This window comes from Vulpes vulpes, chromosome 12, assembly GCF_048418805.1.
Source record: "Vulpes vulpes isolate BD-2025 chromosome 12, VulVul3, whole genome shotgun sequence".
Taxonomy (NCBI): domain Eukaryota; kingdom Metazoa; phylum Chordata; class Mammalia; order Carnivora; family Canidae; genus Vulpes; species Vulpes vulpes.
The window spans coordinates 8092908-8218956 of NC_132791.1; the positions used below are offsets into that span (position 1 = coordinate 8092908).

Consider the following 126049-nt stretch of genomic DNA (forward strand, 5'->3'; position numbering starts at 1 on the left):
CAAAAGTACATTAAAAAGATTATTTACAAAAGAAAAAAAAAGGAAGGAAGGAAGGAAGGAAGGAAGGAAGGAAGGAAGGAAGGAAGGAAGGAAGGAAGGAAGGAAGGAAGGAAGGATTATTCACCATAACCAAGTGGGATTTATTCTTGGGCTGCAAGGGTGGTTCAACATCCACAGATCAATGTGATATACTCCATTAATAAAAGGACAAGTACCCTATGATTCTTTTAATAGATGCAGAAAAGGCATCTGACAAAGTATACCATCCTTTCTTGATTAAAACTCTTCACAGTGTAGGAAAAGAGAGATACCTTAATATCAAAAAAGCCATGTATGAAAAGCCCACAGTGAATATCATTCTCAATGGGGAAAAACTGAGAGCTTTTCCCCTAAGGTCAGGAACATAGCACAGATGTCCACTATTATCACTGATGTTCAACATAGTACTAGAAGTTCTAGCCTCAGTAATCAGACAACAAAAAGAAATAAAAGGCATCTGAATAGGCAAAGAAAAAGTCACACTGTCACTCTTTGCAGAAGACATGATTCTATACAGAAAACCCAAAAGACTCTACCCCAAAATTGCAAGAACTCATACGGGAATTCACCAAAGTGGCAGGATATAAAATCAATGCATAGAAATCAGTTGCATTTCTATACACTAACAATGAGACAGAAGAAAGAAATTAAGGAGTATCATTTACAGTTGCACCCCAAACCATAAGATACCTAGGATAAACCTAACCAGAGAGGCAAGGAATCTGTACTCATGAAAGAAACTGAGGAAGACACAAAGAAATGGAAAAATGGGGATGCCTGGGTGGCTCAGTGGTTGAGCATCTGCCTTTGGCTCAGGGCATGATCCTGGAGTTCCAGGATCAAGTCCCATATCGGACTCTCTGTATGGAGCCTGCTTCTCCTTCTGCCCATGTCTCTGCCTTCTCTCTGTGTCTCTCATGAATAAATAAATAAAATCTTTACAAAATAAAAGAAATGGAAAAATGTTCCATGCTCATGAATTGGAATAATATCGTTAAAATGTCGATGCTACCTGGAGCAATCTATACATTCAACACAATCCCTATCAAAATACTATCAATGTTTTTTACAGAGTTGGAACAAATAATCCTAAAAGAAAAATAATCCAATCAAGAAATGCGCAGAAGATATGAACAGACATTCCTCCAAAGAAGACATACACATGGCCAAGAGACACATAAAAAAAAAAAAGTTCAACATCACTCATCATTAGGGAAATACAAATCAAAACCACAATGAGATGCCACCTCACCCCGGTCAGAATGGCTGAAATTAAGTCAGGAAATGACAGATGTTGGTGAGGATGTGGAGAGAGGGGAACCCTCGAATACTGTTAGTGAGAATGCAAGCCAGTACAGCTACTCTGGAAAACAGTTTGGAGGTTCCTCAAAAAGTTGAACATAGAGCTACCTATAACCCAGCAATTGCACTACTACGTATTTACCCCAAAGATACAAATGGAATGATTCAAAGGGGCACCTGCACCCCAATGTTTATAGCAGCAATGTCACTATAGCCAAACTATGGAAAGAGCCCAGATGTGTATCGGTGGATGAATGGATAAAGATATGGTATATATACCATGGAATACTACTCAGCCATCAAAAAAACGAAATCTTGCCATTTGCAATGACTTATTACACTAAGTGAAATAAGTCAATTAGAGAAAGACAATTATCATATGATCTCACTCATATGTGGAATTTAAGAAACAAAACAGAGAATTATAGAAGGGGAAAAAATAAAACAGGATGAAATCAAAGAGGGAGACAAACCATAAAAGACCTTTAATCACAGATAACAAACTGAGGGTTGCCAGAGAGGAGAGGGTAAGGGATGGGGTAACTGGATGATGGACAGCAAGGAGGGCATGTGATGTAATGAGCACTGGTTTTATATAAGACTCCTGACCTCTATCTCTGAAACCAATAATACATTATATGTTGACTAATGGAATTTAAATAAATTTAAATTAAAAGAATAGGGGCACCTGGCTAAGTCAGTGGATGTCACTCTTGTTCTTAGGGTTGTGGGTTTGAGCCCCATGTTGGGTGTAGACATCACTTAAAAATAAGATCTTCATGCCTGACTGGCTCAGTCAGTAGATTATGCAACTCTCAATTTCAGGTTCATGGGTTCAAGCCTCATTTTGGACATGGACCCTATACAAGATTTTTTAAAAATTAAAAATAGAAATACCATATAATCCAATAATTTTCCACTATTTACTCAAAGAAAATGAAAATACTAATTAAAAAAATATATGTACCCTCTGCTTATTGAAGCATTATTTACAATAGCCAAGATATGGAAGTAACCTAAGGGTCCATGGACAGATGAATGGATAAAGAAGATGTGGGGGAGAATGAGATCTTACTATTTGCAACAACATGGATGGACACAGAGGGTATTATGTTAAGTGAAATAAGTCAGACAAAGAAAGACAAATACCACTTTTCAGTTATAGGTGGAATCTAAAAAACCAACAAATTAATAAACAAACAAAAAGGCAGCCCATAAATACAAAAAACAAAGAATGGTGTTTGCCAGAGGGGTGGGGGGGATGGGCAAAATGCGTTAAAGGGAAGTGAGAGATACAAGCTTCCAATTTCAGAATGAGTAAGTCACAGATATGGAAGGTACAGCAATAGGGAATATGGTTGATGGTATTGTAATAGTGTTGTGTGGGGACAGAGAGTAGCTATACTTGCAAGCATAATGTATATAGTTGTTGAATCACCATGTACACTTAAAACTAATGTAACATATCATATCAAATATGCTTCAATTTAAAAAAGGGGAAAAAAGTTATCTCTGATAATAGTTCTTTTTCTGGGTCAGGTCCCTTAACTAAATTCTTTTAGGTATGTAAGGAAAGAGGTAAAAGTTTTTCTTGAGTCTTCTGGGTCATAATTGACTTCAGCTCAAAATAATCCATGTTTTGATTATTTTGTGGCACATTCTGCCTCCCTTGAATTCCCAGATTCCATTCATGCCAGGAACTTAAGAGCAAGTATTTGTCCAATTTGTAGGTGAGGACACCCTGTTTACCACTTAAAAAGCCAGTTTTCAAAAGTTGTTTGGAAGTACATCTTCCTCCCATCATTTGCCCTCCCTCTGACCTTTCTGTCAGTTGTGATGTCGATGACGATGACATTTTTTGAAGGCCCAGAGTTAGGCTGGCTGTCACAGGTTTACCTCTTTCTTCAACCTTATGAAGACATGATTATGTCTTGTGACATGCACGGTGCATACATCTAAAGCATTCAGCATGGATACACAAATTTATGAATAAGGCAGAATTGTTCTCGCTTTGCTTGGGGGAGATATAAAAAGCCATGTGAGTGCCACATAGGACAGAATCAAGAGTACTTTCACCACAAAAAAGTAATGGTAATTATGTGAGCTCGATCTGTTGGGAATCCCTGTTCCCCTTTGCCTGTTTGGCTACTTGATACTCACCCTTTAAAGGGTGAGTATCAAGTATAACCTCCCTAGAAATATTTCCTTTACTTATTTGAGTTACGGAATTATAGAAGTCCTGCCTAGTCTCCTGGATGTAGTAACATGTTCTCTCTTTTTCCTACTAGATAATATTAAAGATAGGAACTGATTATTGTTCATCACTAAATCAATATTAAATACTAATCATACTTAACATAGGACCTGGCACGTTGTAAGTGCTCAGTAAATGTTTGTGTAAAGAGGAGGATAAGGAAGAAGACAGGAAAGAAAGGAAGAAAGGGAAGGAGGTAAGAATATTTACAGATGGCCAACAGACCTATGAAAAGATACTCAGTATCACTCAACATCAGGGAAATACAAATCAAAACTACAATGAGATATCACCATATACGTGTTAGAATGGTTAAGACCAAAACACAAGGGACAACAAGTGTTGGAGAGGATATGGAGAAAAACACTTGTGGGAGGTATTAGCTAATGCTTCAGTGTTAATCATACTGCGGTACAGAAATATATCAAATCAGCATGTTGTTCACCTTAAACATACTATGTTAACTATATCTCAATAAAAAAGAAACAAGAATACTTTATTAATCCACAAGCTATTCCACATAAAACTTCATGCAATTTCAGATTAACATTCTAATACTGTTTATTTTTTACACATCAGACAAGGGGCATAAAGTTCCTTCTCTAAAGGAAAGTAGGAAATACGGACTAACCTTTGACATAAGTGCTGTACCTGCAGCAGCCATACTGGAAGCCATTCTGAAGTTCCCACAAAACTACATCTGTTTTGCTGCTAAGTATAGAGAGCAGCTGAAATTCAAGTATGTATGATACTAGTTTTAATGTTTTATTCACTTCAGATTCTTATAGATAAGTATGAGAAATAGTGGCTGGGATATTGAAGGAAACACTAGAAAACCTTAGGGAAAGTGGGTTGAGGAAGGAAAGTGAGAAAGATTCAGAGAGAGAAATTCTCCAGAACTCCATCCTTTACGTGCAAAATCCTGAATATGTTTACACAAAATGTCATTTATAATTAGGGTAACTATATTCCCTGGTTTGCCTGAGACAGCCTCCGTTTGTTCCTTTTGCCATGGTATTAATGTCCTTCTATATTCTCTAAAGTGTCACATCTGACTGGTTGAGATAGGATGGTGTATGTAAGAGTTGAGAATAAGTAGTCCTATTCTGTAAAAATAGATGTATTTTTTAGAATAAAGTCGTACTGGATCAGAGCTCAACCACACAAAAGCTCAGCAACAAAAAAACCTGAGTAGTAGTAGACAGACTGGTTTGGCAATCCTTATTAGACAAAGCCCATCTGCCTGGCCTGGTATCACCCTCTTACTGTTAGGTGGTCCTCACAAAGCAATTAGCTAAATCTTTCAGCATTCATACTTTAATCCAAGGTATTCTTACCAAATAGCCAGATCAGGGATGCCTGGGTGGCTCATCAGTTGAGCATCTGCCTTCAGCTCAGGGTGTGATCCTGGGATCCAGGATCAAGTCCCACATCGGGCTCCTTGAGGGAGGCCTGCTTCTCCCTCTGCCTGTGTCTCTGTCTCTCTTTCTTTCTGTGTCTCTTATGAAAAAATAATAAAATCTTAAAAAAAAAATAGCCAGATCAAATTACTGTTGGCTAATAGGAATCTCAGCACATATCAAAAGTCCGGGGGTGATTATATTACAATGTCCTTTAAATTCCCTCAATTCTGGATTTAGTGGAAGTCTCCATAATTATAGTAAATCAGTTAACAGGCCACCTACATCTATAGAAGCATTGTTCTCTTTCTAATCAGGGTTTTGGATTATTTTCTCAGAATACTCAAAGGGTGAGTATGCTGCTAAGATTCTACACTGAATTCTAATGTGTGGGTTTTTCCCCCACACCTAGCAAATTTTCTGACACTAGCTGGGTGTCCTACAACTTAACTCAATTCTAACCCAAATCTGACTCATATCTACCCAAAGATAGCATCAGATCCCACAAGTTAAGGGCTCAGTCCTACAAGACTATACCCCACCTTGCCCTCATCCCCCACCACATACACATTTCAGATACCAATCTCAAGTACAGGTAGTCATCTATGTTTCTGACCAACAGGGTATAGATTGGAGATTCCAAAGACCTGTCCTTAGTTTCCATTAATTTACTAGAGTGGCTCACAGAAGTCAGAGAAACATTTTACTTACTACATTACCAGTGTATTATAAAAACATATAAGCCCACAACAGCCAAACTGAAGAGATGCATAGGCAAGGTACGGGAAAAAGGATGCTAAGTTTCCATCCTCTCTCCAAACACACCACTCTCCCACAATCTCCATGTGTTCACCAACCTGGAAGCTATCTGAACCCTGTCCTTTGGGGCTTTTATGGAGGCTTCATTACATAGCCATGATTGATTAAATCATCAGCTGCTAGTGACTGAACTTCACTGCCAGCTCCTCTCCCTTCCACATAGGTGGGGAAGGACTAGTCTAAAAGCTCCAACCCTCAAATCAGGTTGGCAACCAGCACAGGCAACCAGCCTTAGCCTTAGGTGCTTTCCAAAAGTTGCATCATTAACATAATAAAAGATCTCTTTCTCTACAGTTAATTCCAATGGTTTATGGAGCCCTATGCCATGGGCACCTGGGTGGCTCAGTGGGTTAAGTGTCTGCTTTCAACTCAGGTCATGATCTCAGGGTCCTGGGATTGAGTCCTACCTCAGGCTCCCTCCTCAATGAGTCGTCTGCTTCTCTCTCTCCCTCTGCCACTCCTCCCTGCTTGTGCTCTCTCTCTAAAATAAGTAAGTAAAATCTTTAGAAAACAAAAACAAAAAAAGAAGCCCTATGCCTGGAACCAGAATGAAGACCAAATATTTATTTCTTATTATAAATCACAATATCACAGCTTCATTCTTTCTGTGATATTTTGCACAGATATTTAATATATATTACCTTTGAGGAGAGCTAGACTTTTCCCAACTTCCTCTTACCTCAGGCACCATTATATGTGCTGACAATCCAACTGATTTTTCTGTTGCGTTTTTCAATACTCTCCCTACACTCTGTACCCTGGTACCATTGATAATTTCCCTCAGGGGCAATACTCTCACTTTGCCACTTAAATTAGAAGCAACCCATAATTTGTATTAAATAAATGTAAAAAAGAAATGAATATGAAAGGGAAAGTCAAAAGAAGGAAGATGAAGAGATAACCTTGCCAAATAGAAAATATTTGTAAATCATCTGATAACAGGTTAATATCCAATAAATAAAGAACTCATACAACTCAATACCAAAAAAAAAAAAACCAATCCAATTAAAAAATGGGCAGAGCATCTGAATAGACATTTTTCCAAAAAAACATACAGACGGTCAACAGGTACATGAAAAAGTGCTCAACATCAATCATCATCAGGGAAATGCACATCAAAATCACAATGAGATATCACCTGTTAAGTTAATATTAATATTAACATATTACCTGTTAGAATGGTGACTGTCAAAAACATAGGAAATAGCAAGTGTTGATGTGGGAAAAAGCAAACCCTTGTGCTCTGTTGGTGAGAATGGAAATTGGTGCAGCCACTATGGGAAACAGTGTGGAGGATCCTCAAAAGATAAAAAATAGAATTACCATATGATCCAGCAATTCCACTTCTGGGTATTTATCTGAAGGAAACAAAAACACTAAATCACAAAGATATCTACACCTCCATGTTCATTTCAGCATTATTTATAATAGCCAAGACATAGAAACTACCTAAGTGCCTAAGAAAATGTGATTTCTGTCTCTCTCTCTCTCTCATACACACACACACATATACACACAGGAATATTATTCAGCCATTAAAAAGAAGGAAATCTTGCCATTTACAATAACATGAATGGACTTTGAGGGCATTACGCTAAATGAAATAGGTTTGACAGAGAAAGACAAATACAAAATCATATATATGTAGGTATGAATGTATGACTCACTTATATGTGAAATCTGAAAAACAAAACAAACAAAAACAAACTCCCAGATACAAAGAATACTGTTGACAGAGCAGGGATTGTGGGGTGAGTGAAATGGGTAAAGGTAGTCAAAAGGAACAAACTTCCAGTTATAGAAGTCCTAAGAGATACAACATGTAGCATGTTGACCACAGTTAATAATACCGTACTGTGTATTTGAAAGTTAAGAGAATAGATTTTAAAAGTTCTCACCACAATGGGGCACCTGGGTGGCTCAGTCAGTTAAGTGCCTGGTGCCTGCCTTCTGCTTAGGTCATGCTCCAGGGTCCTGGGATCAAGCCCCAAGTCAGGCTGCCGCTCAGCAGGGAGCCTGCTTCTCCCTCTGCCCCTCCCCCCATGCATGCTCTCTCTCTCTCTCTCTCTCTCTCTCTCATTCAAAAAAGTAAATAAAATCTTTTAAAAAAAAAGTTTTTACCACACACAAAAAAATTTGTGTTGTGACCGATGCTAACTAGACTTATTGAGGTGATTATTTCATAATAAATACAAATATTGAATCATTATGCTATATACCTGAAACTAATTTGTTACATGTCATTTATAGCACAATAAAAAATTATACATACACAAACCATAATACCCAGCCATTCACTCCTAGATGTTTATCCAAGAGAAATGAAAACACATCCACACCAAGACTTGTACACAAACATTAACAGAAGCTTTACTTGGGATAGTTGCTAAATGACCTAAGTGTCCATCAACAGGTAAGAACAAATTATGATATATCTTTTATTTCTTATTGATATAATTGACATGTAATATTGTGTAAGTTTTAGCTGTACAATGTGTTGATTTGATATATCTAAATTGCAACATGATTAACACCATAGCTTTAGCTAATACCTCCATCACATCACATAATTACCATTTCTTTTTTGTGGTGAGAACATTTAAGATCTAGTCTGTTAGCAATTCTGAAGTATATAATACAGTATTGTTGACTATAATCACTATGCTGTGCATTAGATCTCCAGAATTTATCTACTAGTTATATTGGTAGCAGAGGAAAAAAGCTAGTGAAATAAATGCTAAGTGAATGGACTCATATTCTTTTAAGATCTTTTTTTAAGATCTTATTTATTTATTCATGAGAGACAGAGAGAGAGAATGAGAGGCAGAGACACAGGCAGAGGGAGAAGCAGGCTCAATGCAAGAAGCCCAACGTGGGACTCGATCCCAGGTCTCCAGGATCACAGCCTGGGCTGAAGGTGGTGCTAAACCGCTGAGCCACCAGGGCTGCTCTGGACTCCTATTCTAAGATTGTCCTCACTCTCTGACTTTTGCTGGCCCTCTCCTCATCTGACAGTGTTAGCAGAGCATGCTATTTATGAGGTTGAATAGATCCAGGATACCAGAAAAAAGTACAGAGAACGTAATAGAATGCATAGATTTATGAGGAAATTTTACATGTCTTGGTTACTTTTTTTTTACCCCACATATTCTGATGGAAATTTGAGGAAGCATACAAATCAAATTATAAATTAAAGAAAAAAAAGTCCTAAGTTAAATGAGAGCACTCAGGCTAAATATAGTTACTGCAATTGACATTTTTTTCTCTGAAATTGTAGGCAGCTAAATCCTAAAGGAAAATATTCTAAGTTAGGTAGCCATTACAGGGAGGTATCCTCTATTTCTCTGGCTTCATGTCCCCATGCAGTATTTCAGCTAGAATAATACTTCTGGCCTTTCTCTTCACCTCTCACTTAACCATAGAAACAACAACTGACTTGATTAGTACATTAATAAACATATTAGCATCTACAAGGCTCCGTACAGAGAAGGTTAACACTAGTCAGTTCTTGCCATGTAGTAAGTAACTAGTGCCTTCCAGATAGGCCTGAGGTTGCCGAACTTTGCCTATAACAGGATAAGGAAGTTTGATTTTTAAGGTGAAGTATCAAGAAGTCCAGTCTAGACATCAAAATCTTGTCCTCCAATATAGTTTTTACAGTAACTAGCGAACACTTTTGATTTCCAGTTTTGATCTGTATATATTTCTCAGTGGAGTCTGCCAAATTTTTATATATCAGCCTTCCTGATATACATATATATAATATATAAAATGTACAGTATATAATCTATAATATACATATTTGTATATATATATAAATTTATTTAGAAATAAATTGACTCTCAAGAGTTCACAGTTTGGTGGGGGAGACAAATAAGTTAACTAGCATTTACAGAACTGTATGATAAGTCTGTAACAGAAGTAAATACAAGATACTGTGGAAGTATACAAGAGCAGCAGTTTCTTAGCTCAGATAGGGAGGAGTGAGAGAAGAAAAACCAGAGGCGACCCGAGTTGAGTCTTTAAAGAGAAGTAAGAGTTTCCTGGATGGAGAAGAAAATGTTCTAGGAAGAGATGACCAAACAAAGTAGCAAAGTAGGATATTAGGAGAAAAATGCCATGAAATATTTAGATTTACTTATTATTTAACTATAAATCAAAAGTTCATGTCTTAAAAAAAAAAAAAAGTTCATGTCTTAATATGTTGAACTAACTTTACATTCCTGAAATAAAATCTATTTGGATCATGGTATGTTCAACTTTTAATATATTGTTGTATTCAATTTGTTAATGTTTTATTTAGAATTTCTGCATTTATTTCATTATTAATTTGCCTATTGCTTTTTCTTTTCATCTGCTATTCCTCACTAATTTGGCTTCCTAATTTGTTTTATAAACTTTTTGGCTTCTTAATTTGTTTATAAAGTTTTCCATCTTTTTCAATGTTCTGTAAATAACACTGTTCCTAAAATTTTTGGGGTGCCTGGGGAGCTCAGTAGGTTAAGTGTCAGTCTCTGGATTTCCACTTAGGTCATGATCTCAAGGTCGTGAGATAGAGCCCTGCACTGGGTTCCACGTTCAGTGTAGAGTCTGCTCAAGATCTTCTCTTTCCCTTTCCCTCTGCCCCTCCTGCTGTTCACTCATTCTCTTTCAAATAAATAAATAAAATATTTTTTAAAAAATCTTCGGGATCCCTGGGTGGCTCAGCAGTTTAGCACTTGCCTTTGGCCCAGGGCGTGATCCTGGAGTCCCAGGATCGAGTCCCGTGTTGGGCTTCCTTCATGGAGCCTGCTTCTCCCTCCTCCTTTGTCTCTGCCTCTCTCTCTCTCTCTCTCTATCATAAATGAATAAATAAATCTTTAAAAATAAAAATAAAAAATCTTGACCTAGTGCCTTTTTCAGAGGTAGAACATTGGTAACATTTTCCATTTTTTCTTCTGTTGTTGATCAATTCAAGTTTTCTGCCTCTCCTTGTATCAATTTTCATAATTTATATTTCATACATAATATTGTATGTTGTCAAAAATTTCACTTTATTGATAGTTAAACCTTGAGTATTCTTGTAATTTTTAAAAAATTTCTTGGATATTTATATGTGGTTGTTAATTCTATTTTTTTTCATTTTCAGTTTTACAAGAGGATTGCTTGTCCTGTTAATACTTTCAATGGGCTAGCTGTTGATCTTATTTATCTTACTTGACTTTTCAAATGGATCAGACACATTTTCCTTTTCATCACTTTGCTCTAAGTGACCTAAAATTCTTTTTTTTTTTTTTTTTTTTGACCTAAAATTCTTTAAAAAGTTCTGGGAAATGCTGAAAACAAACATTCTCAGTTTCATACTTTGCCTACAGCCAGATCTGTATGTAAGAAAATGAGAGCAAATTATCCCTACTTTTCCTGAATCCCACTTCATAACCCCGTCTATGAACCCATAGAACCCATAACTCAAGCTGCTAATCCGAGAGTCATGGATAAATTACATCCTTGAAATAAGTAAGCTTTTATGGGGTGGGTGCCTAGAAAATCAACTATTATTTCTAACATTTCTGTGAGGCAGTGATTTCTAAGATGATTCACTTAACAAGTATTTACTGATTACCTACTGTGTGCAAGGCACTAAGCAAGGAACTTGTTTAAGAGTAATTGTCTTGGAGAACATGGAAGACTCCTAACTCTGGGAAACGAACTAGGGGTGGTGGAAGGGGAGGAGGGCGGGGGGTGGGGGTGACTGGGTGGCGGGCACTGAGGGGGGCACTTGGCGGGATGAGCACTGGGTGTTATTCTGTATGTTGGCAAATTGAACACCAATAAAAAATAAATTTATTATTAAAAAAAAAGTTATGGGAAATGATAGCAATTCACAGGAAAGGAGAGCCCTCTGGAGGCTGAAATTTCAAAGCTTAGTGTTTATTGAGATTGCACTCCATAATCAAAATTAATAAAATGGCCATTCATAAGAGAAGAGAAAAAAATTTCATTTTTAACAATAGTACATAAAACAAATAAATTTAACAAGAAACATGAAATGTGTATATATACTACATAATCATGTAATCATAGTATTTATAGGGTACTTACTGTGTGCTAGGTATTGTTTTAAGCACTTTAGATATATTAACCCATTTAATCTTCATGATAAATCTAGGATGCATTATTATTATTATCGCCCATATTACAGGAGGAAGAAATAAAGAACAAGTACACAAAGGTGAAAGAATAGGTTACATGGCTAGTAAATGGCATAGCTGAGTTTGGAAACCAAGTAGTTGATTCTTGAATATATGACATAAAGCACTATGCTTTATTAAAGTGGCACGCGCACACACACGCACACACAAATACACAGAAATTGTAAAATTATAAAATCATTGGGAAAAATGACAGAAGACTTGAGTAAATAGAAAACCATATTAGGTTCTCGGATTCTGAAGACTGTATACTAAAATGATTCAATTCTCCAAATTAATCTATCACTTTCATTTCATCTTTTTTTTTTTTAATTTTTTTATTTATTTATGATAGTCACAGAGAGAGAGAGAGAGGCAGAGATACAGGCAGAGGGAGAAGCAGGCTCCATGCACCGGGAGCCTGACGTGGGATTCGATCCCGGGTCTCCAGGATCGCGCCCTGGGCCAAAGGCAGGCGCCAAACCGCTGCGCCACCCAGGGATCCCCTTATTTCATCTTAATCAGAATCTCAGCAAAAGAAAATATAGGATCTTGACAAAATATTTCTTATGCTTTTTATTTTTTTAAGAATAAACCTTAGAGGATGCCTGGACGGCTCAGTCAGTTAAGTGTCAGCCTTCAGCTCAGGTCAAGATCTCAGGGTCCTGGGATGGAGTCCTCCATTGGGCTCCCTGCTTGGTATGGAGTCGGCTTCTTCCTCTGCTCCATTCCCCTGCTCATGCTTTCTCTGTCTCTGTCTCTCAAGTAAATAAATAAAATATTTTTTTAAAAAAGAATAAACCTTAGAAGGGTGCCTGGCTGGCTCAGTCAGAGGAGCATGCAGCTCTTGGTCCTTAAGTCATGAGTTCAAGCCCAATATTGGGTGTAGAAATTAAATAAATATATAAATAAACCTTAAAAAATAAGCCTTAAATGGTAGCCAGAATTTTTTTTTTTTAAAAGAACAGTAGTGGGAGCACCTGGGTGGCTCAGTTGGTTAAGCATCCAACTCTTCATTTTGGCTTAGGTCATGATCTCGGGGGCATGAGATCAAGCTCCAGGACCGGCTCCATGCTCAGTGTGGAGTCTGCTTGTTTCTCTCTGCCCCTCCTCCTACTTGTTCTCTCTCTCAAATAAATAAATAAATACATAAGTAAATCTTAAAAAAAAAAATAGCATATGAGATTGCTGCCCAGAAATTAAAACTTTAATAGTTAAAACAGTGTAAATACATAAATAAAAAGAGCTCAGCAGTAAATCATCAATAGAAATAAATTAAAAATCTGGAAAGTTTAGTTTACATGTATAATAATTTGTATATGGAAATATATGATAAAGATGTAATTTAAATTAGAATGGAAATCAATAAATAATTCATTAAGCTATATAAGAATATTATTTTAAAATTTTAAAAATATATATTTTTTTGAGACAGAGAAAGAGAGAGAGAGAGACCAAGCAGGGGAGTGGCAGGCAAAGGAAGAGGGAGGAGCAGGCTCCCTGCTCAGCAGGGAGCCCAATACGGGGCTCAATCCCAGGACCCTGGGATAATGACCTGACCTGAAGGCAGACACTTAACTGAATGAGCAACCCAAGTGCCCCCTTCTTTTTTTAATTTTAAAAAATATTTTATTTATTTGAGATAGAGAAATATTAAATTATAAACCTATTTCATGCCTTACATACATGCATAGAAACACACACATGCATGGACACACAATCCCAGAGTTTCTAAATGTAAAGGATAACATGATAAAAACAGTAGAAAATATATTTGAACATCTGTATAATTTTTGCAATAGAGGTGACCTTTCTAAACATGCCCCAAAAAGCAGACAATAAGGAGACAGAATGACCAATTTGGCTGCAGAAAAATGAAAAACAAAAATTGAAAAATTACTCTCAATTTTCTTCCTACCCACTGATTTTAAATAACACAAAAACTTGTTTGTTAAAGGTGTGTGGCATGGGTGTTCTTAGGTGGATAATAATACAGACTCGAACCTAATGTTGCCTAAGATATTTTATCAGAATGGGAGGGTTTGTTTTCCTTCTGCCTAAATGCTATGTGTGAGGATGAGTCACATCCTAAAGTGTTGTTATTCTTGGTGGCCAATAAACCTCTCATGACTTTCGACCTCAAAGAATATGTTCTTAACAGACATTTACTCACTCATTCAGCTCATATTTGATAACTACTATGACCAAGGTATAGGGCTAGGATATACTGGGGACCAAAATTCTGAAGCCCTACGTAGTATAGTAGAAAGAACTCTCAATTAGAGACAGATCTCTTGAGTTAGAGCTTGGGTCATAGTGGAATATTTCTGCCCTGTGGCAGGTCACTTGATCTCTCTGAGCCTGAGTTTTCCTATCTGTTATTAAAGCATAATAATACCTCAGAGAATTGTTATGATGAAGATTAGAACCAAACAAGCAAAGAAACATTTATTGAGCTCTTGCTCTTTGCCAAGTTCTTAACATATTTGAAGGAGAGTTTATAAAATTCTACACAAAAATATGTTACTATCAAGGAGGTAAAAATATGGGGCACCTTTGGCTCAGTGGTTGAGCAGCTGCCTTTGGCTCAGGTCGTGATCCTGAGGTCCTGGGATCGAGTCCTGCATCGGGCTCCTCTCAGGGAGCCTGCTTTTCCTTCTTCCTATATCTCTGCCTCTGTGTGTGTCTCTCATGAATTAATTAATAAAATCTTTTTTAAAAATAAAGGAGGTAAAGATAAAGGGCAAAAAAGCATATACCTAGTTTATAATATTAAAATTTGTGAGAAAAATTTCATCATAAAAAAAAGGAAAAGATCAGAGATTAAGGAACTTGGCTGGGAAGCTTGAGTTGGGCTTGAAAGTGGGTGGGTATTTGGACCTCTAGAAATGACCTCTAGAGAAGGGTACATAGACAGTGGTTATGATATGAATGGGAGCAAAGAGAAGAAAAGAGAGCAAAGAGAGTATGCAAAGAACAGTAGTACTTTAACAGGAGTATAGAGTAGATGAAGGTCGGCAGGAGCTGAAAAAGTCTGGAGCCAGATCACAAAGAGACCTAAAGGCCAAACTCGTCTGTCTGGACTTGATACCTTAAGTAATGAAGAGTTGTGCAAAATGTATGCCAAAACTTTGGCATAAGACTGACCTGGATTTGTTTTTTTTTGTTTGTTTGTTTTTTTTTTTTTTTTAATTTTATGATAGTCACAGAGAGAGAGAGAGGCAGAGACATAGGCAGAGGGAGAAGCAGGCTCCATGCACCGGGAGCCGGATGTGGGATTCGATCCCGGGTCTCCAGGATCGCGCCCTGGGCCAAAGGCAGGCGCCAAACCGCTGTGCCACCCAGGGATCCCCCTGGATTTGAATCTGCTCCTCACATCCTAGCTATAGTTTTGAGCAACACACTTAACCTCTGTAAGCCTGAGTTTCTCATCTATATGATGGAGATACTAATCAAGTTCCTAAGCAAGTTCCTAACCTAAGTCAAGTTCCAAGCATAGTATCTTGTAAACAAAATATGCTTGATGTGGCATAGTTATTATGTATAGGCAATGGTTGATTACTAAAGAACTTTGATGAGAGTAGTTGACATAACCTAAATTCTACAGCACAATGCAGACTAGATTAGAGGCTGGGAGATTAGTTAGGAGAAAATTATAGGAGTCCTAGGGGATACAGATAAGTTAAAAAACAGAAGGATCAAAATAAGAGTTTTAAAGAATATTTTATTTATTTATTTTTAAAAGATTTTATTTATTTATTCATGAGTGACAGAGAGAGTTAGAGACATAGGCAGAGGGAGAAGCAGGCTCCATGCAGGGAGTATGATGTAAGACTTCATCCCGGGACTGCTGGATTACACCCTGAGCCAAAGGCAAATGCTCAACTGCTGAGCCACCCAGGAATCCTTTTAAAGAATATTTTAAGACAATATAATTAAGTGCCTTTTAGACACAGAGAGAACCTGTTGTAGGGGATAGAATGAAGATCCATGGGAGGAAATAACCTGTGAACTAAATTCTGGAGGTGGTAAGTGGGGATGAGATAAAAAATCCAGAGAGAACAGTACCCTTTGCCTGATTTCTTATCTGTGTTATTCTGTGATACAGAATGCATTATTGTCAGCATCTTAAATAGTTTGGAAAATAGGGTAGGGCATAAATATTGGAAGAGGTTAGTCTTGGAAAGAAAGAAGAACATTTTTCCACAAAAAGAAGGGAAAAAATGCCAAATAAGACTATATGGACATTTTGATATAAAAAGAGAAAAGTGAGGGAACACAACTTCTCACTCAAGAAAGTGAAGTTATTTCCAGGGAATGGGGCAAGTTATATATGTATGACTAGGAGAGTGTGGATATAGTTTAGTCTTTAACCTTAAGATCAAGATTTCTCAACCTTGGTACTATTGATATTTTGGGCTGATAATTCTTATTTAAGGGTGGCGGTAGACTTTCCTCTTAATTTTAGGATGTTCATACCGGGATCCTGGCTTCTGCTAATTAGATGCCAGTAGCAACCCGTCCCCCAATTACAACAACCAAAAATGTCTCCAGATATCCCAAATGCCCTCTGGGAGGCAAAACACTTCAAATGAGAACCACTGGTCAAGCTGTTGGAATATCACAAGGGGCCTAAAGACATTGTCTTGAGACTCTTATTTCTTTTTTTTTTTAAAGATTTTACTTATTTATTCATGAGAGACACAGGGGGAGAGAGAGAGAGAGAGAGAGAGAGAGAGGCAGAGAGAGGCAGAGAGAGGCAGAGGGAGAAGCAGGCTCCATGCAGGGAGCCAGACATGGGACTCGATCCCAGGTCTCCAGGATCACACCCTGCGGTGAAGGTGGTGCTAAACCGCTGAGCCACCCGGGCTTCCCAAGACTCTTATTTCTAATATTCAGAACATTGCTGGCACATACAGACTCTCTCATTCATATATATATATATATATATTTAATACATATGTGAATATTCATACGTATATACATATGAAATATATATATATAGATAATTAGCATTGAAGGACCAGCTGAAGCTGCATAGCATATATTTGTAGTGGAACCAATAAACCTTTTATGGTTTTATTATTTCCCCCCCCCAAATTACAGAGAATCCAGGTGTAGAATAGGTGGGAGAGATCAGGAAGCTAGAAGCTAAAGAAAAAGATATTTAAAAGAGAAGGAAGGTGCTCAATAGTGTTAGATATTATTGCTTCTGGCTACTTTCTTTTTTTTTTCCTGTAAGAAACAATACAAGTTGCTAACCTACTATGTTTGTACATACCATAGTAGGTGTTCAAAAGTTATTTGTTAAATTAGTTTACATTATGAGGTACAAGATTGGGTCTAAATTCAAAATATGAAGTTGTCAGAATTGCTGTTTATAAAGCAACATTAAGACTTCTTTTGGAGAGAAAAAGAGAAATAGTTGTCCCGTCTTGTATAAGGATGATATTGGCTCCCATGGATATTTGTGATTTTTTATAACTTATTATAGCTTCAATTTGCAGTTTAGACCTTAGGAAGTTATTTATTTTATAAGTTGGTTCATTTTCCATTCGGTACACAGTGGTTCTGTTATGCTTTTGCGATTCAAACAGCTAGATTTCCCATAGGTATGGTTAATCTGGTGAAATAACTAATCTGGTGAGATATCTATTCAATTATTCTTTATCTCTACAATTTATTTGTTAAAACAATAAAGAATTATTTCCTTTTTAAGCTCCTGTAACTCTTATGACATCAATTTCCTCAGGGAACAACTAGTTTTTTATATGAATGTCTTATTTCTCCTGCCACATTGACAGAATAGAATCATATGCTCTCCCCAAATAGTGTAATTCCTTGCACATAATATGTGCTAAAAATAATTGATAGATAGGGGCAACTGCAGGATTAGCCGATTAAGCATCCAACTCTTGATTTCAGCCTAAGTCATGATCTCAGAGTCATGAGATCGAGCCCTGGGTGCTGCGCTTTGTGCTGAGTGTGGAGCCTGCTTAAAATTCTCTCTCCCTCTGCTCCTCCCTTGCTAAAAAACTGATAGATTAAACCAATGAGTGAACAATTACACCTCACTGGGTGGAAGTCGAAAGACCTATATTCTTATCTCACCTATGTAATTTTTTTTACAAATGCCTTAATTTCACTGGAGCATAAAATATGAGAAGCTTTAGAGTGAATGTTACTCAGAGAAATTTTTTATTAAAGTGTAGTTAGCCCTTCCATTTTTCAGAAGGAAATGGACACTCAAGTATAACTGTTCATTCCAGCCTAAGGCTTCTTTAGGGGAACAGAGTCAAGTCCAAACACAGATAATGTTTTTATCCTAGCCAGAAGCTTAGCTTAGGTACATTTTTTTAACGTGTGTATAAGATACAATAAACATTTAAGGTATGAGATGACTCATAATCAGAAAAATGTTTAGGGGTTCAACATGTGGAAAAGAGAAAACTGATAGTGTTTTTAGGGACAAATGTTGCAAAAATAGGGTACGAAACATTTGGCTTCTGTATTTGAAGAAAAGGTAAACTACATGAATATGAAATATTAGGTTTTCCTTGTATACTGGTGAAAATTTCTTTACATGCTGATGCTACCACAGCTTGTTTCTAGTGTTATTATCTAGTTTAATTAGATTAATTATGTTGTGCCAAAATGTTTGCTCTCAATCTACTGATGTAGAATCATTCCTTACTGATCAAAAGATAGTATGTGACTACACCCGTAAATTAACAACCACAACACAAGTTACTTATGCAACACATTTGCGCAATATTATTTCATTCCATATATCCAGATTTTCTGCATAATCTGGTTCAGACCAATCTGCAACTCCATCTCAAATTGACTATAAGCCGTATTTATGCCATGTTTGCTTTGGCTGATGTGTGTTGGTGTGTGTAATATTTTATACACATTAATGGTCCTGCAAAAACACTGAACATCTACATTTAACAGAAAATGCAAAAAAATATTTGATTATTTCAGAATGACCTAGTGCCAAATTTCAAGTAGTGAATTAAATATCTATTTGAGAGATTACTCTAAATGTTTAGAGATAAAACATTGTGCTAGTGTATACAAAGCATATAAAGATAATTAAGACATGGTGCATAGCCCACCTTCTTAATAAGACAGCAATCTGGTAGAAGCAGGCATGAATAAAACAATTATAAAGCACGAAAACTGTCCAAAGTGGGACACTGAGAAAAGTTGTAAGAGTGCCAAACAGGTAACAACTAATTCTAAGATTATCAGTGGGAGGAGTAAACATTTGAACTGAACCCTGTAGAATAAACAGGTTCTGAACATGTGATCAGGATATACATAAAACAGCAGGAACAAAGACTTGCAAGTCGAAGAATCTGGGAGATGTTCAAAGAATGGCTAATGGTGCAGGGTTCCAAAGTAAATGGGGTGGAATAATTGTTACATGCTAAGAATTTCAGATTTTATCCTGTATGTGATAAATTACAAAGTTTGAGCAGGGGAGTGATATTCTCAATTAGTTGTTTTGGAAATATCGTCCTGGCATCAGTATACAGAATTGTTTGAAGAAAAGAAAAAAAAAAATCAGAACATCAGACAAGAATTCATGAGCTTCTCAAAGGCTAAGATCTGTTTCCATTATTTTTGCATTTTCAATGCCTAATATTGTGTTTGGCACAAAGTATGTTCTCAGTAAATATTAAGCATTATTACTCTGTCCTCTACAGTACAGCATGTGAATACAATAATGAAGCTTATTATTATTAGAAGAGATTTCCATGAATGTATGGAATTGATCTGGATATCAGAGGGTTTTTCCAGTTTCCTTTATGGCTCTTCAGCTTCGTTTATATTCAAGTGTGTTAAGGGAACCTGGGTGGCTCAGCTCAGGCAGTTAAGTGTCTGATTCTTGATTTCAGCTTGCTCGTGATCTGTGTTGTAAGATGGAGGCTCACACCAGGCTATACACTCAGTGTGGAGTCTCCATGGGATTGTCTTTCTCCCTCTGCTGCTCCTCGTGTGTCCTCTCTTTCCCTCTCTCTCTCATTCTCTAAAATAAATAAATAAAATCTTTATATTCAAGTGTGTTTAAATTGACTTCCACCTAGATACAAAATAATAATGTAAGTAATGGTGAATTAAAATTTATAGACATATAAAGAAAGCTACTTTTAGAAATTTCCAAAGAGAAGCAGGAGGAAAATCTTTGTTAAATATATGGCTAAGAGTAAATATTCCTTTTAAAGAATCTATGGCCACCCTAAAAGCATGGACTCTGAGCCAGACTACCTGGGTCTACAATTCTGTTCCATACTTTCTAGTTGTTTAATCTTGGGCAAGACATTTAAGTTCTCAATGTTTCAGTTTTCTTACCTGTAATATAGTATCCAGTTTATAAGTAGTTGTAAAGTGTTTAGAATAGTGCTTGGCACATAGTAAGTGCTCAATAAAAGTTAGCTATTTTTAAATTATTATTCTTGCATGGAAGAAACTTTTTTTAAAATTTTTATTTATTTATGATAGCCAGACACACACAGAGAGAGGCAGAGACACAGGCAGAGGGAGAAGCAGGCTCCATGCACCGGGAGCCCCATGTGGGATTCGATCCCGGGTCTCCAGGATCGCGCCCTGGGCCAAAGGCAGGCGCCAAACCGCTGCGCCACCCAAGGATCCCCTAGAAACTATTATATATTTCTCAAAATCTGTTCTTTCCTTCTTATTTTAATAATAGAATATCCAAGTTGTAACTATGCACTTGACTATTCAGAATAAACAATGAATCTTCTAGCCTTTACTACAGCTAAGAGTGACCAGGTGACTACGGCATAACCAACGAGATATAAGCAAGCAGAAGTGTCATGTGGCAACTTAAGGGAACCTTCCTTGAGAGTCAACTAGATACTTACCAGATATTCAAAATTAATTAATAATGAAGCTGCTAATGGTTGGTAAGGACACAAAGCAACAGGAACTCTCAAACAGTGCTGGTAGGAGTGTAAATTGGTATAATCACTTTGGAAAACAGTTTGCTATTATTGAATAAGTGTGATGATATGCATACTCAATAATCTAGAAATTCATTCCTAAAATTATATTGCAGAAAAATGTATATGTATAAGTAGGACATATGTACAAGGATATTGATAGCAGCATTATATCATTTGGAATAATCCAAAGGTCCATCAACAATAGAATGGATAAATCAATTGAGATATATTTATATGATGGTATAGTCAGCAATGAAATTAACATACATACAACTGGCATCCAGTGAATAGAAACAAAAACCAAACTAACACAAACAGTAACATTTAAAAATAAGCAAAACTGTATCATTTAGAAATGCATACTTGGGTGAAACTAAAGAAAAGCAAAGCAGTGATTACCATAAAGTCAGGATTATAGTAATCTCTAGGTCTAGGGGGAGAATTCCTCAAGGGAGAGTTGTGATTAGAAAAGGGAACACAGCTTCTGAAATTCTTGCAATGCTGCTTTCTTTACTTTGAGTGGAGGTTGCATGGATGTTTCTTTAAAGTCATTTTTTAAGCTATAAATTGTCTTATGCATTTTTCTATATGAACATTATATTTCATAATTTTAATTCCAGATATATAAAGAAGCATTGTGCCCTTGGCCTCTCCTCTTTTTCATTCCTTGCTCTGTCTTGCTGCCTGAAACATAAATACTGAGACCATGAGACGGAGGACCATGAGACAGAGGGCCACAATACACGAATATGAGAGCAATGAGCTGGATAGTTAAGTCCCTGAGGACTTTGTTGGGCACAGCTGCCATATCAGACCTGAACCTTTTAGTTCTGTACCTCCTTTGTGTGACAGAGAAATAAACTTTATGTGCTTGGAAATTTTCTGTTATTTAAATAGTCAAATCTGATATTAACTAACGTACCTATACACAAGATCTCCACAAGACAACCTAATGAATGGAAAAATCCCCTGATCTTGTACACACACATACACACACACACAAATTAGGCAATTAATAGGATTCACAGAAGAAGAAATCCAAAGGGCTTATGAACATCTAAAAAGTGTTTAATCTCAGCAGTAATCAGAAAAATGCAATTGAAAACAATAATGAGAGCATTTTTCTTGTCAGACTAGCAAACATTTTTAAAGAGCAAAACATTCATTTCTGTTGAGTATTCTGGAAAATGATCTCTCAGGCATTTTTAACATAACTTGCTATAAACTTTTGGAAGGTAAATCGGCGCTATTAAATTTGAAAAGCTCTTACTATTTAAGGCAGCAAAGCAACACATTCATACCATAGGAATAACAGCAATAATATTCAAAACTCTATGAGAATTCTTGTTGTCATATTATTTGTCAAGGTAAAAAAAAAAAACCTGAAAACAATCTATTAAATCTATCAGTAGCAGAATTTTTTGAGTAAGTTACGGCATATCTTTACTATGAAATATTATGCAGCTGTTAAAAATGAGTTAAATCTATATATGTTTATCTGGAAGGTTGTTCATGATGTATTGTTTACTGTAGAAAATAAATCACTCATTTTTATGTAACTGGCCAAACCCTTTTGTATGTGCATGTCCATATAAATTTGTATGAACATATAAGGAGGTATGAAAAGACAATACCCCTGGGTGGGGGATGGGGTAACTGGATGATGGGCATCAAGGAGGGCACTTAATGTAATGAACACCGGGTATTACATGCAACTGAAGAATCACTAAGCTCTACCTCTGAAACTAACACCACAATATGTTAATTAATTGACCTTAAAGTTTAAAAATTAAATTTTACAAAGACACACCCCAGATTGTTAACACTGGTTATGTGGGAATAAGCTTAGTAATAGAGATTACGTTTCCTGCGTTCATTTTAGGAATGGTTTTACTGGTTACAGGGAGTCTAAATGTGTTAACTTCTGTTAATTTTTACAAAATCATTTAATTTCGAATTAGTTTTTTTAAATTTTTTTATTTATTTATGATAGTCACACACACGGGGGGGGGGGGGGGGGGGGCAGAGGGAGAAGCAGGCTCCATGCACCGGGAGCCCGACGTGGGATTCGATCCCGGGTCTCCAGGATCGCGCCCTGGGCCAAAGGCAGGCGCCAAACCGCTGCGCCACCCAGGGATCCCCAATTTCGAATTAGTTTTAATCCAAGAACACGCAGTCAGGTACCTCAAGGCCAGACGAACATCATCCTATTGATTACTGCCAAACATTAAATGCAGCCAACTGCACAAACCTGTACAAAATAGAATGAAGTCAGTAACTTGGGAGAATACTATCGCTCATCCACTGATCTTTCTTTCTTTTAAAGATTTTATTTATTTATTTATGAGACACACACACACACACACACACACAGAGGCAGAGGGAGAAGCAGGCTCCACACAGGGAGCCCGACGCGGGACTCGATCCCAGGTCTCCAGGATCACGCCCTGGGCCAAAGGCAGGCACTAAACCGCTGAGCCTCCACTGATGCTTCATAATTAGTATTTTGTTAATAATTAACTGGAAAGACACCCCTACGCTGGTAAAATAAATAATGCATGTCACTTCTTGCAAGATCGTGGGAAGAAATTCGATGCCGAGTTACGTCACGTAAAGGAAGGCGGCAGTTAAGAAACACAGAGACAACCCTTCTTCCCGATTCTCACACGAGCGTGTTTGCGAAGGGGCGGCCACGGGTCAAGGCGTACAGTACGCATGTCCCAACTCCAGCTATCTCGCCGCCCTCCTCTAACGCCCTTCCGCCGGCAAGACCAACACCTGAAACCGGCCTCCCCCTCCCTCTCGCTTCCCCGAGTCCCTGCACCTGGGGGCGGGTTCCCCCGTTTGCCTCCCGGAACGCTTCCGCCCCTGCTTCCCCGCTGGCCCCGTCCCGTTCCGCCAGGATTAAGCTAATAACCAACATTAGAAGCCCAGGCCCCCTTGCCCGGCCGGCCCAGCCTTTCATACCGGTTCCTTCTGGCTTCCCGCCACCTTCCCCACTGTCACTGTCCCCTCAGGGCCACCGAGGCTTCGCGCGTCGGCCACGCGAGGACGCCGAACGCCCCCGGCGCTGAGCCACCGCAGGCGGAAATGCCGGGAGCTCGAGGGGCGGGGCCTGGCCTGCGTGGCCAATGGGAGAGCTGAGCCCGCCCCCCCTGCGCCGGAGATCACGTGAGCAGTAGGCGGGAATTTTCTCAGGCGCCGACCGGTAGGTGGCGATTTGATCCCGGGGGAGCCGTCCTGAGGTGCTGAGGGGATGAGGGGAGGGGGGGTGTTCTATGAGCAGACGGGAAGAAGAGATCAGGCTGGCGTAGAGGATGGCAGCTCCAGAGTTTCTGGAAAACAGATTTGTGAGGGCGGCTTATGTGGCTCTCTGTGGGGCTGAGACCCCAGCGCCCGGGTCCGCGTAACCTGATGAGGCGGGAATAGGGAGAGTGCGGGGCGCAGAATGGCCCGGGGATCTCAACCCACTAACGCCGAGTTGTATGGAACAAACGATGTGAGGAAATGTGTGAGCCTGGCCTCCTCTGCGGTGTTTACATGGCTCAAGTGTGGTTTTTAGGCAAAGGAGTGAGGAAGGGGAGAAATCTCCTTAAGGGAAGCCAGCCCCCAAAATTCATTCGCTCCTATGTGTCTTAAATAATCTTGGAAATAATGTTCCATTATGGATACGTACACTTTAAATATGTAAAAGTTTTTAACTAAATTATGTGTCAGTAAAACTGGGTGGGAAAAAAAAAATCTGTACCTTAACTTCTCTGGCCTTCTGCATAAGGGCCTAACCTAATTTTTTTTTTTTAATTTTTATTTTTAAAAGACTTTATTTATTCATGAGAGACAGAGAGAGAGGCAGTCCCCTACTTCACTCCAAAGGGGCAACTACTTTAAATTATTTTAGTGGTTTCTTCTAGAAGTTACATCCCAAGTTTCTTTCTTTATTTTTATTTTTTATTTTTATTTTTTGGTTAAGATTTTATTTATTCATTCATGAGAGACACACAGAGAGGGACAGACACAGGCAGAAGCACGCTCCCTGAGGGGAGCCCGACGTGAGACTCGATCCCAGGACCCTGGGGTCACACCCTGGGCCAAAGGCAGACTGAGCCACCGGGCTGCCCTCTAACCTAATTATTTATATGCATTTCCATTTTGACCCTGATCAGGAGGTAGCACAGGATAAATAAAATCTCTAGAAGCAGATAAGGAAAAATATTTCAGGAATTGCTGCAATTCAAAAGTTGATTATTTTTAAAAGACTTTTCTCTTTAGCCATGATTTTGCTTGTCCACTCCCTTTGATTTTAGAAATAAGGCCGACTTATCTCTCTTCCTGTCCATCCACTATTATAAGATGGTTCAAATACCGGTAATCAATGAAGTAAACCTGATAGGTGAAAGGAATTCTATGAATATATATGATGTATAATATCTTATTTTACTATTATAGGTTCAGCATGAATTTAAATGATTAACTTCAACACAACAGTAATTATTGTTCAAAGTAGTTGATGAGAGTGACAAATCTGAAGTGAATGGAAATGTTAGGCTTCCCAAGAAAGGAAAATTTAAGATAAACACTGCTGACAATAACCGAATGGATTAAGTAGAGTTATTTTAAACTTTTTGAAATGACTTTTAGAATGAGGCACAATCAGATGATGTTTTAGGAAAGCACAGTATCAAAAAATGGAAATTCTAAATTAATATTTACCTCAAAGATTATTGATACACCGTATGGAGAAGGTATGGAGGTACAGTGATTAGGAAATATTTCCAGTGGGATCCCTGGGTGGCTCAGCGGTTGGACATCTGCCTTCAGCCCAAGGCGTGATCCCGGGGTCTTGGAATCAAGTCCCACGTCGGGCTCACTGCTGGAGCCTGCTTCTCCCTCTGCCTCTGCCTCTGTCTCTGCCTCTCTGTGTGTCTCTCATGGATAAATAAATACAATCTTAAAAAAAAAAAAATTAAAAAAAAATAAAATATTTCCAGAGAAGTAATCACCAGTAAGAAAATGCTATGTTAATCTTTAATTAAGATTGAACAAGGTCACCAACACTATATTGGTGTATTCCCCACATCTGTTGATACCACAGAACCTAGTAATATTAAAAATAATTCAGATAGCTTATTGGGTTTTTCACTGGAAAGCTTATGCAATATCCAAAATGTCTTCTGATTCATTAATCAAAGTAATTGTATTCCATAACCGTTTTGCTCTTAGTATTTTAAGACAGTAGTTGAGTAGTTAAGAATGTTCAGGCGATGATGACTGAAAATAGGAATAGATTCATAGCTAATTAATGTAGATGAGCTCTTAAGGTCTTCTGGTGCAGTACCTTCACCATAGACAAGGGAACAGGTAAACTTCAAACAAATATAAAATCATGAGGGACCCCTGGGTGGCTCAGCGATTGAGCATCTGCCTTTGGCTCAGGGCATGATCCCGGGTCCTGGGATCGAGTCCCACATCAGGCTCCTTCCAAAAAGCCTGCTTCTCCCTCTGCATGCGTCTCTGCCTCTCTCTGTGTCTCTCATGAATAAATAAATAAAATCTTTAAAAAAATTTTTTAAATAATAAAATAATAATGGAACTAAGGCAAAACATTTGGATTAAAATGTTTGTTTCACTCGCTAAGAACTTATTGACAAACTACTATGTGAAGACTTCTGGTTTACTTCTGAATCCCCCAAAACATTTTAAATAACTGATCAGAATACTAAGAACTATCTGATACACTGGACTCTGTCCTACAGTGACTCTTAGAAGCTGTAATTGCTCCAGTTCTCACATAAATGAGAACCATCTTGGACTCTTTCAGCATTTTAAATTTTACTTATTGCTAAATTTAAAAAAAATGTTTATTTACAATAGTTACCCATTTATCTAAGAATAATATGTCATTGTGGCTTTCTGAGCTAAGTATTAGGGAATTCTAACTTCAGCCTTTTTTCTTTTTTTAATATTACTGAATTATTTTTAATATTACTTTTTTAAAGTTTTTATTATTTTATTTTTCAGTAATCTCTACTCCCAACATGGCATTTGAACTCATGACCCCAAAATCAAGAATCACGTGTTCTTCCTACTTAGCCACTCCTGGCCTTTTTATTTTTTAAGTAAAATACTAGAATTTCCCAAATTCTTCTCCCCTGCTTCAGCACAGTTTTATCTATGGTCATGCTATTTAAAGACCCCTTAAGAAATATGGTTGCCCTGAGAAAACCACTGTACCAGTCTTGCAAATTCCTGCCTCTTTTGCAACAAAATGATCACAGTATGTATATATTTCAATCCACCAACCAGAAGTTATATGGATTAAACAATATATGAACTTATATCAAAAATAGATTAACAATTTTATATCAACATACATTATTTTCATATTAGATTTAAATCATAGTAACTAATGTTATTTTTAAAGTTAACTTTTTTATCATTTAGTGCCTTTTTAAAAATAAATGAACCAAAGTTTTGTGATTAAGAATGGTTTTCTACTCCTTGCTTTGCTATTTTGCCAACATTTAATTTTAATTTTTATATTTCCAGATACTGAAACTTGTACCACTTTCAAAGAAAGAAGACATGTTTTCAGCATTCAAATATTGTGCAATAGACTATTTATATGAGGTAGAGTGTTACTGGATCGCTAACTACTAAGAATTATGATATAAAAATATCTGCATTCACTATAAGATTATGATAATTGCAGTAGTTCTTAGATTAATCCTTAGTTTAATTAATTACTTTGACATTTATTTAAACTTTCTTCCCACTTCTATACCTTAAAAATGCCATTTTTAGAAGGTAATTATTGATAATGCAACATGCATTTGAAGTTGTCAGCAGAAAAAAAGGAAATTCTTGGCATATTTGGGCTGCTTTTATGAACATTCTTGAGTGATCTTCCTTGAAAAGAGTGGGGAGGGAGGGATCTTCATGAGGAAATAACAGTAACAGCATATATTGACCACTTACTATGAGTGAGATACATTGCTCTTTTGATGGATTGTGTCACTTGATCATCATAACTACTGCAAGAGTAAGATGCCATTGTTACACAGGTCTTACAGTTTTACAGGTTAGGAAACTCCTGTCTAGAGAACTTAAACAGCTTATAAAAAGCTGAAACTCCAGTACATTGTTAAGAAACTAATTGGGGTAATTGTCATACAACAATTCATTGTTCTTATGATCTTAATTGACAGGTTAAATTTTGATTTTCTTTATAATCTTGACCTCATTACTGGGAAGAAAAGTTTCTCCAATGTAACTAAAACTCTGTTACATTTTATAGAAAATAAGAAAGACATTTATATATCTTCAGGTTTTATTATTTCTTCCCAACTGTGGGAGGTAAATGTGTTATTATAACATATACATGGTAGGGAATCAGATGTCATTGTTAAACAAATATACTTATGAATATATTGGCCACTTCAAAATTCAAACATCCTTAAACTTTTATCCTTGTCCATGGTATCTTAGTTTCTTGTTCATAGATCACACCCCATGATATAGTACAAATGTGATACTAGTTGATGGCAAATCTTGTAAAAGTTGTAGAATTTTGTAAGGCTCATGAAAACAATGTTGAGGAACCACTCAAATAACAGGTAAAGCTATTGTCAAATGAAGACCTTGCAATATTAGATTAGTTACAGGTAAGAGGAAGAGAATGGTTTGAATATTAAAGGAGTTAGAAATGCCTTGGGAATATTTCGGTTAAATAGATTTTTAAAATATCTTCCCTGGGTGGCTCAGTGGTTGAGCATCTGCCTTTGGCTCAGGGCGTGATCCTGGAGACCCGGGATCAAGTCCCACGTCAGGCTTCCTGCATGGAGCCTGCTTCTCCCTCTGCCTGTGTCTCTGCCTGTCTCTCTCTCTGTGTCTCTCATGAATAAATAAATAAAATATTAAAATAAATAAATAAAATAAAATATCTTCTTTATAATCAAAGGTGAAGTAATAACTCTTCTCATGCATATCATTATATAATACAGTTTGTAGGAAAATTTTGATTAAAAAACAGTATGGTTACAAGCCAATTATAAACAAAATTTGTTAGATATAAAACTGAGTTCTTATAACTACTTCATTTTTTTAGATAAAGTATTTTTTTAAAAAAGATTTTATTTATTTATTCATAGAGACACAGCTACAGAGAGAGAGGCAGAGACACAGGCAGAGGGAGAAGCAGGCACCACGCAGGGAGCCCGATGCGGGACTCAATCCCGGGTCTCCAGGATCACGCCCTGGGCTGCAGGCAGCGCCAAACCGCTGCGCCACCAGGGCTGCCCTAGATAAAGTATTAATCAAACTTTTTTCCCCTTTTTGCTATGAATCTTTGGTCCTCATTTTATATAAATTACTTTAACTTTTCTTTCTTTGTACAATTTATTCTTGGATAGTTAAGACCTCTTATTTAATATGTATAACAGCTTCAGCAAACATAAACTAGTTTCCCAAGAAACTATCATTTGTCAAAATATATAGAATAACGAATTTTATGGGAAGTTGAGAGTCACTGAGGAAAAGCTTCATTAGAGGAGATATTGCTTAAGATGGACCTTGAAAGATTAAATAGGATTTTTTTTCTTGATAAATAAGGTTTTGATAATCTGAGAAGAATAGCAGGGCATTTTTCAGAGGCACATCATAGATGATGAGCTTGAAGAAATAGTTCTATTTGTTGATTTTTTTTAAGCTAGAAAATTATTTGCTGGTTGTCACAAGTTTAATAATGCAAAGACATAGAAAACAAAATTAAGACAGCTGTATTATACTGTTAAATGAAAAAAAGCATATTGCTAAATGGCATACTATATAAATGGTGTGATCTCACTTTCATCAAACGCGCACACACACACACACACACACACACACACACACACATTTTAGCCTAGCCTAGAAAAAAAGCCAGTGGAAAATAGGCCAAACTATTACCGATATTACTAGGGACCTTGACTTTCTCAGTTACATATTCTGTGTTATTTTATATTTTGTAATAAGTAGGTATTACCTTCAGATAAAAATAATATAAATTTAAAAGAACAGAATTTTAATATTCTGAATATTGATAGTTAAAGCTGGTGAATGTATTAAAAGATTTTATAATCTTACTTTCTTACACAGACTGTAGTTAGAAAGAAGTTTCACAGAGATGCCTTACTGCTTCGAATCCCTTCATGTTTATATCAAGACGGAAATTATTATGGAGAAGTTATTGATGACAAGTTTAGGAGGCCATGGACGAGAGGTAAGTTTTATTTTTTATTTCTCAAAAAATGTATTTAATTTTATTTTTCAAATATGTATTTTTATTTTTTTGTATACTTTTTTATTGGAGTTCAGTTTGCCAACGTATAGTACAACACCCAGTGCCCATCCCATCAAGTGTCCCCCTCAGTGCCCATCACCCAGTCACCCCGTCTCCCCACCCATCACCCCTTCCACCACCACTTGTTCGTTTCCCAGAGTTAGGTGTCTCTCATGTTCTGTCACCGTCTCTGATATTTCCCACTCATTTTCTCTCCTTTCCCCTTTAATCCCTTTTACTATTTTTTATATTCCGTGTATGAGGGAGACCATATAATGTTTGTCCTTCGCTGATTGACTTACTTCACTCAGCATAATACCCTCCAGTTCCATCCACGTTGAAGCAAATGGTGGGTATTTGTCGTCTATAATGGCTGAGTGATATTCCATTGTATACACAGACCACATCTTCTTTATCCATCCATGTTTCGATGGACACCGAGGCTCCTTCCACAGTTTGGCTATTGTGGACATTGCTGCTATAAACATTGGGGTACAGGTGTCCCGGCATTTCACTGCATCTGTATCTTTGGGGTAAATCCCCAGCAGTGCAATTGCTGGGTCATAGGGTAGCTCTATTTTTAACTCTTTGAGGAACCTCCACACAGTTTTCCAGAGTGGCTGCACCGGTTTACATTCCCACCAACAGTGCAAGAGGGTTCCCCTTTCTCCACATCCTCTCCAACATTTGTTGTTTCCTGCCTTGTTAATTTTCCCCATTCTCACTGGTGTGAGGTGGCATCCCCTTGTGGTTTTGATTTGTATTTCCCTGATGGCTAGTGACGCAGAGCATTTTCTCATGTGCTTGTTGGCCATGTCTGTGTCTTCTTTGGTGAAATTTCTGTTCATGTCTTTTGCCCATTTCATGATTGGATTGTTTGTTTCTTTGCTGTTGAGCTTAATAAATTCTTTATAGATCTTGGATACTAGCCCTTTATCTGATATGTCATTTGCAAATATCTTCTCCCATTCTGTAGGTTGTCTTTTAGTTTTGTTGACTGTTTCTTTTGCTGTGCAGAAGCTTTTTAAAAGTGATGTCAGAGCAGCCTGGGTGGCTCAGCGGTTTAGTGCTGCCTTTGGTCCAGGGCGTGATCCTGGAGACCCAGGATCGAGTCCCATGTCAGGCTCCCTGCATGGAGCCTGCTTCTCTCTCTGCCTGTGTCTCTGCCTGCCTCTCTCTCTCTCTCTCTCTGTGTCTCTATGAATAAGTAAATAAATTTTTTTAAAAAGTGATGTCAGAGTTTAGCACAGTAAATTATTAAGAAAGTATGATTTTCTTCTTAATAAATTGCGTTGTGTTTATTCATATCAGAACTCTAAGAAGGTTACAAATTAATATTTTTATGACAGAATATAGGTGACAAAGTAGGGAATTGGGAAGCTTTTATACTAGATATGAATAGAACAAATAAAATATATGTAGATGATGAAGTCTTAAAATATTCTAGCAGTGTAAACATTTATAGTATTGTAGGATCTTACTCAACTATAGGAGAGCTACTTTAAAATGTTATGATACACTGCACATAAAACTATTTTTAAATGCATATGTACAAAATATATGTTTTGCTCTTATCATGTCATGGATTTAAGAAAGAAGTAGCTTCCGTAGAGGAGTCAAGTTAGTTAGCAACATTTATTTAGCATGTATTATGTACCAGGCATGTTATAGGTGCTAAGGACAGTTACTAAAAAGACAGAAGTAGTTCCTTCCCTCAGTGGGTTTTCAGACTGAAAGAAGGATATAGCAATAAAACCATTAAATATAGAAGCTAATGTCTGGTATTAATAAATGTGTAGAAAAGACAGTAGGGTTGTGATACGAAATTTAGTAAGGAGCACTGATTCCTAAGATGCTTAGAGAAGGAGGTGGACATTTAAGTAAAGATCTGGATGAGGAGAAGGCAACAACCATAAAACAATATGGGGGTAAAGCCTTTTAAGCAAATGCAAAGTTTCTGACTCAGGAATAAACTTGATGAGTGTAAGGACCAGAAAATTAGGCCATCAGACAGATTAATGAAAACAGGATATCTAAGAAGTAGGCAGCTTCTGAAAGATATGAGGTACTGAATGCCATAATATGGAGTTTATTTGTTTGTCTATATTATAGCTAATGTGACAAATCATTGGACAGTTTTTAGAGGGGGAGTGACATAACCTGATATATGCTTTGGAAAAATCATTCTGGTTGTCTGGAGTATAGAAGGGGTGGGATTGGGAGACAAGAGTAGAGATGGTAAAATCAATCAGAAAGCTATGTATTGATTCAGAATCTAGATTGCTAAGTGAATCTACACTTTACATAAAAGATGATAGAAGCTTGAATTAGGTTTATATTAATGGAGGCGTAAGGAGTGGTTGAATTGCGATTATTTTAGAGGTCCAGCCAACAGTGAGAGAGTTAAAGAAAAAATAGAACAATAAAGAATTTCTTCTAGGTTTTGGACCTGAGCAACTGGGTGGATGGCAGTGCTATTTTCTTTCTTTATTTTTTTTTTAAGATTTTATTTATTTATTCATGAGAGACACAGGGAGAGAGAGAGAGAGAGGGGCAGAGACACAGGCAGAGGGAGAAGCAGGCTCCATGCAGGGAGCCCCACGCGGGACTTAATCCCAGGTCTCCAGGATCACACCCTGGGCCCAAGGCGGTGCTAAACCACTGAGCCACCCGGGCTGCCCTCAGTGCTATTTTCTAAGATAAGGAAAGGCTCATGGAAAGCCAATTTGTGGCTAGAGTCAATAGCTCTGCTTTGGCCAAGTCAAAATGCTTATTTAGGCATCTGAATGAAGACATCAAGGAGGCAATTTACTATATAAATCTTGAGCACAACTGGAGTTTCAAATTGAAGTAATCATATATGGATTACACATAAACTTATGGAAGTGGATGAAGTAACTAAGAGCATGAGTATGTATAGGGCAGAGAGCCTAGGACAGAGCCCTAGAACACTCCAGATAAGAAGACAAGTGAGACAGAAAAAACAGATGAGTGTAGTATTGTAGAATTCTAAAGAAAAAAGTGTTGCAAAGAAAAAATGGTCAAAAGCATTAGTCCCTGTTAAAATATCAAGTAAGATGAGAATAGTGAGTTGACCATTAATTAACTTGACTAAATGTAGGTCATTAATGACCTTGGTAGGAGACGTTTCACTGGAATATTTGGTATGGAGGCCTAATTAGAATGTGTTGAGCTAAAAAAAAATGAGATGTCAGGTGTGAGATGGTGAATATAGGCAACTCTTTTGAGCAATTTTGCTATGAAAATAGAAAATGAGGTACTAGCTGAAGAGAGAAATGCAATAAAAGTTTTCTTTTTTCAGATGTGTGATTTTAAAAAATGTGTGATAAGGAAAGAGACTATAAAATGTTTGCCAGTGGAAATCATCTTGATATAAAGAGAGAAAATGATGATGTAGGAAAGAAAAAGGAGAACAGTAAAAGGAGATAGTATCAAGAGCACAACTGGAGGCCTTGGTATAAATAAAAGCCAGAATATTTTTTCCATTACAATAGATAGGAAGGCAGGGTTTGTAGGTAATTAGGCCAGTGAAACGGTAAAATTGGTGGTAGAAGATGAGGTAACTCTCTGTATCAATTTTCTATGTGAAGTCAAGGCCCTGGACTGAGAATGGGTAGGGGGAGGAGTATTGAAAATTTGAGAGGTGAAAGTGTTATATCATTGTCTTAAAGAATGAGAATAAAAGCTTTATCAGGAATAATATGAGCTGTTGAACAGGACTATCTAGATGGTAGTGCTGTATAAGCAAAAGAGAGGCTGTAAAAATGAGGATGATATGTTCAGATAATATTGTTCTGACTATAGTTAAGGAGTTTTGACAAGGGTGAATTGTGATAATGAGAAAGATTATTTAAATATTTGGAATCTGGTATAATTTTGGGAAAAGCTACATTTGTGAGCAAATAAAGATAATGTAAAAGGTTCATGTTTGGCTTCCTGGTATTAAGTGCAAAAGAAAATTCTAGAAGCTAATGTTTACCATTCTTCTTTCTAGTTTCAGCTGTTTCAGTGTGGGGAATGACAGATACCTCTGTCTTGGATCAATGGAAAGCAAGTCTCTTTGTGGAGGAGTTCCTAGAGAAGTATGTGTCCTTAACCTCAATTTCCTCTTTACATTTAGGAGGGAAATAGTAAGTTCTCCAGACATCTAAAGAGAGAAGATCCTTTCCTTTGTATCCTCACAGATTTTGTTCTTTAATTTTTTTTATTTTATTCTTTCAGCTGAAGAAAAAGCCATAATCTGAACACAAAAAATAGGTTAATATAAGTGATTTATACCCTTTTTATTTTTCCCTCATTTATCACATATTAACTGTTCTCTATGCATTTGTGTTATAAAACACACACAGAAACAAAGCAAATATGTTATTATACTTCTTGTAGAATGTGTCTATAGGATACTTCATACTAAAATCAGTCTTTTTTCCTGAGTATAAGTGCAATTTCAAGGCTATTTGCTAACATACTTTGTCAGAAGATTATTATTAGTTCAGTCATTCACCAAATATTTATTATATACAATCCTGTATGCTGGATACAGGATACACAAATAAATAAGACACAGTCTCTACTCTCAAAGAACAGAAGAAAATAGGGAGTAGAGATTTATAAATAAATAATTACAAGAAAATACAATGACAGAGATAGGAACACAGCATAATATAAGGAAGAATATCTAACCCAGTCTACATTGTTAATATAGATATAAATTAGAGATTTCAGTACAAAGGTAATTTACTCTGTTGCTTCACTTTGTACAAAGAGTGTCAAGACCCAAGAATGATTTAGGTATTATTCACATTTCCAGGTTTTAGTAATTTAAGCTGTCCTTAGTTGTGCTGGAAAGAAGCAAATAACCAATTTAAATGTGTCCCAATTCAAAATACAAAGAAGCCTAATATACCGTTTCCAACATCTAGGAATTTAAAGGTCAGGTTAGGAAGATAATATATAGACATAAAAAATTAATCATTTAAGAATTGAATGATAAGATGACTATCATAAAGTCTAATCACAAGGCATTAGGCCAACACAAAGTATTTATTGCATAACTAAACTGAGCGATGAGGAAGCAGGAAGGCATACTGTAAAGAGTTCTGCTCCATTAATTAAAAAATGTGGATTTCAGGTCTTGATTTGAAATGTCAAGTAGTATCTACTTGACAAGTAATTTTCTCTCTCTAACTTCACTCTATCAGTATAATGATACTGGATCAGTGTTCCTCAAACTTTAATGGGCATATGAATCACCTGATGATCATATTAAAAATGGAGATCCTGATTCAGTTGGCCTGTGTTGGGGCCTGAGATTGTGTACTTTTTTTTTTTTTTAATTAAGTAGTCTTCATGACCAGCATGGAACCCAACACAGGGCTTGAGATCATAACCTGAGCTGAGATCAAGAGTTAGATGCTTAACTGGCTAAGCCAACCAGGCACCCCAGAATCTGCTCTTGTTATATGCTCCTAGACGTGCTGATACTGCTGGCCCAGGAACCTACCTAAATAAACAAGAAAAAAGATGATTTCTAAGATCTCTTTACCCCATGAATTAGATTGGTAGGACTGTGCATTTATAAGCAGGAAAGATCAGCTTTATCAAGAAGTAGGAATTGAGGGGCCCCTGGGTGGCTCAGTAAAAGGTTAAGCGTCTGCCTTTGGCTCAGGTCATGATTCCAGGGTCCTGGGATTGAGCCCCGAGCCTTGGCTTCTTGCCCAGTGAGGAGTCTGCTTCTCCATCTACCCCTCCCTCTGGTTTCTCTCTATGCATTTGTGTTGTGTTGTATCTCTCCCTCTCTTTCTCTCAAATAAATAAAATCTTTAAAAAAAAAAAAAAAGGTAGAAATTGAGCTTTTCAATCAAATTGGACATTGAAGGAGAAACTAGCTTGAAAGAAAATATTTTAGGCAAAGGAAACAGCATGTCTGAAGGTATAGAGCAAGAATACGCAGTAAGTCCTCAAGAAGGCAATGATCTAGCTACTGACTCACACAAGATTCATGTATAGGAGAAATGGGAGGTCTTGAAAGAATGGACACCTGATCTTATCTGACCTTCCCTTCATTTTGGAGTACCAAGATAGAGCCCCTGGCAAAGAAGGTGGACCTGTGGCACCACCTAGATCACATTTACATTTCTCAGCTTCCCTATAACTAAGCATAGCCAGGCAACTAAATTCTTCCCAACGGCATATTTAAGCAAAAGAAGCTTATGCAATTTCTGGGGAACGTCCTTAAAGGAAGCAGCATGTTTTTCTCCTTCACTTTTCTCCTTCCCAACACTGGACTAGAGATGACTGACTCCAGCAATCAGCTTGGACTATACTAACAAGAACTAAATTTAGGAGTCAAAGAATGGGACAAAGGAGCTTTAGTCTCTAACACACTGCAAACTGCTTTACTAGCCATGGACTTCTCAACTCCACTTTGTATGTATGTTTAAGCTATTATTAATTTTAACTTTGTCTCATGCAGTAAGATTTAATTTTTTTTTATTATTTATTTTATGATAGTCATACAGAGAGAGAGAGAGAGAGGCAGAGACACAGGCAGAGGGAGAAGCAGGCTCCATGCACCGGGAGCCCGACGTGGGATTCGATCCCGGGTCTCCAGGATCGCGCCCTGGGCCAAAGGCAGGCGCCAAACCGCTGCGCCACCCAGGGATCCCAGTAAGATTTAATTTTTAATAGACTTTATTTTTAAAGAAATTTTGGTTCACAGCAAAATTGAGCAGAAAATACAGAGATTCCTCATGTTAAAATTTAATTTGAAATAATTCTGCTACTGCAGTTTTGTTACCTAATGGATTTTAGGAATAAACATTCCGATCATTAACACTAACTAGAGTTCCTAAATTTTGCTTTTCCTCTCATTCTCACTTCTCTTCGTTCCTTGTTTCTATTTTTGTTACTTAATATTGATTAGAAGGCCTCAATTCTTTTATTAATTTGTTGGTGTACTATGTTTTAACATATATGGGCATTTACTGCCATTTCTTCCTAAGAAAGCTTATGTTCTGCAAAATTACACACTAAAAATAACAGGACATACAAGAAAATTAGCTGCTGTAGTCAAAGTTGCAAAACTTGCAACAAAGCACCAATGAAAATAACTATTCGAATTTTTTAAAAAGCACCAGCAAAGGAAAAATAAACAAAAAAACCTTCACCAGCATAGTTTAAAGACATGTTAAATTCCTAATAAATACATATTAGAATAAATATAGTACTCTTTTTAGCTTGATGGACAGGATAAAGAAGGGGTTGAGGCTATCAAACTATGGAGACAAGGGCAAAATGCAAAAACATCAGGGAGAACCATGCAATAAACTTCCTAGCTTCCAGGAGAGAGCACATAGCCAAGTAGAGTAAGAGGAAAACTGTGTAACAATATTCCCTATTCCTTGTCTTGTTGTATTCAGATGAATGCAATTGAATGCAGAGAATTGCACATATATTTATTTTCTGTACACCTTGTAACTATTATGTGAGGTGGATATTACTATCCCAACAGTAATATGAGAAATAGGAGAAACTGAGACTCATTAAATAACTTGCCCACAATCAATAGTTGGAGCTCTTTAAAAACAACCCCTCCCCCCAAAAAATACTCAAATCCTAGTCTGTCTGGCTTCAAACCCTATACTTACTCTATGTTTGGTTTATGTTTCAGATTTATTGAAATATGATTCATAACCATATAATTCACCCATTTAAAATGTCCAATTCAGTGGTTTTTAGTTTATTGATAGAGTTGTGCAATTATCACCACAATCAATTTTAGTGCATTTTCATCAACACAAAAAGAAATCTTATACTTATTAACATCCACTCAGCAATTTTTTCTCCTCCTCCGGATAGGCAACTACCAGTCTACTTTCTGCTTCTCTAGATTTGCCTCTTCTGGACATTTCATATAAATGGAATTGAATTAAAATCATACACCAGTTCTAGCATAGGGAGGGAGTGTAGTTTCCCCAAACAACAAGCAATGGTCTGATGTCGACTGGTTATCCTACAGTTAACCCAATTCTGACACTATCTACCCAGAGATACCATCAGATACCATCTGTTAAGGTCTCAGTCCTACAAGACTGCCTCCCCTTTCACCCTACTTTAGAATCCACTTGCAAGCAGGTTATGACCCACCTGCTATAGATTGGAGGTTCCAGTAATAACTCCTTAGATTTGATCAATTTGCTAGACAGACTCACAGAATTCACAGAAATATTTTATTTACTGGATTGCCAGATGATTTTAAAAGTATATAACTCAGGAACAACCAGATGGAAGAGATGCATAGGGCAAGGTATGGGAAAGAGGCATGGAGTTTCTATACCCTTTGTCTTCACACCACTCTCTCAGCATTTCCCTATGTTCACCAACCCAGAAGCTCTCTGAACCCCATCCCTTTGTGTTCTAATGAAGGCTTCATTACATGCACATGATTGATTCAGTCATAGGCCATTGACAGTTGATTCAGACTCCAGCCTTTCTCTCCTCTCTGGAAGTCAGACGGATGGGGCTGAAATTCCAGCCCTCTGATCACATGGTTGGTTCTCTGGGCAACAGAGAGGTTTTCCAAAAGTCACCTCATTAACATAACCAAATACACCGTTAGGAAATTCCAAGGGCTTTAGGAGTTCCTTGCCAGAAATTGGGATGAAGACCATATATATATTTCTTATTATAAAACACAACATGACGCTTACAATGTGGAATCTCTTTTGACTGGTTTCTTTCACTTAGCATAATGTTTTCAAGGTTCATCTGTGTTATAGCATGTATCAACACTTTAGGTTTTTTTAATGGCCAAATAATATTCCATTGTGTGGACATAGCATATTTTATTTATCCATTCATTAGTTGATGGACATTTAGGTTGTTTTCAGTTTTTGGCTAGTATGAGTAATGCTGCTATAAATATTTGTGGGTAAGTTTTTGTGCATACATACGATTTCATTTCTCTAGTAGTAGAATTACTAGATCATATTGGTAACTCAGTATTTAACTGTTTGAGGAATTGCCAAATTATTTTCTAAGCAGCTGTACCATCTTGCATTTCCACAGGCAGTGTATGAAGGTTATAATTTATTTACATCCTTGCCAACACTTGTTATTTTCTGTCTTTTTTATTATAGCCATCCTAATGGGTGGCTCATTATATGTCATTATAGTTTTGATTTGCATTTCCCTCATGGCTAATGATGTTTAGCATCTTTTTATGTAATTATTGACTTTTAGTTTATCTTTTTCAAGAACATGTTTATTCATATCCTTTGCCCATTTTCCAATTGGCTTATGTGTCTTTTTATAATTGAATTTTAAGAGTTTATTATATAGTCTAGATACAAGTCCCTTATTAGATACATGATTTACAAATATTTTCTGTGGACTGTCTTTTCACTTAGTATCATTTGAAGCACAATTTTTTTGAAGCACAATTTTTTAAAAATTTTGATGAAGTCCAATTTATGTTTTTTCTTTTGTCACTTCAGCTTTTAGCATCATATCTAAGAGGCTTTGCCTAAGTCATGAGGATTTATTCCTCTATTTTCTTTTAAGAGTTTACCTGGAATTTTTTTTTTTTTAGACACAAATCAGATCATGAACTGTCTCTCTGTTATAACCTACTGAAAGTATCCCGTTGCACATTGAATAAAATCTAAAGTTCTTACCAGTATTATAATGCCCAACATGATGTAGTCCCTGCCTACCTATCTAAATTTACTCTGTTTCAGTCACCCTGACCTTTCTGCTTTTCTTAGACTATGCCAACCTTATTACTCCACTTTAGGCCTTTGTATAGCTTATTCCCTGCCATTATTCAGGTAGCTGTGGAATTATCAGCTCCTCAGCTGCCCGTTCACTAACTACCCTCTAATAGACCTCTTACCAACAATCTGGTTCTTACTTGATGCCATAATATTTTATTTTATTCATAACAGTGTTCACCACCTGACATTATGTTATTTGTTTGTTTGTCTCTCATCCCATTAACAGGTTAGCTTCATGAGGGTAAGAATTTTATTTGGAGTTCTACTACTCCATTCTCAGTGCCTAAAATGGTATTAGCACACTGTGGATACTCAGTTAATATTTCTTTTAAGTTAAGGAATTAGTGAATTGGAGTGGATGAATTTTTTTAATATTTTTTAAAATTTTTTAAATTTATTTATGATAGTCACACACAGAGAGAGAGAGAGGCAGAGACATAGGCAGAGGGAGAAGCAGGCTCCATGCACCGGGAGCCCGACGTGGGACTCGATCCCGGGTCTCCAGGATCACGCCCTGGGCCAAAGGCAGGCACTAAACCACTGCGCCACCCAGGGATCCCTGGAGTGGATGAATTTACCCAAATAGAATGATATAGAAAGAAAGCAAACATCATTTAGATTAGAAGCCGGTGAAATATCAGTATCTACAGTGTAGGCAGAGGAGGAGATGTCAGTGAACAAAGAACAGATGATATTGGACATGGAGGTAGGAGGAAATCCAGGAAATAACTTTTCTTCATAGAACATTTATATCTAAGAGGAGAGAACTGACTGGATTTTCTTAAAAATGTAGTATCAATGATTATTGATACAAATTACTGATCCTATTAGTAGCATTTAAAACAAAAAAAAGATAATTGCAATCTAAATGTTACAATTTAAAAGTCTATAAATATTCACACAGGAATCAATGGTCTTATGAATAATATGGACCTGGGTGAGCTTGTTCCTTATATTGTGTTAAAGAGTAAAGGAGAAATTCAGAGATTTTTTTTCTATCAATAATTTGAAGATACAACATACTTTTCTCCAGTTACATTGGGGAATTGCATTGATTTTGGTTCTTTCAGTCTGTGTAGGGAATTATTGAGGCTAAAATATTCTAGGATATCAGGAGGAAAAAGGCATACTAGAATGTGTAGTTAAATTGCAAGTAATATATTTATTTGTTAGAAAATTCATTTAAAAGATCTCTTATAAGTCCAAATATCCCAATGTTACAGACAGTGGCGGATATACCTGGATGAATCAGGAAACAGGCAAGGAATGGGCAAGGTCAAGGGAGCCAAAAAATTGCCCATGATCAGCAACACCAGGATGTTGTTAACACTCTAAGCTTGAAGGAGCAAGGGGACTGAGCAGTAATCAACTCAGTAAGAACTATGGCTAGCTGTAGGAGAGGGGCTATCTGACATGAGATGTAATTGTTGGTACAAGAATGCAGCCACTTCCAAATTGTGGGCCAGGAGAAAAGGATTTGGGAACAATAATATCCCAACTTGTCTCTCTTCCCACCTTTGATCTCCTGCCAATACTTCCTATTGGCTGAACCCAACCAGAAGCAGAGAGCAAGGGAGCTTAGTTCAGGCATGAAGACGACATCCCAGGTTGAAGACAGAATATAAAAGGTTGGATAATGATGTGGAAAAGCAAACATTGATAATCCAACATAAGGAAAACTTGACAATGCATGGCAAAGTCTAAAAATCTGTATACCTTTAACCTCTTCATTTCTGTTTTTAGGAAACATATTTTGAGAAAACAGGCAAAGGCACAAAGATATCCCTTGCAGTATAATGGCAAGCAATTACAACAAATTTAAATTGCCAACAATAGGGAACTGTTTGAGTGAATTATGGCTTACCGATACAGTGGGATCTTGTTCATCCATCAAAAATGAAGTGAATGTACATTGATTAACATATAAATGTACTCATGTTTTATTGTTTACCAGAAATGGCAGGTTTTATAATACTATGTACATGAATCCATTTTTGTTTAAAAATATCCAAAACTAATTGAGAAAGTGCATATTTTTTTAATTTGTCTTAAGTGTTGGGGCTAACTTTTCTCTGTATCTGTTGGAATATTGTAATTTTTCTACAATGAACATATACTATTTGTTAATAGAGATATTTTAAAATGGGACATCATAATATCAGTAATTTTATAATGTCATAGAAAAACAGTTACAGGAATGATGACCGAGACTGACTATGGGTTTGAGGAAATTGTTCCAAGTTCAAACCCAAACTCTCCAATCGAAATAGAGGAAGCCAGTTTATATACTGATACGGACTATAATGAAGTCTTTACACCTATTGGCGGTTTAGAAAAATGTTCAACACTTCAAACACAGGACAAAGGTGAGACATTTGTTATTTCTATTGTTATAAAACATTTCTTACTAACATACAGATTTTCATTTTGATGAGTGTTTTTGTTTTATTGGATTTTTAATTTTTCTATTTTTTAAGGGTATCCACCTGCAAAATTATAATTCTAAGCTTTGCCACATTAGGAAAATATTTTTGTGTGTGTGAATTTGATTGTTTTTGGAGTTTCTGTGTCCTGGACATCAAAATAGCCTCAGAGATTTGATCATACTGTGCTCACACCATATTACTATAACCAGATCTGATGACAGCAATCTGTTATAACATTAAAATAGATTTTTTTTTAATAATAACACTTTCTCATCATCACTTTTTTTTTTAATTTTTTTATTTATTTATGATAGTCATACAGAGAGAGAGAGAGGCAGAGACACAGGCAGAGGGAGAAGCAAGCTCCATACACCGGGAGCCTGACGTGGGATTCAATCCCGGGTCTCCAGGATCGCGCCCTGGGCCAAAGGCAGGCGCCAAACCGCTGCGCCACATGATGGCTGTATTTTATTTTCTAAAATATGCTCAAGATTTTCAGTCTCATCTAATTGATATGAAACCATAATTCAAAGTAGAGATGCATTAGTTGCAGTATTAGATCAGGAAATTTACCTCGTTTTTACAAGTTTACCATAATTAATAATTAAAGTACATTTTATCCAAACTATATTCCAAATTTTCATCTTCCTTGAGGGTGCTGAATTCTTCCAATAGTGTAAAACTTGCGAGAACTACCTTTAAGACTTAAAGTTTAAGATATGCTATAGCGTGAGCTACAATAACTTAATAGATGATATATATAATAACGGTTCTTTTACTGCTGTTTTTATGTAAATACATAAGTTGTGTATAAAATTTTTACTGCTGGCAAATAGGTATGTGATGATTTAGTTAGATCCCTGTTAGTTAAAGATGAAAGAGTGTGAGAGATTTGCATTCAAGACTAAACTTGAGGGGCACCCAGGTAGCTCAGTTGGTTGAGCATCCAACTCTCGATCTTGAGGTTGTGAGATGGAGCCCTAGGTCTGGCTCTGTGCTCAACAGGGAGTTTGCTTCTCTCCCTCTTCCTCTTCCTCTTCCCTCGCTCCCCTCCACTCATTCATGCATACAGTCTCTCTCTCTCTCTCTCTCAAAATAAAATCTTTCAAAAAGAATAAACACTAAACTTTAGAACATGATATTTTAGGAATAATCTGAATTTAGAGTCAAAAGATTTGATCATAGTCTAAATCTCCACTTTAAAAGTGGTGTAATTTGAAGACAGCTATGAAAAATTTTATGGTTTTGGGGACGCCTGGGTGGCTCAGCAGTTGAGTGTCTGCCTTTGGCTCAGGGCATGATCCCAGAATTGTGGGATGGAGTCCCACATTGGGCTCCCTGCAGTGAGCCTCCTCCTCCTTCTGTCTGTGTCTCTACCTCTCTCAGTGTCTCGCATGAATAAATAAATAAAATCTTTTAAAAAATTGTATGGTTTTCAAATTTCTTCTATAATATCTTTTAACTTATTCTTCTAATTTCTTATAAAAATGTTTGTGGAGTTCAACTAGTATATTTGTACACGTAATGAGATAGTTTGTAAAAAAAAATGACAGATATCCAAACATAGCTATTATTATTAATGTGGAAAACTAGAAGCCATTATTAGTAAACTTCATGATATCTGTCATGAACTAGAGTCAGAAACTTCCTAAACTACTATTCAGTGAATGAAAATATGCTTGGGTTTCCAAATACATATAAATTATCCATATCCTATATTGCCTTAGGGGTCCTGTGTCATTAGACATCATTTTATAAATTTAGATTTGCCAATTTCGTTTATTATCTTTGCAGCTATATTGATTGCTGCCAGATTTATAGATATTTTGGTCTCAATGTTTAAATCAAAAGGAATGCATTATGTTTTGAAATTCAACTGATACTGTAAATTTTGTCTTAAATGTAGTTAATTACCAAATAATACGTTAATGTCAAAACATATGTTTCTTTAAGACAAAAACAGTGGGTAATTTTCTTTTATTTTTTCGTTTGTTGATATATACTAATATTCCTACAACACTCACATATTATTTGTCAATAAATGTAATTATTTTATGAATATCATTTCAGATGTCCTAGCAATATATAAGCAAATGCAAATGTAGCTTTATTTTAAATTTAATTTAATTTTTATTATTTTTTTTAAAGATTTCCTTATTTATTTAACAGAGAGACTGAGAGAGAAAGAGGAGAGGGGCAGAGAGAATCAGGCAGATTCTGGGCTGAGCGTGGAGCCCGTGGCAAGGCTCAATCCCACCACCCTGAGATCATAACTTAAGCTGAAACCAAGAATCAGATCCTTAACTAACTGCACCACCCAGGCATCTCTATTTTTTATTTAAAAAAAATTGTACATGCAGACAGTTTAGAGAATCAAATAGTTACTCAAAATTTGTAATAAAAAGCAGCAGTCCTCTGACTTCATCAACTACCCACGTTTTTTTCCTTTTTTTTAAATGTATTTAAAGTGTAGAATGTGATAATATATATATACATCATAAAAGATTCCCATCATTGAATTAACACATCCATCACTTCACATATTTACTTTCTTTTTTTTTTTTTGTAAGAACACTTAAGTTCTATTTTCTTAGCAAATTTCAGTTATACACTGCATAGTATCAACTATAGTTACTGTTTTATACATCAGATCCTCACACTTTATTCATCTTATAACTAGAAGTTTATACTGTTTTACTAACCTTTCCTATTTCCCCACAGCCCAGTCCCAGGCCTTGGCAACCACAATTCTACTCTGTTTTCATGAGTTCTTCTTTTCTTTTTTATTCCACATACAAGTGATATCATGCAGTATTTGCTATTCTCTGCCTGGCTTGTTCCACTTAGCAAAATATCCTCCATGTTCATCCATAATGCAAATTTCAGGTTTTCCTTCTTTTTTAAGATTGAACAGTATTTTCTTAAATCTGTGTGTATAAAACACATTTTAAAGAAAACAATATTTTCTTTATCAATTGTTTTCTTTAAAACACATTTTCTTTATCCACTTATCTGTGGACAGACACTCATATGGTTTCCACACCTTGGCTGTTGTAAATAATGCTGCTATGGGAGTACAGATACCTCTAAGACAGTGATTTTGTTGCCCATCTGTGTCTTCCTTTACAACATTTATCTTTTTTTTTTTTTTTTTTTTGTCTTATTGTGCTGACTAGGACCTCCAGGACATTGTTTAATAGAAACAGTGATGTTACCATCCTCATCTCGTTCTTGACAGTAAAGGAAATACTTTAAAGTTTCATCATTAAAAATGATGTAAATATCATCTCAGTGGTGAATCATTTACAATGCCTATGTCAGTTTTAATGGTTAAATGTTGGAAGAATTTACTTTATTGGGTTGAAGAAGCTCTTTCTGTATTGAGTTTGCTAAGAGTTTTTGATCATGAAAGAGGACTGAATTTTATTAATGTTTCCTACATCTGTTAAGATAGCTACATCCTAAATATGAAGAATGTCCCTTATTAAAAACTTCCAAACCTTTAATCTAAACATAAATCGTTTTTCTATTGGGATCATATTGTGTCTGCATTATATTATTTTTAATTGTTAACATTATCTTGAGAACATTTCACCATGCACTTGTCTTCAAAAGCATTCTTTGTTCTTTTAATGACTGCAGTTCTAATTTTTTATTTTATTTTATTTATTTATGATAGGCACACAGTGAGAGAGAGAGAGAGAGAGAGAGAGAGAGAGGCAGAGACACAGGCAGAGGGAGAAGCAGGCTCCATGCACCGGGAGCCTGACGTGGGATTCGATCCCGGGTCTCCAGGATTGCGCCCTGGGCCAAAGGCAGGCACTAAACCACTGCGCCACCCAGGGATCCCATGACTGCAGTTCTAAATCTTATGTATCATACATTCCCCAATTTGAGAACACTAATGTTGTTTTTAATTTCAAATATGTACATAAATGTATGCTTCTATTTCCCATTCTTTCTGTAGAGTAAATTCATGGAAGTGGAATTATTTAATATAAGTATTTTTTTTAAACTATACATTCACTAGCATGATATGAGAATATCCTATTCATACTAGCCTTATCATCATTGGGTATATTTACTACTGATATTGTGTTAATACATTTTAATCAATGTGATGGGCAGAATTATATTTTACTTGGATTTAAAAAATTATTTATGTTTGGGGTACCTAGGTGGCTCAGTAGGTTGAGAGCGCAATTCTTGATTTTCGCTAGGGTCATGATCTCAGAGTCCTGAGACCAAGCCCCGCATGGGGCTCCATGCTGGGCAGGGAGTCTGCAAGATTCTCTCCCTTTCCTCTCCCTCTGCCACTCCCCCTACTTGAGCTCATATGCACCCACACACTCACTGTCTCATTCTCTCTCTAAATAATAAATAAAATCTACAAAAATTTTTCATTTTTACTGGACATTTGCATATATTTATTTTGTGAAATGATTTGCTTATCTATTTTTCTCTTCTTACATTTTATCTGTATGTGTCAAAGATATATTTAATGTATATTTAATTTAAAACTAACCAGGACATCAGTGTTTTCCTTTAAGGTTTCTTTCATTGCTTTTATACTTAGAAAATTCTTCCTAAAATTAGAAAAATATGTATTCATGTTTTCTTTAAGATTTTCCTTAAGATTTTGGTATCATTTATGGCGTAGTCTTTCCTTTCTTTACTGATTAGATATGCCACTTACAAAATATGCTAAATCCTTGCCCACATTAGAGTGTTTCTGGATATTATGTTCTATTAATTTGTCTATTATTGTACCATACAGTTTTAACCATTTAATATATAATAATAACATGTATTAATAGTATCTTATTTTTTGTTATTAAATTTTTTTCCTACTCTCATGTATTCTTCTAGATTTACTTTCAGTAAATCAGTTTTTTAATTTCCAAAAGAGATCTCTTGAGAAATTGTAATGCCATTGAAATTTTTTACTTCTTTTTTTTACCATTAGTCTTACTAACCAGGAAAATGATTTATCTTGCCTTTTATTCAATGTTTTAAATGGTCCTCATTAAACTTTTATAGTTTCTTTCATATACTTTCTGCACATTTTTGTTATGTTGATTTCTTGATGTTTGTATACTTGTCATCATTATGAATGAATTTTCCATTAATTGGGGGGAGGGTTATATATGTTTGAAAACCGGAGATTTTCTAATTTTTTTTTTTAATCAGGCACCTAGTGAACTCCTTTATTTGTTTTCGTTTAGTAATCTTGGGTTTTCTAGGTAGATAAAGGAATCTTCTGCAAGAATAAACTTGTCTGTCCTGTCAAGTAGATCTCTACTGTTTCTTTTCATAGTTAACTAGCAAAATATTTGCTTCTTTATAACAATTCAACACTTCTTTACAATAGAGGAAAACAGTCTCCTCATATCTGTATAGAAGAGCTATAATAAAGTAAGGACTCCAGGAAGTGTTGTATAACCTTAAGAATATACGGAAGTAGCACCCTTCGTAAAACAACTTTTGTGTGGTTACAAAGAACATTGGTTGTAGTGTGTTGCTGCCCTCAAGTGGCTCTATCAAAAATGGATGGTTGGAAAATAAGACCTCATAACTGGTAGATGTTTCTTTCCATAGATTTGCAGAAATAGTAGAATGAGCCTACTCATCTAGAAAGAGAAAATGGCTAGAGGACCTGTTGGGGATATAAACAAATGCTGTTTGGATTTTTACTACTAATACGACTTCAGTAATCAGAATGGAAATACAAATGAACTATGTTTGGGATCCCTGGGTGGCGCAGTGGTTTGGCGCCTGCCTTTGGCCCAGGGCGCGATCCTGGTAGACCCGGGAGGGATCGAGTCCCACGTCGGGCTCCCGGTGCATGGAGCCTGCTTCTCCTTCTGCCTGTGTCTCTCTCTCTCTCTCTCTCTCTCTATCATGAATAAATAATAAAAAAAATTAAAAAAAAAAACCAAAAAAACCCAAATGAACTATGTTTAATTGTCAAACATAAGCCCTGTTTAGATACGGAATTGATTGGCTAGCTCTCTTTGGTATATAAAAGAACTATGCCAAATTTGTTATGGGAAGCTCTTGGCCATGAAATTATCAGAAACTTGGCAGGTTCAGATAAGTAATCTCTTAAGAGGCTAGTTTATGGAACAAATTCTCTTTTGGCACTTCAAGGTAACACCAGGCAAAAGGATGTTTCCTGGCTGCCTGCTTAACACCACATATTTATTAGACACATGCATGCCAATGATGTAGTTGGTCATGGGAGTCATCACTCCATGCTATTCCTCTTTCATGACATTTTAAATTTACTTAACTGAAAGGTTACTACCCAGAACAAGAGATTGTTGCTCCTGCTTCCTTGTAGCTTTGGCTTTGGGGAGTTTGGCTTTCTGAATAGCTCTTCATCTAAACTTATATTTTCCCTTTCTTCCTTCCACTCAGGAGCTTATAGTAGAATGGGAACAGGTTTTACATTCCTTCCTTTGGCTCAGAAAGTGTTAAAGCACTGACGTAGTTGGCTAAGATTCTAAAGTAACCTGAACATAATAGAGTGGAGATCGAAGGGAGAAATTTATTCCAGTAATTAACTGTTTTAGCATTAGTGTTTCCTAATATATGATGTATCACACTTGTCAAGTACTTTGCCATATTACTTTCATTATAATCAACTTGCCAATGAAAATCTTATTTCTATTTTATACCAGAAACAATTTTTTTAATCATTACAGTGATAGAATCTGAATTGATCTCATTTGTAGGTTTTGTAGACCATCTCCTTTCCCTACATATCTGAGCCTCTAGGGATGAATTCAAGACTTTAAGAGGTAAAATGATGCAGAGAAAAGACTAGGTTCCACAAAAGTCTAATGCTTTTATTTCTTTACAACTCTGATTAGGCTACCCCTGGTTATTTTGGAGGATATGGCTGCAAGATATTTTCCACCAATTATTAATCTTTGTTGAAAAGAAAAGCCATTACAACTCTTTCAGGATGTTTGGTTACTAGTCAGTGTACTAAGTAATGCTAAAATTTACTGAGCTTTTGCCTATATGCCAATCCTATGATGCATGCTTTATATAATACAATAAAGAATTAAAGAATTTAAAGGATGTTTAAATGGCTAATTGCAGTAACTAACTAAATCCCTTTGTGTAACTTTTAGATTTTTTCTTATTCCTTTACATTTCTTTTTTTTTTCAGATTTATATATTGATGAAGAAATACTTTTTGTAAATAACTTGATGTCATATAAAAGTCAGCTACCAACTGTGCATACTCTGTTGAGTAGGCTAAAACCATTTTTGATAAAGGACCCCATTTTAGATTTCAAAGAACAGGTCTTCACAGAAGCTAATTTCTTCAGGTACTTAATTGTCTGATGCAAATATTTTTAAGGGAGAAAATATCTTTGTATGCTCACAAGTCTAGATGTTATCAATAATAATATTTATCATTTATCTCAATTCCAGGTTTTTCTCTTTTTTTTCAATTCCAATTTCAATCATTGTGTTAAATTATTATTTAATTTGGTTGGCTACTTAGTATGTACCTTGCTTTTTTTTAGTAGACACTAATTTAATGTTTTATTTTTTGTTAAGGGAACATTTCTCATTTCAAGGAGATTTGAAAAGTCTTGTGAAAGAAGATTTTTACATGCATAAAGAGAACTTTTGTCAGGAAAAGCTAGAAGATACAGTAGGTTTAAATGAAACTGTAATACTTGCTTTCAGTAATATTTTTATAAAAGTTGGTAAAGCACACTTTTATAAATTTCAGTAATATGCATTGACTATCTACTATTGTCAAGTTAAAAAAGACTTGGCAATAGGTTAAATATACCAGTAACGGAGTCAAATTTACTTTAAGATAGTGGTTCTAAACTATGGTTGCACATTGGAATTACTTGGAGAGTTTTAATAAAATCCTGGAGCCTGGGTCCTACTCAGATGAATTTTGGTTGATACTGTGCAGCCGAGGTATAGTGAATTTAAAAATATCTCTTAGTGATTTTAATAAATCTACCTGGTATAGAACATTAAGTGGTCATATTCTAATTAAAAAATTGGAAACCAGAGCTAGAAATGTTGATTTTGATTTGTGAGTTACACACAAAACAGCACTATGTCAGAGAAGTTTCTCATTGAAGTAGTAAGAATAAAGATGGTCTGAGATTTCATTTTAGGTGCTGCCTGTGGTTAATAAGGAAGATAGCATCATTACATATTAAAGATCAAATTCCTCAAAGGCATCCCTTCTTTTTTAGCATACAGTTCTGATAGACACAAAATTGTTACTATGATATTATTATTAAAGAATTTTAGCAGTTGAGAGTGCAAAGAATTTTTTACAATTTAACAAACTCAGAAAACTAGGCCCATATAGATTCAATGCATTTACAAATTACTTTAAACATTTTTTTGAAACAACTGAAAATGTTTCATATTTGGGGCTTTTCTTAAGACATTCAAAGAATATAGATAGAAATGTAAATATAGATACAGATACAGATATCATAAGGCATTTAAAGGGTTTCCTTACAATTAAAAATGTTAATATACATGGTGAAAATATTAATTTACCTATTAGCTTCTTTTGTAGTCCTCCCATCCCTCACCTATTAGCTCTGAGAATTGTGCACATAGAATCCTGTTCTGTAGGAATGAAAAAGAAGTGTATTTAATGACATGTAGCAAAGATCCATTCCATTTCATCTACCCTTTTAACTTCTCTCCATTCACTATTTCTCATCTACTACAGTGATTATTTTTAATTCAGAAGTTTAGAAATTTGTTATTAGGCCAAAAGAAGATATTTCTGCATCTAGAATACTGTACATCACTAGTATAATCAGTGGCCATAAAAGACATTACTCAGAACATTGCTTTTAGTATATTTTTGGCTACTATAACTCTATTTTTTAAAAAAATGTTTTAATAACATTAAAATTTTTGAATATTTAGTCTAAAATTTGATACACCAATTAAACAAATTATATCTGTTTGTGAGTCCAGAAATACTTACCTGGAAAACCTCCCTAAAAGCTTGTTTTACTTATACTATTTCAGCCATCAATTTTGTCTGAGTGTGAACTCTTAATATCTACAAGCTCCAAACAAGAAGCTGATATTCCATCACTCTCCGAACTGAAGGAATCATTAAACTTAGTTCCAGAAATAATAAATTATGCAGATGAAAATGAACTTTTCAAAAGAGGTGAGAATAAATTTAAAAATCCATTACTTGTAAAAACTATTTAATAGTGTTTGCTATAAAAGCACTTGACTAAACTGTTTTCTCTTTTAAAAACCTCCAGATTTTTATTTATTTATTTTGAACTCCCAGATTTTTAAAAAGTGTTCTGCAGGTAAATCTTAGAATTATTGTTGGTAAGACTCTTTTTTCATTGTCTTTCTCTTTATACACTTGCAAACTTAAAACATCTCTGAAATTAACCATTTCAATATAATTATACAAGTAAAGCTAAATCACCTATGACTATACTAACTTTTTAAAGTTGTTTTCTTTTTTTTCTTTTTTTTTTATTTATTTACTTATGATAGTCATAGAGAGAGAGATAGAGAGGCAGAGACATAGGCAGAGGGAGAAGCAGGCTCCATGCACCGGGAGTCCGATGTGGGATTCGATCCTGGGTCTCCAGGATCGCGCCCTGGGCCAAAGGCAGGCGCTAAACCGCTGCGCCACCCAGGGATCCCTTAAAGTTGTTTTCTAATAAACAATGACAAAGTACTAACAACTTCTATGCTGACTTTAGTTAGATATGGAGAAGCTCAGAGTAAGGTCCTGATTCATGGAATCAGGTAACTAGGAGAATCATAACCTAAAATGTAGATTTTTTTTTATGCCAGTTAGACTTAGTCAATATTGTTGAGTTTTTCTGATGACAATTTAAGCCCAGATATTTAACTACTCTTTTATAAATTCCAATTGAAATCATTAAAGATATATAATATTAGGGAGGAGGGAAGGGAGATTTATGATATCCATTGAGAACAGAGATGCTTCCCATTACTAGACCACAGACTTGAAGGAATTCTTACAGACAAGACTAGATCAAGTATCAGCCTACAAATCAAAGCAAGGGAATGAAAAATCAACCTGAGTAAGTTAATCAAATTCATACCAGAACTTGAAAATTTAGCAGGGCTTAAAACTGCAGGGTGGCCCATTGGCTTATTAGCAGGACACAAATCCATGAGTGCTAACGTAAAGGACAAGTGACTTTACTGACTGACTGTTGGGTTCCACTCCCAGCCTTCAGTTGGCTCTGATAGTATACTAAGTAAGACGGTGTCATTGCCACAGAGGAACGAACAACATTACAAAAAAATCTGATGTGGTAGTACTTATGCTAATAGTAGTCTTTCTTACTTTTCTTTTCAGATCTTACTGCCAAGCATGGAAGTGACATTGAGGATATAAAATGCAGCTCCACAGAAATTTTGGCCATTCAAAGCCATTGTGAACCAGAGTATAGTGAACCAGGTAGAAATTTTGGATCAATCATTGAGTTTATCAGCGGTTATATGTGATATAAAAGTTTAATACACTCACATGTAAGGTCTACTATGAGACAGTTTTCATGTTTAAAATTTTATTATTGCAATCCAAGTTGTCATTTTTTCTCTTATCTGTCCATTTACATTTGTTACTATCATTAACCAATTATCCTTCTAGCATCAAAACTGCATAATATACAGAGAGTTACAAAGACTGAGGAAGAGGAACAGAGGAAATAGCATTAATATTTAAATCAGAAATCTTATTATAGTTCAGTAAATAAAATTTTATATTTTACCTCATTATTAGTAATCTTGCTGACCTTTGTGCTTCTGTAAATATAACTTTTTAATCAATTAAAACAGTCCTGGGCAGCCCGGGTGGCTCAGCAGTTTAGCGCCACCTTCAGCCCAGGGCCTGATCCTAGGCACCCAGGATTGAGTCCCTGCATGGAGCCTGCTTCTCCCTCTGCCTGTGTCTCTGCCTCTCTCTGTGTGTGTGTGTGTGTGTGTCTCATGAATAAATAAATAAAATCTTTAAAAAAATTAAAACAATCCTATCATTATTGTTACTCTTATTATCATACCAGATTTGGACTCTGAATCTTCTTTTGTTCCACTGTAATATCAAGTTGTGTTGCTTCTTAACTATGTTGATGAGGGGCACCTGGGTGGTTCAGTTGATTAAGCATCTGCCTTTGGCTTAGGTCATGATCCCAGAGGCCTGGGCTCAAGCCCTGCATCGGGCTCCCTGGTCTGCTTCTCCCTCTCCCTCTGCCCTTCCCTCTGCTCATGTACTCTCTTTCTCTCTCTCTTTCTCTTTCTCTAATAAATAAAATATTTTAAAAATTGGGTAGCTGTTTTGATGATACTATTATTTAGTTACATCTATTTTATTTTTTTATTTATTTATTTTAGCTGGGGTGGAGGGAGGTAGGCAGAGGTAGGGGGAGAGAGAGAATCTTACACAGGCTCTATACCCAGTGTGGAGCCTAATATTACAACCCTGAGATCACGATGTGAGCCAAAATCAAGAGTCAGATACTTAACTGACTGAGCCACCCAGGTGCTCCTGTAGTTACATTTATAATTAAATCATATTAATCATCTATTTGGAAGTTTACTGCTTTATTTATGAAAGTGTTAGAAACACACTGACTGCTTATGAAAAAATGAGTTTCAGTTTCTTTTTTTTTAATAAATTTATTTTTTATTGATGTTCAATTTACCAACATACAGCATAATACCCAGTGCTCATCCCATCAAGTGCCCCCCTCAGTGCCGGTCACCCAGTCACCTCCACCCCCCGCCCTCCTCCCCTTCCACCACCCCTAGTTCGTTTCCCAGAGTTAGGAGTCTTTATGTTCTGTCTCCCTTTCTGATATTTCCCACACATTTCTTCTCCCTTCCCTTATATTCCCTTTCACTACTATTTATATTCCCCAAATGAATGAGAACATACACTGTCCTTCTCCGATTGACTTACTTCACTCAGCATATAATACCCTCCAGTTCCATCCACGTTGAAGCAAATGGTGGGTATTTGTCATTTCTAATGGCTGAGTAATATTCCATTGTATACATAAACCACATCTTCTTTATCCATTCATCTTTCGTTGGACACCGAGGCTCCTTCCACAGTTTGGCTATTGTGGACATTGCTGCTATAAACATCGGGGTGCAGGTGTCCTGGCGTTTCACTGCATCTGTATCTTTGGGGTAAATCCCCAACAGTGCAATTGCTGGGTCGTAGGGCAGGTCTATTTTTAACTCTTTGAGGAACCTCCACACAGTTTTCCAGAGTGGCTGCACCAGTTCCCATTCCCACCAACAGTGTAAGAGGGTTCCCTTTTCTTCGCATCCGCTCCAACATTTGTGGTTTCCTGCCTTGTTAATTTCCCCATTCTCACTGGTGTGAGGTGGTATCTCATTGTGGTTTTGATTTGTATTTCCCTGATGGCAAGTGATGCAGAGCATTTTCTCATGTGCGTGTTGGCCATGTCTATGTCTTCCTCTGTGAGATTTCTCTTCATGTCTTTTGCCCATTTTATGATTGGATTGTTTGTTTCTTTGGTGTTGAGTTTAATAAGTTCTTTATAGATCTTGGATACTAGCCCTTTATCTGATACATCATTTGCAAATATCTTCTCCCATTCTGTAGGTTGTTTTTTAGTTTTGTTGACTGTATCCTTTGCTGTGCAAAAGCTCTTATCTTGATGAAGTACCAATAGTTCATTTTTGCTTTTGTTTCTTTTGCCTTCGTGGATGTATCTTGCAAGAAGTTACTGTGGCTGAGTTCAAAAAGGGTGTTGCCTGTGTTCTCCTCTAGGATTTTGATGGATTCTTGTCTCCATTTAGATCTTTCATCCATTTTGAGTTTATCTTTGTGTATGGTGAAAGAGAGTGGTCTAGTTTCATTCTTCTGCATGTGGATGTCCAATTTTCCCAGCACCATTTATTGAAGAGACTGTCTTTCTTCCAATGGATAGTCTTTCCTCCTTTATCGAATATTAGTTGACCATAAAGTTGAGGGTCCACTTCTGGGTTCTCTATTCTGTTCCATTGATCTATGTGTCTGTTTTTGTGCCAGTACCACACTGTCTTGATGACCACAGCTTTGTAGTACAACCTGAAATCTGGCATTGTGATGCCCCCAGATATGGTTTTCTTTTTTAAAATTCCCCTGGCTATTCGGGGTCTTTTCTGATTCCACATAAATATTAAAATAATTTGTTCTAACTCTCTGAAGAAAGTCCATGGGAGTTTCAGTTTCTGAAGCCCACCCTATAAATATGTAATTCTGTGCTGGGCCACCCAGACTCCAGACTTATTAAGGCAAAGAATTAGTCTCCATTAATACTATTTACTTAACATCACCAATATTTAGTATGAAGACAAAAATAGTACTGTCTCCTAAGTACTGACAACTTAAGTTGTCAGAATTGAAAGCATAATTATACATAAGACTCTTAGAATTTCTCTCATACAGTAAACTCAATAAAGTTTAGTTGTCAGTGTATTTTTTAAATCACTACTATCACTGTTGAGACAGCATGTGATATATGTGTAATTTCTTATAGATGGAAATTTAAAACTATTATTTTGTATTTCAAGTAGCCCAAATGTCTTTTTATTAAAACTTTGTGTTGGGGATGTCTGGGTGGCTCAGCAGTTAAGCACCTGCGTTTGGTCCAGGGTGTGTTCCTGGAGTCCAGGGATCGAGTCCCACGTCGGGCTCCCTGCAGGGGGCCTGTTTCTCCCTGTGCCTGTGTCTCTGCCTCTCTCTCTGTGTCTCTCATGAATAAATAAATAAAAATATTTTTAAAAATAAGTAAAATAAAACTTTGTGTTGTAGTAGAATGATCAATATAATAGTCACTTACAAAGAGTTCTAAACTAAATTTTATTCAATGTTTATGTAATTAATTATTTTTTAAACTTTTTTTATTCTAGTGGAGTTAGAAATGCCATTAACTCATCTACGTCTAAAAAACCAACCTTCTTCTGTGACTTCATTATGTACAAGACTTCAGACATTTCCATTTTCTCCTGTTTGTAAAATGTAAGTAAAGATTATAGCTAGAACTCAAATTACAATTCAAAATAACCAGTCTTGGGCTTCCTGGGTGGTTCAGCGGTTTAGTGCTGCCTTCAGCCCAGGGTGTGATCCTGGAGACCCAGGATCAGGTCCCACGTTGGGCTCCCTGCATGGAACCTGCTTCTCCCTCTGCTCGTGTCTCTGCCTCTCTCTCTGCATCTCTCTGTGTCTGTCATGGATAAATAAAATAAAATCTTAAAAAAAAAAAAAAAAACAGTCTTTAATTAAATCCCTTCATATAAAAGCAATTTCCAAGATTCCTCTGTGAAAGAATGTAAACAAAAACAGTGTTTATAGTAAGCAAATAGAATATATGAATATATATGTACATACTTATTTTTATACGTATAGAATATCTTTAAAAAGATGCAAGAATCAAGCCACTTTGGTTATGTCTGGGAGGGAACTGGGTAGCCTGGCAATATGGGAACTAGTAAGTGATAGAGCCAGGTTCTTTCATATTTTTAGTATTTTGAATGTGAACATATTACCATTTAAAATAAATAACTTGGGGATCCCTGGGTGGCGCAGTGGTTTGGCGCCTGCCTTTGGCCCAGGGCGCGATCCTGGAGATCCGGGATCGAATCCCACATCAGGCTCCCGGTGCATGGAGCCTGCTTCTCTCTCTGCCTGTGTCTCTGCCTCTCTCTCTCACTGTGTTCCTATCATAAAAAATAATAATAATAATAATAATAAAAATGTTTCTTAAAAAAATAAATAAATAAAATAAAATAAAATAAATAACTTGAAAAATTTTAAAGATTCTGGCACTAGAACAATTTGCTTAGGATATTGCCACTGGATACCTGCCAATGGAGCTCCCACTATTGGCACTCACTGCTATGAAAGACAGTGTAGTTGTATATTTATTTGCTCAGGCTGCCTTAACAAATACAATAGATGAATGGCTTAAACACCCAGACTATGGTAAATTAATTTAAATTTATTTAGTTTGGAGGCTAGAAGTCTAAGATTAAGCAGGACTGGATTAATTATGAGATGTCTTTTCTTGGCTTCATCTTAGGTAACTGTCTTCTATCTTCTTTTTTTAAAAAAAGATTTTATTTATATATTTATTTGAGAGAGAGAAAGCATGAGCAGGGGGGAGGGGCACAGGGAGAGAGAGAAGCAGACTCCCCGCTGAGCATGGAGCATCATGTGAGGGCTGACACTGGGCCCCTGAATCCCAAGATCATATCCTGAGCTGAAGTCAGCCACTTAACCAACTCAACCACCCAGGTGCCCTGTCTAGCTTTCTCTTCTTACAATCTTTCCTCCATGCATGTCTATGTCCTAAATTCCTATTCATATTGGATTAGCTTCTATCTTAACCACCCCATTTTAACTTAATTATCTCTTTAAAGGCCTTGTCTCCAAATACAGTCACATTCTGAGGTACTGAGAATTAGAGCTTCAATATATGAATTTGCCCTCCAGTGGAGTCTGAGATAGCTTTTGTTGCTATCTTCTACCATGTGGCATCGTGTATCTTAATGTTTTCTAAATTAGATCAGTCTGCTATCCGGAATTGTCGCTGCATTTCCTTTCTCTTATGCCAGTTACAAAACTAGGAGCATAACCAGTCCATCCCCTTTTATCCCCACTGTAACCTTGAAACTTAATGAGTCCTAAAATAATATATTTTCTGGAAAATTACAGGAAAGTCTACAAGTGTCTGACGAATTATTCGCAGAATGGATGCTGTGGGAGCTGAGTTTTGAGTTCTTAGCTCTGATTGGCTAATCTGTCAGAGGAGAATTCTGTTGGGTTTTTGGGAGCAACTGGAGCAACTTATCACTAGCTGCTCAGGTTTCTATTTAATGGTCTCAGGAAGGTGTCACAGCACACAATGAAGGAGTCTGGTATTGAGGGCCCCAACTACCTTCATCTGGCAAAGGATTGTGTCATTTGGGGAATAAGCCTATGATATATAGAATCTACCATGAATCAGAACTGCCCCATCAGATTCTAACTCTAAAAATAATCTCACAGAACAAGTACAGAAACTACTTATAATTTTTTTAAATACTTTTAGTTCCTTGGCTGAGGTGCAGATGTTTATTTGCAGGGCATGTACTATCTTTTTTAGTGCTCTTTTACTTCACATACCCTAATCCATCTATTAGGGCAGATTGATAATCAAAAACAGAAACTAGCAGAGATTAGTACAATCTTGAATTTCAATCGGATATTAAAAGTATTTACTTAATTATCATAAACTTTTAATCACACAAGCTATATATCTACTTACTGTTATAACTTAACTAACTAGAACTTACAAAACTTAAGTCTTTTCTATGTATTATTATTTGCATAAATTAGAACAAAAAAGGCTTTTTAAAATTAGCCATAGGTTCTAGGGCCATTGGAAACAACTTAAAGAGGTCGTCTCATCATGCTACATTCATTAGCAAGAGGTAAATCACTTCAATTTGGTTTATGAATATAAAAACCTTAAAATTCCTGTTTAAAAAATGGATTTTCACCTCAACTGTGAACCTAAAAACAAAGAAAAAAGTGTTAAAATAAAAAAAAGAAGGGAAAAATAAAATGTAGTGTTACTGTACCTTTAACTTGATTTTATGTCCCCAGTTACTTCTATTTCATAACACAAGATTTTGGCTGGAAATATAACCAATTAACAAATATTTTGAGTGCTTACCACATGTCAAACTCTATGCTAGATTTTCTGAAGCTGAAAAGTCTGTGTAGCATCAGACTTTATTTCCATGCTGATTACTGAATTATGAACTTATTTTTATGTATGACTAAACAATATATCAAATTCAGACATGTCTTCAGAAAGTTATATTAAAAGTAAGAATATTTGTTTATTTTATGGTCTCCTGTTGTTCTTGGCTTGCCTTCCTTTTGCTTTAAAGTAATTACCTATAATCTGAGGAGTCTGCTTGTCAAAGAGATCTTGGTGTAAGGTTCAAGGATTATCTAGAATCTCACATTTTGCCACCTCATGATAGATTTTGGATTATGTTGGTAAACTGGATAGCTTAGACATAAAACCTAGCTTTCTACTACCTGAGACTGTCAACTTAACTAGCAGTACTTATAATTAGCGTGCCCATATATGTCCCATATGAACAAAGAAACAGAATACAATCAATTCTTTCTTTGCAGGGGGTTGGGACACCTGGGTGGTTCCGTGGGTTAAGTGTCCACCTTTGGCTCAGGTCATGATCCCAGGGTCCTGGGATCAAGCCCCACATTGAGCTCTGCATTGGGCTCCCTGCCCCACGGGGAGCCTGCTTCTCCCTCTCCCTCTGCTGCTTCCCCTGCTTGTGCTCACTCTCTCTCTCTCAAATAAATAAATAAAATCTTTTTAAAAAATTCTTGCCTTGGAGTGAGAGGTTTGGGGGCATAGATTAAAGGGTTTGTGGATTAGTGTTATTTTCCCTACCAACACCATAACTTCATAGCTACTGATAAACTGTGATTTACACTAATTGTCATGCGTCTTTCTTCCTTTCTCTTCCTGGCACCCCAAGACATGCAAACAGACATACATCACTCACACACCCACTGAGATTGAAGAACCTGAAATAAACTTTAGCACTAAACTTTTACCTTCCTAAGAAGTTACAGGGGACAACTTTTTCACAATGACCCTCAACCAGGAGTGGCTCCAGAATTTGTTTAGAACGGACTTGGGGACAGCAATTTCATAAAAATTTGTATTAAAGCTATTGTTTTATATGTATATTTTTATTTTGGGTGGCTTGTAGAGTTGGTGCCAGCACACTTCATGGAAGGAAGTGCTAAAACCCTCCTAAGTCAGCCTCCTCTAGCTCCAGATTCCCTTGAGGGATGTGGAGGTAGGAGTTGAGATATAGGCAAAACAGGAGCAATTCAGAGGCTAACAAATTCCCAAACCTTCCAAGGGGAGGAAAAGTAAGTATTTGAAACTTGGTCTATAGAACACGCTACTTCAGTCCACACATTTATAGAGTAAATTTTTCACTTGCTTTTGAATGTAAAAAAAAAAAAATACTTAGAACAATAATTTTCTTAAAATTTTAGTATGTAAAAAGGCTCAATATTATTAATACATTAAGCTTTAACTCTTCATTCTCAGTAATTTGCTTTCTGCTGAAGAATCAGCTCACAAGTACTGGATGATGTGGCAGTTAGAAAGCTGCAGAAGCTCTTTGAACCCATTTTTGTTTACAGGTAGAGATTAATTGATTTTTGAATGCTAAACAAAAAGTAAATGTGAAAAGGTATAATTAGTAGAAATGTATTGTCAGTATTCTTATTTTTTATTACTGTTACTGTTGTTATAAAAAACACAGTTCCAAGGACACCTGGGTGGGTCAGCGGTTGAACCTTTGGCTCAAGGCATGATCCTGGGGTTCTGGGATCGAGTCCCACATTGGGAGCCTGCTTCTCCCTCAGCCTCAGTGTCTCTGCCTCTCTCTCTCTCTGTGTGTGTGTGTCTCTCATGAATAAATAAATAAAATCTTAAAAAAAAAACACAGTTCCAAAATTAGGATTTCAAAATTTTTCATCATAATTTTGTGTTGATGCTTATAATGCAGATAATGATTTAAGTAGTTGTGCTGCTTCAGTTCCTCCATATATTGTGATTTGTCATTATTTAGGTTAGAAGTAATAAGGTAGAAAACTCTATGCCACAATATCTAAGATGATAGTCATAAAATCTGATCAAATATATCTTCTAGTTTAGGTTCATTACAATAAAATAGAATTTCAAATTTAGTAAATCTTACTTTAATTCTTCAAAATGCTATCAAATGTATTAATTTAGTAATTGCTAAAATGGTCAAACAAAATAATGGTTCTATCTCCTAGTAAATACTAGAATAATTTTAACTTCATGATACTTCCACAGATTGAAATAAATCCCTAAATGACTTCTATTGCTATAATACTCTGGACTTATATTATAAGTATTAGCATTTTGAAGATGCCAGTTATATAACTTCACATTTCACTTTTTTCCCCAATGTGTGAAAAGCTATTTCATAAGGAATGTTCAGTATGATTTTATTTATTGTATTTTTCATCTCTTTTGCCCTGTGAACTGTTTCTATTTGTTTTTGGTTTGTTATTGTTTTTTAAGTGCCAAGAACTGAAGAGCCCCGCAGCCAATGTTCAGTTACAGATTTGAAAAAGATATTTTCTATTGAAGAAGAAAGCCTTGTAGTTAATCCTATAAGCACAGAGCGGTGGAAAGAGGGAGGACTAAATCTGATAGAAACAGAAACTTTGGAACTTCTGAATACATATTTGTCTGGTAATGATTTATCTTCTAGTGATACTACAATGGAGATATTTTTGCCAACAAAACTACTTCAATTAGAATGTGAGTACATAATAGTAAATATCACTTGTGTGAATTTTTCAGAATGAGAAAATGTTAGATGCTGGCTTTCCACTAGGTGATTGGGAAAATAAAACTAAATTCCAGCATTCAGTATTACCTCTGGCTCTGCCAGAATTTATAACTTTGAGCCCGATTAAGCCCCATTTTCTTCCTTGAAAAAAATGAGAAGTTTGGCTAGCTCCTCCTAAAATCCTTTGTTGTCCTAAAATTCTATAGTCTGTTTTTAAATTTCTAGCCATTTTCAATTAAAGTGACTTTGTTTCTTTTTATAAATGATTAATTGCTAGCCTAGCGTTTATTTTACATCAGACTAGACTCAAACCAGCACAGTTATTTTTAAATCTGACAGGTGAACTCTGGGTGTTCAATAATAATATCTAGTAACCTTTCTTTAACAATAGATAATCTATCTTTGTATCCAAAGTATTTACTCACTTAACTAACATTTTTTACTTATACAGTTTAAGGCAGCAAAAATGTCTTTTGAGTATCTATCTTTCGAGTTATTTTGTTATATATGCCACTATTATAAATATAACATACTTTGCCTGAATTATACCTTTTTGAAGTATATGGATTGTTTTTTTTTAATTAATTTTTATTGGTGTTCAATTTACCAACATACAGAAAAACACCCAGTGCTCATCCCGTCAAGTGTATGGATTGTTTTTAAATTAGTTTGTGCAATAGTAAATTTAAATCTTAAGAAATTGGGAAAGTTCACTTTTAGTTTATTATATTTATATAAATATTTATATATTTTAATACAATTTTATGTGTATGTTGGAGACTGCTCAAGGAGATAAAAACTGGGGCAAGAATGGGTATCAGCAAGAGATGTTTCAAAGACAGAAGACAGAAGGCTTTGGTAAAAAGGAAAATAGACTATGTCAAGGAAATGTACACCTATCCTAAGGCCTAGATGGTTACTCAGGGTGGAAAAAGAATTTTAAAAGAGATTAAGTTGATTGACGGACAAAGAAAAGGGAGAGGAAGATTTTATGGGGTCTTCAAATATCCAAAATAATGTATTAAATCTATAAGACTATGTAAAATCTTTACTAGTATATGTAACTATTTTGAGGTTAAAATAAAACATGTAATTCACCTTTACATCAACAGAATTATGATAGTTTAATTCTAAAGTTTAAAAAACTACAACTGAAAAAGTAATAAAAATAAATAAATAGCAATAACTGTATTAGTGCTGGTGCATTGTCAAGTTGTCAAGATAGCAGTGATCAAACAGAGAGAAGTAGAAGAAAATAATCAGAAAAGGAAGTAATGACAGTTCATATTTGCCTGCTAAACATACCAGGATATCTCTAGAAAATATCTCAGAAGTTGCAAATTGGTGACACTCTGGTCTTAGCCCACATATTATTGACCCATATTAATGTTTTAATTAACTACCAATATGTACAGTTTCAAGAGTTGCAGATAAATGATCTGTATTTTGTCCTTAAAAATTCCAAATACCAGACCTATATTCCTATATAGCAACAATTGGTTGGAGCCACTAGCAGCTCATCACTTTAGACATGCCAGTAATAGCTCACCCACCTCCAATTCCCCACAGTTCCCAGCACTCATAAATTGAGACCAGGTGTTAGTTGGCATTTAGCATTACTCTTGCACTTTTGCCTTACATTTAATATAGTTAAGAGGAAAATAAAAATGTTTCTTATACCATTATCTCTAATAAAAGCAAAAACAAAAAAATACAGACTACTTTTGGAAGAAAAAAACTCAAAATCTGTCTTCCTAAAGATTATGATTTAAGCACGGGCCATATACTTCATTCATTTACATAGCTTATTTATCTGGTCCTATAGACATTTAAGTTTTTCTCAAATAAACTTTGTAAGGTATAATTTATAATAATAAAATGTACCCATTCTAACTGTACAGTTTTATGTATTTTGACAAATGTGCATACCAATGAAACTACTCATCATAACTAAGATATAGAATATTTCTATCACTAGAAAAGTTCCCTGAGCCCCTTTGCATTCTGTAGTCATTCCCATCCCTCTCTTCTTACAAACTTCACTACTGACCCCAGGTAACCTCTGATCTACTTTCTGCCACTAGGTAGTAGTTTCCCTTTTTCTAGAATTTCATTTATGGAATTATATAGTAATTCTTTTGTGTCTGGCTTCTTCCACTCAGCATAACATTTTTGAGATTCATTTATGATCTTATGTGTTTGACTAGTTCATTTCTTATTATTGAGGAATTTTTCATATGGATATATGAAACTCTCCTGGATTTATTGCCAGATTTTTACTATTAGGAAAAACTTCTATAGTGTTATTAAAGAAGTCTTTTTGTGGACATATGTTATCATTTCTTTTAAGTGAATATATGTTATCATTTAAGTGAAAATCTATAATTACTCAGTCTTACAGTAGGTATATATTTAACTTCATAAGAAACTACTAAATTGTTTACCAAAGTCATTGTATCATTATGTATTCATACTAGCAATGTGTGAGAGTTCCAGTTACTCTATATCTTTGTCAACAATTAGTATTGACAGTCTTTGATTTTAGCCATTCTTATGGGTGTGTTGTGGTATCTCACTGTGGTTTTAATTTGTATTTCCTGATGACTAATGATGATGAACATCACTTTACATGGTCACTGGCCATTTGTATACCTTCCTTTAAAAATATATTAGAAGGGAGCCTGGGTGGCTCACTTGTTTAAGTGTCTGACTCTTGGTTTAGCTCAGGTCAAGATCTCATTGGTAATGAGATGGAGCCCTGGGGCAGGCTCCATGCTCAGTGGGGAGTCTGCCTGAAGATTCTCTCCCTCTACTCCTCTCTCTACTTGTATTCTCTCAAATAAATAAATAAATCTTAAAAAAATATATATAATGGATTTATTGAAATATAATTCATTGGTATGCATGGGTGGCTCAGCAGTTAAGCACTTTTGGCCCAGGGTGTGATCCTGGAGTCCCCGCATCAAGTCCCACATCGGGCTCACATTTATGAATAAATAAATAAAATCTTTTAAAAAAAGAAATATAATACACATACCATGCAACTCATCCATTTAAAGTATAAAAACCATTCAGTGGTTTTTACTATATCCGTGGAGTTGTAATCGCCACTAATTCTAGAACATTTTTCTCATCACCTAAAAGATATCTCATACCCCTTAGCAGTCACTCCCCATTTTCCCAGCCGTGGAACTACTAATTTATTCTCTGTATAGATTTGTTGACCCTGGTTGTTTCATATAAATGGAATCATACAATATGTGGATTTTTGTGATTGGCTTCTTTCATTTAGCATATTTTCACAATTAATCCTTGCTGTAGCATACATATATGAAGTATTGTTCAAATACCCTGTCCAATTTTAAATTGGCTTTCTTTTTAAATATTAAGCTATAAGAGTTCTTTGTATATTTTGGATATTGTCCTTTTTCAAGTATATGTATTGCAGATATATTCTTCTGGTCCGTGGATTGCTTGATACCTAAGGTTTTGACCTTCAGACTTAATTGCAAGCCTATTGGCAATAGGACTTCTCTGAAATTCTTTGCCTGGTAACCTAGCTCCAGAAATAAGAAAAAGAGGTGCTGAATTATTGCCCTTTTTAGAAATTTATTTTATTCAGGCCAAAATTGATTTTACTTATTTATTTATTTATTTAATCATGAGAGACACAGAGAGAGGCAGAGACATAGGCAGAGGGAGAAGCAGGCTCCCTGCAGGGAGTTTCATATGGAACTTGATCCCAGGACCCCGGGATCACGACCTGAGCCAAAGGCAAACGCTCAACCACTGGGCCACCCATGTGCCCCCAAAATTGATTTTCAAAGTAGTAAATAAAGTACTTCTTAGGATCAAATTATAGTAATAAGAACTTACAAAAATTATCCTAATACCCAAGTAGTACACTCATTTATGCTTGGAAGTCATTTGGATATTTTTACTTTCTGTTTTCAGCATCATTAGAACATAAAAGTTGTTCCTCACCTATTGAACTTATTGATGAGAAATCTACAAATGATCATTTATTACTTTCACAAAATATTTCATCTCCAGCAAAAGAAGTACCAGACTTGTGTTTTTCTGATGATAATTTATCTGTTAAGCAACCAACAAAAGAAGAAAACCCAAAGAATGATCTAGAACCAGTTTATAGAATAAGCCAAAATAAAGAAAACGAAGATTACTTGGAACTTGACTGCACAGTACCATCTGATGAATTATCTTCCTCTCCAAAAATTGAAAAAGCATCTTTTAAACATGGTAAAAAATGGGAGGATGATTTGGATCTTTTGAGTGACTTTATTATGCTGAGAAATAAATATAAGACTTGTACCTCCAAGACTGAAGTCACAGGCAATAAAGAAAATGATGGTGGGTAATTTAGTAGTAATATTTTGGCATAGATATGATAGCTTTAAGGGCTAAATGTATAATTCATTACAGAAAGTAAGGAAATATAGCTCTTTCAAATAGAATATATTCTTTTTCAAAGTCAAAGGAAATGGCATTCATTCATGATGATACTGACTATGGAGATAGATGTGGCTATTTAAAATATAGATATAGATACATATTTTCCAAAAAATTTAAAAGTGCATTTCAACTTGTAAAAAAAAGCCACTATTTGTAAAACTTGCTTTCTGCAACTTGGCTATACAGGGTCATAGTATTTCTAACTTTTATTGATCATTCTACCATTCTTTTTTCTCCTTTAGCTGACAGTCCTCAGTATTATGACTTATATTTTAATGTATACTTAAGAATACTTTGCCCATTTGGTTGTTCTACTCTTTTTAACTTTGCTAAAGAGTTTCTGTGTTAGTTGTAACTGTTTTACATTCACTGCTTATAACTATATCAAAGGGAGTGTGTGTCATGTCATTTCACTTCTGGTAAAGAAACAATAGGTATTCTAGAATATATTTGACATAAATTACCCAGAAGAATTAAGTACAAAAATATTTTTGTGTGAGAATTACAGTATACTTAGGTCTTATAGTCTCGTATTAACATACAATTCCACTGTTTAGTTAGTAAGCCCATTTGACTCTCAAACTAAGAGAGTTAGACTCCAAGTTAGACTTTCTCCAAGTTAGACTTGATTAGCAACAGAGGTAATATTTTGGTGTATATTTTACTTCTTGCCTTATTTTATAGTTAATTCAAGAAAAAGAAAGAATGGTACAACTTATTAGGCCCCCTCAAAAACTCTAGTAATTGGTATATTTAATCCTAGTTATTCCAATTATTTATAGTTAATTAAAAGTGTACTTACAATCTATTTTAGGATATTTTACTCCATGATTTTTCACATGCATTTAAAGCTAATAGGTTAAAATGGTATTACATTTCCAAAATTATCTTGTAATCATATTATTAATAGATAACATTGCTATCTAATTAACATAAGTAACTATAAATAAGTTAGTTATATGTATATTTGTAATCCTCTACAATGCTTGGGAAAGAAGAAAGGAAACTGACATTTTTGAACATGGAATGCCAGCACTAAATTACATGTTGGAGATAAATACGATATTATTGCTCACCCTGAGAAGCTAACAACATAGTAGAGTAAGGCTTATAGAAAATGCCTGAGAGCTGAAGGGGGTGAGTGGTAAGAATTGTCCTAATTAAGAAAGGATGGAGGGATGCCTGGGTGGCTCAGTAGTTGAGTGTCTGCCTTCAGGGTCCTGGGATCGAGTCCCATATTGGGCTCCCTGTGAGGAGCCTGCTTCTCCCTCTGCCTATGTCTCTGCCTCTCTTTCTGTGTCTCTCGTGAATAAGTAAATAAAATCTTAAATAAAGAAATAAAGGATGGAGACGGGGAGGACTTGGGGCATAGGAGAGAATTAGTAACAGGTAGAGTATATGAAAAGCCACAGAGAAATGCAGTTGAGCTATATGTGCCTTTTAGGTGTCAGGAACTGTATTTGATGTTTAATCTTTATAACAATATTCAAAATAGGCATATTTATCTATATTTTATATATGAGGACACTGAACCTAGATCAGAACTGAGATCGAAACAGTGATCTGTTGATGCCAAGATTCTTTATGCTACTGCCATTCAGCACTGTGTCACATCCATTAACCTGAATAGTTGTTCACTTTAATACTGACATGTTTCAAGGAAGAACTTTAACAACTGTGATCATATTACATGAAAGCATTTTAAGTAAAGCAGCATTAAGTTTTCCTGAGTAATGCAAAATAATATTTTTTTATTAGATCAAGATAAAGAAGAACCTTCTTTGACTCTTCAGGAAGCAAGTCCTATTGTTTGTACTCATAAAGCTCTAGAGAAAATAAATCAGGAAAGGAGAGCAGATAATGTCATTGAAATTCAAGCATCAGGTATGATGTATGCTTTTTAAAATACATTCAAATTAAGTAAATTTGAATGTACTTTCCTGAGTAGGACATACCTGATTTTCCATGCAATTTTCTTCACTTGTTTCAGATGTTTCTTCATCCCATTCCTACTTTCAAGATATTCCCACACCTGGAACACCCTATTCACTGCCTCTGCCCTGTTCATTGCTCTACTCCAGGGCACTCAGTATTATGTCTTCCTTCATTTAAACAGCTGCTTCCCTACATTCATTAGACAACAGCACACTGCAGCTGCTCAGGCTCTTCTGCCCAGTCTGGAAAAATGAAAAATCTGAAGCTTATTCCCTGTGTTCTCTTACCCACTGTCAGGGTGATATTTTAAAAAGCTATTATTGTTTCCAATACTGACTAAAATTTTTGCTTCTGCTATGAAGAATACTGGTTGACTCTTAAAGAATAGCCTGCTTAAGAACATCATGCTCATTATTAGAATCAATAAGGAAATATGACACTAGCTTTTAATATCTTTTCATTGTTTTGGTTTAGTTTTATTTATGAGCTTACGGTGATAATGCTCATCTTTAAGTATTGATACTCTAAGTGAAAACTAGAAACAATTTGTCATTGTTGTAAATTCGTTCAGCTTAAGGTTGTAAGCTGATTGCGGAGGGAAAAGAAAAAAATTATGTGATTCTCTTTATATGGCTCTTCACACTTGTCATGCCAAATTAGTTACTGAATAAATACCATAAAATTATACTAATTCCATAGAGGGGTCTTTGTTTGTTTCATTGTTAATTAGTTTACTTAGAACAAATATCCTAAAATGAACCTCTACATAAACTCATGATTTTTAACTCAGAAAAGAAGGGATCCCTGGGTGGCGCAGCGGTTTGGCGCCTGCCTTTGGCTCAGGGCGCGATCCTGGAGACCCGGGATCGAATCCCACGTCGGGCTCCCGGTGCATGGAGCCTGCTTCTCCCTCTGCCTGTGTCTCTGCCTCTCTCTCTCTCTCTGTGACTATCATAAATAAATAAAAATTAAAAAAAAAAAAGAAAAGAATTTGGATGTAGTTCAGTTTTCTGTGAAGTGACATATTTAATTGGTTTGTCAAAAAGAGCATACTATCCTTATAAAACGCTATCTTTAATGCTTTTATTTTCACAGATAGCCAGTGCCAAGCATTCTGTCTCCTAGAAGCAGCAGCTACTCCTATCTTAAAAAAGCTTGAATGCCTCTGTACTCTCCCTGCTGCTGATTGGACATTTGCCACTGTCATTTTTGACCAAACAAGGTTCTTCTTAAAGGAGCAAGAAAAAGTAATAAGTGATGCTATTCAGCAAGGTGAGGACAAATAAAAGTCAATTATTTAAAAGGATAAAAATTTATGTATTATTGTATCAAATGAGTAAAAGTTGAATATAGAAGGTATAGAAATGAGTCATGAATGAAGGCATAACTTTAATTCAGAATATGACACCCATAAGCTAATACTGCAGGGTCAGCTAAGTAAGGAGAAAAATGTAACAAACATCATCTGGCATTGCTTCTCAGTGATGCTCCTAATTGACATATATTACTTGACAGATTCCTATTGCAAAAATCAAGTTAACCCTATTATTGTTAACATCTGAACCACCTAATTGCCTCCCAAGATGGGGGGAGGTTGAAAAATAGATTAATTAAAGTCAATCCTGGGACTTTCCTTCTGGTCAATCAAGATGGAGTAACAGGGATGAGTTTACCCTCCATTCAGGAAAAAAAGAAAAGACAAAGACAAAATACATGAAACCAATTTTTAAGACCCTAGACATGAGTGAAGCACAGTGATACCCGAGAGATGAGAAACAAGTAAGGTGAGCCCTATCATTGCCCTAGCTTACTGCATTGAAAGAGTCACCAAGCCATACCACAGGGAGAGATACTAGAGGCAGAGCCCAGTGGAGAATCCGTGTTGAGGAAACAGAACTGAGAGTCCAGGGAGGCCAAGGCAGCTAGAGTTCAGAGGATAGGATATGAGAGAGTGGAGAGCTTCATACAGAGGATTGAACAGAGTACTGATCAAAGGGTGTATGTGTATGTGAGGAAACCACCTGAGTTTGGGAAAGGATTAGAGTAAGTAGTACTCTGCACTCACGCAGGGCAGGGAGTAATGCCTGCTCCCATCAGCTAGATGAGAAAAATTCATAATTTGTTGGGCACCCAACATGGTAAAATTCACAATGTCTGGCATCCAGTCAAAGATTACCAGGCATAACAAGAGATAGGAAACCACAATCCATAATGAGAATAATCCATCAGAGCAAGCTCAAAACTGACAAAGATGTTAGCATTATTAGGGAAGGACACTGAAACCTCTTATAACTGTGTTCCGTATGTTTAATAAGTTAGAGATGTAAAAAGGACACAAATCAGGCTTCTAGAAATGAAAATACAATGTATGAAATGAAAAAATGCACTGGATTAATGGCAGGGTAAATATTGCAGAAGAAAAGATTAGTAAATTTGAAGACATAGCAATGGAAACTATTAACAAAATAAAACACAGGTAGATAAAAGAATCTTTAAAAAGAAAAAAAAGAGCATCAGTGTGCTGTGAAATAATTTCAAATAGCCTGACATAATAGTAACTGAAGTCCTCAAAGGAGAGGCAAAGGGGGTAAATAGAAAAAGTATTTGAAGAGATAATGACTGGAAGCTTTCCAAACTTAGTTAAGAACTACAAACCCAGAGGTCCAAGAAACTCAGTGAACCCCAAGCACAAGAAGCATAATGAAGCTACATCAAGGCATATCATTATCAAATTGCTCAAAACTAGTAGTACAGAAAATTGTAGGAGCAGCCAGAGAATAAAAAAAAAAAAGTTGCAGAAGGAAAGCAAAGATAAAGATGACATAATTTCTTATCAGAAGTAGTACAAGTAAAAAGACAGTGGAGTAAAATCTTTAAAATACTGAAAGAAGGGCAGCCCCGGTGGCGCAGCGTTTGGTGCTGTCTGCAGCCCAGGGCATGATCCTGGAGACCCTGGATCAAGGCCCACATCGGGCTCCCTGCATGGAGCCTGCTTCTCCCTCTGCCTGTGTCTCTGCCTCTGTGTGTGTGTGTGTGTGTGTGTGTGTGTGTGTGTGTGTGTCTGTGAATAAATAAATAAAATATTTTAAAAATAATAAATAAAATACTGAAAGAATGGGTGCCTGGGGGGCTCAGTAGGTTGAGCGACTGACTCTTGATTTGGGCTCAGGTCATAATCTCAGGGTCCTGGGATTGAGCTGGGAGTCTACTTGAGAATAAACTCCCCTCCCTTTACCCCCCTTCCTCTCCCTCTCTCCCAAATAAATATTTAAAAAATAAAATGAAATACTGAAAAAAATCCTAGTTTTCTATACTAGGCAAAAATATACTATGAGAGCAAAGGTGAAATAAAGATATTTTCATACATACAAAAGCTGAAAGAATTTGTCAGCTGCAGACCTGCACTTTAAGAGATGTTCCCCTAAAGAAAGAAGAAAAATGGTACCAAATCTAGTTTCTCTGCTCTGTTCTCATCCCTTCCAGGCCATGACTGACTTGTTTCCACAAGTCCTTACAGGGGCTGGATATACAACCCATAAATGATTCTCCTGTTGCTTCTTGTTTTCCAGTGACGACTTCATATTTGCCTTGATCTTTATTGATTTGATGAGCAGTTTTCAAAATTTTTAGCAGAACTTTTGGTACAAATAAATATTTCATGGGCTCCCATTATATAAAATGGATAAAATTAGAGCTTTTCTGGTTGAATTGGGGCAGCAGGCTTAGATTCCTATCTCCTTGATTTCACTTTTGCACACAGTGCAAAAATCCAATCTATCATCTTCAAAAAGCTCTGGAGCTACATGGAAAACATTAAGTAGACAGTTGGTCTGTCCTTGTAAATACATCTCTGGTTTGAGTCATATCTTTGGACAAATATTCCCAGATGTCTCTACCTCCATTTCAAGGTATTGCTTTATGTTATAATCACTCATCTTTATCTTCACCAGTTGGCAAGCTATAAGTTTAATTTTCTTCAAGAGTAGGAACACTAAGGATAGCTGTCTGGATTTGAATGCCAGGTCCGCCATTTATTCACAAATTGACCTTGGACAGTTACTTAACCTTATTCAGACTATTTCCTCATCCAAAAAATGAGGATCATAATAAACTTGTCTGACAGGGTTATCATTATAGATTCAGTGAAATAACCAACTTCTAAACAGCCTGGCACATAGTAAGCACCTGATAATGAATGTTACCTAGTGTTGTTAAGCATTCTGATACATATTCTAAAATTCTTATGTGTATCTTATGTTTTTAAATATGTTTCTTCTTGCTTAGGTACAAACCATGAAAAAGAAATGACATTTAAACATGCTGCTCTCTTACATCTTCTGGTAACAATTAGAGATGTCCTTTTAACGTGCGGTTTGGACACAGCATTGGGTTAGTGAGAGAAATTTTTACTTCTCCTTTTGCTCCTATTAAAATATTTCATCTGAAATAACTTACTTTTTTGAAAAAGAGGCACCTTATGAGAAATTATGTAACCTCTTTTACTTCCACATTAAATGTTATATACATTTTGGCATAATTATAATAGAATATGTATTTTTATTCTGCCTGTATCCTTTAAAAGAAATCATTTGTAACAAATTTCATCACTTAGAAGAATAGGTTTAAGATTCTTTAATCTAGGCCTGAATTACAGAGTCGTAATGGCCTTAGGCAGATTTGATTGTATAATCATTGTCATGCACTACTTTTTAATGTAAGATGATATTTTGCCATGTACATTATAGGTCTTCATTGAATGTTTGTGGCTTTGAATCTTTGCTAGCTGAATATATATAATTAATATAAGCAAATTAATAGTAGTAGGATATTGTACAATTTCTTTTTTAGTTTTGCCTGTAAATTAGGGTATGAATTACCAGAAGAATAAAAATCAAGATATTTTGAATACATTGGAAAATTTTAAAGATTTTAGAAATTTTTTCTAAACTATCAAATTCATTAAAATATTTGTCTCAAAAAAATATTTGTCTCAATACATTACTGTTCTAGGCTTATTGCAAGGATATGTAGACTTGTTTAGTAATGGTATGCTTATAGAATTGTTTTATAATTTAGAATGAAACCCATTTAAAATATAAAATGAAAATAATTTTTCTCTGCTCTATGACCAAAAGGTTTTGTTTTATCTGACCCAGACAAGTATTTCTCTAATCCGAGGTTTGATAAGTACTGAGCAGCATTGAATTACAACTGTACTCCCTCTACAGCACTGGGAGTTAATATTTGCCAAGTACTATATTAGTATTTTCTGGTAAAGTATTATAACTAAGTTATAGCTACATTTAGAAAGCCCAACATGAAAAAAAAAATAAATAAAAATAAAAAAAAATAAAATAAAAAATAAAAAAAAAATAGAAAGCCCAACATGGTCCTTTTCCTTTCCTCTCCAATTAAACCACTTGGGTATTGATGCTGGATTGGGTTGTTTTCCTTCCATCCCCAGACGAGTATGGACTGGGGGCTCTCACCCTAGTTTACAGTACCTGAAACTGGTATAAGGATATAGTATCACATCTCCTTCTATTTAGTCATCTGTCTTCATTATACTTTGCTTTTTCCATAAAAGATCATCAGTTCTACCAAAAGCATAACGTAAGGCAGAATGTCAGAATCTAGAATATCTGAGCCCCCAGTGCTGTAGAGAGTCTTGTGACTCTGCTGCTCGATACTTAATAGTTTTAGAGAAATATTTATGGAGGATTGCTTGAGGTATGTTCACCTTTAAGTACTCTTAAAATCTACCCTAGGATTAAGTGTGACCATGAAGAACTATATACTGTATACTTGGGCTGAATTATTTTTGCTCCTCGAAGAAATACTTTTACTAAATCAAAGTTGGGCATTGCTATTTGGTTACCTTGAGGCATACTATGAAAGTAAAAATACTTATTGGAAAACAAACTTAAGCTCTGTACCAAGCTTTTAACAACTAACATTTTTAGTGGAGAGATCTCTCACTCCTCTAAACCTCTAAAAATCAAAGAGTGAATTAGATTGTTCAGTTTTCTTTTTCTCTGCATAGTGGCTGAGAAAGAAATTTGGTCCATAGGGATCTGGCAGTCTGTCTTGGTGCCTTCCAGAATTCTGTATTTTTCTACCAGTTTCCAGCTTGCTACGTTTCCCAAGCTAGGAAGCTAATGAGTTTCAAGATTAAAGTATAGAGTTTCACTTCTGGGCTTTAACCCAGAAATAAATTCAGTATTGTGTAATGCATATTATGGCAGTGATATGTACTAATGGCATAAAGGATGGAGACTGTTACCCTTAAAGCTGAACATTTGTTTAAAAATAAGTAGGAGCTTGACAAGTAAGTAAAGTATGAAAGGGTATTATAGGCAGCATTAAGAGCCCAGAAGAATGACCCAGTGGGTATGCTGCATATGGTTCTATGTAGCTAAACTGAAGAGTATAAGGTAGAAAGGAGTAGGAACTAAGCCTGAAGACATAACAAAGAACCAAATCATGAATAGCCTTTTAAGCTGCACAAAAGAGTTGAGATCTTTTTCTGTAGATGATAGGGAGCCATTGAAACAGGGATGCTACTGGATTAGGCTTCTCTTTCAGAAGGTTAGAGAATCAGGAAGAGCTTTTAAGAGAAATTCCTGGGAGAGTCTGGATTTACTATGAACTTTCAAAGATGGGTCTCAGGATTCTGTGTTTAAAAACTGCTTTAGTGAGTCTGAATTTAGGCTCTGCTGTTTTAGCAGCTATACAAATAAATTATGCATAAATATCATGGATTATTTACCAAGAGCTTATAGACTAATGAGATTGTTATATACATGAATAAGAAATCAAGTATAAAAGCCAAGAAAATTCCAATGAAGTGGTATTTCCATAGGACTTGCATGTAAGTGTAGACCAAGGCAGGAGGCAGGAAACGATGGGATATATTCAGAGGATATATAGACTATGTTGTTATGTAACTTAAAAGGAGACATTTTTTTAAAGGATTTTTATTTATTTATTTATTCATGAGAGACACAGAGAGAGGCAGAGACACAGGCAGAAGCAGAAGCCGGCTCCCTGCGGGACTTGATCCCAGGACCCTGGGATCACAACCTGAGCGGAAGGCAGATGCTCAACCAGGCGTTCCTAAAAAAGGAGACATTTGATACATATTTTTCAGCTTCATTCAGTTTTGAGGTTTTCATTAGTCGATATCTTTGATCAAAATCAGAAAAGGATTAAAGGAAATTTATGACTCTTGTTTTCTTTCAAGTTTTTACCATGGAATTTCTCAAAGAACAAAAAGGCATGCTTCCCCCACCCCTCCTCCACTTTTGTTTTTAACAGGATATTTGTCAACTGCAAAAGATATCTACAGAAACATTTTAGGCTCCTATTTGGATGACATTTGGAGACAATTGGAGATTGTACAGTTTATTAGGGAAAAAAATCCTGAAACCAACTACAAGATACAAGAACTGCAATGTCAGATACTAAATTGGATGCAAAGTGAACAACAGATTAAGGTAAGTGCTGGAATAAAGCAGATAACGGTAATTAGCTTAAATAAGAATTGGATGTAAGATCAGTTTTTGCATTTAACACTGAAATTTTGAAATAGGCTAGACTATTTGGTTCCTTGATAGTTTTCTTCTTGAGTAAGTTAACAAAAAGAATCGGACTGAGAGAAAGGGTGAGTTGCGCCATTGTTCATATATATTGAATTTTTAAAAACTTTAATTTTTATTATATACAGTTTTCTATGGATTGGCTTTCCAAAGCTCAAAATTATTGTCTGGCACGGTATGTTCATGAACATATACCAAATAACAGAACCAGAATAATTTATTTTTAGATTTTGAGCCAGAATCTCATCTTACATGATTCTTACGTGATTTCATCTTACATGAATCATTCTTACATGATGTACATTCTTACATTCTTACATGAATCTCATCTTACATGATCTTACATGATTTTAAAAAAAAGCATTTAGCTTTGGATTACACTGGAAATTTTTGCCCACCCCTGCCTCAAGCATATGAAGGTTGCATTGATAAAGACTTAAGAGGAAATACGTTCTTAAATGTTTTCAAGCCAAAAAACATTTCAAATGCTTTATGCTAAATCTGGATACAAATTTGGCCTTTTTCTTCTTTGTCCCTCCTGTCTCTATCTCCAACTCTGGTTACTTAGATAGCTTACTTGTCATTAAAGTAAAATAATCAGTAAGAAATTGAAATTTATTTGTTGTCCCCCACCATCACAAGAAAAAGCTGTAATAATAACTAGGAAAATATAGCAACAAATCATTGGTTTTCTCCAACCAATTCAAACTTATCTGGGTTGAATTTAGCACTAACAGTGCAGATAGAGGCAATTTGTGTATACACTTACCTATATGAGAGTACATGGATGCTAAAAATGCTCTACTCCAAAATATTTTCCTCATTGATGTTTGTTTGATCTTACCAGAATTTATTCCTTTGTGTTTAAGCACTGACATCTTTTACAGCACAAATATCTACTTGGTGGGGATCCCTGGGTGGCGCAGCGGTTTGGCGCCTGCCTTTGGCCCAGGGCGCGATCCTGGAGACCCGGGATCGAATCCCACATCGGGCTCCTGGTGCATGGAGCCTGCTTCTCCCTCCGCCTGTGTCTCTGCCTCTCTCTCTCTCTCTCTCTGTGACTATCATAAATAAATAAAAAAAATTAAAAAAAAAAACAAAAACAAAAAAACAAATATCTACTTGGTAATCTTATTTGTCAATAGTTTCATGTAACCAATTAAGCTTGTTATTTTGTCACAGTAGCAAAACTATGAAAAAATAATTATTCAGAGATATATGAAATTCTTATTTTTGATCAGGTGCTGATTATAATAAGAATGGACTCAGATGGTGAAAAACATTTACTCATAAAAATTCTTAACAAAATGGAAGGTAGGGAGTTTTAAATTATACTTCTTTTGGTAGCAAATATTTGGAACATATAAAAATGTAGCGATCTAAGTTTTTAAATTAAGATATAATAACATACCATAAAATTCATTCTTTAAAAGTACATAACTGGGGATCCCGGGTGGCTCAGCGGTTTAGTGCCTGCCTTCAGCCCAGGGCGTGGTCCTGGAGTCCGGGGATCAAGTCCTACATCAGGCTCCCTGCATGGAGCCTGCTTCTCTCTCTGCCTGTGTCTCTGCTTCTCTCTCTGTGTCTCTCATGAATAAATAAATAAAATCTTTAAAAAAATAAATAAAAGTACATAACTCAGTGGAATCTAATCAGTTTTTAAATAAATCTTGACTAAGTCTGCAATATAAATATTATAAGGTACTTATGTGTACATTATATGTACCTTTGTGTGTATTATTAAGTTGACACCTTTTATTGTCTACTAGTTGCTAAATGATTCTGTATACTTACTCTATAAATCAGTTTTACGAATAAGGAAACTAGGGTTCATAAGGGTATAACATGCCACATCTCACAGGTAGTAAATGAGGAAATCAGGATTTGAACCAAGGTCTTTCTTGTTCTAGTGTCATTCTTCAACTCTTCTACCTACTGTTGCCCCCTCTGCCAACCCTTTCCACCTTGTGCCATGGAACCTGTTGCTTATATGGAAACTCTTCTCCTTTTTTATCTTCTGGTGTTAAGTGAACCCAGCTTTCCCCTGATGATACAGCTCCCCTGTATCCCTTTCATAGGGTAGCTGATAATTCTCTCTCATATATATATATATATGTATATATATATATATATGTGTGTGTGTGTGTGTGTGTGTGTGTGTGATGTATTTATTTCGTAGAGTTGAAAGGGCCATTTCTTGCTTTCTATTATCCTTACTAAAACATTATTCCTCTGTCCTCTGAGGCTTTGCCATATTGCCACACCCTTCTCTACCACTCTGTATTGCCATCATTTAGTAACCCCCCAAGCATTCCCCATCATCCATGGATAGCTGTGGACCTGCTTCATGGTATTCTTTTCACTCCTAGTCCTGCAATTATCCTAGGTGTCATTAATGTGAACGACTCATTCAACACCCGGATTCTACAGTCTCATTGGCTTCCACAGCAGAAATGATATTCACTTCTTGGATATGCCATTGACCTTGTAATAATGCAGAACTGTGCTCCTTATGAACTTTAAATTCTATTACATTGTTCTCTGTCCACAGCCATCTGACCTCCTCCATGATGTTCAGCATCTAAGAGATCTGTAATCAGTCAGCTCCTTATTTGTTTCACATTTTTCTCTTTCCAAAGTTGGTGATGTGCCCATGACTTTAATCAGTCTTGTTAGGCAGCCCCAGTGGCTCAGCGGTTTAGCGTCACCTTCAGCCCAGGGCATGATCCTGGAGACCCCCTGCATGGAGCCTGCTTCTCCCTCTGCCTGTCTCTGTGCTTCTCTCTCTCTCTCTCTCTCTCTCTCTCTCTCTCTCTCTCTCTCTCTCTCTCTCTCCTGAATAAATGAATAAAATCTTTAAAAAAAGATATAAAAAAATCAGTCTTGTCCTTCTGCTGTACCTTACATTTAAACCTCAGCTCTAAATCCGTCAAGACATTTAATCCCTCTGTTCCTCTACCTGAGCTCCTGAGTATTATTAAAGAAAATCAGATAGTTTGGTACCACTACAAACTTACCTTCTCTGACCTTATATGGGCTCTTAATACCTCTTCACAACCTTTCATCTTACAACCTTATCATCTGCAAACTTACCTTCACTTTTCTATTCTTTTATCTTTTCACCCTTTCTTTATAAAGGAGGTGAACCTCTTCCCTTAGAAAACCAACTTTTCACTTCTGCTTTGGATCCTATCTCTTCATACATCAGTGTGTTCCCATCAGTTATCTCCTCACCCAACCTTCCTCTCTAATGACTCTCCCTTAATCTTTAAGTCCTTCAGTCTTAAAAAATAAAATACCACCCTCAACCTATGTTACCCTTTGTTTACTATTTCTCTTCCTTCCATAAATTGCATCTTTGGCCACCTCCAAATATATTTCTTTGCTGTAACCCTACCCAGTTATTTATCATGCTGTGTCCTATCTCCATGCCCTTACACCTCCTGTTCCTGCTGTCATGGTACTCTTCTCCCCTTCTTTAGCAGCTAACTTCTATACATCCTTTAAAAATCAGTTAAAACGTTTGTTCAGGAAGCTTTAATTTAAAGGCTTTCACTAGGGATCCCTGGGTGGCGCAGCAGTTTGGCGCCTGCCTTTGGCCCAGGGCGCGATCCTGGAGACCCGGGATCGAATCCCACGTCGGGCTCCCGGTGCATGGAGCCTGCTTTCCCTCTGCCTGTGTCTCTGCCCCTCTCTCTCTCTCTCTCTCTCTCTCTCTCTCTCTCTCTCTGTGTGTGACTATCATAAATAAATAAAAATTTATAAAAAAATAATAATAAATAAAGGCTTTCACTTGTACTCTCAGTGTATTATGCGCATACTTCTAAGGCAGTACTTACCATCTTAGGCTGTAACAACTGATTCTCTTGTCTGTTTTCATCACCAGCATATCACCTTCTGGAGGGTAAGGACCATGCCCTAATTTGTATTCCCAGCACCCCCTAAAATGCCTGGAATATAGAAGGAACTTAATAAAAACGAACGAATAACTGAACTAGTGAATGCCTCTCTACTTACCTAGTGGACTGAGACTAGTGAAAAAGATTAAATTGAACTATGTACAAATATTGAAAATGTCTGCTTATCAGTGCAGTTAGCAAAATTAACTATTAAATTATAGTAATAGAATGGAAGACTCTTTCAAGCAGAACTTTATAAGGTGCTATTTCTAGACATCATGTATTTAGAATCCAAATTTGCAAGCTTGGATCTTATTATTTCATCCAGTTTTCCAGTCTTGGGAAGATGAGGTCTTATCCACCAAATTCACAAGCTTTACTAGTACCAAAATGTTAAAGCAGTAGTTAACAATTGTGAGCCTGAACCACTGCCACACCTGTCTGGATTTAGGGTAACTGAAAACATTTTTTTAAATTAGGAAAGTGCTGAGCAATGTAATATTATGAAACAAAAGGATTTGGGTAACTGATGTAATACTTTTATGAAGAGGTTTAGGAAATATTTCTGCCCCACAGAAAAGAATACTTAAACCCACTTAATGGGGCAACTTTTCCTTTGATGTACTTAAGACACACGGGCAAATTATTACTGGATATATCACTTGTTTTCTAGGCTTCATGCTGAACATTCTGTTTCTTTTAGCTTTGGGGATTATATCATCATTACTCTATTTCATTTCAGTAAGTTCTATTGACACAAAATATTTGACTAAGTTGAGAAAATGTTTTTCCTCTCTAACTAGCAGCTCTCCTCTGTGTCTAGGAGTGAAGTCTTTTTTTTTTTCCTGTCTAGTATTAGAAAGTAGGAATTGTGATTTCATCGTCTCTGGGCTTGCAAGATCCTCATAATGCACTTAGCAAGTAATCTGCTTTGAAACCACAGTTAAGGCAAAACAGCTAAAGAGATTAGGTTTTAAATAGTATGACCGTGGGGTGCCTGGTGGGCTCAGTCAGTAGATCATGTGACTCTTGATCTCAGCATTGTGAGTTGAATCCCACTTTTGGTGTAGAGATTACTTCAAAATAAAACCTTTTTAAAAAATATTTTATTTATTTATTCATGTGAGACAGAGAGGAAGAGACACAGGCAGAGGGAGAAGCAGGCTCCCTGCAGGAACCTGATGCGGGACTAAATCCCAGGACCCTGAGATCACAACCTGAGCCAAAGGCTCAACCACTGAGCCACCCAGGTGCCCAAAATAAAACTTTTAAAAATAATAATATGACCTTATAAATTTATATAAGAAGAGAAATACTGCTTATCCTCTTCTTATTGGTACCCAAACTATTGTCATATCAAGCCAAGTAAACATTGAATTATTAAGCATTACTCATTATCATATCATGCCTTTGTGAACTTAACAACTGACAAAAGTACACTAATAAAGTGTAAAATTTATTTTGACTAGAAGTAGCTATTCTTAAACCAATAGTGCCTACCAAAAATAAACTATGTGTGGCTACAGAATTTTTGAAATTTATTTTATTTTGTTAAAATATCAGTAACATAAGAAACTTAAATTATGATTAGGAAGCAGAAGTGAATTAAGAAGTAGATGGCACCCAATAGGTCCACTTCATATACAGCCCATAGAAAGGAAAAAACGACATCAAAATGTAGTCTCTAGTTATTTAGTTATGTACTCAACGTTTTTGACTAAAGAAAAAAGGTAAAATCAACCATGATTTTTAGCAAAGTAAAATTAAATGCACAGGGGCACCTGAGTGGCTCAGTGGTTGAGCATCTGCCTTTGGCTCAGGTCATGATCCTGGGGTCCTGGGATCGAGTCCCACACGGGCTCCCCATAGGGAGCCTGCTTCTCCCTCTGCCTATGTCTCTGCCTCTCTCTCTGTGTCTCTCATGAATAAATAAATAAAAATATTTTTTTAAAAAACTGCACAGAATTGATGAGTGATTAATTTAGCTACTTCCAAATTAATATTTTGGGATCCCTGGGTGGCTCAGCGGTTTAGCGCCTGCCTTTGGCTCAGGTCGTGATCCTGGAGTCCCGGGATCAAGGCCCAAATCAGGCTCCCTGCACAGAGCCTGCTTCTCCCTCTGCCTGTGTCTCTGCCTCTCTTTCTCTCTCTCTCTCTGTATCCCTCATGAATAAATAAATAAAATCTTTTTTAAAAATTAATATTTTGATCCATTTTATTATTTTACATAAATTCAGAATTTCCATGCTTATACATACAAAACATATATACTCACACACCAGAAATATTACCCATACTTCAAACTTTCTGATACCCACAGATAGAAAAATAATCCAGCAAATTGCATTTTAAACAGTTACCTTGTTCACAGATCTTTAATTCATTTTTATGGTAGTGAAATATATGAACACCTAAAAATTATATATGAAGAAAACACCGGAAAACATTTTTTTGTATTATTCTTTTTTTCCCAACAGGTTTAACATTGACTGTCATACATTCAAACAAAAGGAAAGATGTTCTGGAATCTGAAGGTCTTTTAAATGGGTAAAAATATGTATTTCTTCACCTGGGAGGAATAAGCTACTAGTTTCACAGGAAAAGCATAATTTCTCCTGGAATTTGATTTTTAAAAAAGGTTTAGTAAATACTGAGATGAATCAATGTCACTCTCCTCTTTCTGAAAAGTGTTTTACATTAGAATACTTAACTCAAAAAAAAAAAAGAATACTTAACTCAGGTCATATATTCTATATTATTGTTGTCCAAAATTTTCATTCAGTCTTGCTTTTTAATATTCCCAAATTATCATGATCATTGTTATTGTTAGCAGAGGAAGTGCCCATTTAGATTTATCCTTGTTTATACCAGTTTTGGGAGTTTTATTGATTCTTGTATCTTCTTTCTTTTGAGTTTTCATTCTTCCTGAAGTATCCCTTAGAAATTCTTTTGATGAGAGCATGCTAATAATAAAATTGGTGTTGACTTGTCTAAAAATGTTTTTATTTTGCCTTATTTTATTTAGAAATTTTTATGTCTAATATTGAGTTCCAAATAGTAAAAAGTTGTAAATCAAATAGAACCCCACAAAGCATTTAACTTATGTCTATTATCTATCTAGATTGCTCTAGAGAGAAAGCAGCAGTAGAGAATTTTCAGTATAATAAGTGCTATTATATGGAATTTAAAGATGGAAATGATAAACTTACGATATTTAAGTATCCCTGATTTTTATTGTTGCTAAATCATCTATGAAGTTCATTGAGAAAAAGAAAAATCATTTCAAAGTTGTCAGATAATCTGTTGTGTAGATCCTCAAAGATGAAAACCTCACATGTGTAAGAAAATGAGATTGAATTCTCATGGTGACTTGTCTGTTATTGATAGGATTCAGTTAATAAAATTAGGATCCCTTGCATTTGAGGATGTGAAGTAGTCCAGTTTTTTAGATTTTGTTTTTTAGAAAAATGTATGACCATCAGCTCACCTGGCTGGCTCAGTCAAAAGAACACACTACTCTTCTCAGGGTCGTGAGTTTGAACCCCACATTGAGTGTAGAGATTACTTAAAAATGAAATCTAAAAGGGGCACTTGGGTGGCTCAGTAGGTTAAATGTCTGCCTTTGGCTCAGGTCATGATCCTGGGATCCAGCCCTAAGTGTTGACTGGGCTCCGTGCTCACTGGGGAGCCTGCTTCTCCCTCTGCCCCTCCCCTCACTTGTGCTGGCTCTCTCTCTCTCAAATAAGTAAAATCTTTTTTAAAAATCTTAAACACTTAAAAAAAATGTATGACCATCAAAAAGAAAGATAAAAAGGAATTAGCACAATTGGAGAGTAAGTTAACAGAAAATACAACAGTGCCTTTCCAAGATAAGCAGGCACAAACTAGAGAAGAATAAAATAGCCAAAAACAGTCATGATTTACTTTGGCCTTCCAAGTAAATAATGACACAAATATAATTCCATTTTCTTGGTTTTCTTTTGTCTTCAGTACAAGTTCCTGCATAATTGTACATAATCAGCATATTGGAGCAGATTTCCCATGGACTAACTTTTCATTTGTGGTGGAATACAATTTTGGAGAGAACTCCTGTTGGACCGAACACTGCAAGAAATTGAATATTCCTCACAGGGCCTTCAAAGTGATTCTTCCAGACACAGTTTTAAAGAGTAAGAATATATACTAAAATCCTTTTGTGGTTGTGGTAGAATGGAAATTGTCTGTTTTCTGCATCTGATCTGTGGAAAGAGAATGAGCCATGGCATTAGAGGATTTGCGTTCAAGCTTGAACCCCAGTGCTCTGGGTGACCTTGGGCAGGTTCTTTATCCCTTATCTCATATTCCTCATTTGTAAAGTAAGCTTTACTGGCTATATTTGTCTTCATCCCTTACCTTCTAATTTTTACTTATAATAGGACAATTTATTATAATTATGTCTAATCTTCACCGGATACTTCAGCAATAGTATTTTTTATTGAATTTTAGGGGAAAATTCTATTGTAGTATATTGACTGATTCAGAAAACTTAATGTGCAACAAAAAATTACACACAAACCCTTCTGAAAGAGTCTAATAAAACCACTTTGTATATCATTTTAGTTTCTTTGTATTTCTCAGCAACACTGCATGTGACTCAAGTTGTGAATTCTCACATCCATTAAATTAAAAAGCCCATACGTTTCTAGTCCCAGTGCATCCCTTTCAATACTTGCTATAAATTACTTTCTGTCCACCTCTAATCTGGGAAGTTTGAATTCTAAGACATTCCAATTCAATTCTAAAAAATACAGTCACCATAACTATTACTTTGGAATCTTTGATATAGAGAATTAAATGTTAAATTGATTAAATAATTGAAACATGGCCCCCCCCAAAAAAAACATAAAAGATAAGCATCCTAGTTTATATGTAGAGGCTTCTTCCATTCTTTTGAAGATGAACTTAATTGACTGAGCCAATTCCTTATTTGGAGCATTTACAATGCTTCAATTTTACACTATTGTACTATAAGATTTATAGTACCTTATGTATCTTTTTTATTTTTATATACTTGTTCTAAGAATTAAAATGAATTCCTGAGTCAAAGGTATACACACATTTATATATTGCCAATATCCTTCCAGAAATGCTATCTCAGTATTTGTGCAGAAAGTATGAGAATCCCTTCCCCAATATCTTTACTGTAGTAGGTGTTATTATTCCCTTAAATATTTGGCAGAATTACAGGCAGAAAATATTTTATAGTTATAGTTAATTAATTACAGATAATGTCTTTGATTATATGTATCTTTTCAGAAGTGAATTGATCTTGTATAGCCATTCTTTTGTAAATTGCCTATTAATGTTCTTTGTCCATTTATCTATTGACGTATTTACTATTTTTCTAATAATGTATCATATAGTACTTTTAGTAAATTCTGTTAATGCTGTTTTATTTTTAGGTAGTAGGATAACATAGTTTTTATTTTATTCTTCAGACCTTTCTTTTTTCTGACTTCTGATTTTTTATAATGGATATGTTTTATTTTTATACTACTCTTTGAACATACAATTGCTATTCTCATGGTTAGGAAAAAAGAGAAATATTTATAAACTTTCTCTTATTTAGGAAGTACCTTGCTGGATAGTTTTGGTGGTTTTCTTCTGGAAATTCAGGTTCCATATGTGTTTTTTGCATCTGAAGGACTTCTTAATACTCCAGAAATACTTCAGTTGCTAGAATCCAAGTAAGTTATTGATTTCATAACGTTAGCAAAGGTAAATATATCCTAAATGGCTAAACATTATGCTATATATGTGGCACTATTTTTCTCTGATTCAAGCATGCAATTATATCACATAGGAATAGTTTTCCAGAGAGTTTATGTCAAGTTACACGTCTCTCCCTGTAGTACACCATAATAATTACTGAATACTATCTTTTTTGGTAAGACATATCAGTCTTATGGAGAAAGCATATTTGATTATTGTTTATATTTATATTTTACTTTCATTTCTTTTGTTATCTGGAAATATGAGCAATTTATGATTCTTTTTTACTGTGAATTTTATGGTCATATCTTTGGGTCATTGATAATATTGAGAATGAGTGTTCTTAGAGGGCTTTAAATACGGCATGGGAAACAGGACTGTGAAGTTCTAAATGAAATACCTAAGTTCTAAATGAGACATCTGGGTGGCTCAGTGGTTGAGCCTCTGCCTTCAGCTCAGGGCGTGATCCTGGATTCCCCGATCAAGTCCTGCCATCAGGATTTCTGCACGGAGCCTGCTTCTCCCTCTGCTTATGTCTCTGACTCTCTGGGTCTCTCGTGAATAAACAAATAAATCTTTAAAAAAAAATAAATACCTAAGGCAATGCACATCTCAATTAATTAGTCATATATACTGAATAAAATCATAATTTCATTCCTCAAATTTATAAAGTAAAATAAATTGATGTATGAAAGAAAAGGCATGGTAGTTCAAATAATTTAATATGCAGGAGAACAATACAGCTTTTCTTAAAATTTTTTTCTTGGCCATTTCATCACCCCAAAATATGATATTTTACAGATATAATATCACACTAGTGGAAAGATGCTGCAGTGAGTCATTGAAACTCTTTGGAGGTACAGAGTGTTATGTGGTGGTGACAATTGATGAACACACTGCCGTAATGTTGCAGGTAAAACTGTATAGTAAAAAACATAAATCAAATATATTAAAATATATGTATAACCGTGTAATTTATTATTAGCTTTACCTCAGAGAGCTTAACTATAATCCATTAGTGGTATCTTCCGAAACTTTGCAAATGGACAATAAGTATCAAAATTACCACTATGGAAAATGACTATTACCAAGCTTCTTCAATGCCTTCTAACTTTTAACATACTTTAAGAAGACAAAGCATATATGGAATCTCTAATGTTATATATTGACCTATTTCAAAATATATTTACAGAATAATTACATTGTTGAAAACCTTAAAAATAAAATAGTAGCCACCATGTTTCTTGAAAGGTGGTAGTATATTAGGGGTACATGGGTGGCTCAGTTGCTTAAGCATCTGCCTTCTGCTCAGGTTGTGATTTTGGGGTCCTGGAATCAAGCCCTGCATGGGTCTCCCTGCTCAGGGGGAGTCTGCCTTTCTTTCTGCCTCCTCCCCCCTGTTTGTGCTTTCTCTCTCTCTCTCTCTCTCTCTCTCTCTCCCTCCCTCCCTCCCTCCCTCCCTCCCTTTCCCTCTGGTAAATAGGTAAAATCTTTAAAAAAAAGATTAAAATTTTAAAAAAAATTTTAAAAAGAGGGGGTAGTATATTAATCCATGATTAGTAACATGGATTTCCTCTAAGGTAAGTGGGGACTGCCTGTAAGTAAGCCGATATTAAAAAAAAAAGAAAATTTCTCTTTAAAAAATTCCCTAAAAAAAAAAAAAAAAAAAAAAATTCCCTATAGTTTGGAATTTAAGATGTACAAATTCTTGACTGAATCTCTCTGATATGTTTGCTTGATTGAAGTACAAATTACAAAGAAAATAATTCGGTAGAGTGGAAATAAGAAGGGGAAACCAGGTTTGGTGATATGTAGTATAAATTAATGGCAAATATTATGGTAAAGTAGAAATCTAATCTGATGAGCAAATATTAACAGTGTAAGAATTATGTGATGGAAACACAAACCTCTGTTAGAGGGGTTCTTAAGAGCTACTATGTCTTACATATTTAAAGTTTAAAAAGTTTTTTAGGGGGAAATACCATTTGGGGAACTGTTTTAATCTTAATTCATAGTTACATAACTTAGAGTGAAACACTTCCTGAATCATTCACTCTATCAGAAATTAATTGCATTAGAGGAAAAAGACAATTCTAGACCATTTGAGAGCGATTCCTGAAAATCCATTGATGGCTTCTATGTCATCTTCCTTAAATCAGCATTCAGTGCAGATTATCCCATAGGTTTTTGAACATATTTTGTATTGCCCTTAGGAGAGCCAGATCCCTATCGATAAAGGATTTTGCCCAAATTGGGGCACTCTGTAGGCTGCTTTCTTTATATCTACAGTTGAAGAGATTCATGAGCCCTCCTTGCTGAAGCTATCATTCGCTGGTTGGCATCTATAGTTTTTCCCCAACTACTTCCAGTGAGATTTTAAATTTTCCACAAAATGGAGCCCATACCCATGCCTCTTCTCACATTATAATTTATATATGTCATAGATTCTTGACATATGATAACAATAATTTCATAACAACTGTTCAACCTAGTGAATCTTTTTATTTTATTTTATCTATTTTCTGGTAGGACCTAGAAGAATTGAATTGTGAGAAGGCATCAGACAATATCATTATGAGACTGTTGGCATTATCATTCCAGTACAGCTATTGTTGGATAATCTTATATACCAAAAAAACATTAAACTCAGAGTAAGTAAGCATTTCTTCATCCAAAGTCACGTTTATATTTATTAAGTTATTTGGTCCTCTTCTTTGAGTAAAAGTAGCTATGCAAATTTTCCATTTGCTCATCTAGTTTGCTTTGAGCCCACGGATCCTCAAGGGGGAGGCATGCCCATAAGAAAACAAGTCTGAATTTTAGAGATGTTATATTTCCACTGGATATTCTTTGCAAATCATCCTCTACTTCACTAAGAAATGCTGCTTCAAATGCTTCACTTTTTACTACTTTTTAGTTTCTGGACTTGTCTGTTAAAAGATGCCATCTCAGTCACTTCTCTCTAAAAGCTTATTAAATTTACCAACTAAATAGCTTCTTGTTCTACTTTGTTCCATTGATATGGTTAACTTAAAAATTATAAAAAATCCATGCCAAGACACAGGCTCAAGTTATCATTATATGTCCTTCCTTTCCTTCATCTCAAAATTTTATGAACCCACATAAAAGGAAGCTGCCACTTCCTTTTTTTATTCTCTGCAGTCTGGCTTCTCTTCCTACATCTGTACTGATCCCTGTCTCTCAGAATCACCCAACCTCCAAGAGTATTTTTATCTTTCACTGTTCTAAAGTATTTATTTATTTATTTATTTATTTATTTATTTATTTATTTATTTATTTATTTATTTTTAAAGATTTATTTATTTATGATAGAGAGAGAGAGGCAGAGACACAGGAGGAGGGAGAAGCAGGCTCCATGCCAGGAGCCCGACGTGGGACTCGATCCCGGGACTCCAGGATTGCGCCCTGGGCCAAAGGCAGGCGCTAAACTGCTGAGCCACCCAAGGATCCCCACTGCTCTTAAGTTTTTTTTTTTTTTAGTAATAAATTTATTTTTTATTGGTGTTCAATTTGCCAACATACAGAATAACACCCAGTGTTTATCCCGTCAAGTGCCCCCCTCAGTGCCCGCCACCCAGTCACCCCCACCCCCCGCCCTCCTCCCCTTCCACCACCCCTAGTTCGTTTACTAGAGTTAGGAGTCTTTATGTTCTGTCTCCCTTTCTGATATTTCCTACCCATTTCTTCTCCCTTCCCTTCTATTCCCTTTCACTATTATTTATATTCCCCAAATGAATAAGAACATATAATGTTTGTCCTTCTCCGATTGCTCTTAAGTTTTGAAACCGTTGCCAGTGCTTCCTTACTGGAAGCTCTTCAGTCCCATGACACTTCATAGTTCTGATCTTCTATCTCTCTAACTGCTCTTTCTCTGTCTTTACCTCTTCTTCTGTCTTGTCCCAGTCTCAATACATCTGAATTCTCTACTTTCTTCTGTTGGATCCATTAGAAACCTTACCCTCTGCCATAGCATCAATCATCATCTTTCTGGTATATAATTATTTTATTTATATCCACAGGTGCAGTCACTTTGAAATTCCTGACATGCATCTCTAATGTTGTGTTAAATTTTTCCACCCTGATATTTTATAGGCTCTCAAATTTAACATGTTCCAGGGTGAATTCACTATATTCTCTATTCCCTCCAAAAGTATCTCCTCTCTTCTGCCATTTAGCTATTTATGACCACTGCCTTTCTTTTAGTCACTGAAATTAGAAAACAAATCTTATGGATTTAACCACTAGTCTCTTTTTTATTTATCGCCTGTCTCCATTTATATTACCAGCATTTTAGTTCAGATCTTACTATTTTATGTGGACTGCTAAAATAGACTACCAACTGTTTTCCCACCTCCAGATGGTCTCCGTGTTACTTTCTATCATCTGTCATACATTCAATTAATAAACCAAAAACCAGTCTCTTACTGTTTCTCTCTGATAAAAAGCCTTCACTGACTTCCCTATTATCTACTGAATACATTCATACTATTCACCCTAATACTTAAAGTCTTCAGGATATAATCCCAACCTATATTTTCATGCTTAATTTTCACTGCCTTCCATTTTAGCCAGAAGGATTGCTTATTGGTTGGCAAACATGGTCCTTACTTTCCCACTACTACTTTTGCTGATACATTTCTCTCTTCCTACAATATTCCCTACTTCCTCCAACTATTTGATCTGGTGAAATTGTGCCCATTTTTCAAATACTATCCCCAAATATCACTTTTTCTTTTCAATCTTTCCTTAATATCCTTTAATTCATGCACACATATAGTTAATTGTGACCTCTCCATCCTTTGAACTGTGTCAGGCTCCCTGCTCAGCTCGGAGTCTCCTTGTCCCTCTCCCTCTGCCCCTCCTCCCACTCATAGGCTGTCTCTCTCTCTCTCAAATAAATAAATAAAAACCTTAGAAATATATTATTTAGTTATTATAGAAGGTATAGAGGTCTTTCCATACTTGACATTGCATATGTGATTTTTTTTCTTTACTGACTTCCCTGTTTGATTCCATTTTTGTTTATGTACTATACCAAGTTCTTTGCATACAATTGTTATTATGTGAGGATAAGTATAAGTTAAAATGTAAGAGTCCAAACACCTTGGCTCTTGTTTCTTTTTCCATTAAACTCCAGCAAGTCATTTAACCTTGTTTTTCCTTTCTTCCAAAATTGAGAAATAAAAATCATAATTTAGGTCTAAAATCTTCATTTTGAGTATTAGTAAAGGCTGTACAGCATTTTAAGCTTGGAACTTGCTTGTAAAGCATTTAAGCTTTAAGATCTTGGAAGTATCCTATAGATAAAACTGTTTTGGAAAAAATTTTAAGTTGTTTTTTAGATTGCTATTCACCTATGTTTCAGAGGTGTAATCGATGTACAGCAAAAAAAAAAAAAAAAAGAGGAGACTCACGTTGATCACCCAGATTTTCATGAAAAGAAAAACTAATTATCCCCCCGCCCACCTCCCTTCCCCCCGCCCACCTCCCTTTCCACCACCCCTTGTTCATTTCCCAGAGTTAAGAGTCTCTTATGTTCTGTCTCCCTCTCTGATATTTCCCACTCATTTTCTCTCCTTTCCCCTTTATTCCCTTTCACTATTATTTATATTCCCCAAATGAATGAGACCATATAATGTTTGTCCTTCTCCGATTGGCTTATTTCACTCAGCATAATACCTTCGAGTTCCATCCACGTCAAAGCAAATGGTGGGTATTTGTCGTTTCTAATGGCTGAGTAATATTCCATTGTATACATAAACCACATCTTCTTTATCCCTTCTTCTTTCGATGGCTTTATCCATTCATCTTTCGATGGCAGGAGTCTTCTCCTAATAGAATCACACAGAATGTGTTTAATTTCCACAGGAAAGAGTTGTGACAACACTTGTAAAATGTTGTGTACCAGGAAAACTCACTAAAGACTCAGTGCCCAAGGCTCTCACTAAAGATTGGTCACGTAGGCACCCTCTACCTAGCACATATCAAAATTCTACATTCTCCTCAAGAAGAAAAGCAGGGTTCAGCAGAAACCACCTTGTTTGTACAATTTAGGCACAGCAAGCCACTCTTTTCAGCCACTTTTATGGAAAGAGTTTGCCTGGGAAAAAAACTAGCAAGGCCAAGAAAGAAAAACCAAGAAATTGAGAGAGCCCTTGTCTCAATGAAATGGCTTCAGTACCTGAACCCAATGATGCCTTATCCCCCGACTTCTTACTAATATAAAGCAATAAATTTTTGGTGCTTAAAGTGGATAAAGATAATAGAAATATCTGGCTATAGCTCAAGATTCACATCTGAACTGCTTAATAACCATAGAAGAAAAAAGAGTGTTCTTTTAATTGAAATATAATTGGCATACTAGATAGTGTATGTTTAAGGTCTACAACATGCTGATTGTTTGTATATCGCAATATGATTACCACTGTAGGGTTAGCTAACACCTCCATCACATTACATAACGATTATTTTTAGTGTTTTTTCTAACAGCTCAAGAAAAAGACCCAGGGAGGATTCTAGTTATCCTGAGTTTGGTCATGTGTTTGTTCATATCTGAACCTGTTACTTTGGCCAGGGGGATAGAGTATTTTAGTTGGCACCAGTCAGATAGCCATCCCTGGAGCCACTAAAGGTATGAGTTAAACTTCTCTCCTCAAAAATATATTCTCAGTATCCCCTAGATTTAACTGGATTCTTAAAGAATGGAGGTGGAACCATCTTCTCAACAGAGTGCTGAATCTGCCACACAGCATTATCTTAGCCAGATTATTCTCATAACCTGAAATGTGGAAATGAAATGAACTAATAGGTACAATCACACATCGAATGAGTACAAGTATAGTATTACAATTTTTTTTTTAGGTACCATCTTACAGAAAAAACACTTCATCATCTAGCACTGATTTATGCAGCTTTGGTATCATATGGGCTAAAATCAGAAGAACTGGTTGTAAAGGTATTCTTTTCTTAAATGTTTGTTTATAAGTATTTTTCATAAACCAAAACTATACTCAAACTCAAGTGCCCAGTGCAAAGAAACATTAAATTAGTAAACTAAAAAAAAAAATGCCTTAAAGCTCTTTAAAGAATAGTTTTCAAGTTAATAAATATTCTTTCCACTTAAACTTCTGGTCTAAAAGCTTTTAATGAGGGGGTTGGGTGGCTTAGTCAGTTAAACATCTGCCTTTGGTTCAGGTTAAGATCCCAGAGTCCTTTTTTCCAGAGCAGAACCTTCAAAAAAATTAAAAGATTATGCATTAAAAAAAAAAAGATCCCAGAGTCCTGGGATCCCAGAGCCCCATGTCGGGCTCGCTGCTCAGTAGGGAGACTGCTTCTCACTCTCCCTTTGCTGCTCCCCCTGCTTGTGCTTTTTCCAAAATAAATAAAATTTAAGAAATTAAAAGCCTTTAATGAATTTAAAGTCATAAAATAAAGAAAATTAAGAAATTAAAAGCCTTTAATGAGTTTAAAGTCATAAAATAAATAAAATTAAGAAATTAAAAGCCTTTAATGAATTTAAATTCATATTTTATCTCTTAATTATTACTTGGCAGGATATGAATAAATAAATATGCATTGATTAAAAATGTTGACTTGTGAAACATACTCTTTGTATCTGCTGTAGTGATCTCTAACCAGTATCCTTTCTTGGTTCTTTTTTCAATGTCCCACTGAAATTTAGACACTCCCCCAAATGCAAGGCTCAGTCCTCTTCTGTTATCACCTTATACCCTTTCCTTAATAAATTCAGACATTCCCACAAACTTAGCTTTCATTTCTGAGTATAATCCTTAAATTTTTCTTGACTTTTCTTAAGATCTGCACCTATATTCTAGCATTCTACTGGAAGTCTCCACATGATTATCCCACAGGTGCCGCCAACCCTACATGTCCAAAACACAACTTCTCATCCTCCTCAAACTTAATTAATGACATTACTACTGTAATCAGTAGCTGCAGTGTGTCTAGAGTACGTCTCTTCATCCTACTCTCCCTGCTTTTTCTCAAGTTCAGGCCTTCACCTCTCACTTGGAGTTTCAAAGCAACTCCCTGACTAATATCTTTATTTCTAATTATTCTCCTCTGGTGCATCATTGACACCAATTACATTTCTGAAATACAGCTGCGAACATTTCACTTCCTCAACTGTAAGCTCCTAAAGGAAAGGAAAATGTGTATTTGTTTTCCCGGTCCCTCGCACCCAGCACAGTGTCAAATATGTAGTAGACTCTTCATAAATATGTTGTTAAATTGAATTTTCTTGCTCAAAAGACCTTCCATAGCTTCCTACTTCATTCAAAATAGAGATCAAACTCAGCTAGATTCACACTTCATGATTTGGCCCCTAGTTATCCTTCCTTTAGCATAATTCTACCCACCATTTCCTGAATATGTCCACACTATCACCATACAGCTAGTGGACAAACATGTCATACCAGCCTGTCTCCCACTTCCCCTTACTGCCAGCCTTCAGAGTTGTCTTTTGTTGCCCAGCTCAAATACTATCTTTAAGAAATGTTCCCCAGGTATATCCTCTCAGGATAAATCTCTCCTCCCATTCTCCCAAGAGCACTTTATACCTTTATTATAGCATGAGATATTCACTCTTATACCATCCACCCTGGAGGGTAAGAACCAGACCCTTTTTTGTAAAATGTATAGCATCCAACATGGTGCTTTGTACGCAATGAAAATGTTCAACAAATATCTACTGAATAGAATTAAATCAGAGCACAATCTGTTAGGAAAATTAACAAATGATTTATTTGAAATAGAATCCCAATCATTTTGATTATATGATGCATATTAAATATTGAAAGAAAATTCTTAGAAAAGTTATCACTGAATGACAAATATAAGTTTGTCTCATTTATCCATTCAAGTGTGGTTTCACCTCTTAAACAGCCTCTTTTCAGCTAATGGTAAGCTGTTTTATGCAAAATATACTTCAGAGAATCATTTTACTCCTCTATCCCTGGCTTATATGATACAGTGAGTAATACTATATTCAGGTACAGTGACATGGCCCGTAGAGGACATGTTCCAAGGAAGGCATTTTGGGATGGAACAGGAAGTACTGCTGAGGCACAATTCATTCCAAACAAAAGTCGGCTTCCCACCTGGATCAAACTATTCCAAAAGCTTTTCAAGTTTTACATAAAAATCTTAAAGGAGGTCAGTTTTTCATTGAATTTGAGAAACAACTATCAACTTGCTCTATTATCAATATACCAATACTCAAGCCTCCTCTTCTTCTGACTTGATGACACTACCACCTTAAAGGGGGTTCCCTAGACTCATTATTTTATTTTATTTTTAAAGATTTTATTTAATTATTCGTGAGAGACACACACACACAGAGACAGAGGCAGAGGGAGAAGCAGGCTCCATGTAGGGAGCCTGATGTGGGACTCAATCCCGGGTCTCTAGGATCACGCCCTAGACTGATGGTGGCACTAAACTGCTGAGCCACTGGGGCTGCCCCTCATTATTTTAGAGTATATTGTTGCTTTACTTTACTGTATTTAGTAATATGGCTTTTGGCCTTTTAGAGCACATCAGTATGGATGTAAAAAAATTTTTTTCAGGCATCTGATGAGTCTAGTGATCAAGGAAGCATTAGGAAGCTTAAGTACATTTTCTTAAACTAAAAGAAAATACTGCTTGTAGTGTTATGCTATATTTTATTCTAATGTCAAAAAAAGTTCTATAAATTGTTATGAATTCAGAATTCATATAAACATATATGCAAAATTTTGAAAACAATGCAGAATTCAGATAAACATATATGCAAAATTTTGAAAACAATGTTAGGGGAGTCCTGAATCTCCCAAGGTCTAGCCATGAGCTCCAGAATCCTTGCCCTAATAAATTAAGGTAATGTTCATTACCATCACCATAAAATTGTGCCTTTTTATATTTAAATAAAAGTGTCAAATCTTCTCAAAACATCCAAAACTGCAATAAAATTAATTAGGAATCAGTGTTACTTCTGTGCTCTCTATACATATTTGGGGTGCCTGGGTGACTCAGCCAGTTAAGTGACCGACTCTTGATTTTGGCTCAGATCATGATCTCAGGGTCATGAGACTGAGCCTGAGTTGAGCCCCAGCCAGGCTTTCCACTCCACTGGGGGTGGAGACTGCTTAAGATTCTTTCTCTCTCTCCCTCTCACTTTGCCCCTCCCCACACTGCTCACATACTTGTTCTCTCAAAAAAATATCTATACATATTTAATATAATTTAAAGAAAGTCCTTCTTTAGGATACATGTACTCCCCAGATATGTGCTAACAGTTTTGTATTTGTTATCTTATGAAAGAAAAAAATTGCCATATTTATTTTATGAGGTTTGTACAATCTTTGTTTCCTGAATTTTCACTACAGGACAGGACATTTATATTTCTAAGATACGATTATTTCGGGCAGTGTTCCCTATACATATTAAACTGCTAACCCATGGACTGGGGTGCCTGAGTGTACAGCTGGGTTGAGCCACTGACTCTTGGTTTTGACTCCAGTCATGATCTTGGGGCGGCAGATTTTAATATTTGAGTATAATTTTAGATATAATTTATTAAAATGTCCATGTGAAATCTAGCATATCTTATAAGGATAAGCAATTGTCTTTCCTTCTTTTAATACGATATCCTTATACCTGGGTAGCTTAGGGGTTTAGCACCTGCCTTCGGCTCAGGGCATGATCCTAGAGTCCTGGGATCGAGTCCCACATCGGGCTCCCTGCATGGAGCCTGCTTCTCCCTCTGCCTGTGTCTCTGCCTCTCTCTCTCTCTCAATGTCTCTCATGAATAAGTAAATAAAATCTTTAAAAAAAATAATATGATATTATAGTTTTCCAATTTTTAGAACTAAATTTCTTCACTTCCATTCAGCATTTATTAATAAATTTATTTGAAATTTAGATGTCAATAATATTTAATATTTTGCTTTTTCAAGTTAAATCTAATAGTTCTCAAAAATAAGAATTTTAAAAATATAGTGCAAGATTTTTCAAAATGACATTAAAAGATAAAGAATTTTTATAGATGTATTTGATTCTATATTCAAAAAGAAGAAAAGTTTTTTTTGTTTTGTTTTAAGATTTGATTTATTCATGAGCGACACAAAGAGAGAGAGAAAGAGAGAGGCAGAGACACAGGCAGAGGGAGAAGCAGGCTCCATGCAGGGAGCCCAACGTGGGACTTGATCCTGGGTCTCCAGGATCACACCCTGGGCTGAAGGTGGCGCTGAACCGCTGAGCCACCTGGGCTGCCCAGAAGAAAAATTTTGATTTAGAGTATTTTGGGAATTGTTCATCCAATACTGGCTTATTTGATGCTAAGCTCTGTGTGTGTATGTATTAAACTTAACTCCAAAAAAATGTTTCTTAAAAAAAAATGTTTCTTAATATTTCTTACTTCCTGTCACTTGTGTTTTCCTCCATGCTCTTCTGGCTCTTTTGAAATGCCAGGCTTTTTCTTCTGCTTTCAGTTCTGTTTTTATCTTCTTCATCTTTTAGATTCATTTGAAGGAAATATGGTCCATGGGTCAGCAGAGTTGTGTTTTTTTTTTAATTATTTATTTTAGAGAGAGAAAGGGGTAGGAAAAGGGGAGATGGAGAGAGAGTCCTTAGCAGACTCTGTGCTAAGTGAGGATCCCGACAGGGGGCTCAGTCTCAATTCCCTGAGATCAGGACTGAGCCCAAACTAAGAATCAGTGGCTCAACCAACTGTACCACCCAGGTAACCCAGTCCATGGGTTAGCAGGTTAATATGGTTAGGGAACACTGCCCTAAATAATCATATCTTTTTTTTCTTCTAATTACAAACAATTTTTGAATGATATATTTTGCTTCCTTAATGTTTCCCATAATCTAATATATAAAAAATATATTTTAGCTTATAATTGCTCCAGGAGTGGAAGAGGCTGCACTGATAATTCGACAAATTGCTGATCACAATTTAATGACCTCGAAGAGAGATCCTCAAGAATGGTTGGATAAATCCTGGGTTGAAGTTTCACCATCAAAGGTTCATCTCCCAATATATAAATTAGATATTTGCAAAGCAAATATAAATACATGTACTTGAATTCTCTTTTTGGTAGCATATTTTTGTCCTATAATGTTTGCATGAGCATATTTAGCAGTAACCATAATATACAGCATTTATTTAGATAATTTTCCAGAATCATGGGTATTTTTCAACTTCACAGAAGTATTTTAATGAGATCTTTTATAATGAACTTCCAAAACAAGCATATTATAGGGTGATCTAATGACTTCAATGCCTAATATTTTTAAAACATAACTTTTTCTAATTCCTAAATTTAAATATTTAAGAGTAGTAAGTATAAGAATAGCAAAATTCTAGCATTCCATTTGCCAGTAATTTGGTTACATAATTACGACTGAAATAGAGTTGTAAAATATTTATAAGATTGAGTAGTTAAATTTTAGAAATTTCTTTTGTTTAAGCATATTTTCAAGTTCTCATACCAACCTAGTATCTGTTACCTTTATTTTTTTAATATAGTCAAATCATGAAACCATAAAAAAAGAATAATGAAGCTTTTTATATACTAACATGGAATGATACTTAAGATATATTACATGAAAAATGAAGTTGCAGTATAGAGATTGTATACTACCACTTGTGTAAAACAAGGGGAAATTAATGTTTATATGTGTTTGTAAATGAAGAAAATATCTCTGGAAGGATACCAAGAAATAATAACATTAGTTATCTGCAGAGGGGAGAACTGGGATAATGGGGTAAGGATAAGAGTTTTTACTGCACACCTTTTAGTACCTTTTTTAATTTTGAACCATGTGACTATTTTACCTATTCAAAAAATAAAATTATACAACAAATAAAATATTAATGTATTCATATACATTGATCAAACATTCATATATTTGTATATATTTAATCACAGATATTAAATATGCCTAAACAGAACATAGTACTATTGGCAAGTATGGGGATAATTAATTATGAGATGTATGTATGTCTGTGCAGTTTCTCTCTTACCAAGGCATGTCTAATCTACTCACATGTCTGTCATTTGATAAATCAAAGAGGGTGCAAAAAACCAGCACAATCCAGAAAGAAAAGGGAATATGGTAATAGTAAAACATGGTTGCTGTATTTCTAGACTGTTATGAGATCTCTCTGAAAACACACATTTTAGACCATCAAGGTCGGTTCTGGTTGATAGAAGTTCTTCCTATACTCTTCACAGCAAGGTTTTCCTGAAAGTATCATAAACATGGTTCATGTTAAACAATGATAGTAGTACATGGCCTACAAAGGGAGAGCTAAAGAAATCTTGAGGTATCTTAAAGTCCCCTAGATTTTCTCATTAGAGAATCTACCATTAGGTAAAACAATTGTTGTTTGAAGGAGATGAACTGTAACAAATTTTTTTGGATAAGTGACTAAAATGAACAAACTTTAAGATTTTTCTCAATTCTGAGAGCATATGAATCTTAACTGCCAAAGCTTCTTTCCCTACTAGCCATACTTTTTTCCAGGCATCTCAGATTGAGCAATAAGTGCAATGACAACAATTTTAATCTGCTAGGTTGAGCGAAGTATTGGCTGATTATTCCTTTAAACTCTTTTCTAGGAGGAAATGTACTTACTTGATTTTCCATCTATTAACCCACTGGTGGCTCAGCTCATGTTAAATAAAGGACCTTCACTGCACTGGATATTATTAGCAACTCTGGGTCAACTTCAGGAGCTTTTACCTGAAGTTCCAGAAAAAGTGTTAAAGGTTAGTTACTTGTATTCCATAGCCTTATATGAGTTTGTTTCCTTTCCATTTTGGTACTGATTTTTACCATAACACTTTTCAAAATGAAGGCATCCAAGTTTAATTGTTTTGGACTTCACGTAACAAATAATTTACTTGAACGAAATTTCATATTGAATCCTCATTGGTTCAATTTCATATTGAATTCAATTGAATTCATATTGAATTCTCATTATACATTTTAAAGCTATCTTATATAAATAATTCAGTACAGCCAGTTTATCACTTTAGATTATTTTGAAATGTTATTACACCCACAAGTATGTGATCACACACACTATACATATGTGCTTACAATCCTGGAGCCCTTCATTATAGTAGTAAAGAGAACTTAAGCCTTACTGTTAAAATTTTAAATTTTTATCAAGCAGATGGTAATCATGTATAACCTGCAACTAAAAATTCTATTACAAGTGATTAGAAAATGTATTTTCTAATTATAATAAGTTTTTTTTGTAATGGAGCCAATTATGTTATGTTCCTATGACATGGAGCTCTGTAATACCCTACTGATTTATATTTTGCTTTCTTTACATATAGATAAGCATTGTTATTTATATTTACTTGAGTGATGTTTATATTGTATCTGTTTATATTACTTGACTGATGTTTATATTATATGTGTATTATATTAATTAACTTAAAATTTTTTAGCATTTTTGCAGCATCACTTCCTTATTCAAGATTAGTTCTTCGTCCATAACAAACTCACCTCAAAGTCCATCACCTCAGGAAAATGGGAATCAGACTAATACCTTTACCTCCCAGAGTTCAGCTTCTGGCTCTTCAAACTCTGTCTTTCAAGAACATAATGAATTTTACCACTATTCAGACATAGGAGAGACAATGTACGAAGATACAAACAGCACTTCAAACTCTAAGTCTTCCCTTATGGAACTAAGAGAAATGCCATGCGTTTTACCAACTATGACTTCTTACAGTCAAGCCAGTTACTGGAAAGATTCCAGTTGTAATGCTAACATAGTACATAATCCTTTCCTGATTAATACAGAATCAAGAACTGTGACTGGTAACTCCTTTCAAAACCAGAATGATTCAGAGTCAGATGTCTTTTATTTGGATCTAACACAAATGAGCTGTGAAAACATAACATCACCAATTGACACTCAGAAGAGAGTTGCCCCTAATTTTATAAGTTATCAGGAAAAGGGAACACATGATGCCAAAGGGCCTATAAAAAAAGGAGCATATGCCTCTAACTTTTCTGTAGAAGGCGCTCAATCTCCTCTTCCCTGGAACTTTAAGAAAAATGTATGGAAACAACAGAATCACTCATTCAACTTAGACTATGGTGCAGATCAGACTACATGTGACAAATGGTTCTTTCAGAAAGATAATTTATTCACTAATCAGCAAAAATATCCATCGGATGAGTTAGAAGGCTTCATATATGAAAGTTCAAATGATGAGACTAAAAAGACTTTCTCGAAAGAATTACCATCTGTCCCTAGTTTGGATTTCTTTTGTGCTGCTGATCCTAATGTAAATCAAAAAGAATTCAGCAGTCTTTATTTCCACCAAGGAGCTGGAAAATGTTTAGGACAGAAAAGGCACTCTGAATCCTCATCTAACTCAGGAGACAAGAAATCATTACCAGGTAACACTATCTTAAGTTATTAAAACTACTCACAGATGTAATTTTTTTTTAAGTTTATTATTTTAGTAGTCTCTACATCTCGTGTGGGGCTCAGACTTATGACCCCAAGATCAAGTCACATGCCCTTCCAACATGAGCCAGCCACCTCTTGCAGATATGTAATTTTAAAAGAACCATTTCTAAATTTTAAAAAATTGTTTGCATTCATTACTAAAAGAATTTTCAATAGCTGTGGGGTCAAAAAGAAAATCAAAATTCTAATTATAGACATCTAAGAAAATAAATGCAAACAAAATATGTCAAATTCTTGTAGCTTTGGGGGCACCTCAGTGGTTGAGCGTCTGCCTTCAGATCAGGTTGTGATCCCAGGGTTCTGGGATCGAGTCCCACGTCGGGCTCCCTGCAGGAAGCCTGCTTCTCACTCTGCCTAGGTCTCTGCCTCTCTGTGTGTGTCTCTCATGAATAAATAAATAAAATTTTAAAAAAAATTATTGTAGCTTTAGATGAACTAAGTGTTCAACTTAAGTTAAAAATAACTCAGAACAGGACAGCCCGATGACCCAGCGGTTTGGCACCGCCTTCAGCCCCGGGGGTGTGATCCTGGAGACCGGGGATCGAGTCCCCCATCGGGCATGGAGCCTGCTTCTCTCCCTCTCCCTCTGCCTGTGTCTCTGCCTCTCTCTCTCTCTGTCATGAATAAATAAATAAAATCTTTAAAAAAAAATCAGAACAAGTCTAAAGCCGAAGACTAAAATTAACAAAGGCTAAACAGAGAAGTCAGTGAATTAGAAAATTAGCTTCTTTATCAGGCAGGAATATTTAATAGGCTAACATTTATTGAGAGCTTATGATGGGCCAGGTGCCCTTCCAGCCCTTTTATGTGAATTATTGAATTCTGACAATCCTGCTAAGTAGATATCACTATTAGTTAGCTCTTCTTTGCAATTGATGTTTCTGAACATTTAATCATACCAATTTTTAAAAGGACAATTTTATTTTCTCATTTCTTGTAATCTACCTCTTAAACCTTTATTTTCTGTATCATTTCGTATTACATTGGCCTAAACATCTAGAATAAAATATTAAGTTCTAATGGCCCTGCAGATGTGGCCTTACCATGATAGGGAAAATAATAACAATAATAATAATAATAATAATAATAATAATAAATAAATAAATAAATAAAAAAGAGAGAAGCTTAAGCTTCAAAGCTTCTTTTATGCATAGGCCCTTTTGTGAGGATTGAGAGAGGCCCAGAAAATCTCCTGTTCTTTGTTTTGTTAAAAGAAGACTTCCCCTAATACCATATGATCTCACCCATAAGTGGAATTTAAGAAACAAAACAAATGATTTATTTATTGTGAAATTTATTCACAAAAGACATAGAGAGAGAGGCAGAGACACAGGCAGAAGGAGAAGCAGGCTCCATGCAGGGAGCCCGACATGGGACTTGATTCTGAGACTCCAGGATCCCGCCCTAGGCCAAAGGTGGTGCTAAACCACTGAGCCACCGGGGCTGCCTGAGCATGTGACTCTTAATCTCAGGGTCAGGAGTTTAAGCCCCATGTTGGGCACAGAGATTATTTTTTTAAAAGATATATATATATATACACACACACACATACATACATACATATATATATATATATGTTATATGTTATATATAGATGTTTGAATAGAGAGTCAGCATTCCTAACACCCACGTTATTCAAGGATCAACTGTATAAACCCCTCAGGACTCACAAAACTTGGATTTGGTCCTGTTTAATTTAATAGTCACAATTTGTTTTGTTCATAATTTTAATGGGAAGTATTCTATCCCTAGTTTTGTAGGAACTTTTGTGAGGAATAAACACTGAAGGGATGCCTGGGTGGCTCAGCTGAGCATCTGTCTTTGGTTCAGGGTGTGATCCCAGGCTTCTGGGATTGAGTCCCACATCGGGCTTCCTGAATGAAGCCTCCTTCTCCCTCTGCCTGTGTCTCTGCCTCTCTCTGTGTGTCTCTCATGAATAAATAAATAAAATCTTTTAAAAGATTTTAAATCTTTTAAATCTTTTAAATCTTTTAAAATATTTTTAAATCTTTTAAAAAAATAGATGCTGAAACTTCCAAACTTTTTTGGAACCTGTTGGGAAAATTAAACATGTTTTCTCCATTGACTCATTAATGTCAAGGTTATATTAACAGGTTTACTAATATTTAAATCATCCTTATCATTCTGTAATAATTGGTTTTTGAAGAGTGATTCTTTTAGTATGCTGTTGAATATGGTAACTAATATTTATGATTTTGATATCTATTTTCATAATGCAATTAATCTATTGTATCCTTTATTTGTGCTTTGTCACATTTTGTCATGAAGTTTATCACAGCTTCATAAATGAACTGAATGAAAATTCCATTTTTGGGCAGCCCCGGTGGCACAGTGGTTTAGCGCTGCCTGCAGCCTGGGGTGTGATCCTGGAGACCCGGGATCGAGTCCCACATCGAGCTTCCTGCATGGAGCCTGCTTCTCCCTCTGCCTGTGTCTCTGCCTCTCTCTTCGCTCTCTCTGAATGAATGAATAAATACATCTTTAAAAAAAAAAAAAGAAAATTCCATTTTTTTCTCCAGCGTGAACCAAATCAAGCATATGAATTGCTATATGTTCTTGAGCAGAACATCCCAATATATAAGATAATCCTCCCATTTTCTCAATGAGAAGTTCTCAGAAGTTATTTCTAATAAATTTTAATATTTAAGCTGTTGGAGATATAGATGGATTACTCAAATGTCTACTTACATTTAATCATTAACTTAGTTATAAATATTTTTTTAATATTTAATTAATTTATTTATTTATGAGAGACACAGAGAAAAAGAGACATAGGCAGAGGGAGAAGGAAGCTCCATGCAAAGAGCTCAATGTGGGACTCGATCCCAGGACTCCAGGATCACGCCCTGGGGCAAAGGCAGGTGCCAAACCTGTCTCTGCGTCTCTGTCTCAGTCTGTCCCTCTCATTAATAAATATTTATAAATAAATAAATAAATAAATAAATAATTTTATTCAAATAGTTCACGTGAATCTTTGATACTAGATTCATTATCACTATGGAAATTTTCTACTTTTTTACTGTGGTTTCCTGTAGCACTTTATTACCTTCAAATACATTGTTTAAGATACAACAGTTTTAAAATTCATATTAATGCAGCCCTAGATAGTTTATTCCAAAGATTATTGGCATAATCTCAAAATAATTTTCCATTTGTCTTATAGATGTGTATCTGTGATCTCTATGATGAAAATACCTACTACACTGATTTTTAAATTTGTTTGTAATGGCATCCAGCTTTTATAATTATGAGATTATATTCCCAGGAATAATTACTAAAACAATTTAAAATATTTTATCCTCCTTTTTTACTGATTTAATTAACCAACCTCTAAAAGAATTCAAATCTAGGACATTTCAGGCTAATGTGTCATAGATAATACAGTCATAGAAAGTGAGTCCATCCATTACCACCTATCAAATATCAGAGCTCAGGATAAATTCCACAACATTACAGATAGGAGGTAAGGAACAGGTTTAATGAGGGAAAACTTAAATGAAAGAGTCTTAAATTCAGGGAGATTTAATTATTTGTGCAAAGCATGAGCATGCAAATATGTGTAGATGACATTAATTAGTATTGGGCCATTAGGTACAGGTGCATTTATGCTAAAAATGTAATTTTTATAGTCATCTCAGTTTGGAAATTTTAACACTTTGTAGATAGATGAAGAAATAGGATGCACCAGAATAGCTGGAAAAAATAGCTACACTTTTTTATCATCAGGAATAAAATTGTTTTCCTTTTTCTCCTTTTGACAGATTTCATGTGCTCACAACTACCACAATTCAAAAAACGGCGGCTAGTGTATGAAAAAGTCCCTGGTAGAGCTGATGGACAAACTCGTCTGAGGTTTTTTTGAAAGAAAGGATAGTATTCTGTGCTACATTTCTTTGTTTTTGATGAAAATCTAGTAACAAAATGATTTAGATTTGCTCATTCATTAAAGAAAATGCAGTTGTTAGATGTTCTCAGTGTTTTTATATTAAATTTTCAGAATCTACATTCTGTCCTATAGGTTGCATCTTTGTAAGTAAAATATTCTAATTGGCATAAATGTCATAAGATCCAAATATCTTCCAGATTCACCTGAACATTGTAAGCCTTTTTTTTAGAGCAGTTGATATGATATATACATTTAGAGCAATAGCAATATATATTGTCTAGTTGTCTTCTGAAGAGCTCACTGCTTCCCACCTTCCCTCCAGCAAGCCTTTTTAGAAATGAGCCTCCATCTCAGTCTGACCCTTTAAGTCAAGAAGTGAAGATCACCAGAGTCAACCCTCCATCACTAAGAAAGTTAAAATCTAGGCAAAGTTGGAGAACTTCCCATTTAAAGTGTTCCCTCCAGGGGTGCACCTGACTGGCTCAGTCAGAGGACTGTGCAACTCTTGATCTTTGGAGCATTATTAGCTGGAGCCCCACATTAGGTCTAGAGACTACTTACATAAATAAATAAATGCTTAAAAAAATAAAGTGTTGCCTTCCTAAATAAAAATTTAAAACAAGTCACTAAGAAAATATTTGCAACCTACGTAATAAAAAAAGATTTATATTCCAAATATACAAAGAATCTTACAAATTGATAGGAAAAAGATAACCTAATAGAAGAATGAGCAAAATATATGAATAGATATTACACTGAAGAAACAAAAATAGCCAATAAACATTTATCTGTACCTTCATTACTCATCAGACAAATGCAAAGGAAAACAAATCACCTATCAGATGGGCAAAATTTTTGAAAATTAATTGTATTTAATGTCCACATTATTGGAGAAAGAACAGTTTCCTATACTCTTGGTACAACATTTTTAGAGGATAGTTTGTATATTTTTTCATGGCTGATTGTAGGTTTCTGTTACTATGGTATTTATATTCCCTTGAGTACATTTTTTAAAAAGATGTAATAATTTTATTTTAAAATGTCAGAATTTTTAATAAAGTTATACTCTTTGCAACTATTTGGTTATTAACAAAACTTTTGTATGTCATGTCTAAAATGTAGGTAATGGGTTTTTGACATTATTATAGGTGGTACACCACCAAAAATGTTTAAAGATCACAAGCACACTATGAAGAAAGTGTGATAGATGAAGAAAAATCTATCAGAAAATTGGCTTCTGAAATTTTCCTGGCTTCTGAAATTATCACCCTATTACTACTAAAATTGACCTCTTCCTTCTTAGATCCAAGAGACACTCAGATATCACCTTAATTGACATCTCTTCAGTGTTTGATACTGTTAATCGTGTCCTCCTTTTTGAAAAGGGCTCAACACCACCTCTTAACTTCCTCCTCCTACTGTCTTCTTGCTATTATACTTTTATTTATAGGATGTTTGGTTTTGCTTGATTAGTGGGTGGAGACTTTAAAGAGAAACTATTTCTGGAAATCTAATTGCAATTTCTGTTCTAGTCTCTTAAAGTTGTGGCAGGATTGCTTCTAAACTAAGGTAAGGCTAAGGCTTCTCAGCTTGCAGATCTCCTTTATCCTGCCTTTAATCAGCTTCCAGAGGAGAGGAGTTTCTTCATAGACCATAGACTGCAGCAAGCCTTGAGGCTAGGCTATCAACACTCATGGCCCTGCTTCCTCACCAAATGGAGTGGAAGTATCTGAGTCCTCTCAATGGCACCTGCTGTTTAAGGACACATTCTGCCTGGAACTGGAACAGTCTCTGTCAGAGGTATTGGAAAGCAAGTCTTATGTTAGGAGTCTGGGAACAGTGGATTATAGTAAGAGTTCTGCTTTAGCAGAGCACTACCTTGGAGTCATTGTCATATGAGGTTGGTTGATCCATAGAAGCCCGAAGGGCCTAGTTGGGCCCTTGTTAGGGGTCCAAAAGGGTGGATCTAGCCCCCAAGATCCTCTTCCAAACTCCCCATCACAAGGAATTGTTTGAAACAGCCCCAACTTCTCAGGTTGCCTCTTGCAATGGGACCTTTTTTTTTTCCCCCCCTCTGAGAGCATTTCCCTGTGAAGTTTTTCATGTTCCAAAGAGATACTTGTAGGGGCTCCTGGGTGATTAGTGTCTTCCTTCAGCTCAGGTCATGATCCCAGAGCCCTGGAATGGAGTCCAGCATGGGGCTCCGTGCTCAGTGGGGAGTCTGCTTCTCCTTCTCCTTTTGCCCCTCCCACCTGCTTGCGCTCTTGCTAGCCCTCTGTCAAATAAATCTTTTTTGTTTTTTTAAGATTTTATTTATTTATTCATGAGAGACACACAGAGAGAGAGAGAGGCAGCAGGCTCCATGCAGGGAGCCTGATGTGGGACTTGATCCCGGGACTTCAGGATCATGTCCTGGGCCGAAGGCAGGCGCTAGACTGCTGAGACACCCAGGGATCCCCCTCAAAGAAATGAAATCTTAAACAAAAACAAAAAAAGAGAGTTACTTGCCTTTAGATCCATTGTTGGTGATAGTGCTACTCACTTTTGAGGCCTTTTTAGAGATCTTACTCTAAGTTTCTAGGTCCAGCCCTAAGTTTGTAGGCCTCACCAGAACATCAGCAGTCTCTTCCAACAGATCGACATAGATTCTCCTTCCCTTGCCATTGAGACTCAGGGCACAAATGGGAATCAACACCAGGCGTCCCACTCCTTGCCTCCCACACTAATAACTTGGTTATGCTCCCTGACATAATAAGCCTGCCCTGAAACAAGGGTTAGAGGAGGTGGGGAATGCAAAGAGCAATCCAAAATGAGAACTGAAAAAGTACATTTTCCTGTCTTTTTATCTAGTTTATGATTTAATCATACAAGTTTTTTTTTTAAGATTTTATTTATTCATGAGAGACATACACAGAGAGAGAGAGAGGCAGAGAGAGATACAGGCAGAGGGAGAAACAGGCTCCATGCAGATAGCCAGATGTGGGACTCGATCCTGGGACTCCAGGATCACCCTGGGCTGAAGGCAGCACTAAACCGCTGAACCACCCGGGCTGCCCATAATCATACAAGTTTTTAACAATACTTAAATAGAATTATTTAAATTAGATTTTATATAGTCCAGTATACACATCTTTTCTTTTTTGATTTCTGGGTTTCCTGCCTTGCTTAGGAAGACCTTTTAATTTTTTAACTTAGTTATACAACTGTTCCCCTAGTTTTTCTTCTAATGCTTTTGTATTACCTTTCTTTAACCCATGTTATTTTTTCTTTACATAATGCAAGCCCAATTTACTTCCTTTCAAATGGATGGCCAGTAATGCCAGCACCGTTTGTTAGTAAACTGTATTTTCCTACTGAATAGGAAAAGTTAAGTCTATTTCTGAACTGTTATGATCCAATCATTTGTCTATTCCTATATCACAATAATTTTGTTTTTAATTTTTTTTTTTAGAAAATCATAGTTTTGATTCAGCATCTTCAAAGTAGGGTTGGTGTTTTTTTTTTTAAGATTTTATTTATTTATTTTAGAGAGAGTGCATGTGAAGGGCAGGGAGGGGCAGAAAGAGAGGGATAGGGAATCTCAAGGAGACTCTGTGCTGGGCATGGAGCCCATGGAGCTTGATCTTATGACCCTGAGATCAGCCTAAACTGAAACCGAGAGTCAGACATTAAGCCACCCAGGTGCCCCATATTCAAAGTAAGTTTTAATATCCAGTAAGACATGTTTCACTCTTGCATATTTTATACACACACACACACACACAGTTTTAAAAATTATTCTTGGGGGAGGGGCACCTAAACATATCTTAAGAATTTTTTAATTGTCATTAAAGTAAAAATGGCATATAATTTCCATTTCCATTTTTTTTCCCATTTCCATTTTTAATTAGCTCTTGCCAGTATTTTTCTACATACTTTGTATCCAGTGAGCCCCTCAAAATCTATTACAAATTTGAGTATTTCTTTTCATCAGTTTTCAAAGTGTACTATTATATAATCTATAAATACATTGCTTCTAAAATGTTAGCCCCCTTTCATTTTTTTCATCTTACTGCATTAGTTAGCACCTCCAAAGCAATGCTGTATTGGGGTATTGGGGTGCCTGGGTGGTGCAGTTGGCTAAACATCTGACTTGATTTCTGTTCAGGTCATGATCTCAGGGTCCTGGGATGGAGCACCTTGTCAGGCTCTGCACTCAGCAGGGAGTCTGCTTCTCTCCTTCTTCCCCTCCCCCAGCTCACACTCAATCTCAATAAATCTTTTTTAAAAAAGGAAGCAATGCTGAACAATAATAGTGATAAAAAAGTATGCCTGTTTTGTTCCTAACATGCTGAATGCGTCCACATTTCACCACGTAGTATGAAATCTGTTGCTTTTGATAATTATCGTTCTCTTCCAATTTCACTTAGCCACTTAGTTCTTATTCAGAACGGTTCAATTTTGTCAAATGACTTGGCATAGATTCTCTTTAAACCATTCATGTAATGAATTACACTGGCAGATTTCCTTTTATCAGACTACCTTGGTCATGTTGTATGTTCTCTTGATATACTAGTGAATTTGTTTATATTTAGGACACGTATCTATTTTAAATGCGACATCTATAGTTTCTTGTACTGTCTTTCCAAGTTTTTGCCAAAGAAGAAATTAGAATCAAGAAAAGATTTTTTATATACAGAAGTCTGTACATAATAATGTATACAACTTAATGAGTTTGAAGAATATTCCTCTGAAACCATTATAACAATCTATGCCACAAACTTATCATGTTCAAAATCTTCCTCCCATCCTATTATTCTCACCTAACATAAAATCTACCTTCTTAGTAAATTTTTCAGTATATAATACAATATGCTAACCATGGCCACTATGCTGTGGAGTAGATCTCTAGGACTTGTATAAGTGAAAATGTGTTTTTTAATGGAGATTTTTTAAAATGCTTATTATTGTCAAAATGGAGAATGGAACGTTTCAATGTTGACAGAAGGGATCCAATAGTTGAAGATAAAGGAAGAAGGAAAATTGATAGTGTAATTTCAGAGAAGATAAAAAAGATCCAGAGAACAAATAGCAGAAAAGAGACACCTGAATTCTGACTGAATGGAAGAGATTCAGATCTCTTAGACTTGGAAGTTTAGTGGCCAGAAGTTAAGGGAGTTTCCATATGATGGCTTATTTTTTCTAAATAGTAACACTAATTATGCTAAAAGATATATTCATTTATTTATGGGTTTATACATAACTATTTCAAAGTGCAGATGTCACCAGAAATTGAGCTGTTTCTGCAAATTATATTTTTTTTCAAAGTTCTACAAGGACTCATAAGCAAAAATTTCATTTCCCACTTCCAACACTCAATTTCACAAGGAAACAAAAATTCATGAAGCCTTACAACAAAATCAGACACAAAATGTTGCTCCCTAGAAAATGATGAATTGGAATGCCTGGGTGCCTCAGTGGTTGAGTGTCTGCCTTCGGCTCAGGGCATGATCCCGGAGTCCTGGGATTGAGTCCCATATCAGGCTCCCTGCACGGAGCCTGTTTCTCCCTCTAACTATTTCTCTGCCCCTCTCTGTGGTCTCTCATGAATAAATAAATAAAATCTTTAAAAAAAAAAAAAAGAAAATGATGAATTAAGCAGAAATTTTATTTCCAAGCTCATCCCAAGATTATTACAAACACAAATAAAGTATCCTTTTAAAAGTGTCCCAAATTAAATCAAAGGCACATTACCAAAGTAAAACACTTGTGACATTAAGAATTCAGTTAGGACGTAGTATTTTCACATTATTTTGTTTTTAATCATTTGCAATGTTCCGAAGATAACATTTAAACATTTTTTTAAAGACATGAAATGTAGGTTTCTTGTGTGTGTTGTTGGTTTTTTTAACAAAGTACATCCACAACTATAAAGTAGAGGAACTTAAGACAAAGACCAAATCTGCTTCATACACAGGATGGAGCAATCTAATACACAACATAACATGAATCTTTCCAAACAAGTTTGTTAAGAAACAGCTCCCATATTTAGTGTTACAAATAGTCTTCTCGTTTAGAAAAATCAAGACATAATTTAATTAATAAAGTCTGTTCTCCCCCAGTTTTATACTTGCTTATTTAGAAACTGTAAATTCATGAGAAAAGAACAAGTTTTGTTATGGTATAAAAATCTTAGGAACAACAAATACTCAATTTTTTAACAAAAATGTTTGCCTTCCCAAAATGTAAACATCCAGTAAATAAAACAAACATAATATTCCAGGTATAGAAACACCAGTAATTCACTTATGAAAGAGGTGTATTTGGTGGTAACATTTTTGTCTTAAATATAAAAGCATTTTACCAAAAGTCTGGCCATTATTATCTAAAGTCTTCCCCTCACTCCGTTTCCTTATCTGAGTAGAAACTCATCAATTTCTATAGAATTTTGGCTATAGGACCAGGCCAAGGAAAGGTCTGAAATATCTAAAAGTTGTTTGGCTGGAGAAAAGTGTTTTCTTGAGACTTGGAGGCAGTTAGTTATTCATCACTTTGCGCCTGAAAGCATTCCTCAGTGAGCTCCTTCCTTACTGCAAAGAGAATTATGTAGATTTTCACATTAGTAAGATTTATACATAAAATTAACTAGTCATCATTTCAGGTCACTTTAGTGTTCTCAAAGTAGAAAGTAACAATATAAAAAACATCCAAGCTACATCACTGAATGAGTACCCATTAAAGTGCTTCATAAAAAGGAAAATGCTATGCCAGCATAAGACTATTATTTTAATACCGTAGATGTAGACATTTTCCATTAAAAGGTACAATAGTACCTGATAGCATGATTACTTCCTTCTAATATGAACAATTTTCTTTTGCAAATCTATGAAAAAGATTCCAGTAATCTATGCCCTGATTTCTTCCCAGAAAAGGAAAAAAGTGAGAATGTGGATGAAACACATTAAGACTCATGAAATTTCTAATATGCCACCAAAAAGGTGTTTTCATTTCAGTAATCAATTTTTAAACCTCTTTTAACTATCCACGTTATCCCCTAATAGCTACATTTTTTCCTCTATTAAAACAGATATAGTCTGAAAGCCTCCAAGAAAAGAAATCACAGCTGGTGGTAGGAACAAGTGTCCTCTGGAGGGTCCGTAGTCCCAAGAGCAGCAAGCATGCTGATAGCGCCAAGCAGCAGATCACAACTCTGGGATGGTGTTAGGACAGAAGACGGTGGGATTAAGGTCATGAAATAACTATTAGCCAACTCATTTAAAGAGCTCAAGTACATAAGGATATTAACATCTTATGAGTTAGTGCCCAAGAGGATTGAGATTCTCTCAATGAGATGTATTCCACAGGCATGCGTTCTGCTGTTTCTTCAGATACATTTTGCTGTTTCTTAATTTCCCCAACAATAGTAGATATTCAAAACCCAGTTGCCCAACCCCTTGGGAAGACCTGTGATAATGGCATGGCCCCAGTTTAGCATGGTGTATCATTACTCACCTGCCTTTAGAATAAAGCACAGGATCTGGGCTCCCGGAAGGGGTTGCTTCCAGCTGGAACACCTACCAGCAGGGCATCCTTACAGGCATTCTGCATGCAGTACTGTTGAAGCTCTGCAGCTGCCTGCGAGACCTGAAACAAAGGGACAACAGCTTGACCTGCTGCGCACAGCCAGAGCCACCCAGCAGCCATCTGATACTCTGAAAAATGATGCTACAGCCTGATAAAGGTCCCACATCTTGTGATTTCCTAAAGTCTCTTTTTTGCTGAAAGTTCTAATAACCGAAGTCAAAGAGAAAATGTTACAATTTCCATGATTCAGGGTATATTTTTATTTAGTTGCTTCTTAAATAAAGGAAAAATAAAGCTGTATCTTTGATCCATTTAGAATCCTAGTCTTGAGACTGAATTGCTAAAGAAATAGCACATTCTAGTGCTTCCTTTACACATTTTCACGTAAAAAGTGTGCACTGATACAGTCAGGTTTGCCATGTGAGCAAACTGTTTTAATGTTTACGAGGCTGGAGCCTTACCAGTCTGCCCAAAACAAGTGACAAGTTTTCTCTACCAAGCTTTTAAAGCAGGATATCTTATTGGTTAAGAGTGCAGCTTCTGGAATCAGGATGCCTAGACTCAGGTTCAGCTCCATCATTACCTGTATGATCTTGGGTAAAGTTAGCTTAATTTCTCAGTTTTTGTTTTCTCATCTGTGAAACATATTTTGCAATAGTACCTGACTCGGTGAGTTGATGAGACAATCAAATGAGTTACATGCATTTAAAATACTTGGAATAGTGCTGACATAATAGCAATACATCTGTGGCAGACTGCAGAAACAGTCACAGTATTTTGCAGCTCCTCTCACCAAGAAGTAGAGTCTTTACCCACCCCTTGAATCTGGGTTGGCCTTGTGACTTGCTTGGACCAGGAAAATGTGGCAGAAATAATGGGCAAGTTCTAAGGCCTAGGCCTCAAGAGCCTTTGCAGCTGCCTCTCTTGCTGTGGTTAGAACTGTAAGACCACCACCCAATGAGCCCAGGCTAGCCTACTGGAGGTCTTGTGGAGAAGAATCAGTGAGCCAGCTCCCACCACCTGCCTACTAACCTCCAGACGTGTAAGTGAAGCCACCCTCCATCTGATTGCAGATGCATGGAAGAGCCCAGCAAAGATCAGGAGAATTGATCAAACAGGCGAGCTCAGCTCAAATTGTTGACCTAAGAATTCCAAGTTAGCAAATGCTGCTTTAAATCACAAAGTTTTGGAGAAGTTTAGTAGGCAGCACCGATAAATATTATTCTACCTTTCTTCTTAGCCTCCATTTGATGCCTTTTTGTACATCGAGGCTTTCCTCACATTCCATTTTATGTGCACTGAGAAGGTGTTTTGTATAAAATCTCACTCCTATTGTACAAAAATGGTTCCAATTGCTGTTCAAGTATTACTACTAGATTGTGTTTACTTTCCCAAGCTTCTAAATAACTGCAAAGTGAACTCATTATGTTTACCACCTAGTTTCTAGAATGCTTTAGGGATTTTGGTTTCATTCATTTATTCATTCATGTAAGAACAGTATTATTATATAAATATAAAAATATTATCAAGCTAATGGTTAAGCTTTCTTTTCCCTCAAAAGAAGTTCTGACATTTTCATATTAATTATAATTGGAATTACTGGTTATATTCAACAGTAATTCACAAGGAATTTTAGAACCAACTATACTAATGCTTACTATTTCTCCATCAGAGGAACAGATGAATTCCACACATGATGGATAGAAGGAGACTATCTTCCAGGATCCCTGGAAAAATGGGACTAACTAGACCCTAGCCTAAAGAACATGATAAAAAAGTTAAGCTGAATGGATATGCTGAGAAAATAAGAGAAGAATAAAAGTGGTCAGCATTTCTCTAGCACTTTTACAGGAAAAAGACTTTGGGGGCCAGGGGTGGAGTGGTGTACAAGCCCAAACACGTAGAAGCTGTCATTTGCCATTGCCTTGGTTTGAGTCCATGCTCACCCAGCAACTTCGCAGAGACTTCTCCAAAACAGAGAAGGGACCCTTGGAAGGATATCAAGCACTACAATCCCTGGGAAGGGATGCTCTTCACTAAATGCTAGGAAACCAGTGTCCTGGCGTATTTACTGGTCAGCAAGTCTGCTGAGAGCATCCATTCATCACTGAGCCCTGAAATGAGGCAAACTAGACACCGAAAAGTCGTGACACCCTAAGGTGCTGCCTGAGAAGCCTACCAAACACTTGAAACCATACTACCGTTAGAACAAATAAGGTATTATCTGTGTGACCTTGGGCAGTTTACTTGAATTCTCTGGGTCTGTCACATCACCCATAATTTATTCTTAAATGTAGAAACTATCTTGCCTAGCTACTCCACAGGGTAGGCAGGCATCTGGCCCACAGCTCTCCTTTCCCCCTCAGATGCCAACATCATCCCAGTTTCAACAACCCTAGTTTCAGTTCCCTGACCTCTTTCCTCCAATAGCTTTCTCAATTGCAACAGTTACAGCCAACACCTGTAACCGCTCCACATCTGAAATTTTTCGCTTCAACTTCCTACTTTCTGATCACAATCTCTCCTACCCATTCTGAACGCTGCTTCCTTATCACACTATGTCTGTTCTTTGACCTCTGGGAGAACACCTCCTCCCCTTTTGCGGCGTCTTATCACCAGGAGGCTGGTGCAGTTCCTTCTCTATCCAGCCAGTGTTTTAGCCCTTCTGGCTAACCCCTCAACTGCCTTGCCCTTTGCCCCCTCCTTCCATCTTTCTCCTGCATTTCCTCTGCTCACCCACTACTTGGATCAACCACCATTCACCTTGGACACTCAGATTTCTGGGTGGCCAAATGCTACTGGAGAAGAAAAAAAAAATATCCGTAAGTAGGACAATCAGTCTCCAATCTCAAAGTAGCTGGGTCTTCTGAGTCACAGGTGTCTATGGATTACCTGGTAGGGACTCCTCTCCCATTCCCAACAGCACTGTCCTCCACCCCCACTCTTGGGACTCTCCTCTGCCCTAGAAGAAAACCTGGCCTTCTGGGACACCGGGGTGGCTCAGTGGTTGAGCATCTGGCTTTGGCTAAGGGTGTGATCCTGGAGTCCAGGGATGGAGCCTGCTTCTCCCTCTGCCTGTCTCTGCCTCTCTCTCTCTCTCTCTCTCATGAATAAATAAATAAAATCTTAAAAAAATAAATAAATAAAAAGAAAACTTGGCCTTCTCCGTCACAAAGAAAACTGTCGTCATACAAGTCCTTAAATCCATACGTCCAGAAACAGCTATCTTCACACACCTGCTCTCCTTTCTTCCTATCTCAGAAGGTGCCCCTCCAATCCCATGTCCCCACGCAGTGTCTCCTCTACCTTCAATTCTCCTCTATTTGTTCCCCCTCAACCTAAAACTAGTTTGTTCCTTTCCCTCAACCTCGAAATAAGGCTTTTCGCTTTCTAAAAAAAAAAAAAAAAAAAAGTTTCCTCTTTAAAACCAGATTTCTCTTTTAAAAAAGCCTACGTGGGCACCGTCGGTGGCGCAGCGGTTTAGCGCCGCCTGCAGCCCAGGGTGTGATCCTGGAGACCCAGGATCGAGTCCCGCGTCGGGCTCCCTGCATGGGGCCTGCTTCTCCCTCTGCCTGTGTCTCTGCCTCTCAGTCTCTCTCTCTCTGAATAAATAATTTTTTTTTAAATGCTAAAAAAACAAAAAAAAAGCCTACGTACCCTATCACAGTCTAGATTCTGCTCCTTCCACACACCTCCCATGGCCTCTCCCTCCCTTGTCTTACGATCCTCACTGAGGGTGAAGTTACTTTACTTACTGGTTGATGTGTTTGCCGATGGCCTTCGCCACTGTCATCGCCGCAGTCTCAGTACCTAGACGGGCGCCGTGAAGGCCCTGGAACACCACGAACATCCGTCTACACAGAACGCTACCCTAGCTGCTCAACACACTACACAACACGCTTTTCAGTCAAGGGACTGCACATCGGACAGTGACTACGCCCCACGTAACGAAAGCCGCTCCTCCCCCGCCTTCGCCCGCTTCTCCTCGCCTCAGCCACCTTTCGGCTGCTCCCGTCGCCACACTCTGGTCCTTTCGTCAACACTTTTCCCTCCCTCTGACCCCCTCAGCCTTGTTCCCTGAGCCTGCAGCCGCGCGGCCAGACACCGGGTGTGGCGGCGGGACCCACGTCCCCCACTCCGCGCTCCCTCCTCGCCCTGCGCCCCGTCTCCGCCCCGCTCGCGCCCCCGACCCTTCGCCAAGGCGGGTGCTCGTCGCCGCCGCGCGCCCCCAGCGCATCCTCAGCGCATCCTCAGCGCCCCCGCGGGCCCGCGGCCCCGGTCTGCGCGTGCGCCCCGCCCCGCCCCCACCCCGGCCCGGACACGCCCCCAGGGCGCTCGGCCCGGGCCGCCTCCGGGGGTCTCGCCCTCCCCCGCCCCGCCGGGCCCGGCCTCCTCCACACGGGCCCGCGTCCCCGCCGAGGCCGGCCGGCGAGCCGCCGCCCACCGAGACCAGCGGCGGCGAGGGGCACCGGCCTCGCCTCCCACGTCTCACCGCGCCCCGGGGACCGGGCGCCGCCGGCCGCCTCACCTTGATCCTCTCCACGCCGGCCTCCAACTTGAGCTGCTCCACCAGGCGCTGCAGGGCGTTCACGCTGGCGCCGGAAGACATGGCGGCGGCGCTGGGCTCCGAGGGCGGCGGAGCGACGCTGCGGGAGCCGCGAGGCCGGGAGCCGGAGCGCCGCCCCGGGGGCGGGGAGGCCTCTGCGCCCGCCTCGCCGCCCGCCCCGCCCCGCCCCGCCCCCAATCCCGCCCCGCCCCCAATCCCGTCGCGGCCGCCCCTCGCGCCAGCCGAGCCGCAGGTGAGCCACCGCGCGGGGCCCCGAGTGGCCGGGCCCGTGTCTGCTCCGCAAGCGCGGAGATGCCCGCCGCTGCGCCCGGACGCGGGCCGCCCGTCTCCTGAGCGCCGCGGGGCTTGAGGAGGAGCGGGCGCCACCTGCGGGGCCGGCGCTCCGGGGCTCCGGGGCCGGGCGGACGGAGACGCCCTCCTGAGGGATCGGAACCGGGACGCCGTGTGGCCCGAGCCGGGGGCGAAGGCGTCGCCGTGAGCTCGTGAGGGCTCGGGTGCCTCGCCAGGGTCTGGGGAGAGGAAGGACGGATGGCAGGAGCCCCGGGAAACCGTGGCGGGGCTGTGAGCCCCGTTGCTGCTTCCGGGGGTCGCCAGGTGAGTCGGCAGGTAAGGTAAGCAGGGCCCAAGGCGGAGGCAAGAGAAGAAACTTCCATTCAGCCACCCCCGGCCCCTCCCACCTCACCGTTTAACTCTAACCATTGTTTCTGTGGTGCTGCATTCTTTTTTTTTTTTTTTTTTTTAAGATTTTATTTATTTGGGGGCGTCTGGGTGGCTCAGCGGTTGAGCGTCTGCCTTTGGCTCAGGTCCTGACCCCGGGTCCCGGGATCGAGTCCCCGCATCGGGCTCCCCGCATGGAGCCTGCTTCTCTCTCTGTGTCTCTACGTCTTTCTATGTCTTTCATGAATAAATAAAGTTATTTAAAAAAAAAAAAGATTGTGTTTATTTTACTGGAAAAGAGGCAGAGCAGGGTGACGGGCAGAAGAGAGATTCTCTCCCCTGGGACAGGGGTTGGATCCCGGATCCCTGAGATCATGACCTCAGTGGAAACCAAGTATCTGAGCCTCAACCGACTGAGCCACACAGGCGCCCCTGCATTATTTGTTTTAATTGGGTACATTAGTTTTACAAAGCTGGCATCATTATTACTGTATGTAAAATGTATGTTTTGTGTTAATTTTTTTTACTTATGTATCATAAGTATTGCCTTTAGTATTGGTCACCATTGTAGGTAGTAGATCCTTGAGCAACACAGGTTTGAACTATGTGGGTCCACTTATGTGGGGTTTTTTTTTTTTTCAATGCAGTACTGAAAATATTTTCTTATGATTTTCTTTTCTTTTTTTTTTTAAGATTGATTGATTTGAGAGAGAGAGTGGAGGGGCAGAGGGAGAAGGCGAAGGAGAGAAGCAGACTCCCTATGGAACATGGAGTCCCCGCATCTCCGGGCTGGACTCCGGGCTGGATCCCAGCACCCTGAGATCATGATGAGAGCCAAAACCAAGAATCAGTAGCTCAACTGACTGAGCTACTGAGGAGCCCCTTCCTTTTGATATTCTTAATATTTTCTATTCTCTAGCTTTATTGGAAGAATACAGTAGATATTACATACAGCATACAAGATAAGTGTCAGTCAACTGTTATTGGTAATGCTTCCAGCCAACGGCAGACTATTAGTAGTTAAGTTTTGAGGGAGTCAGTATGTGGATTTTTGACTGCATGAGGTCAGTGTCCCTAACCCCCATGTTATTCAAGGGTCAACTATATTCGTCAGAATGTTTTGAGTAATGCAAAAAGGTAACATATTGGCTTATATAACTGAAAAACCCAGGAACTTTAGAGTAATGGATTTAATTGCCCAAATAATAGCTTCAGGGCTCTCTGTCTTTTGGCTCTGCTTTTTCTAGGTTGACCTCATTTTCTTCAGGGGTAAATAGACTCTAAGAGGTGCTGTGAAGGAATGTTCATTCCATGCTTTCACTGTCCCAGCCTAGTATTTCTTTCCTTTCTCATTATTCCAACAAAAACTCCCATACTGGATCTCACCAACCTTATTCAGTCCTGTGCCCACCTTGAACCAATCATTATTGGAAAGCAAGCGGTATATAGAGTATATAGAATTGGAATGTCCAGGTTAGGTGTGCCTGGACAGCAGGAGGAGGGATGAAACACCAGCTTCCCCTTTTTGGGACTGAGGCACTCATTCCCCCGGCTGATGGGAGTAGCTGCAGCTGATGCCTCAACTAAGTCCCTCTCTGGGAACTGCCCTTAGCTGATAGCCATCCCTCCCAGTGTCAGCACCTATCCAGATTGATGTGGGATATGTAAGACCTAAACCCCAAACCCTTTGCCTCAGGTTAGAACAACAATGAAAGATGGTCCCAGCTCCACAGTTCTTTGCTGGGATCATCTGAGGCCTTTATGGCAGCTATTTCACAGTTCAGCTCCTTCTGCACAATCCACACTCCCTAGACTCCCCCACAGGTGTTGATTTTGACACTCCCCAGTAAACTTTCTGCATGAAAATCTCTATCTTACAGTCCTTATCTCTGAGGAACCAAGCTGAGACACGCAAACTACATGGACTGAGGAGGGTAGGGGAAGAGTGATTCCCCAAAGGAAAACTGGGGTGCTGAAACCAGAAGGGGGCCAGGAGCAGTCAGAAAAGATATACCCTACATCTGTTACTTTTAATGACTGCATGATACTCCGTTGTACAACCGGATCATAATCTACCTGCTGCCCTCTTACTTAACACTAGGAAGATCACCTTAACATACAGCTTTGTGCATGTCTGAGCTTGGGGCAGGGGTGGGTGGGTGGGTGGATGCATGCATGCATTCCTAAAAGTGGAATTGTTGCACTAAAAAAATTTCTTGAACTTTTCCCTACTTTATCCTCCAGAAGGTTGTAGCGATTGCTAGTCCCACCAGAAGACTACTTATTTCTCTGCACCCTCACCATTCTAGATTGTGATTCTTTATCAGCCTAATAGATGAAATATCGCATCTCAGATCTTTTAAGTATCTTGACACTGAACATTCCTTTTTATTTTGTGAGCTATGTGTTCAGTCTTTGGTCTGTTAAAGTTTTTCTTATGACAAGAGCAGATTTGCAAATGTTAAACCCCTCACTAGTAACAAGTTCTCTCACCACAAAGAACTTCAATCATATCCTAGTCAAAGGATGAAAATACATGTTGGAAACATTACTAGATTGCTGAGGAAGACGGAATAGAATGGTCACATGTCAAAAAGGCGTGGCAGAGAACTCCAAGCAATGGTACAGACTGGAAGGGCTGTAGAAAGCTCCTCAAAAATGGCAGATCTGAGATTTTGAAAATATGAGTCCTGCACGTGGCACAGAGGAAGGGCGAAAGCATTCCAACGAGGAGAGAGCAGGCCATGCACGCAGGAATGAATGGATGAATTGGATGGATGAATGGATGGATGGATGGATGGATGGATGGATGGATGGATGGAGAAGGCTCTAGTGAGCAATAAAGATACAAAGTTGTTAAGACTCAAAGTTACAGAAAACCTCAAAAGAAAAGGAAAAGTTTGTGGCAAGTAATGGCGTAGCCACATGGTAACACATTTTAGGAATATTAATCTGGGATGAGGATACGAAACGAACTGAAAGTGAGGAAACAAAATGACTTCAGTGATAGCTTTTTGTCTTTTTGGTGGAGAGGGTGGCTGAATGAGGCCCTAGGTTGGACTATGAAGATGGGATGGAGAACAAATCCAAAGGACTAAGTCAGGCATACTCCGTGGTGGTTATAAAATGTAAAGGAAGGGATGCCTGTGTGGCTCAGCAGTTGAGCGTCTGCCTTGGGCTCAGGGTGTGATCCCGGAGTCCCGGGATCGAGTCCCACGTTGGGCTCCTTGCGTGGAGTCTGCTTCTTCTTCTGCCTGTGTCTCTGCCTCTCTCACTCACTCTCTCATGAATAAATAAATAAAATCTTAAAATAAATAAAATGTAAAGGAAGGGGGTGGGGGGGATAAAGGGATCTGAGCAGAGACCTGGCTAGAACTGGTACCTGTAACAGATGTTAGGAAACAGGCCTAGGTTTGAAGAGAGGAGTAAAGGACAAAGATGTTTGGCTTAGGAGAAACCAGGTCTTCAGCTATAATGCTATGTGCCTCTAAGCTGTTGGAGATGTTAAGTGGCAAGATGTTGATATGGGAGACATCTGCTCAGCACAATGGTAGCTGAAACGGAGATTATCTCTAATTAGAAGAGGCCACTTTGGGGCTGTGAGGAGACACATAATGTAGTACTTGTGTGTCAGCCATAAGTAGCAGAAAATGTTTGGAGGTGTCTTCCATCTCTTTCATGCTGTATACACCCACCATTTCTGCCCACCTCTGTATAACTGATTGTGCTACTCTTGGAGAGGAGTCATCTGGCTTGGAAATAAACAGCAAGGTTCTGCATAGAGCCTTCCACAGTGATCCATGGACAAGCAAGCTTGGTGCCACTGACCATCTGTGTTTTGCTTTATACTTTACCAAAATGTCTTCTCATCAAGTTTTTGCATCATGGAACTTCAGAGTGAGGAGACCTTTATATAATGTAGTCCATCCCAATTTTAGAGATGAGGAAACTAATAGCTACTGAGGAAAGTGACTTACAGAGTACCTCATAAAGTAGGAGTAGGGAAAAGAACTTTCATTTTAGCTTCCAAGAGATGTCACTGCTCATCTTGAGTACAGTCTGTTCCCACAGATGTAGTTATTTCTAGAGCTCTAAAAGTAGGTGAGGCCCATGGACAAAGAATCCTTTCCTCCTTACCTCAGCTAAAAGGTACAGATTACCAATATATTATCTTAGAAGTTTGTTATATTTTTTCATGGTTAAAATAAGAATTTATAATACAGATCCAAACCACAATGAGATACCACCTCACACCTGTCAGAATGGCTAAAATTAACAACTCTGGAAACAACAGATGTTGGTGAGGATACAGAGAAAGAGGGACTCTCTTACACTGCTGGTGGAAGTGCAAACTGATGCACTCTGGAATTGCTTATTGTTTAGCAAATTTGATTGATTTCATTATTAGGTTCTAGATTTGGCCTTAACCCATACTTAAATGTGAAGAGTATCATGTTTTTCAAATAAGATTAATTATGTTTCATCCATACACTCATTTGTGTCAGTACCAATATTTATCTCCCTCATTGGCCTTTTGGGGGGGTCCTCTCTGTATCTCTTGGATCTGAATGCCTGTTTCCTTCCCCAGATGAGAGAAGTTTTCAGCTATGATTTGTTCAAATATACTTCATGGTCCTCTATCTCTCTCAGCCTCTTCTGGAATCCCAGTTAGACATATATTCTTCCTTCTCAAGTTATCATTTATTTCCCTAAACATTTCCTTGTGGGCTTTTTTCTTTTTTTCCTCAGCTTCCTTCCTTTCCACCAACTTGTCTTCTATGTCACTTACTCTCTCTTCCACCTCATTAACCCTAGCAGTTAGAGCATCCAGTTTGGATTGCATCTCAGTTAAAGTATTTTTAATTTTGGCCTGATTAGATCTCAATTCTGCAGTAATGGAGCCTCTAGAGTCCTCTATACTTTCTTCCAGAGCCACTAGGAACTTTATAATTGTATTTCTGAGTTGAATTTCTGACATCGTATTTAAATCCACATTCAGTAACTCTGGAAGAGTATTGCTTCCGGTTCTTTCTTTTGTGGTGAATTCTTCCTTCTAGTCATTTTGTCCGTGCACAGTGGCTGTATGAATGAGCTGAGTCAAAAATATCAACCACGACCTAAGTAAAATATGCCATAGATGATTCTGAAGAGATTGGAGTCTAGAAAATAAAAGAAAAAGAACAGAACAAAAGAAAACAAAAGGACTGCTGAAGTGAAAAACAAATTTTAAAACAAAATAGTAAAAATAAAAAAACAAAAACAAAGAAGAAGAAAGAAAAAGGAGGGGGATCGTGGTAGTGTGGAAGTGATGGTGGAGAGAGAATATAGCCTCCTTGATAGAGGGGGATCCTCTCAGTTCTGAGTATATTTTGTTCTGTATGTTAGAAGATGCTCAATCCCAGATTTATATAAACCAGCAATACTTAATATAAAGACCCAACATCAACCACAAAAACATAAACAAGATAAAAGGGGGGCAGAATGGGAGGGAAGAGAGAATATAGTCTCACAGAATGAAACAACCCTCGTGTGTTAGAAGGTACTGACTTTCACCGTTGTAAAACAAAATGAGACAAAAAACAAAAACCCATATTTCATGTATCTACCAAAGTTAAATTGAGTACATTGAAGGAAATCCAGAAGTGAAAAATATATCTAAGACATGTAATTGCAGAAGTATGAAAGTCAAAAAGGAAAAAGCTTAAAAATGAGTTGGTAAAATAGTGTAGTTAAGGCGGGAAAAAAGAAAACAATGGAAATTTTTATATAAAAACAAGTCATAATGAAAAGAGAAAGAAATGAAAAAAAAAAAAAAGACCTCTAGCTCTACATATTTTCCCTCAGTCCTGGAGCTTTCTAGTGCTGCTTATTCAGTAAACTTGCTTTTCCCCTGTTCTTCCAGCAGTTCTGGGGGAGGGACCTGCTGCCCTGATTTTCAGGTGTCTGTACCTGGGCGGAGATGCCGGCCCCTTGCCAGGTGCAGGGCTCAGCTCGAGCTGTTGATCGGGTGAGGCCTTTGCTCCCTAGCGGCCCCACCTCTGCCAGGTCCAAGGTGAAAAGAAGAGGGAAAAAAATGGTCAGATTTCCAGCTCTGGAGTCGGGCTCCCGAGAGTGAGTAGTCTCCCAGTCCGCAGGCCCGGATGCCCCTGGGGTTGCGCTGGGGTGCGCTGATCCGCACAGCCCGGGGCGCCCCGCCGTGTGCCTCCCCGCCTGTGCCCGCCGTGGGGGGGGCGGAGGACAGCCAGTTTTGTCCGCCTCATTGTGCCCGGATGGGGGCCCTGCACCTGTCGCCCGGCCCTGGGGGCTGGCTTCTCCCAGATGCCCCGAGGGCGGCGGCGCTCCCGCCCTTCACCGAGGCGGGACTGCGGTTTGCCGCGAGCCTTCTCCCGGGCGCTCCTCCTCTCCCAGTGTCTGCGGGAACCTTGTGGTTCTGCCCGATTTCCCTGACAAGCACTTCCCGTCAGGGAAGACTCCGGCTTGGATTTTTAAGGTTCCCGCTTGTCCAGGGCCGGGCTTTCCTGCCCGGGAGGCTTTCCTGGCTCCGCTTTCGCCCGGCTGGTGGCAGTTCCCCTCCCCGACTTGTTTTTCTCCACCTTCCTACCTTGTTAGAAGCCAACACTTCTCTCTCTCTAACATTCCAGCTGTTCTCCTTTACATCTCAGGTCAAATTCGTAGGTTTTCATGATGTTCTGAAAGTTATCTAGGTCAGTTTGTGGGACCAGAGGAGTTTCTTTTGTGGTGAATTCTTCCTTCTAGTCATTTTGTACGTGCACAGTGGCTGTATGAATGAGCTGAGTCAAAAATATCAACCACGACCTAAGTAAAATATGCCATAGATGATTCTGAAGTTATCAAACCATTTAGATGTCAAGAGTAGAGGACCCCTACTCTTCAGCCATCTTCCTACTGTTCTATTATCTCCCTCAAATGCACAATTAGAACTCAACAGAGATCATGTCTGACTTAATGTCTTAAAGTAGCTAGATCTATTTATAACGCATAATAAAAGCCATTTCTCTTTACTTTCCACAAAACTTTCAGTTTGGGGCCAGCAGACCGATTCATAATACTAGCTGAATGTTAGCTTAGCTTAGCAATGGCCTTCACTCAAAGTATCTCCAAGGTTTGGGCGTCAAAGTTTATTGCCCTGGTCAAAGTCCACAAAAACAAACAAATAAACCCTCAAAGAAAACGAACTAGGATTTTCTAAACAAATTCAATAGTACTAAAATATTTAATTCTCTAATCTCAACTATTTTTTCACCTAACACTTAAATCCTGTCTACTAACTGTAGTTTTTAAGATTATCTGCATGGTTCCTACCTAATAGATGTGCTGTGAAACACCAACCTAATTTGCAGAACTTGGAGAATTTGTAAAGAAATAAGACTGGGATCCCTGGGTGGCGCAGCGGTTTGGCTCCTGCCTTTGGCCCAGGGCGCGATCCTGGAGACCCGGGATCGAATCCCACGTCGGGCTCCCGGTGCATGGAGCCCGCTTCTCCCTCTGCCTATGTCTCTGCCTCTCTATCTCTCTCTGTGACTATCATGAGTAAATAAATAAAAATAAAAATAAATAAAAAATAAAAGAAAGAAGACTGAGGAAAGGGTTAGTAGTGGAATCTGTCTGTTCTGAAGACATTTGACATGAATATGATCCTAAGAGTAATTTTAGCACATAATTATATGGAGTGATGATAGCAATGAACAGCTATGCACCATAAACCATAAACCATTTAGATGTCAAGCAAAAGGAAATGGTGATAGGATAGCCTTAAAAAAAAAAAAGCACAAGAAAAAATGTCTAACTAGTGAGGTTGTCGGATCCTCTGCCCAAGATTCTTCTCCAGATGGTTCTAAAATTGAGAAACTTTTGGGTTTTTTGGTGGGGGATGGGCAGAGTATGGAGACAATAAAGATTACACTTGTAACAACTAATTGCTCTTCCTTCATTCTAGGATTTTGAAGCATATTTTGTTGAGGGAAGGAAAGAGAAGAATCATAGGCATTCGGTTAAGGAGAGTCCATTTATCTTGACCCATGCAATGACCCTGATTCTAAAAGAATGACCAAACTTTTACCAAGTGAGCAGGCTGCTGGGGCTGATTCCAGAAATGAGGTTTCTATACAGCCAGGAAAATATACAACAATCTAGCAGATATGCAAAATAATATCCAACTTTACTTTTACTTTGTTTTTATCAGCCAAT

General features: G+C 36.9%; 2 protein-coding genes across 4 annotated transcripts; one reads left to right on the forward strand and one right to left on the reverse strand.

The window, feature by feature from the left end:
* Positions 1-24138: 24138 nt before the first annotated feature.
* SHOC1 (shortage in chiasmata 1) lies at positions 24139-106129 on the forward strand. 2 transcript variants are annotated; one of them, XM_072731973.1, is made up of 29 exons: positions 24139-24167; positions 27506-27586; positions 30092-30215; positions 34291-34378; positions 36807-36962; positions 42251-42435; positions 49676-49838; positions 50074-50170; positions 51541-51688; positions 52877-52978; positions 56446-56554; positions 60681-60775; positions 61689-61931; positions 65917-66333; positions 68194-68319; positions 69466-69642; positions 72655-72759; positions 75688-75866; positions 77210-77282; positions 82345-82414; positions 83858-84036; positions 85476-85593; positions 86420-86531; positions 88148-88269; positions 92501-92594; positions 97536-97667; positions 99268-99417; positions 100111-101074; positions 104930-106129. In XM_072731973.1, exons 2-29 carry the CDS (start codon positions 27542-27544, stop codon positions 105028-105030), a joined length of 4674 nt encoding a protein of 1557 aa, XP_072588074.1. In that variant the 5' UTR covers positions 24139-24167; positions 27506-27541; the 3' UTR covers positions 105031-106129. The 2 variants fall into 2 exon arrangements, with proteins under 2 accessions (XP_072588074.1, XP_072588075.1); XM_072731974.1 differs by lacking the exon at positions 36807-36962 and having other exon boundaries at positions 24146-24167.
* Positions 106130-110683: 4554 nt separating this feature from the next.
* On the reverse strand, positions 110684-117708 carry GNG10 (G protein subunit gamma 10). Of its 2 annotated transcripts, XM_072727676.1 has the most exons (4): positions 117146-117708; positions 116373-116449; positions 112546-112677; positions 110684-111623 (listed from the first exon to the last, which is right to left on the reverse strand). In XM_072727676.1, exons 1-3 carry the CDS (start codon positions 117224-117226, stop codon positions 112608-112610), a joined length of 228 nt encoding a protein of 75 aa, XP_072583777.1. In that variant the 5' UTR covers positions 117227-117708; the 3' UTR covers positions 110684-111623; positions 112546-112607. The 2 variants fall into 2 exon arrangements, with proteins under 2 accessions (XP_072583777.1, XP_072583776.1); XM_072727675.1 differs by lacking the exon at positions 116373-116449 and having other exon boundaries at positions 117146-117321.
* Positions 117709-126049: the final 8341 nt, after the last annotated feature.

Coding starts and splice junctions, on each gene's coding strand:
- SHOC1 (XM_072731973.1), top strand. CDS start 27,542: ATGTTTTCAGCATTCAAATATTGTGCAATAGACTATTTATATGAG. Junction 68,320..69,465: donor CATTGAAATTCAAGCATCAG/GTATGATGTATG, acceptor TTATTTTCACAG/ATAGCCAGTGCCAAGCATTC. Junction 75,867..77,209: donor AAAGTGAACAACAGATTAAG/GTAAGTGCTGGA, acceptor ATTTTTGATCAG/GTGCTGATTATAATAAGAAT.
- GNG10 (XM_072727676.1), bottom strand. CDS start 117,226: ATGTCTTCCGGCGCCAGCGTGAACGCCCTGCAGCGCCTGGTGGAGCAG. Junction 116,450..117,145: donor CCGGCGTGGAGAGGATCAAG/GTGAGGCGGCCG, acceptor GTGGTGTTCCAG/GGCCTTCACGGCGCCCGTCT. Junction 112,678..116,372: donor ATCGGCAAACACATCAACCA/GTAAGTAAAGTA, acceptor CCTTTGTTTCAG/GTCTCGCAGGCAGCTGCAGA.